We start from the raw sequence: 144,179 nt of genomic DNA, 5'->3' as shown, positions 1-144,179 counted from the left end.
AAATGCCCTTTATTTGTATTGTCCAAAATAGAGGACAAACATTGTTCAAACATGCATGAAAATGGTACAGATGGATTCCTTGAATTTTTCTGATCATTTTTCATATATAATTTATCTTATTTGGAGTTATAGATAATTTTCTATGATTTTTACAAGTTTTAGACATTTTCTGGAATTTCCTGATTATTTAGAAATAAACTAATTCGAGAAAATGCGTTACTACGTCAGCACTACGTCATGCTGACCTCAGCAGGTCGACAGAACGGGTCCAGGTCAAACCTGACCAGTGGGTCCCACTGGTCAGTCTCACAGTGCCGGCTCGAGTCACAGACAGGTGGGCCAGTCAACGGTAACATTAGCGGGTCAACTGATGTGTGGGGTCCATGTTGGTTAGGTTAAAATTTAACAGGGGTTTACCCCGCAGTTAACTAGGGGGTGGGGCCGGTCTGTCAGTAGCACAGGGCGAGATTAACGCGCTAATTAGCCTCAAGCTAATGACACCATGTCATCTCACCGGAGTTGAACGCCGGCGAGCACATCCGACGACGGATGCTCCTCGGGATCGAGCTACGGGCAACCTTTTTCCTCGCCGTTTGCTTCTACAGGTTCCTCGGGTTCGCGCGCATCCAGAGGAGCAAGCGAGAGGAGATGGGGTGAGCTATGGCGTCGGAAGTGGCAAGCAAGGCGGCGGCCTGAGTTCGGCGTTCGTGAGTTTTGCTGCTGCGGCTCGCGGTCGAGCGAACTAGTGCGCTAGGGATGCACTACGCAAGCTTGCGAACGCGTTGCACACTGACGGATGACCAAATGGTCAACGAAGTGACGTCGACGTGGAGCTCGTGCGGCGGGGCATTTCGGTCAGCGCGGAATCAACGGCTACAGGTCGCGAACGGCGTCGAGGTAAGAGGGAAACGATGTAGGAGCTCACATAGAGGCTGTAGGGATGCTTAGCGCGCTCGGGGACGGCTTGGAGGTGTCGAATCAGCGGTGGCGATCTCTGGTGCCCGAGGTTGAAGACGAGGGCAAAGGCGGCATTGTGGGGCGTCCGAGATCACATGGCTCGGTGTGGAGGTCGAGGATGAAGCGGCGGAGCTCTTGGTAAGCTCGAGAGGTCGAGGGAGCGGCAGTGGCTGCGGTGGTGCTCGGCGGCGCACTGCGGTGCGCTCGGGCGCGAGGTGGAGAGGATCCAGAGGAGGGAAGAGGCGATGGGAGAGCCAGAGAGGGTCGAGGGGGTGGCGTGGCTTCACCAGGGAGGGCCAGGCTAAAGCGGCAAGCAGGAGGAGGCCGTGCGCGTGCCGGCGGGCATCGGCCACGCGCGCTCCAGTCCTTCTGGCGTGAGCTGGAAGAAGACAAGGGAGAGAGATGGGCTGGGCCAACAGTATTGGGCCAACATAGTGCAGGCCAGGTAAGTGGCTCAGGTACTCTCCTTTCTGCCTTTTATTTCTATTTTCTATTTTCTGACATTTGTTTCTGATTTAGTAAAATACTAAATCAATTTTAAACTTCATGAAAAAAATTGTGTGAGCTAAGAAATCTTATACAAAGCCACACAACATTTTTCAGAATTATTGAACATATATTTATATATATAATAAATATAAATCCAATTCAAATAGTTATTGAATTAATTCCAAATGCCCCAAATAAATATTTCTGAGACTCCAAAAATATTGGTTTGAGTTCTACCTCTTGCCAATATTTTTATAGCTTGACAGGAACATTTTCTTGGGTTTATTTGAAACAATTTTTAATGCTGATCATTTTTGTAAAAGACTTCTGAGGCTTTCCACTTTCCCCAATTCAACTTTCAATAAAATTTAAACATGATGTAGCAAGATCAAGCAAGGATAACAGGGGCTGAGCTAGGGCTGTGACGACCCACCCCCACTAAACAAGAATCTCGTCTCGAGATTCAAGACGTGAGGTAAGAAGACAGAGGGGTCATAAAGCTAACACGATCTTCATGATCCGATTGCCCTCATCGAAGATGTTGATTCATTGCTTCAAATTGATCTTGTCTGCCTTCTGGATCTTCATCCAACACGATGACGACAGAAGAAACACTATAGGAATTGATCTTCTCGAAGATCGAACAACTCACGATCAACTTATGGGGTGAGATGTGGGAACATCTCTCGAGCTGAGACACAAAACACATATCGAGAGGGGAGGAAAGAACAAATGACGAGGTTCAATATGGTAGGCAACAATTCCAGGCTTGAGTAAGATGGTGCATGGTTTCAAAGTAGCAAGGAGATAAATTGCCTTGATTCCACAATAGGGCACCATAGGGAAGGTCACTCGTTGGATTATTCCCTTAAGTAGAAAAAAGGATTACTTTTTATATGGAGATCATTGAAACTCTCTATACCAGCCTAAGGAAATTTACGAGCGATCGTTTGACGGAGTTCGGGAGAGCGACACACTCGGGCTAGAATGGATGATGTGAACTACCTTGTTGAAGACAATGCAAGGGATGATTTTGCTTGCGCGTGCTCTCAAGAACTTGAGCATTTCCATATTCATCAAGGTTCTACCAACATCCGAGTCGAGGATCCTGGCAACACATCTTACTACCTTGACGAATAGTGATGGACAATGCAGATGCATAGAAAGAAAAACCTTTCTCAGATTTCACCTTAGCGAGGCCAAGGGAATGAAATCTGGATGATCGACCGAGTGACATTTAGCACTCCGCTTCTAATGTTCTCCTTGATGTACTAGGATAACCCATTTATTGATATGGTTTGGTATCTAGAACATCAAGTAATGGGTCGGACTTCGGAACACAAAAATCCATAAGGAATAACTACTGGAATAAATTCTATGAGATCCTTATGGGGAGGTGGCCAACTTTCTCAATCAAGATACTACAATAATAAGTCTTCCGGGTGGGTGTGTTGGCGACAACATCCACTTTACCGGGTTACTAAGAGACCAATATTATAGTTCTTGAGAAACGTGCCAACCATCATATCTGCCTGAGATTCAGATCTGGTTGATGTCAGGATAATCCAGACTCATCAAGTCTAGAAAGGAGAATGAAAGTTTGCAGAACAAATCGACGATATGACATTGCAAGATTCTCGGGAAATGAACTACGATAGCATGCTCCAAAACATGAGCTGGTTCTGCTACACACCTACGAACACACTGTCCTAGACAAGCATGACCACCTGGTAGTCTTATAATAAAACACTACCGAGTTCTGGTTGGGAACCATCAACGAGGACAACTGAATCTTGTGCATGACCTAGGATAGCACAACAACTCCTTTTCCTTGAACAAGTCAATCAGTGGCTTGGTGTGCTAGGGGTAGATATGGACTAGAGGTAGCGAGCCTATCAAACCATAGAATACTTCGCACATGCATGACTAACTTGGGATGATTCCAAAGGAAGCAAAACAAGCTTTCTCGAATCCACGGCGGTAACTTGCATTAGATGCACATGAATTAGAGGAAGTCACATCTTTCAACCGGACATATGCTTCATGAACGGGACATGAGGGCAATGCTTATAAAGTTTCCAACACTAGTATAATGTTCAACATGAATCATGGGGGAGACAAAATGCTGCTAATGGGCTCATCAGAATTTCCATATCACTGGACTTCCACCATCATGTGAACACGGTGATGGCATTGGTCAGACCAAAAGATGTAATGGTGTATACTCGAGGGATCAACCACGGGTAAGAAAACATTACGAACATCATTGGTTCTGATTTGACTTGACAATAGCCCATACTCAAGTCAACGTTTCGACAAGGCAATAGATCCAACAACTGATCACGAGGACCAATCGATGGAGATATTATCTTTCGTCAACACAGATACAAGATATCCCTTAGGGATGAGTGTGGTAGGACAAGATTTTATCTTCCAACTCTCCAAGTTGTTGTTAAGATTAACCAACTAGCTCAGGGGTATCCAACACAGATTCTTGGAGAAAAGGGTGGCTACAAGAAACCAACTTGATCACGAACTCAACATAGCGATCAGGTGACAGCCTGGTGATACCTCCAAGATATTCGGAAAATCACGAACCACCGATATGTCACTAAGCTCGAGAACAATCTTGCTTTTCAGGGCAAGACGATATGATCAAATAAGCAAGGAATTCAATCCTAACTCCAAGATCGAATATTGCACCATAAATAAGGACATAGGTAGCACGATCAATCTTAGGATGATGATTTAATAACCAACACGCTAAGAATGAAAATATTGTCCATTAACTACTAGGCAACACGGTTGCTAGGAGTATAGATTTCACACATCACGATTCATTAGTCGGCATTCCGGTTACATCAACATGGGACCTAGGAATGAATAATGATGGCGAGAAGTATCACTCCGTCAAGAATTCATAAGAGGTGGTGCAATTATCATGACATTCTTGACATGAAGATGGTAACACTTCAAGGTAGAATAGAGCAAAAGCTGGATTGGCATTTTGATCTGCGGAATACAATTGCTTTGACCCAATCCTAGATATGGATGATGTTCTGGAGTTTGTTTCTCCTAGTCATTTTGGAATAGGATTGCTTGATAGACCACAAGAATAATAGGCATCATGATCGAATGCACGCATACTCTTGACTATCAAATGATAGACGAAGGTCAGAAATAACTAAGGAGGGACAACTCAAGGAACATATATCTTTCTGAGTTGTGGACGCATAGATTAGTATGTCGAACTAAGTCCAACAGGTTTCTTCCAGATAACCCATGCGGAGAGATAGAATTGGCAGAGTCACAATATATAATGAAGAACTCATCAAGAGCACTTTGGTTGTGATGTTTTGGTTCAAAAGAACTTCTGCCATATTGGCCGATGGTATTGGAAGAACGATATACCATGGGCCTCAAGGACTATCACAAGGTTACTAATATCTTAAGGGAACTAGAAAATACTAACAACATGAAGTAGGGTGAATCTCGGGTTCAAAACCCTGGAGTAGAATACCTACTAACTAAATAACATCACGAGATGCTTTCGAGAATGGTGGCAAGAATCATCACACTGGGAACACCAAACATGGCTGGATTACTAACTCTAAGATACCCTAGTGTCATAATAGCAACTCCAACATATATGTCGAGGCAATAGAGTACCTCAACTTACCAATTAGTGTGCTTAATCTAGCCCAAAAGGACATCAGGAACGGGAGGAAGGGATTTGTAGATGCATCAGACTGTTTGGAAACCTGGGATGACTCGGACAGCATAACGGCTGTAAATGCTCAAAATGATTTGAGACATCCTGCAAAATGGTGGCATAACCACTCAACATCACAATATCAAGGTTCTGAGGCCAGCTATGAACATATGGAAGTAGTAGCAACTGAACTAAGGCTTGAACTCAACAATCCTAGGCAGCTACGGTTTAGTAACACGTCATCCTGAGAGATAGAAGAGAATCCTAGTTCTTAACCCCATAGAAAAGATAAGATGACTCAGATCAGAGGGCATGAGGTATAAGGAGTACAAAGAGCCGTACGTTCCCATCAACCATCAATTCCCTTATATAACTAAAGCATTTCTAGACTCAACTTTGACCAGCTTGGCTTGGTAATCCTACAGGCAGTCAGGATCTGATACCAACGCTATCAGGACCCTGATTCCAAGTCACATCGATCTAGCCGGTAACACCTCATATCACTTTGCGGCCTCACGCACGATATTCCCACGGGTGTCGCCTTAGCATGGCCCGGGACCATTTGCGCCTTTTGGCTCATGTATATGATAGTGTCGCTAGCATCCATATGACAGAGAACCCGGGCCGACATGACTAGTCGTGAACCAAAAGTGGCACTAACTTACAGGGACAGGCATACATGGATCGCATCGAGCATGTCGGTCAGCAGCGTGTGAATCCGGGCTGTAGCACTGGGCTAACCGAACCCCAGGAACTCGGGCTGTAGCAGGCTAGGCAGGACTCCGGATTTCACCGCGTGACATTTCCCCGAAGGGACAGACACAGGAACGAAGTGAAACACATGCCGGCCAGTCAAGTGCCCTCAGCAGTAGTACTGGGCTAGCAAGACTCCGGTGAACCGGGCTGTAGCGGACTACTATGGCTCATGGAAGCACAAGACTACATTTCCCCATAAGAGAGGCTACCAAGGATAAACAACTAGGTTGTCGGATCCCACACATACCAAGCATTTCAATCATACACACAATATGCTCGATATGTGTAAATACAACATGGCATCACAACATAACTCTACGACTCAAGTATTTATTCATTAGGCTCCGAAGAGCCAGATAAAGCAAACATGGGTCTAATGACCCAACATTCAGAGCATACAAGTCAAAGCACATGCGGAAGCTTAACATGCCTATCCTGAACTACGACTATAAGTAACTCTTTCAGGTGGTGCACACGAGTCCACAAATTCACCATACCAATACACCACTATGGATCCGCTCCCGTCTCCCTGCGAGAAACACCATCCATAGCACTCACACTTATCTTGCGCATTTTAGAGTATCCACTTTCACTTGTCTATGAACTATGCAAGGGGTCCAAGTTTCCATATCCGAGGAATCCGGCTATTCGAATAGATAATGATAACCCTGCAGGGGTGTACTTCTTCACACATTCTCTCACCACTTACCACCATGTACACATCATGTATCTCGGCAACCCTCAAGCGGAAGCCTGGCGAGGGAGTCGGCCACGACCTGACTAACCAACAAGTCTCTAGTCCAGGTTTATCGCCTATTCGGGTTCCATCCGCAAGGAGATCCGGCCGGGGTGTCGCTCACGGCCCCAAATGGTGTGTGCAGGGTTCCCAAGCCCACCTCGATAGATGGATCTACGCTTGGTACACCATGCCATGGCGCCTAGTCTGTCCCAAGCCCACCTGTACCGGGTACCACTTGGTAGACTACTAACACAACCTACAAACACTAGAAACTAGTTGCAACTCCTGGACAGAGATCAGGTTGATTAATAAGTCGAGAGGGGCACTTAAGCATTCCAATGTGTGGTAGTAGTTGTTCATGGATCACAAACACAGAACTTCCTGAGGACGGCTTCAATGAGACAACCCACCATGTACTCCTACATGGCCTCTCACCGATGCCTTTACCAAATTGTGTTCACACGCTTAGCTCACAACAGTAGGACATGTTCTCACACCTCTAATTCATCCCCGATGAATTAGACCTGACTCAACTCTAAGCAATAGCAGGCATGACAAACAAGCATGAATGAGTAGGCACATCAGGGCTCAAACAACTCCTACTCATGCTAGTGGGTTTCATCTATTTACTGTGGCAATGACCGGTCATGCAGAGGAAAGGGGTTCAGCTACCACAGCATGTAACAGTTGAAACGTTGTTGTCCTAATGCAGTAAAAGAGAGCAGGAGCGAGAGAGTGGGATTGTATCGGAATGAACAAGGGGGTTTTGCTTGCCTACCACTTCTGAAGATAATATAGTTCTTCATCGGTGTCATCGTTCTCGTCGTCGGTACACGTCTACCGAGAGGGGACAAACACCGGCAACTGAGAAAGAACACAATCAATGCAATGCCACAATATGATGCATGATCACGACATGGCAATATGCTGCGATTTGAGCTAATGCATCTAGCTATGATTTAAATGAAGTTGGTTTGAATACATGATTCAAATTCCAACTCCATATATGATTATTTAAATGCCCTTTATTTGTTTTGTCCAAACCAGAGGACAAACATTGTTCAAACATGCATGAAAATGGTACAGATGGATTCCTTGAATTTTTCTGATCATTTTTCATATATAATTTATCTTACTTGGAGTTATAGATAATTTTCTATGATTTTTACAAGTTTTAGACATTTTCTGGAATTTCCTGATTATTTAGAAATAAACTAATTCGAGAAAATGCATTACTGCGTCAGCACTACGTCATGCTGACCTCAGCAGGTCAACAGAACGGGTCCAGGTCAAACCTGACCAGTGGGTCCCACTGGTCAGTCTCACAGTGCCGGCTCAAGTCACAGACAGGTGGGGCCAGTCAACGGTGACGTCAACGGGTCAACTGACGTGTGGGGTCCATGTTGGTTAGGTTAAAATTTAACAGGGGTTTACCCTGCGGTTAAATAGGGGGGTGGGGCCGGTCTGTCAGTGGCACAGGGCAAGATTAACGTGCTAATTAGCCTCAAGCTAATGACGCTATGTCATCTCACCGGAGTTGAACGCCAGCGAGCACATCCAATGACGGATGCTCCTCGGGATCGAGCTACGGGCAACCATTTGCCTTGCCGTTTGCTTCTACAGGTTCCTCGGGTTCGCGCGCATCCAAAGGAGCAAGCGAGAGGAGATGGGGTGAGCTGTGGCGTCAGCGGTGGCGAGCGAGGCGGCGGCCGGAGTTCGGCGTTCGTGAGTTTTGCTGCTGCGGCTCGCGGTCGAGTGAACTAGTGCGCTAGGGATGCACTACGCAAGGTTGCGAACGCGTTGCACACCATAGATGACCAAATGGTCACCCAAGTGACAACGGTGTCGAGCTCGTGCGGCGCGGCATTTCAGTCAGCACGGAATCAACGGCTACAGGTCGCGAATGGCGTCGAGGTAAGAGGGAAACGGCGTAGGAGCTCACATAGAGGCTGTAAGGATGCTTAGAGCACTCGGGGACGGCTCGGAGGTGTCGAATCGGCGGTGGCGATCTCCGGTGCCCGAGGTTGAAGACGAGGGCAAAGGCGGCGTTGTGGGGCGTCCAACGTCGCGTGGCTCGGTGTGGAGGTCGAGGATGAAGCGACGGAGCTCTTGGTAAGCTCGAGAGGTCGAGGGAGCGGCAGTGGCTGCAGTGGTGCTCGGCGGCGCACTGCGGTGCGCTCGGGCGCGAGGTGGAGAGGAGCCAGAGTAGAGAAGAGGCGCTGGGAGAGCTAGAGAGGGTCGAGGGGGTGGCGTGGCTTCACCAGGGAGGGCCAGGGCAAAGCGGCAAGCAGGAGGTGGCCGTGCGCGTGCCGGCGGGTGTCGGCCACGCGCGCTACAATCCTTCTGGCGTGAGCTGGAAGAAGACAAGGGAGAGAGATGGGCTGGGCCAACAGTATTGGGCCAACACAGTGCAGGCCAGGTAAGTGGCTCAGGTACTCTCCTTTCTGCCTTCTATTTGTATTTTCTATTTTCTGACATTTGTTTCTGATTTAGTAAAATACTAAATCAATTTTAAACTTCATGAAAAAAATTGTGTGAGCTAAGTGGTCTTATACAAAGCCACACAACAATTTTCAGAATTATTGAACATATATTTATATATATATAATAAATATAAATCCAATTCAAATAGTTATTGAATTAATTCCAAATGCCCAAAATAAATATTTCTGAGACTCCAAAAATATTGGTTTGAGTTTTACCTCTTGCCAATATTTTTATAGCTTGACAGGAACATTTTCTTGGGTTTATTTGAAACAATTTTTAATGTTGATCATTTTTGTAAAAGACTTCTGAGGCTTTCCACTTTCCCCAATTCAACTTTCAATAAAATTTAAACATGATGCAGCAAGATCAAGCAAGGACAACAGGGGCTGAGCTAGGGCTGTGACAACAGGGGCACCTGCAATCCATATGGTATGCATTTTATGGTATCGCGAGTGTATCCGGCGCAGAGTGCCCACTCTCATGCGCACAGTTGCACGCGCATGGTGCAAACAGTGAAAACTATACATCCACGGGGGTAGGAGAAAGTTGCATATCACTGCTAGGCATTGCTAGGGGAAGCAGGCAAAGTTGCATATCTCATCTCCCTGGTAAGGTAGTTCGGGCGGGGGTGCCAACAGTGATAACTACACATCCACGGGCATGGGAAAAGTTGCACGACGACTACTATGGCGTTGGCCGGGGCTGCAGACTAAGTTGCACATCTCAGTTTTAGGGGGTAGTTGCGGGTGGAGGTGCCATCAATAAAAACTGCACGTCCACAGATAGGGCGGAGTTGCAAATTAACTCTGAGGTAGTTACATATCCACCACTAGATGGTTGCACCAAATGGGGACTATATTGCATGCAAAAAAGATTGTCGAAACATACCCCAAGAGCACGTCGCGAGGATTCTTATGGTGAAAGCGGATATTAATTTTGATGTTCGGTTCAAAATTTATGAGTTTTAAAAAAATGAAAACCCAAACTAAATGCGTTTACACTTGTTTGCATAAATGAAAATTGTGCGTCCACGAGTAGGGATAAAGTTGCACATCAACACTAAGTTTATTGCACATCGACTGCTGGGCTGTTGCACAAAACATGGACTAAATTATATATAAAAATTCATCTAAACATGCCCATGTGTCACACCCTAGCTAGTTCAAGCATTAGAGTGTGCATCATGTTTAAATTTCTCATAAATTTGAAATGGGGATGACAGAACCCCCAACACCCCCCTGCAACAACTAGGGTTTACTAAAAACTTTTTCAATGAACCTGAAATGCCCTTCTAAAAAGCACACCCTTTTTGTTTTGGGTTAAAACCTTTGACAAAAATGGTTCACATTTTTCTAGGACATCTTAAGGTCATTGGATTAATTCTTATAGTATTTGCATTTGGGCATTTAAAAGCTATAAAATATTTCAAATGCTCAAATAATCATAAACTAAAATGTTTGCTGTTGGATATATTCTAAGCAGTGGCCATGATTAATTTTATGATTTTTGGAAATGCCCTGGCATTTTTAATAAATCCTTGAAGTTACAGAAATAATAGAATAAATAAAAAAAGAAAAAGGAGAGAGAGAACAGAGACTTACCTAGCGCAGCCCACTTGGCCCACCGGCTCGGCCCAGTCCACTGGCTCCTGCCAGTCGTCCTCCTCCACTCGCCAGGAGGACGAGAAGCGCGTGGCCGGCGCCCGCGGCCACACGCCGGCCACCTCCTGCTTCCGCCGACGCCCCGGACGGGCCTACGAGTGCCACGCACTCCCCCACGTCCCCCTCTCATTCTCCCCACTCTCCCCGTGGCCCTCCCCCCTCTCTGGCCCTCTCCCCATTCCCTGCCGAGCGCAGCCGTCGCCGCCGACAACCTCCACCGCAGCCACCGCCGTCCACTCGTTGCCTCGCCGTGCCAAGAAGCTCCGCCGTCGTCCGCTGCTTCGCCTTGACCCATCCCCGAGCGCTCGCTCACCCCGAAGACAGTGCACCGAGCTCGTCTTCAACCTCGGTCGCCGGAGATCCCCCTCGCCGCCCCGCTCGCTCCAGCTCTTCCCCAAGCTCGCTGTTCGCTCCCCTGCAACCGTAGTGAGCTACTGACCCGTTTCCCCCTCTCCCCGCGCTCGTCCGCGTCCTCTAACCACCATGGCCATTGGAGCCGAAGCTCGCCGCCGCCACTGCACGTCGCCGTCGTGGCCACAGCCATGTTGGGTCGCAACCGAGCACGCCTTCGTCTTCAACGCACTTGCAGGAGCCCGTAGCACCCCCGCACGCCCCTCGCCGTGCCTGCTAGCGACTAGTTCAACCACGCCCGAACTCCAGCCGCCGCGGACGTGCTCGCCGCCGTCGTCTCCGGCCACCCCAGCTCCACCTACTGCCACCACTCGACGCGGCTCACTCCCCGCATCACGTAGATGGCCTCCGCCGTACTATTGGTCGCCGGAGTGCAAAACCCGAGCCCCTCCGCCGCGTCTGGCCTCGCCGGCGGCTAAACGCCCGCGAGTTTGACCACTCTTGACCGTGGACTGACTCGTGGGCCCAGGTTGACTTCCCCCCTGAGCCTATGACAGGTGGGGCCGGCCTGCTAATTAGTTTAGGATTAGTGTTAACTAATTTTAATTAGTTTAGTCACTGACATGTGGGCCCAGGCCCCACTGACAGTTTATTAGTACTAATTTAATCCCGTTAATTAGCTAAGACACTGACAGACAGGGCCCACCAGTCAGGTTTGACCTGGCTGACCCAGTTGACCCGCTGACGTCACACCTATGTCATGCTGACGCATTAATTCAATTACTGGAATTATTCTTATATAGGAAATTCCAGAAAATAGCCAAAACTTCTAAAAATCATAGAAAATCAACCATAGCTCCAAATCAAACAAGTTATATATGAAAAATGATTAGAAAAAGTCAATCTATCCATCTGTAATGGTTTCATGCATGAAAAAACAAGTTAACCTTGCTGTTTAAGCAGAATAAGATAATGCACTAATAAGGCCATGTTAAATGAGCTAACATTTGAATCTTTGATTCAAATGAGCTCATTCCTTTCTGTATTAGCTTGCATTAGGCCAAGACACTTTCATTTTGCCATGTCATTGCATGCATCATATTGTTGCATATTGTCATGTGTTGATCATGTTCGGTGTGTCTTTCGTGGTAGGTTCTGCCTCCGAGGATAACCCCGAGTATCCGTCTGAAGGGCAGTACCCTGCTACCACTACAACAGGCAAGCAACCCATTGATCATTCTGATACAAACCCATGTTCTCGCTTCTGCTCTTGTTTACTGCATTAAGACAGCGCGATTCAAACTACTGTGTGCTACGGTAGTTGAACTCTTATCCTCTGCATGACCTGTCATTGCCACAGTAACTAGATGAAACCCACTAGCATGTGTAGGAGTTGATTGAGCCATGTTTGTGTTTCCTACCTTTCTATGCCTGCTATGCTTAGAGTTGTGTCAGGTCTGGTTCATTTGGGTGATGGGCTAGAGTGAAATGATTATGTCGGTAATGTGAGGGATGTGTTGAACATGTTTTGGTAAAGGTATCGATGAGAGGCCATGTAGGAGTACATGGTGGGTTGTTTCATTGAGGCCATAAATAAGAACTGAGATGTGTATGTGTGATTTTAAGAATCAGCTACTACCATGCATTGGGATCCTTAATTGACCCTCTCGGCTTCTTAATCACCCTAGTACTCTGTCCAGGAGTTGCAATTAGTTTCTGGTGTTTCTAGGTTATGTGTTGGCGGCCGTGCGTAGCGCAGACCCTAGGGGTGGGCTATGTTGCGGTAGATACACCGTGGCACGGTGTACCGAGTCACCCGTTTGGTGTCTCGGGAACCCTGTTCACATCGTTCGGGGCCGTATGTGGAAACCTCGGCCAGACTCCCTGCGGATGGAACCTGAATAGGCGATAAACCTGGACTAGAGGCTTCAATGTTTAGGTAGGCCGTGGCCGACACCCTCGTTGGGCTTCTGCTTGAAGGTTGCCGAGTACATGTCGTGTAAATGGCGCTAAGTGGTGAAAGCGTGTATGAAGAAGTACAGCGCTGCAGGGTATAAAACTATTCGAATAGCCGCGTCCGTAGTAAAGGACTACTTGGTTACCTATACAGTTCATAGAAAAGCTAATGGATACTACTAAAAGACTCAAGATAAGTGTGAGTACCGAGGATGGCCTCTCGTAGGATGACGAGGGAGGATCCCCGGTGGAGTATTGTGTTGGTGATTAGTGGACTCGTGTGCGAAAACTATTTTACTAGTGGAGTTCCGTAGGATAGCTTAGCCAAGAGTCAAAGCTGGCTTGCTGCAATAACCCCACCACCTTCTTGAGAATGAGCATGTATAGTAGGTTCTGATGTAAGGCTTGCTGAGTACCTTTGTACCCATGTTTGCATAACTGCTGTTTTCAGACGACAATGCCGCCCCCTCCGATGGGTTTTATGTAGACCTCGATGTCGACGAGTGACTAGCCACCCAGGTGGTGATCCTGGCCATGCAGGGCCCTATGTAGATAGACAGGCTTCGAGAAGCCTTCTTGCTTTCTAGTGTCTGTACCCAGACTATTTGCTTCCGCATGTGCTTATATGCTTGTATGACTTGAGTGTCGGGTCATGTGACCCCTATCTGTATCAACATGTTATGTATGGCTCTCTGGAGCTTTTAAATAATGTACTTGAGTTGTAGAGTTTTGTTGTGATGCCATGTTGTATGTACTCATATCGGGCATATTGTGTGTATGATTGAAATGCTTGGTATGAGTGGGATCCGACAATCTAGTTGTTTATCCTTGGTAGCCTTTGTTATGGGGAAATGTAGTATAGTGTTCCTCGAGCCATAGTAGTCCGCTACAGCCCGGTTCACCGGAGTCCTGCTAGCCCAGCACTACTGCTCAGGACACTTGACTAGCCGGCATGTGTTTCACTTCATTCCTATGTCTGTCCCTTCGGGGAAATGTCACGCGGTGAAATCCGGAGTCCTGCCTAGCCTGCTACAGCCCGGGTTCCCCGGAGTCCTGTTAGCCCAGTGCTACAGCCCGGATTCACTCACTGATGATCGACATGCTCGACGTGATTCATGTATGCCTGTCTCCATAGGTCTGCGCCGCTTTGGGTTCATGACTAGCCATGTCGGCCCGGGTTCTCTGTCATATGGATGCTAGTGACACTATCATATACGTGAGCCAAAAGGCGCAAACGGTCCCGGGCCATGGTAAGGCGACACCCGTGGGGATACCGTGCGTGAGGCCGCAATGTGATATGAGGTGTTACCGGCTAGATCGATGTGACTTGGAATCGGGGTCCTGACAGCATTGGCATCAGAGCCGGACTGCCTGTAGGTTCGTTGAGCCAAACTGGTCGTTGTCGAGTCTAGAAATGCTTTAGTTATATGTAGGGGAATTGATTGTGGGAGGGGACGTAAGGATCTTTTACTCCTTTACCTTATGCCCTCTGATCTGAGTCATTCTCTTCTCATTCAACATGGGTTAAGGACTAGGCTCTCTTCTTCTATCAGGTTCACGTGTTACTAATCCGTAGTATCTTATAGGATTGTTGTTACAAGCCTCAGTTCAGTTTCTACTACTTTTAGTATGTTGTCAGTTGAATCAGAACCTTGATATGATGTTGTTGAGTGGTATTGCAAACTGTTGTGAATGTCTCAAGTCGTTTTCTGAGCATTTACAACTGTTATGTTGTCCAATTTTCCCTAGAAATTCTAATGCCTTTGCATTGTGGTTGTGCTTTCAGATGGCCACTCGTGCTCAAAACCAAGTGGTTCGCTTGACCCGGTGCCTCGATGTGCCCGCTCATACTGCTATGCTAGTCCGGGTAATAGTCGAGACGGGTTACCATTGGTATCCCGAATACACTGTCGAAGAGCAGTTCAGAGATTTCAACCAGAGCCAGTACCTCTGTACCGTCAGGATATATCCCTCTTATCCTGGAGCCACTGAGTCCCTTCACTGTTCCTATGGACACGGGGTTATTGTTGAGATGGCTGTGCAGGATGCTGCCTATTCCATGATGACCATCATGCGAGTCCGGACTGGCCTGCTTCGGAACACCGACTTCCGTTATATGCCAGCTTCATTTCCGGGAGCGGAAGGGTATCTCCAGGCTATCCATGCTGACCCCACACATGAGGAGTCACCACTCCGCACCACTGCCGAGATGCTCGAGGATAAGGACCGCGAAAATCGGGCCTTGCGTATGGAGCTTTTTAACTCTCGTGCTGATCACTGGGCCACTTTGCCTCGGTTTGCTCCGGCAGTCCAGGCAGGATACATGGATCTGAGGGATCTGTACCCTGTACGATCTGGATTGCCAGATTGTTTGGAGTGGCGCGATGTGGGAGGCATCACCCCTCCTCGTGGTCCCCTCTGCCACCACCTGTGGGACCAAGGCCACATCCGAGTCCCTTTGGTCCGCAGGTTCCGCAGGACCGTCTGTTCCCAGACGATCATGTTCCACTTCCAGGTTTTGGTGGCGACTTTTATGAGGATTACTACGAAGCCGTCTGAGCTAGTAGTAGTCTCACTAGTATTGTAGTAGTTGTATTATCCACAGTCCCGCGTGACCGTGGGATACGGCTTGGTGTGTATCACGCTCCGAAGGTGTAGGAAAAATAATGTATAGGAGCTTGGAATGCCTTCGATGAGATGTAATGTCTTTCACCTCGATGAGATGTAATTTCTTTCACCGTAGTTGTACTCTAGCCTGGGCTTGTCCTAAACTATGTACGGTGTGTATGACCAATGGTATATATATATGGCAGTTTCTATATTACCATGTCGTGCAATGAACATCTTTGCATTTCGTGTTATCCATTACATTCTGCACTTCCTTGCTAAGTTTGTGCCATCCTTATCTAAACCGTTGTCTTGTTTTCTCCTAGGATGGTCAACACCCGCAGCAACCCTGCTGCCCCGGAGCAGGGGGAAGCCAGTGCAGCTAGGGGTGAAAATCTGCCTCACCCGCCTTCTCTGGCCGAAGTGATGCTGGAGGCGGAAAGAAAAAAGCGTGAGACTAACCGCTTGCTGGAGCGGATTGAGCAGAAAACTGCACGCCATCAGCTAAATGACTTGGTGTCAATCAATGACTTCATCAAGTTGTACCCACCAAAGTTTAATCATTCCATCGAGCCCCTCGACGCGGATGACTGGCTTCGCAGCATCACCCACAAGCTACGTTCTGCCAACGTAGCCGAAGCTGATAAGGTTACTTATGCTGCCTATCACCTCGAAGGCCCAGCTAGCCTTTGGTGGGAAAATTTTGAAGCTATGCGCCCGGTCGGCCAAATAAATACTTGGGCTGAATTCAGTGAGGCTTTCCGTGAGCATCACATTCCGGAAGGTCTCATGGATCGCAAGAGGGAAGAGTTCTGCAATTTCACCCAAGGAAGACTGACTATGGGTGCATATAGCCGTGAATTTGGGAATCTGGCACAATATGCTCCTGAAGAAGTATCTACCGACGCTAAGAAGCAGGCAAGGTTCCGCAAGGGACTTAGCCCTGAGCTTTGCCGCGATCTTCGTCTGCATGAGTGCACCTCCTTTCAGAAGTTGGTCAACAAAGCCATCAGTGCTGAGACAGGCCAGTCTGATTATGACGCTTCACGCAAGCACTCTCGTGATTTTGGCTCTTCATCCGGCTCTGGATCTCAGAAGCGCCGGGTGTGGATTCCAAGCACGGCATTGCCACCCAGGTCCATTCCGAGGCCATCCTTTGAGGCGCCTCGTCCCAACCAGCAGTTTGCACCGCCCAAGCCCTATGGTGGCCCCGTTGCTAATGCTGCTCCACGCCCCAATGTTGTGACATGTTTCAAGTGTGGAGAGCCGGGTCACTATAGTCAAGAGTGTCCTTAGAACAACAACCCCAATCAGTCTGGAAAGTCCGTTGGCCGTGGTAAGCCAGCGGGAAAGGAATTCTACGCCAAGCTAGTCACCACTGCACGTGGCCATGTCAACTATTTTTCAGCCGAGGAGGCTCATGAGGATCCTAACGTCGTCCTTGGTACGCTCCTTGTTAATTGCCATCCGGCATCTGTTCTTTTCGATACTGGAGCATCTCATTCATTCATATCCGAGAACTATGCTCGATTGCATAACACGACATTCTGTGACATGCCCACTTCCATGGTAATCCAAACTCCGGGTTCCAAATGGCAAACTTCTAGAGTAAGCCATGGGAACGAAATTCTTGTCAATAGACTTGTTTTCCTTGCATCCTTAATAGCTCTCAAGTCCTCGGACATAAACATCATCTTGGGTATGGACTAGATGTCACCTCATTATGCTAAGATTGATTGTGCCACTAGAACCGTTCAACTTACTCACCCATCGGGCAAGACAGTCAATGTCTTAACTTGAGTGGCCAAGCGCCAACTTTATTCCCTAAATGCCAACCCCTTCCAGACCATGAGGATATTCCGGTAGTCCGAGACTTTCCGGATGTCTTTCTAGAAGAACTGCCAGGTGTTCCACCTGACAGGGATGTCGAGTTCGTGATAGACCTTGTTCCAGGAACCATTCCAATTTCTAGAAGACCCTATAAGATGGCACCCTTAGAACTAGCCGAGCTTAAGAAACAACTCGATGAGTCCTTGAAAAAGGGTTTCATCCGTCCTAGTTCCTCTCCTTGGGCTTGCCCCGTTCTCTTCGTCAAGAAGAAGGATGGAACGGATCGGATGGTTGTAGATTACCGACCTGTCAACTTGGTCACTATCAAGAACAAATATCCGCTTCCCAGGATCAACGATCTATATGACCAGCTCGCTGGATCCTCAGTCTTTTCCAGGATGGATTTGAGGTTGGGCTACCATCAAATCAAAATCAGAAACGGGGACATTCCCAAAACGGCCTTTGTTACTCGTTATGGCCAATACGAGTACACCGTTATGTCCTTCGGTTTAACCAATGCCCCAGCCACCTTCTCTCGGTTAATGAACTCGGTCTTCATGGAGTATTTGGATAAATTCGTCATAGTATACCTCGATGACATACTCATCTACTCCAAGAATGAAGAGGAACATGCCGAACATCTAAGGCTGGTATTGACGAAACTTCGAGAGCATCGCCTTTATGCCAAATTCTCCAAGTGCGAATTTTGGTTACCAGAAGTGACCTATCTAGGCCATGTAATCTCTAGCAAGGGTATTGCTGTCAATCCCGAATAAGTTCAAGCCATCCTTGATTGGACTCCACCTGAGACGGTCAAGCAAGTTCGGAGCTTCCTTGGCTTAGCGAGCTATTGCCGCCGCTTCGTCGAGAATGTCTCCAAGGTTTCTAAACCCTTAACTAAACTCCTCAAGAAAGATAAAAGGTTCGAGTGGACCCCACAGTGCGATTTCAGCTTTCAGGAACAGAAAAGACGCCTGACATCTGCTCCCGTACTGGTACCACCAGATTTCTCCAAGGACTTTATTATCTATTGCGACGCCTCGCGACAAGGACTAGGTTGCATACTCATGGAAGATCATCAGGTAATTGCCTATGCTTCACGACAATTACACCCACATGAAGAAAATTATCCCACTCATGATTTAGAGCTTGCAGCTGTAGTCCATGCACTAAAACTTGGCGACATTACCTCCTCGGTAATCGTTGCGAGATCTTCACCGATCACCAAAGTTTGAAATATATATTCACCCAACCGGATTTGAATCTCAGGCAAAGACGTTGGGTCGAGTTGATCTCGGATTACGACTTAGGAATAACTTACACCCCGGGCAAAGCCAATGTCATGGCTGATGCGCTAAGTCGTAAATCTTATTGTAACTACCTGATATTACAACAAAGTCAACCACTTCTCCATGAGGAATTTCCTAAGCTCAATCTTCACATTGTTCCTCGAGGATTTCGATCCACCCTTGTGGCGAAGCCTAACCTTTTGGATCAGATCATAACCGCCCAGCGGTATGATAAGGGCATATCCCAGATTAAGGAAAACATCGCTAGCGGAGTTGCTAAATGTTTTTTCATGGATGAGCGAGGTGTTGTCTTCTTCGAGAACCGCTTGGTGGTTCCCAAGAAACAACATTTACACCAGTTGTTTCTTAAGGAAGCTCATGACTCCCCTCTCACCATTCATCCCGCTAGTACTAAAATGTATCAAGACCTACGCCAGAGGTTTTGGTGGACTAGGATGAAGAGAGAAATCGCTCAATACATTGCTAATTGTGACGTTTGTCGTCGTGTTAAAGCAGAGCATCAACGTCCTGCTGGCACCCTTCAACCTTTGGCTATTCCTGAGTGGAAATGGGATAAAATCAGTATGGATTTCATTACTGGGTTTCCCAAGACCAAGACAGGGAATAATGCCATCTTCGTCGTGATCGACCGTCTTTCCAAAGTAGCCCATTTCCTACCTGTTCGCGAGAGTATCACCGCTAGCCAGCTAGCTGATTTATACATCTCCCGAATAGTGTCTCTTCATGGTGTTCCATTGGAAATTAACTCAGACCGTGGGAGTCTCTTCACCTCTCGATTTTGGGAAAGTTTCCAAAATACTATGGGAACTCGTCTCTCTTTTAGCACCGCCTTCCATCCTCAATCAAGTGGTCAAGTAGAGCGAGTCAATCAAATTCTGGAAGATATGCTCCGAGCTTCTGTCATCTTGTTCGGAATGGGTTGGGAGAAATGCCTTCCATTCGCGGAGTTTGCTTATAACAATAGTTATCAAGCTAGCTTGGGCAAAGCTCCTTTCGAAGTTCTCTATGGACGAAAATGTCGAACGCCTCTTAACTGGTCAGAAACCGGGGAAAGACAACTCTTTGGCCCGGATATGATTCAGGAAGCAGAAGAGCAGTTTTGCGTTATTCGTGAGAAATTGAAAACAGCCCAATCTCGTCAAAAGAGCCAATATGATCGTAAACATAAGCACATGACTTATGAAGTCGGCGACAAGGCTTACCTTCGGGTTACTCCGTTAAAGGGAACCCATCGTTTCGGTATAAAAGGCAAATTGGCTCCTCGTTACATCGGACCCTTTCGCATTCTTGCCAAACGAGGAGAAGTTGCCTACCAATTGGAACTACCTTTGCATGTTTCAAGAGTTCACGATGTCTTCCACGTTTCTCACTCAGGCGTTGCTTCGCGGATCCTATCCGTGGAGTGGACCACGAAACGCTTGATCTACAAGATAACCTCTCATATCGGGAATATCCCGTTTGTATCCTTGATCAAGCCGAGCGTACCACTCGATGCCATAATATCAAGTTTCTCAAGGTTCAATGGTCACACCATTCCGAGAAAGAGGCCACTTGGGAAAGGGAGGATCGTCTTCGACTCGAGTACCCCACCTTCTTCCCGGAGGATCCTAAATCTCGGGACGAGATTCTTTTGAGTGGGGGTGAGTTGTCACACCCTAGCTAGTTCAAGCATTAGAGTGTGCATCATGTTTAAATTTCTCTTAAGTTTGAAATGGGGATGACAGAACCCCCAGCACCCCCTGGAACAACTAGGGTTTACTAAAAACTTTTTCAATGAACCTGAAATGCCCTTCTAAAAATCCCACCCTTTTTGTTTTGGGTTAAAACCTTTGACCAAAATGGTGCACATTTTTCTAGGACATCTTAAGGTCATTGGATTAATTCTTATAGTATTTGCATTTGGGCATTTAAAAGCTATAAAATATTTTAAATGCTCAAATAATCATAAACTAAAATGTTTGCTGTTGGATATATTCTAAGCAGCGGCCATGATTAATTTTATGATTTTTGGAAATGCCCTGACATTTTTAATAAAGCCCTGAAGTTACAGAAATAATAGAATAAATAAAAAACAGAAAAAGGAGAGAGAGAACAGAGACTTACCTAGCGCAGCCCACTTGGCCCACCGGCTCGGCCCAGTCCACTGGCTCCTGCCAGTCGTCCTCCTCCACTCGCTAGGAGGATGAGAAGCGCGTGGCCGGCGCCCGCGGCCACACGCCGGCCACCTCTTGCTTCCGCCGATGCCCCGGACGCGCCTACGAGTGCCACACACTCCCCCACGTCCCCCTCTCATTCTCCCCACTCTCCCTGTGGCCCTCTCCCCCTCTCTGGCCCTCTCCCCATTCCCTGCCGAGCGCAGCCGTCGCCGCGAACAAGCTCCACCGCAGCCACCGCCGTCCACTCGTTGCCTCGCCATGCCAAGAAGCTCCGCCATCGTCGGCTGCTTCGCCTCGACCCATCCCCGAGCGCTCGCTCGCCCCGGAGACGCTGCACCGAGCTCGACTTCAACCTCGGTCGCCGGAGATCCCCCTCGCCGCCCCGCTCGCTCCAGCTCTTCCCCGAGCTCGTCGTTCGCTCCCCTGCAACCGAAGTGAGCTACTGACCCGTTTCCCACGCTCCCCGCGCTCGTCCGCGTCCTCTAACCACCATGGCCATCGGAGCCGAAGCTCGCCGCCGCCACCGCACGTCGCCGTCGTGGCCACAACCACGTTGGGTCACAACCGAGCACGTCTTTGTCTTCAACGCACTTGCAGGAGCCCGTAGCACCCCCGCACACCCCTCGCCGTGCCTGCTAGCGACTAGTTCAACCTCGCCCGAACTCCGGCCGCCGTGGATGTGCTCGCCGCCATCGTCTCCGGCCACCCTAGCTCCACCTACTGCCACCACTCGATGCGGCTCACTCCCCGCCGTCCTTTTGGTCGCCAGAGTGCAAATCCCGAGCCCCTCCGCCGCGTCTGGCCTCGCCGGCGGCTAAACGCCGGCGAGTTTGACCACTCTTGACCGTGGACTGACGTGTGGGTCCAGGTTGACTTCCCCCCTGAGCCTATGACAGGTGAGGCCGGCCTCCTAATTAGTTTAGGATTAGTGTTAACTAATTTTACTTAGTTTAGTCACTGACATGTGGGCCCAGGCCCCACTGACAGTTTATTAGTACTAATTTAATCCTGTTAATTAGCTGAGACACTGACAGACAGGGCCCACCAGTCAGGTTTGACCTGGCCGACCCAGTTGACCCGCTGACGTCACACCTATGTCATGCTGACGCATTAATTCAATTACTGGAATTATTCTTATATAGGAAATTCTAGAAAATAGCCAAAACTTCTAAAAATCATAGAAAATCAACCATAGCTCCAAATCAAACAAGTTATATATGAAAAATGATCAGAAGAATTCAATCTATCCATCTGTAATGGTTTCATGCATGACAAAACAAGTTAACCTTGCTGTTAAGCAGAATAAGATAATGCACTAATAAGGCCATGTTAAATGAGCTTACATTTGAATCTTTGATTCAAATGAGCTCATTCCTTTATGTTTTAGCTTGCATTATGCCAAGGCACTTTCATTTTGCCATGTCATAGCATGCATCATATTGTTGCATATTGTCATGTGTTGATCATGTTCGGTGTGTCTTTCCTTGGTAGGTTCTGCCTCCGAGGATAACCCCGAGTATCCATCTGAAGGGTAGTACCCTACTACCACTACAAGAGGCAAGAAACCCATTGATCATTCCGATACAAACCCATGTTCTCGCTTCTGCTCTTGTTTACTTCATTAAGACAACGCGATTCAAACTACTGTGTGCTACGGTAGTTGAACCCTTATCCTCTGCATGACCTATCATTGCCACAGTAACTAGATGAAACCCACTAGCATTTGTAGGAGTTGACTGAGCCTTGTTTGTGTTTCCTACCTTGCTATGCCTGCTATGCTTAGAGTTGTGTCAGGTCTGGTTCATCTGGGTGATGGGCTAGAGTGAAATGATTATGTCGGTAATGTGAGGGATGTGTTGAACATGTTTTGGTAAAGGTATCGATGAGAGGCCATGTAGGAGTACATGGTGGGTTGTTTCATTGAGGCCGTCCATAAGAACTGAGATCTGTATGTGTGATTTTAAGAATCAGCTACTACCATGCATTGGGATCCTTAATTGACCCTCTCGGCTTCTTAATCACCCTAGTACTCTTTCTAGGAGTTGCAATTAGTTTCTGGTGTTTGTAGGTTATGTGTTGGCGGCCGTGCGTAGCGCTGACCCTAGGGGTGGGCTATGTTGCGGTAGATACACCGTGGCACAGTGTACCGAGTCACCCGTTTGGTGTCTCGGGAACCCTGTTCACATCGTTCAGGGCCGTATGTGGAAACCTCGGCCGGACTCCCTGCGGATGGAACCTGAATAGGCGACAAACCTGGACTAGAGGATTGAGTGTTTAGGTAGGTCGTGGCCGACACCCTCGTTGGCCTTCCAATTGAAGGTTGCCGAGTACATGTCGTGTAAACGGCGGTAAGTGGTGAAAGCGTGTATGAAGAAGTACACCCCTGCAGGGTATAAAACTATTCGAATAGCCGCGTCCGCGTTAAAGGACTACTTGGTTACCTATACAGTTCATAGACAAGCTAATGGATACTACTAAAAGACTCAAGATAAGTGTGAGTACCGAGGATGGCCCTCTCGTAGGATGACGAGCGAGGATCCCCGGTGGAGTATTGTGTTGGTGATTAGTGGACTCGTGTGTGAAACTATTTTACTAGTGGAGTTCCGTAGGATAGCTTAGCCAAGAGTCAAAGCTGGCTAGCTGCAATAACCCCACCACCTTCTTGAGAATGAGCATGTATAGTAGGTTCTGATGTAAGGCTTGCTGAGTACCTTTGTACTCATGTTTTCTTAACTACTGTTTTCAGACGACAACACCGCCCCCTCTGATGGGTTTTATGTGACCTCGATGTCGACGAGTGACTAGCCACCCAGGTGGTGATCCTGGCCGTGGAGGGCCCTATGTTGATAGACAGGCTTCGAGGAGCCTTCTTGCTTTCTAGTGTCTGTACTCAGACTATTTGCTTCCGCATGTGCTTGTATGCTTGTATGACTTGAGTGTCGGGTCATGTGACCCCTATCTGTATGAACATGTTATGTATGGCTCTCTGGAGCTTTTAAATAAAGTACTTGAGTCGTAGAGTTTTGTTGTGATGCCATGTTGTATGTACTCATATCGGGCATATTGTGTGTATGATTGAAATGCTTGGTATGAGTGGGATCCGACAATCTAGTTGTTTATCCTTGGCAGCCTTTCTTATGGGGAATGTAGTCTAGTGTTCCTCGAGCCATAGTAGTCTGCTACAGCCCAGTTCACCGGAGTCCTGCTAGCCCAGCACTACTGCTCAGGACACTTGAATGGCCGACATGTGTTTTACTTCGTTCCTATGTCTGTCCCTTCGGGGAAATGTCACGCGGTGACATCCGGAGTCCTGCCTAGCCTGCTACAGACCGGGTTCCCCGGAGTCCTATTAGCCCAGTGCTACAGCCCGGATTCACTCGCTGATGATCGACATGCTCGATGTGATTCATGTATGTCTGTCTCCATAGGTCTACGCCGCTTTGGGTTCACGACTAGCCATGTCGGCCCGGGTTCTCTGTCATATGGATGCTAGCCACACTATCATATACGTGAGCCAAAAGGCGCAAACGGTCCCGGGCCATGGTAAGGCGACACCCGTGGGGCTACCGTGCGTGAGGCCGCAATATGATATGAGGTGTTACCGGCTAGATCGATGTGACTTGGAATCGGGGTCCTGACACCATGCGGGATCTAGTTTTGAAGAACACGTCGTGATGATTCTTACGGTGAAAGAAGATCTTAATTATGATGTTCGGTCTGAGAGTTATGGTTTTTAAAAATTTGAAAACCCGAATTAAATGCGTCCACACATTTTCGCATTAGTGAAAACTAGACGTCCACGACTAGGAAAAATGTTGCACATCAGCATTAAACTAGTTGCACGTCGACTACTAGTCAGTTGAACAAAAGAGGGACTAAATTGCACATACAAAATTTCATTGAAACATGCCCATGCAGGGTCTAGTTGCCAAGAGCACATCTCGAAGGTTCCAACAGTGAAAACAGATCTTAATTCTGATGTGCGGGTTGAAAGTTGTGTTTTTTTAATTTCAAACCCCAAATTAAATGTGTTCACACATGTTCGCATATGTGTAAAATGCACGTCCATGAGTAGGGAGAAAGTTGCACATCAACACTAAGCTAGTTGCACATCGACTACTAAACAGTTGCACAAAACGGAGAATAAGTTGCACATAAAAGAATTCATCGAAACATATCCATGTGGGATCTAGTTTCGAAGCTCACGTCGTGAGGGAGAAGTAATGGGCATTATTGGGCCATATGGGAAAAGAGGAGGCAGGCGAACGGGAGGTGGCGCCGCCCCCCCCATGGGTCCGAATTGGACTAGGGGAAGGGGGCGGCGCCCCCCTTGCCTTTTCCTGTTCCCTCTCTCTTTCCCTCTTTCCTTCTCTCCGACTCCGAAGAGGAAAGGGATTCCTACTAGGACTTGGAAGTCCTAGTATGACTCCATACTCTTGGCGCGCCCCTAGGGGACCGGCTTCTCTCCCTCCCTCCTTCATATACGTGGGAGGGGGCACCCCAAAGGCACACCAAGTCTTCCCTTGGCCGTGCGCGGTGCTCCCCTCCACAGTTTACCACCTCGGCCATATCATCGTAGTGCTTAGGCGAAGACCTGCACCAGTAACTTCATCATCACCATCGCCATGCTGTCTTGCTGATGGAACGCTCCCTCGTCCTCAACTGGATCAAGAGCTCGAGGCACTTCATCGTGCTGAACGTGTGTTGAACACGTAGGTGCCATACGTTCGGTGCTAGGGTACGTGGACACACTCTCCCCTCTCGTTACTATGCATCTCCTATATAGATCTTGCATGATCATAGGAATTATTTTGAAATACTACGTCCCCCAACAGTGGTATCAGAGCCAGGTCTATGCGTAGATGTTATATGCACGAGTAGAACACAAAGAGTTGTGGGCGATAATAGTCATGCTGCTTACCAGCAGCGTCTTACTTTGATTCGGTGGTATTTTTGGATGAAGCGGCCTGGACCGACATTACATGACCGCGTTCATGGGACTGGTTCTACCGACGTGCTTTGCACACAGGTGGCTGGCGGGTGTCTGTTTCTCCAACATTAGTTGAATCGAGTTTGACTACGCCCGGTCCTTGTTGAAGGTTAAAACAACACACTTGATGAAAAATCATTGTGGTTTGATGCGTAGGTAAGAACGGTTCTTGCTAGAAGCCCTTAGCAGCCACGTAAAACTTGCAACAACAAAGTAGAGGCCGTCTAACTTGTTTTTATAGGGCATGTTGTGATGTGATATGGTCAAGACGTGATGAGATATAAATTGTTGCATGAGATGATCATGTTTTGTAAAAGTTATCGGCAAATGGTAGGAGCCTTATGGTTGTCTCTTTATTGTATGCAATGCAATCGCCATGTAATTGCTTTACTTTATCACTAAGTGGTAGTGATAGTCGTAGAAGCAATAGTTGGCGAGACGACAATGATGTTATTATGGAGATCAAAGTGTCAAGCCGGTGACGATGGTGATCATGACGGTGCTTTGGAGATGGAGATCAAAGGCACAAGATGATGATGGCCATATCATATCACTTATATTGAATGCATGTGATGTTTATCCTTTATGCATCTTATTTTGCTTAGTACGGCGGTAGCATTATAAGATGATCCCTCACTAAATTTCAAGGTACAAGTGTTCTCCCTGAGTATGCACCGTTGCTATAGTTCGTCGTGCCGAGGCACCACGTGATGATCGGGTGTGATAAGCTCTACGTTCACATACAATGGGTGCAAGCCAGTTTTGCATGTGGAGAATACTCAGGTTAAACTTTACGAGCCTAGCATTTGCAGATATGGCCTCGGAACACTAAGACCGAAAGGTCGAACGTGAATCATATAGTAGATATGATTAACATAGTGATGTTCACCATTGAAACCTACTCCATCTCACGTGATGATCAGACATGGTTTAGTTGATATGGATCACGTGATCATTTAGATGACTAGAGGGATGTCTATCTAAGTGGGAGTTCTTAAGTAATATGATTAATTGAACTTTAATTTATCATGAACTTAGTACCTGATAGTATTTGCATATCTATGTTGTAGATCAATTGCTTGCGATGTAGCTCCCCGTTTATTTTTGATATGTTCCTAGAGAAATACAAGTTGAAAGATGATAGTAGAAATGATGTGGATTGGGTCCATGATCTAAGGACTATCCTCATTGTTGCACAGAAGAATTGTGTCCTTGATGCACCACTAGGTGACGGACCTATTGCAGGAGCAGATGCAGACGTTATGAATGTTTGGCAAGCTCGGTATGATGACTACTTGATAGTTTAGTGTGCCATGCTTTACGGCTTAGAACCGGGACTTCAAAAATGTTTTGAACGGCACAGAGCATATAAGATGTATTTCAGACTCGTGCCCGAGTCGAGAGGTACGAGACCTCTGACAAGTTTTTTGCCTACAAGATGGACGAGACTAACTCAACCAGTGAGCATGTTCTCAGAATGCCTAAGTACTACAATCCTTTGAATCAAGTGGCAGTTAATCTTCCAGATAAGATAGTGATTGACAGAGTTCCCTAGTCACTATCACCAAGTTACCATGACGAAAACAATTCCCAAGCTCTTCGCGATGAAGAAATCGGTGAAGGTAGAAATCAAGAAAAGCATCAAGTGTTGATGGTTGACAAGACCACTAGTTTCAAGTAAAAGGGCAAGGGAAGGAAAGGGAACTTCAAGCAGAAAGGCAAGCAAGTTACCACTCCCATGAAGAAGCCCAAAGCTAGACCCAAACCTGAAACTGAGTGCTTCTACTAGAAAGGAAATGGTCGCTGGAAGCGTAACTGCCCCCAAATACTTGGCGGATAAGAAGGATGGCAAAGTGAAGAAAAGTATATATAATATATACTCCCTCCATTCCACAATGTAGTGCTTCCTCTATCCCCGTGCTCCAACTTTGACCGTAAATTTAACTACCAAGACCGATTACGGCGGGAGCAAAAGTTATATCAGTGAATTCGTATTCGAAAGAAGTTTTTAATTATGTAACTTTTTCTTCCGCCGCAGTCGGTCTTGTTCGTTAAATTTATGGTCAAAGTTCAACCTCGGAAAGTGTGGGTGCACTATATTTTGGAATGGAGGGAGTATGTTATTGATGTGTACTTTACTAGTGTTCATAATAGCCCCTGGGTATTTGTTATTCTTTTGTTCAATAACATGTATATAAAATATACCTTTGTTCACTTTGCTATCCTTCTTATCCGCCAAGTATATGGGGCAGTTCTGCTTCCAGTGACTAGTCCCTTTATTTTGACAGAAAGACTATAAAGGAACCCCATACAGTATAATTGGTGCAACGTGACTAGTACCTTTGCAGTAGAAGCACTGAATTTCAGGCTTGTCTCTAGCTTTGGGCTTCTTCTCGGGAGTGGCAACTTGCTTTACATTCTTCTTGAAGTTCCCTTTCTTTCCCTTGCCCTTTTTCTTGAAACTAGTGGTCTTGTTAACCATCAACACTTGATGCTCCTTCTTGATTTCTACCATCATCGATTTCAGCATGGCGAAGAGCTCGGGAATCATTTTCGTCATCCCTTGCATATTATAGTTCATCACAAAGTTCTAGTGGCTTGGTGATCGTGTCTAGAGAACTTTGCCAATCAGTATCTTATCTAAAAGATTAACTCCCACATGATTCAAGCGATTGCAGTACCCAGACACTCTGAGCACATGCTCACTGGTTGAGCTATTCTCCTCCATCTTGTAGGCAAATTAGTTGTCAGAGGTTTCATACCTCTCAACATGGGCATGAGTCTGAAATACCAATTTCAGCTCTTGGCACATCTCATATGCTCTGTTGTGTTCAAAAAAATTTGAACTCCCTGTTTTAAGGCATAAAGCATGGCGCACTAAACTATTAGGTAGTCATCTTGCGAAATGTTCATAACGTCTGCGTCTGCTCTTGCAATAGGTCTGTCACCTAGCGGTGCATCAAGGACATAAATCTTCTATGCAGCAATGAAGATAATGCTCAGATAACGGACCCAGTCCGCACCCTTTCTACTATCATCTTTCAACTAATTTTTCTCTAGGAACATATCAAAACTGGGGAGCTATATTCTGAGCTATTGATCTACAACATAGACATGCGAAAACTATTAAGACTAAGTTCATGATAAATTTAAGTTCAATTAATAAAATTACTAATGAACCCCCACTTAAATTAACATCCCTCAAGTTATTTAAGTGATACATTACCCAAATCAACTAACCGATGTCCGATCATCACGTGAGATGGGGTAGTCATCAATGGTGAACATCTCTATGTTGATCATATCTACTATATGACTCGTGTTCGACCTTTCGGTCTCCAGTGTTCCGAGACCATGTTTGTACATGCTAGGCTCGTCAAGTATAACCCAAGTATTCTGCATGTGGAAAACTGTGTTACAACCATTGTATGTGAACGTAGAGTCTATCACACCCGATCATCAGGTGGTGTCTCAAAACGACGAAGTGTAGCAATGGTGCATACTTAGGGAGACCACTTTTATCTTGAAATTAAGTGAAGGGATTATCTTATAATGCTACTGCCATTCTAAATAAAATAAGATGCATAAAAGATAAACATCACATGCAATCAAAATATGTGACATGATATGCTCATCATCTTGTGCTTTTGATCTCCATCTCCAAAGCATCGTCATGATCTCCATCGTCACCGACTTGACACCTTGATCTCCATCGTAGCACCATTGCATCAAGGTCGTCACGCCAACTATTTATTCTACAAAAATCGCTAACACATAGTGATAAAGTAAAGCAATTACATGGCGCTTGCACTTCATACAATAAAGAGACAACCATAAGGCCATAACTTTGCTGGGGGTGCCCAAAACTCCTTTCCGGTGACCCGATAAGTAACTAGTACCCTCCAAAATACTTCTGGTGTCCGAATACCATCGTCCTATATATCAATCTTTACCTCTCGGCCATTTCGAGACTCCTCGTCATATCTGTGATCTCATCCAGGACTCCGAACAGCATTTGGTCACCAATTCACATAACTCATATAATACTATATTGCTAACGAACATTAAGCGTGCGGACCCTACGTGTTCGAGAACTATGTAGACATGAACGAGACACCTCTCCGGTCAATAACCAATAGCGGAACCTAGATGCCCATATTGTCGAACCATTATGACAACATACGTAATTCCCTTTGTCCATCGGTATGTTACTTGCTCAAGATTCAATCGACGGTATCTTCATACCTAGTTCAATCTCGTTACCGGCAAGTCTCTTTACTCGTTCCGTAATACATCACCTTGTACTAACTCCTTAGTCATTTGCTTGACATATTATGATGTGTATTGCCGAGAGGGCCTAGAGATACCTCCCCGATACCCGGAGTGACAAATCCTAATCTCGATCTATGCCAACTCAACAAACACCTTCGGAGATACCTGTTGTCGGTGTCAAAACTGGCGGATCTCGGGTAGGGGGTCCCGAACTGTGCGTCTAAGGCGGATGGTAATAGGAAGCAGGGGACACGATGTTTACCCAGGTTCGGGCCCTCTTGATGGAGGTAATACCCTACGTCCTGCTTGATTGTTCTTGATGATATGAGTATTACAAGAGTTGATCTACCACGAGATCGTAGAGGCTAAACCCTAGAAGCTAGCCTATGGTATGATTGTATATCGTCCTACGGACTAAACCCGCCGGTTTATTTAGACACCGGAGGGGGCTAGGGCTACACAAGGTCGGTTACAAGGGAGGAGATATACACATCCGTATTGCCTAGCTTGCCTTCCACGCCAAGGAAAGTCCCATGCGGACACGGGACGAAGTCTTTAATCTTGTATCTTCATAGTCCAATAGTCCGGCCAAAGGATATAGTCCGGCTGTCCGAAGACCCCCTAATTCAGGACTCCCTTAGTAGCCCCTGAACCAGGCTTCAATGACGATGAGTCCGGCGCGCAGTATTGTCTTCAGCATTGCAAGGCGGATTCTTCTCCGAATACTTCATGGAAGATTTTTGAACACAAGGATAGTGTCCGGTTCTACAAAACAAGTTCCACACCCCACCGTAGAGGTCGGTGGATGCCTTCCTCTATCACAGAGGAGGACATCAAGAAGCTGAGAGAGGCCATATATCTGATTTCCAAAATTTCGCATAGGATGCCTGCCCGAGGGCAGGTCATCCCTACTCCCGAACCACCGAGAGTGTCATGTTCATCTCCCACTTCCTCCGAGGACTAGGCCTCGCTCTGGATCCCTTTGTTAGGGGTCTTATGTTCCATTATGGGCTGGATTTACATGATCTAGCCCCGGATTCCCTTCTTCACATCTCGTCATTTATTGTCGTATGTGAGGCCTTCGTCCGCATTACCCCTCACTTCGGCTTGTGGCTCAAGACCTTCGATGTGAAGCCGAAGATGATCGAGGGGGGGCACGCAGAGTGTGGAGGTGCCTTAATAAGCAAAATCGCTGATGCTCCATGGCCAGAGGGTTCCTTCCCAGAGGTGTCCAGATTGTGGTAGCGGGAGTGGTTTTACATCACAGCTCCTCGAAGTGCCAAGTGGGTAGCCGCCCCCACCTTTCGCTCGGGGCCCCCATCGCAACTGATGTCATGGATCAGCAGGGGGCTGAGCTGGGGTCCAGCAAAGGACGTGCCAATATTGCAGAGCCATATCCGAGATCTCTTTAAGAGAGATTTCAGCCTGGTTATGGTAATGCAAGTTATGCTAGTCTGTCGAGTCCATCCTTGCAAACGTCGGCCCCTCCGTATGTGGGAATTCAACCCGGAAGGACCGCGAGATATTCAGCATTTCCTCGGCATGACGCTCGAAGAGATGTACAAATCGTTCTTCAGACCCCAAATAGAGTGTCCGGACACCACCGAGGATGTGGGTTTGAGCTGCAACCGCGCTGCTACCCAAGTAAGTAATCCCATGGCCGAACCCGCTGTCCTTTTATTTATCATGGCATCATTCTAAAGAGTCGCTCTTTGACTAGGACTGGATAACAAAGGCAAAGATGATTAGGTGTTTGCCTCCCTTCCTGAGGGCTTGGACAATCCGGTAATGGACAAGATGCTCGAGCCGGCGCCTTATCTAGTGCCCTCAAAGGAAGATGAAGGGGGGAATAAAAAGGGCGAAAGAGGGCGAAAGCGGGCCTCACTCGCTACTTATTCCAACTGGGGGAATGAGTGCCTCCGTCAGGGAGGATAACTAGGGGGAAGAATCTGACATTCACTCTCCCCGGGGAAGGAAGAGGACTACCTCTGAAGATCCGGAAACTAAGGTTTCCAAACGGGAGAAGATATCTTCGCCAGAGGGTCCTGCCTCGGAGATTATTCTTGGCACACAATGTCTGCGCGGGGATCAGCCCTCTACCGAGTTGTAAGTAATCAAAAAGTACTTAATAGTGAAAATATCCTACCTTACTTCCGAAGACAATAACCGATTCTTATATATTGTAGTCCGGATTGTAGCCCTTCTTGACAGAGTTCGTCTTCAGGGGATCTTCTTCCATAGATGATGGAGAGCGAAACGCCTCCCCCTGAAAACCCGCCTTATGAGGCGGGCGACCCTGAAGTGTCATCGCGGAGGGTATCTCTGGATCCGCCAAGGCTAGAGGATAACCCTTTGGCTACCGGGAATCCCCAGTACCCGGCTCCTAAGGAGGGCGGCAGCAAGAGTGTGCGGTCGGACGCACTGAAGGATCTTTTGGGGCAAGCGGCCGTCTTGGAAGCACATCGTACGCTGATGGGTACGGTAATTGAAAGGATTTCATCCGCTGAAAACAGATTGCACGAAGCCTTTATGAGTCTGCTGAAAGGCTTTGAGGTACGTGAAATAGTGTATGTTTTTGATAGTACCGCACACGTTAGGTGTGCCCTATGTAGATAGTAGCCCCTAAGACTCTGGTTGTCGTCAAGAACGGCGGTAACCCGAGGATCATACTCCCAGGTAATAACCCGACTGCCTTTATGTGCAGGCGGCTGAGGCTCCGGTGGCCAGCCGAACTGATGGGTTTACCGAGCTAAAGCGGTAACTTGATGTGGCCGATGCCGATATCGTGCTTGTCAACCAGCGGCTTGACGAGGCACAGGGTAAGTGATTTCTCTGGTGATCGTCACATAATAAGAGGAGCATGATGCCAGTATCTTTAATATGTTGTGACTGCAGATGGAGCTGCCACCACAGAGACCCTTCGGGCGGAGCTTGCCCGAGCCAAGGAACAAGCAAGGCGTATCAATGCGGCCGCTCTAAAGGCGGCTGAAGAGTTGAGGGCCGAACAGGCCGCGCATTGTGAGAGCAAGAAAGAATGGCCAAAATGGTTGTAGAGTTAAAAGATGCCGCTGACCGTTACCAGCTTCTTGAAGAAGAAAGCCGAGCGAGGGCAACGGGCCTGGAGAAGGCCCTGGTAGTTGCCAAGGAAGCCTGCTCCAAAATTAGAGCGATGAAGGAGGAGCTGCATGAAGCTGCAAATATCGTGTCTGGGAAGCCCTTCTTGTTGCGGACTAAATTCGGAGATCCGAAGTATGCTCCTCTTGACCGACTATGGTGTTCTGCGGACGCCTACGTGGATTTGGCTGCAAGTGTTGCTGATGCGGCCGAGTACTTCAAGGATCAGAAAGATCACGAAGTGGAAAAGCTGTTCTGGTCATAGTTTCATGCTCCAGTCCGTCTGCTGCAGTTGAATGAGTGAATGGCCGAGTGGGCCGAGCTCCATAGGTTGTCTGGACTTGCCATGAGGTCCGTTGTGGATCATCTGTGGCCGGGAGGGCCAAGGCCGAATAGCTATTTTAGTTTAGTGCAACAATTCCTTGGTGTTGTGCCGCACATCGATGCTATGAAGAGATCGGCATGCATAGAGGGTGCGCGTATGACCTTTGCCTGTGTCAATACATACTAGGCGGAGATGGAGGCCACCACTATTGCGACACAGGGTTCGGCCGTAGGCCGAGTGGCTGCCGAGCACTACTTTGAAGAAGTTCTTGAAGGCGCTCGTTCGATAGAGGCTCAGTGCTCGAAGAATATTATGTTCTAGTGACATGTACTTCCATTGTAAAAACAATGTTTTATTGAGTTATCAAGGCTGTATTTATACTTTTGCCCGAAAGTACTATGATGCCTCATGTGCGGCCGTTTATCTATATATGTATATAACCTGAAAGTTTGCAGTCGTCGGCTTCCGCCCCCACGCATATAATGCGGTGGTGTTCACAGAAAACACGAATCCACACTTGATCCAACGTCTTGGTCCATTAAGGAGGTGGTAGCACAGCGAACGAGGCAATCGGACTATATTGCTTTAAAAGTTGCACTTAGCCATAGGAGTTTGACGATGGGGCTACTATATAGCCCCTGGTACTTCTGCGCTCGTCCGAATACGGGGCACATATATACATGACCGGGAAACGGCCCTTCGTTAATGCGGAGGAATCCCGAAAATTCTGCTGAGTCATCGAGTGGTTGACCAGTCTCTCGCTATAACATGACAGTCAATTTTCGGCTTTCTCTACTGAGGTGCTCATCCGGATGAACCAGGGCACAATCACAGTAGTTCTCCCGGTTCTACCTTAGCCGATATGGCGGAACGTAAGGTACCAAAACATGGGAGCCGGGAAAACCCAACATTTGACCAAAGACATGATTCAGAGCTGATGCATATAGGGCCAAACTCGCGACGCCGAACACTCCCTAAGGTGTTCGGTCTTTATAACATATACCGGGCTGAACAATGCCCTTAATAATAAATCCCGTGTGTCCAGGTACGTGCAATATCCTGACGTGGCCACATGCCAATAACGTCAGCATCCTTCTCGGTTGTGTAGAGTATCCGGAGGATGTGAGCAACAAGAGACAGTAAAAAAGGTTTACACATGGTCTTAATATAAAAAGAAACATTTGGGTGGGTCCTTGCTGCACGTCTGCGCTTGTGTCTCCGTTGTGCCGTGTCTTGGACGGGTGTAGCACGATTGTCATCTGTAAAAGGAAAGAACTTAGGTGAAAGTTGCCGTGCCAAAAAAAGGAATTGGTTATTATCAATGAACTATTAAAATTCAAGAGAAGTCAAGTTGAGCCGGGCTGGCCCTCATTACACGCAGAAAGCCCCTGGTATCGTCTATGAGGGTTTGATCATCAAACCAATCTCATGTATATGTGGTGGAGCGCCAGACTCGTCTAGCCGTGTCCGTGGTCTTGACGACCTGTCATTTTTTCTGGTTGGTGAGGCCGTCTAGTTCACGGCTGTTAAAGCCGCCGCATCCTCTTCCGCACGTAAAAATGTTCGGTATCTCCGCTAACTGTGATGATGCCACGTGGACCGGGCATCTTAAGCTTGAGAAAGCATAATGTGGTATTGCATTAAAATGAGCGAAAGCCGTTCTTCCGAGTAGTGCTTGATAACCACTTCGGAATGGAGCGAAGTGGAAAGTTAACCTTTCGCTTCGGAAGTTATCGGGAGAATCGAATACAACCTCTACCAGTAAAGATCCCTTGAAGGTAGTATTACTGTGGCTTATTTGTGTCGGGTCTATCCCCATTTTGCGGACTGTGTCCTGATATATCAGATTTAGATCACTGCCGCCATCCATGAGGACTCGTGTGAAATGGTACCCGTTTATTATTGGGTCTAACACCAAGGCCGCCAGTCCTTTGTGCCAGATACTTGTCGCGTGATCCCTGCGATCAAAAGTGATCGGGCAGGCCAACCAGGGGTTGAACCTAGGGGTGACGGGCTCTATGGCGCGTGTGTCTCGGAGTGCATGCTTGCTTCTCCTCTTCGTCACATGGATCACGTTTTACCGTTTTAACCTCTTGTGGGAACTTTTTTTGTCCTCCGGTGCTTTGCTGGTGAGGTTCATCCTCGTGTTCGCTTGGTGTCTCTTCCCCTTTGTGTTCGGCGTTTAGCTTACCGGCCTGCTTGAAGACCCAACATTCTCTGTGGGTGTGATTTGCAGGTTTGTCGGGGGTGCCGTGAATCTGATAGAGCTTGTCAAGAATCTTGTTTAGGCCGGATGGTCCTTCTCTGCTGCCTTTGAAAGGCTTTTTACGCTGACCTGGTTGAGAGCCCCTGAATCCGGCGTTTGCCGCCGTATTATCTGGGCTACCTTCTTTACTTCGACGCTTTTTTTGTTGTGTCTTGGTTTTTCGTTGCCATCCCTGACTTTGGATGTGCTCGGGTCGCTGGTGCTGCTACGGGCCAACCAGCTGTCTTCGCCCGTGCAAAAGCGGGTCATGAGGCTTGTTAGGGCTGCCATTGTTCTCGGTTTTTCTTGGCCGAGGTGTCTGGTGAGCCATTCGTCTCGGACACTGTGTTTAAAATCTGCTAAGCCTTCGGCGTCCGGACAGTCGATGATTTGGTTCTTCTTGGTGAGGAACCTGTTCCAAAGCTTTCGGGCGGACTCTCCGGACTTTTGGATTGTATGACTTAAATCGTCTGCATCCAGAGGTCTGATATAAGTCCCTTGAAAATTAGCCCGAAAAGCATCCTCGAGCTCCTCCCAACTTCCTATTGAGTTTTTGGGGTGGCTTTTCAGCCAGTGCCGAGCTGGCCCTTTGAGCTTGAGGGGCAAGTGTTTAATGGCATGGAGATCGTCTCCGCGAGCCATATGAATATGGAGGATAAAGTCCTCGATCCAGACTCCAGGGTCTGTGGTCCCGTCGTACGCCTCTCTGTTCACTGGTTTGAATCCTTCTGGGAATTCGTGATCCAGCACCTCATAGGTGAAACATAGGGGGTGTGCGGCACCCCTGTATTGGGATATGCCATGGTGTTTGGATGACTGTAGTATTTGGTTTTGATTTTGTGCCGGAGCGCGCTTCCTAGATCCATAGATGGATCTGGTCGCGCCGGATTTTTGGCGCAAGTTCTCACGTAGATCGTGTGTTGACTTATGTGCGGCTTTGTTAGCCGCTCTATCGCGGTCACAAGGTGGTGGATCTGGCCGGTTGGCCGTATCATTTTTGGATGTGTGGGCTCTAAGGCCTCATCGTTGAATTCAGGTAATAGCTTGCGCTTTGGATAGCTATTTGTGTGGTAACTTCCACCTGTTTTGTTGTCTAGCACTTTGTTCCACCTGCTGTTGAGCGTATCTTGTGCGGCCTTAAGCCTTCTGCGGAGGTTCTCTTGCTCCAAGTGCGTTTCCGGGATGATGTGTGCATCTTCGTCCGGACGGTTTTCCTCCCCAGACGGGGTTTGATGAGGTTTATCCTTGGTGTCTCCGTGTTTGGACGCCGGATCCGCACTAAGTTTGTCGTTTGCATCTTGATCGTGCTCTGCCACCGGGGCGGTTTAGTCGTCGTTTCTTCTAGAGTCGACTCGACTCTTATTTCCTCTTGCGTTGTGATCGTTGTTTTTAGTATGGTGGGACTTAGAGCGGCGACGCTGACGTGGGCGCTTGGGTTGCTTGGAGGGGGCATCCTCTGTTGTCTCTTCGCCATTGCCCTCTTTGGGTGTATCCACCATATATATGTCATGTGATGAAGTGTTTGTCCGGCGCCCTATGGGCGCTGGTTCCTATTCGTCTCCTGCATCTTCGTTCATGACGTCGATGTCTTCGGAGTCGAAGTTAAGCATGTCAGTTAAGTCGTCGACAGTGGCTACCAAGTGGGTGGTGGGTGGGCAGCGAATTTCTTCGTCGTCCGCATCCCATTCTAGTCGAACATAGTTCGGCCAAGGTTCTCCTGACAGTGAGAGAGACCTTAATGTATTTAGCAGATCGCTGAAAGGCGAGTGCTGAAAGATATCCGCGGAGGTGAACTCCATGATCGGCGCACAGTCGGGTTCGACGGGCACAGATGTAAGCGACTCGGTGTCCATGACCGGAGATGAATCCAGTGGTTTGGCAACACGGCTCTCGTAAGGGGTAAAGTCAGCATCCGTCTCTATCGCCGCTGAGAGCGTGGCCACTGTGGTGGGGTCTATCCCTCCGCTCTCGGATGGCGTGATTTGCTCCGGATTGACGGTCGGAGTAATTGCAGATGCGATCTCCCGAATACTGTCCGACGATAGAGTTATGTCATGCTCGTCGTGACAGTGCGGTGCACCTGACAGAGGCTCGAATCCGTCGAAGATCAAGTCTCCGCGGATGTCGGCAGTTTAGTTCAAGTTTCCGAATCTGACCTGATGGCCAGGGGCGTAGCTCTCGATCTGCTCCAGATGGCCAAGCTAATTGGCCTGCAGTGCAAAGCCGCCGAATACAAAGATCTGTCCGGGGAGGAAAGGCTCACCCTGGACTGCATCGCTACCGATGATCGAAGGAGCCATCAAGCCTTATGGTGACGACACAGTGGAACTCTCAATGAAAGCACCAATGTCGGTGTCAAAACCGGCGGATCTCGGGTAGGGGGTCCCGAACTGTGCGTCTAAGGCGGATGGTAACAGGAAGCAGGGGACACGATGTTTACCCAGGTTCGGCCCTCTTGATGGAGGTAATACCCTACGTCCTGCTTGATTGTTCTTGATGATATGAGTATTACAAGAGTTGATCTACCACGAGATCGTAGAGGCTAAACCCTAGAAGCTAGCCTATGGTATGATTGTATATCGTCCTACGGACTAAACCCGCCGGTTTATTTAGACACCGGAGGGGGCTAGGGCTACACAAGGTCGGTTACAAGGGAGGAGATATACACATCCGTATTGCCTAGCTTGCCTTCCACGCCAAGGAAAGTCCCATGCGGACACGGGACGAAGTCTTTAATCTTGTATCTTCATAGTCCAACAGTCCAGCCAAAGGATATAGTCCGGCTGTCCGGAGACCCCCTAATCTAGGACTCCCTCACCTGTAGAGCACACAAGTTATTCCTCCAGTATCTGGGAGTTGCATAATCTCATAGTCGAAGGAATATTTATATGACATGAATAAAGCGATAGCAATAAACTAAATGATCATTATGCTAAGCTAACGGATGGGTCTTGTCCATCACATCATTCTCCTAATGATATGATCCCGTTATCAAATGACAACACATGTCCATGGCTATGAAAGCTTAACCATCTTTGACCAACGATCTAGTCTAGTAGAGGCTTACTAGGGACACGATATTTGTTTATGTATTCAAACATGTATTTAAGTTTCCGATCAATACAATTCTAGCATGAATAATAAACCTTTATCATGAATAAGGAAATATAAAATAACAACTTTATTATTGCCTATAGGGTATATTTCCTTCAGTATGATCCGTCGACTTAACTTTCCCATCATTTATTATTTCATCGGGGGTCATTAGAAGGAAGATAATAGTTTTTCCTTCAAACATGAAAGCATACAAATTTGTTCTAACATGATGGATAATACAATTATCATATTGCCATGGTCGACTTAACAGTAAATAACAAGCTTGCATAGGTAGAACATCATAGTCAACATAATCATGATACAAACCAATTTTCAAATGGATCCTAACATGATGTGTTACCTTAAACTTACCACACTCGCTGAACCATTGGATGTTTTTTTAAGTAGGATCACCACGGCTTCTGCATCCAAAAGATGCATGCGGCCATATTATTAAAAAGTGCCAACAAAAGACATAGTCTGAGATCCAGTTCAGCTCGCAAACAAAGAAAGAAGAGATAAAAAAACAGAATAAAAATATAGCCACGATGTGACGCCCCCCATTCAATCATACACTAATCATACACGCAAATGTGTATAATCAATATGAGGGACTCATGGGAAGATATCACAATACAACTCTGGACACAAATTTAAAATAATACAATCTTTATATTACAAGCCAGGGGCCTCGAGGGCTCGATTACATCAGCTCGAATACAAACAAATCAACGGAAGCAACAATATTTGAATATAGACATAAGTTAAACAAGTTTGCCTTAAGAAGGCTAGCACAAAATTATCTACAATCAAAAAGGCAAGGCCTCCCTCCTGGGAGCCTCCTAACTACTCTTGGTCGTTGGCGGCCTCCACGTAGTAGTAGGCACCCTTGGGGTAGTGGTTGTCATCGGTGGTGGCATCTGGCTCCTCGACTCTGTCATCTGATCACAACAATGGGTATAGGGAAAAAGAGGTAACAAAGCAACCATGAGTACTCATCCAAAGTACTCGCAATACTTACATCAGAACTATGCTAAGTATGCATCGGTATCAAAGGAATGGGGCTATATATTTGGACCGAACTATGGAAATGCCAGAATAGAGGGAAGGCCTAGCCTATCAAAGACTAGAATCTTCAAGCATCTTGCAACATTTAGAAGTGTACAAAATAGCATTTTATAATTAGCAATCATGTTGTAGCATTAACGCCAAGTGATCCTTTCTCGACTCCCTGCGATAAAGCAATCCCGAGCCATCATATCCATTTCACATCTCAGTATCTAGTTCTAGTTGTTAAGATGAGGATAAAACTACAAGTCATCCTTTTACCGAGGACATGGCTATTCGAATAGATAAACTTCCCCTCTGGGGTGTGATACGTCTCCAACGTATCTATAATTTTTTATTGTTCCATGCTACTATATTATCTGTTTTGGATGTTTAATGGGCTTTAATATACCTTTTTATATTATTTTTGGGACTAACCTATTAACCGAAAGCCCAATGCAAATTGCTGTTTTTTTCCTATTTCAGTGTTTCGCAGAAAAGAAATATCAAACGGAATCCAAACGGAATGAAACCTTCGCGAGGATCGTTTTTGGAACAAACGCAATCCAGGAGACTTGGAGTGGACATCAAGGAAGCAGCGTGGAAGCCACGAGACAGGAGGGCGTGCCTTAGGGGGGTGGGTGCGCCCCCACCCTCATGGGCCCCTCGCAGCTCTAGTGACCAACTTCTTTCTCCTATATATACTCTTATACCCTGGAACCTTTGGGGAGAGCCACGAAACACCTTTTCCACCGCCGCAACCTTCTGTACCCATGAGTTCCCATCTTGGGGCCTTTCCCAGTGATCTCCCGGAGGGGGACTCGATCACGGAGGGCTTATACATCAACACCATAGCCTCTCCGGTGATGTGTGAGTAGTTTACCACAGGCCTTCAGGTCCATAGTTATTAGTTAGATGGCTTCTTCTCTCTCTTTGGATCTCAATACAAAGTTTTCCTTGATCTTCTTGGAGATCTATTCGCTGTAACTCTTTTGCGGTGTGTTTGCCGAGATCCGATGAATTGTGAGTTTATGAACTTGATTATCTATGAATATTATTTGATTCTTCTCTGAATTCTTATATGCATGATTTTATATCTTTGCAAGTCTCTTCGAATTATCGATTTAGTTTGGCCTACTAGATTGATCTTTCTTGCAATGGGAGAAGTGCTTCGCTTTGGGTTCAATCTTGCAGTGCTCGATCCCAGTGATAGAAAGGGAAACGACACGTATTGTATTGTTGCCATCGAGGTTAAAAAGATGGGTTTTATATCATATTGCTTGAGTTTATCACTCTACATCATGTCATCTTGCCTAATGCGTTACTCCGTTCTTATGAACTTAATACTCTAGATGCATGCTAGATAGTGGTCGATGTGTGGAGTAATAGTAGTAGATGTAGAATCGTTTCGGTCTACTTGTCACGGACGTGATGCCTAAATTCATGATCATTGCCTTAGATATCATCATAACTATGCGCTTTCTATCAATTGCTTGGTAGTAATTTGTTCACCCATCGTAATACAAGCTATCTTGAGAGAAGCAACTAGTGAAACCTATGGCCCCCGGGTCGACTTTACATCATATAAGTTTCCAATCTACAATTCTAGTTTACTATTTATTTTGCAATCTTTATTTTCCAATCTGTAGCACAAAAATACCAAAAATATTTATCTTATTATCTTTATCAGATCTCACTTTTGCAAGTGGTCGTGAAGGGATTGACAACCCCTTTATCACATTGGTTGCAAGGTTCTTATTTGTTTGTGTAGGTACTAGGAGATTTGCGTGTAGTCCCCCACTGGATTGATACCTTGGTTCTCAAAAACGGAGGGAAATACTTACGCTACTTTGTTGCATCACCCTTTCCTCTTCAAGGGAAAACCAACACATGCTCAAGAGGTAGCAAGAAGGATTTCTGGCGCCTTTGCCGGGGAGATCTACGCACAAGTGAAGACATACCAAGTACCCATCACAAACTCCTATCCCTCGCATTACATTATTTGCCATTTGCCTCTCGTTTTCCTCTCCCCCACTTCACCTTTGCCATTTTATTCGCCCTTTTTTCGTTCGCTTCCTTCCGCTTGCTTCTAATGTGTCTGTGTGTTAGATTGTTTGTTTTGCCGTTATGGCTAGTCCTTCTATCATTGTTAGTACTCCCAATCATGAAGTTCTTAACTTTAAACAAAGGGAGGGAGAAAATCTAAAAGATTCTTGTTGGAATTTGAAATGCTCAGAATAGATCTACTAGGAATCAATCTACTTCCGTTCTTCTTCGCAATTTTTCTGTAGGCATCACTCCTTGGAACAGATATATTCTTGATACCATTACCAGAGGGAATTTCTTGGGTGGCCATACTTTTGATTCTTATAATGCTATGTTAGATTTGTTTGGCCCACCACCTCTTTTGGTCAAAATGAACTTTTTTAACTTTGGAGCATGTGATGCAAAGGCTTGAAATTATCAAAAATAAAGTTGACACTATAGAGTTGATTGAGAATTTGCATAAGAAGATCAACAACCAAATTACCCAATATGGATCTAAGGTAGGAGTTACTCTGAATTTTTTTGAGAAAAAGAACCCATAGTTAATGAAAAGATAGATCAAGATTCCACCAGAATCGATATACTTGAGGATATTATTACCAACTTAGGGTCTGCCTTTCTGCCGTAAGAAACACTTCAAATCCTCCTACTACCAAAGTTGCCAAATTTATGTATGTTCCTAAAAATGAGGGTGAATCTTCTAGTAAGGAAAATGCGGATCTCAAATCAATAAGTGTTCACGCCAACTTTTTCGCTATCATTAAGGAACCTTTCACTACAAATGAATTTCTTGATTTCTTGCCTAGGAGTTTGATCATTAATAAAAAGAAGGAAACTCCTAAAGGTAAGTGTTCAATTGAAGAATTGTATACCAAAGATAACAATACTCCCTCCATTTTTGTATACAAGGCCACTATCAAAATTACAATTTGCAACTATACAAGGCGACTAACATTAATCAAGGCAAAATTGATGGTGTTTGCCTCATACTAGCACCCAAGGACATTAATATCCCTTGTGTGCATGCGGGAGTGAGAAGGTTAGCTGGCATTCCCAACATTAATCAGCCAATGAGGAGTAAGAGGGTTGGCTTGTTGTGCGTGGGAGAGAAAAACCACATTACTTAACACGACAAACAAGGTGACAAGCTAGCTTTGCAACATTGACTTAAACATAGCATTGATTTTTACCTTGGTACCTGTAATATGTGTTTGTGTCCTTGTATACAAAAATGGAGGGAGTAACTAAATCTATTCTTGTTTTTATGCCTAGCTAGGGGCCTTAAACGATAGCGCTTGTTGGGAGGCAACCCTATTTTATTTTTATTCCTTGATTTTTGTTACTGTTTAGTAATAAATAATTCATCTATACTATGTTATGTTGTGTTTTTATGTTTTAATTAGTCTTTGTGCCAAGTAAATCCTTTAGGATCTTCTTCTGTGATTGTTATTTGATCTTGCTGAAAAAAACAGAAAGTACGCACTCATGAGAATAATTTTCATTTTTTACCAGAGAGCGATAAAATACCAATTCCAGCTGAAGTAGGTCAATATGTAAATTATTTAAGACGTCCTAATTTCTCAGGATTTTTGGAGTTACAGAAGTATTCAAAACCTACAGATTGCTACAGGCTGTTCTGTTTTTGACAGATTCTGTTTTTCGTGTGTTGTTTGCTTATTTTGATGAATCCATGGCTAGTATCGGGGGGTATGAACCATAGAGAAGTTGGAATACAGTAGGTTTAACACCAATATAAATAAAGAATGATTTCATTACAGTACCTTAAGGTGGTGATTTGTTTTCTTATACTAACTGAGCTCATGAGATTTTCTGTTGAGTTTTGTGTTGTGAAGTTTTCAAGTTTTTGGGTAAAGATTTGATGGATTTTGGAACAAGGAGTGGTAAGAGCCTAAGATTTGGGATGCCCAAGGCACCCCAAGGTAAAATCCAAGGACAACCAAAATCCTAAGCTTGGTGATGTCCCGGAAGGCATCCCCTCTTTCGTCTTCGTCTATCGATAACTTTACTTGAGCCTATATTTTTATTCACCACATGACATGTGTTTTGCTTGGAGCTTCTTGTATGATTTGAGTCTTTGCTTTTTAGCTTACCACAATCATCCTTGCTGTATACACCTTTTGGGAGAGACACACATGAATCAGAATTTATTAGAATACTCTGTGCTTCACTTATATCTTTTGAGCTAGATAATTTTGGTCTAGTGCTTCACTTATATTTTTTTAGAGAACAATGGTGGTTTATTTTGTAGACATTATTGATCTCTCATTATTCACTTATATTATTTTGAGAGTCTTTTAGAACAGCATGCTAATTTTCTTTGCCTATAAAATTAGTCCTAATATGATAGGCATTCCAGATGGGTATGATAAAAACATTCATATATAGTGCATTGAATACTATGATACTTGGTAGATGTTTTGAGATATAAAGGTGGTAATGTTAGAGTCATGCTAGTTGGGTAATTGTGAAATTGAGAAATACTTGTGTTAAAGGTGGCAAGTCCCGTAGCATGCACGTATGGTAAACGTTGTGTGACAAATTTGAAGCATGGGGTGTTCTTTGAGTGCTTTCCTTATGAGTGGCGGTCGGGGACGAGCGATGGTCTTTTCCTACCAATTTATCCCACTAGGGGCATGCCTAGTAGTACTTTTCTTCGAGAGCTAATAAACTTTTGCAATAAGTATATGAGTTCTTTATGACTAATGTGAGTCCATGGATCATACACACTCTTACCTTTCCGCAATTTGCTAGCCTCTACGGTACCATGCATTGCCCTTTCTCACCTTGAGAGTTGGTGCAAACTTCGCCGGTGCATGCAAACCCCGTGATATGATACGCTCTATCACACATAAGCCTCCTTATATCTTCCTCAAAATAGCCACCATACCTACCTATTATGGCATTCCCATAGCCATTCCGAGATATATTGCCATGCAACTTTCCACCGTTCCGTTTATTATGACACGCTCCATCATTGTCATATTGCTTTGCATGATCATGTAGTTGACATCGTATTTGTGGCAAAGCCACTTTCATAATTGTTTCATACATGTCGCTCTTCATTCATCCCATATCCCGGTACACCGCAGGAGGCATTCACATAGAAACATATTTTTGTTCTAATATCGAGTTGTAACATTGAGTTATGAGTAAATAAAAGTGTGATGATCATCATTATTAGAGCATTGTCCCATGTGAGGAAAGAAGGATGCAGACTATGAAAAAAATAAGAGGCCAAAGAAGCTCAAATAAAAAAAGAGGCCAAAGGAGCCCAAATAAAAAAATGAGAGAAAAAGAGAGAAGGGACAATGTTACTATCCTTTTTCCACACTTGTGCTTCAAAATAGCACCATGATCTTCATGATAGAGAGTTTCTTATTTTGTCACTTTCATATACTAGTGGGAATTTTTCATTATAGAACTTTTCTTGTATATTCAAATGATGGGCTTCTCAAAATGCCCTAGGTCTTCGTGAGCAAGCAAGTTGGATGCAAACCCACTTAGTTTCTTGAGATGAGCTTTCATACACTTATAGATCTAGTGCATCCATTGCATGGCAATCCCTACTCCTCGCATTGACATCAATTGATGGGCATCTCCATAGCTCGTTGATTAGCCGCGTCAATGTGAGACTTTCTCCTTTTTTGTCTTCTCACATAACCCCCATCATCATATGCTATTCCACCTATAGTGCTATATCCATGGCTTGCACTCATGTATTGCCTAAGGGTTGAAAAGGCTGAAGCGCGTTAAAAAGTATGAACCAATTGCTCGGCTTGTCATAGGGGTTATGCATGATGGGAGCATTTTGTGTGACGAAAATGAAGCATGGCCAAACTAAACAATTTTGTAGGGATAAGCTTTCTTTGGCTATGTTATTTTGATAAGACATAATTGCTTGGTTAGCATGCTTGAGGTATTACTATTTTTATTTCAATATTAGACTTTTATCTTGAATCTTTTGGATCTGAACATTCATGCCACAATAAAAAGAATTACATTGAAAATTATGTTAGGGAGCATTCCACATCAAAAATTCTGTTTTTATCATTTACCTACTCGAGGACGAGCAGGAATTAAGCTGGGGGTGCTTGATAAGTCTCCAACGTACCTATAATTTCTGGGACTAACATATTAACCGAAAGCCCAGTGCAAATTGCTGTTTTTTTTTGCCTATTTCAGTGTTTTGCAGAAAAGGAATATCCAACGGCATCTAAACGGAATGAAACCTTCGTGAGGATCGTTTTTTGGAACAAACGTAATACAGGAGACTTGGTGTGGACGTCAAGGAAGCAGCAAGGAAGCCACGAGGCACGAGGGAGCGCCCCCACCCTCATGGGCCCCTCGCAGCTCCACCGACCTACTTCTTTCTCCTATATATACTCTTATACCTTGAAACCTTTGGGGAGAGCCATGGAACACCTTTTTCACCACCGCAACATTCTGTAACTGTGAGATCCCATCTTGGGGCCTTTTCCGGCGATCTACTAGAGGGGGATTCGATCACGGAGGGCTTCTACATCAACACCATAGCCTCTCCGATGATGTGTGAGTAGTTTACCACAGACCTTTGGGTCCATAGTTATTAGCTAGATGGCAACTTCTCTCTCTTTGGATCTCAATACAAAGTTCTCCTTGATCTTCTTGGAGATCTATTCGATGTAGCTCTTTTGCGGTGTGTTTGCCGAGATTCGATGAATTGTGGGTTTATGAACTTGATTATCTATGAATATTATTTGATTCTTCTCTGAATTCTTATATGCATGATTTGATATCTTTGCAAGTCTCTTCGAATTATCGTTTTAGTTTGGCCTACTAGATTGATCTTTCTTGCAATGGGAGAAGTGCTTAGCTTTGGGTTCAATCTTGCGGTTCTCGCTCCCAGTGACAGAAAGGGAAACAACACATATTGTATTGTTGCCATCGAGGATAAAAAGAAGGGTTTTATATCATATTGCTTGTGTTTATCCCTCTACATCATGTCATCTTGCCTAATGCGTTACTCCGTTCTTATTAACTTAATACTCTAGATGCATGCTGGATAGCGGTCGATGTGTGGAGTAATAGTAGTTGATGCAGAATCGTTTTGGTCTACTTGTCACGAACCTGATGCCTATATTCATGACCATTGCCTTAGATATCATCATAACTATGCGCTTTTCTATCAATTGCTCGATAGTAATTTGTTCACCCACCATAATACATGCTATCTTGAGAGAATCCACTAGTGAAACCTATGGCCGCCGGGTCTACTTTACATCATATAAGTTTCCAATTACAATTCTAGTTTACTATTTATTTTGCAATCTTTATTTTCCAATCTATACCGCAAAAATACCAAAAATATTTATCTTATTATCTTTATCAGATCTCACTTTTGCTAGTGGCCGTGAAGGGATTGACAACCCATTTATCGTGTTGGTATCAAGGTTCTTATTTGTTTGTGCAGGTACTAGGCGATTTGCGTGTAGTCTCCTACTTGATTGATGCCTTGGTTCTCAAAAACTGAGGGAAATACCTATGCTACTTTGCTGCATCACCCTTTCCTCTTCAAGGGAAAACCAATGCATGGTCAAGAGGTACCAGGGTGCACCACTTTACCCAACACGCTCGATCACTCTGGCCAGACACAGTTTCCTGGGTTATTCCCGGCCTCGGAAGATCAACACGTCGTAGCCCTACCTAGGGTCAATAGAGAGGCCAGCACACCGGTCTACATCCTAAGCGCAGAGGTCTTGGGGCCCTTTGCACTCCTGCATGTTGCGTGGGCGGCCGGGAGCAGACCTAGCCCCCTTATACAAGCGTAGGCGTTCCAGTCCAACCCGGCGCACGCCGCTCAATCGCTGATGTCTGGAGAGATTCGACTGATAGATACAACGTCGAGTGCCCATATATGTTCCCGCATGGTGGTTAGTGCGTATAGGCCAGCAGCCAACTTAGATCAAATACCCAAATCCATTAGTGTCTTGGGAGAGCATGGTAATGAGCAGAGACTCACCATCATGTGACCCCGTCGCCCCGTCTCGTGGACTTACTGCAAGGGCCCAGAATTCCCAGTTGTCCCACATAGAAATCTCGCGGGTACCCTCTAGGTCAAGCCGACTACACATCAACTCGCATAGAAATCTCGTGGACTTACTTGCCTAGGGTAACGAATTTTGTTCCCATTCCACACTAGCAAGCACTTTGTCCAACTTCTCATAGGTCGAAGTAGGGAATGAATTCATACATGTGTATTATCTACCAGTGAGGTCAATCTCTCTCTGATTGAGACTCTCAATAATCGTATTAAACATTAATGACCATTGTCGATCAAAATTGTTATTTTTTTCTTCTCTCCTTATAATAATGTTAAAATCCCCTCCAACTAAGATTGTAAACCTTTCATCCCCGCAGATCCTAACTAGATCAATCGGGAAGTTAGGTTTAAGTTCAGGTTGAGTTGCGCCGTACACAGACACTAGAGCGCACAGAAATCCATCCAGTTTTGACCTCACTTGAAACTTAACTACGAAATCATCTCGAACCACACATTAATCACCTCTAACGTTTCACACTTAACTCCCAATAAGATCCCACTGAATCAACCTCTAGGAGGCAGGCAGTGCCAGTAAAAATCAATTCCGTCAGACAAAGTTCCTAGGAATTGCGAGGTGAAATTATCTCTGCCTGTTTTGAGTAGGGCAGCAAAATCAAGTTTATGATCAATTGACGCTTCTGTAAGGAAACTTTTTTAGCCAGGTGTGCTAGACCTCTGCTATTCCAAAAAATCCTTTCGTTAGTCATGATGAATATTTTTCTTAAGCTTGACTCTCGCACTTCTACGAACTACCGATGTCGGATAAACTTTCCCCTTCCAGGAATGCTTGGGTTTATCCGCCACTTCTTCCACGTCCATGTGACTAGTGGCAGCATGTGCATTGCATTCTAGTGTAATATGATCTACGTGTCCCTCAGACATGGCTCCCTCTAACTGAACATTGTCCTTCGAAGTGGGCATTAGGTCATCACAAAAACTACCTCGAGCTGAAAGCTCCAAATTGTTAATATTGGCCTCATTCATAGGCCTCAGAGCCACGATGTTTCAAATAATCTCAGACGCTCTCTCAACTTCTACGTCTAATAAATCATTAACAGATTTAGCAATTTCCTTCCCATTGGACCCGAAGATATTCCTAAGTTGGTTGCAATACTAACGATCTCATGTTTAGAAAAATGCAGAATGGAGCAACTCCTATTAACAAACATACCTGTAGTTGCCTTGACGTCACAAAGCTTGGCTGCCCTCATAGCACGCCCTAACTGCAGGTCATCAGCGTCTGGTTGGGCCTGAATAAGGTTACTGACATGCCCGTTAGCCGACACCGGTTTCATAATCCCACCGAAGGCAATCACCTCATATGTAGTCCTATCCCTCAGGGACTGGTCCCTTTGCAAGCACCCGTCCGGCCTAACAAGTGCTGACGTGGGACGCGAGGACGGAAGGACACCTCCTGCAGCCACGTTTGTCTTCCTCTCTGTCGGTGCAACCAAGCACCTGTCAGCTGGTGTTTGTGAATACGGAGCTTGCCTAGGCTTCGAACATCAAAGAACAGAAGGAGGTGAAGCATGGGCCTCCTGCACACAACTCCCCCTCCACTTAACACTGGCAGGGCACCGGGCAGACCCAATCAGCATATGGGCAACCTCCAGTCATGGGCACGTCTCCGTCGTAGCGGCCAGCGTCAACACGGTGCCCGTCCCAAGTGTCTCCTGTCTCCGGGCACCATCCATCATAGTTAGGCAATCCTCTGTCGGAACCAGCGGCAACACATGCTCTGACGGATCATCGAACTCTGCCTTGTGGCTCCATAAGCGGCTAAGGGCAGAAGATGCACCAAATGAACCAAACCGCAACGTATTCATCGGCGTCGGTGTTTGTGCTGACCCCTTGGTGGACTCATCTGCTGTAACACCCAAAATGCGGCTATATCTCCCACATGTCGGGGTAGGACTTAGAGATTTGCGTGGAAAATGGGATGGCCGGCGGGGCCGCTCATAGTTAAGCTTCGAAGGTTCCTGCAGGTTAGTCCAAGGAAGGGAACATAACACGTAGCCGTGCTTGTTGTCCTGCTGCTGGTTCTTCCGCGAGAAGATGAAGGCACTGAGGGTCCGGTGAGGTGACGTGTGCGTGGCAGGCTGCGAGCCAGAGCTCGATCTCTCAGATTTGTCAGCGTTATAGGGACGGACCCGAGCACAAGCGTCATGCCAGCATGTGTAACCCCCATTGCAGGATGAGCAAGAGGCGGGCCAACAATGCGGGGAGGCCATGAAGGGCGATAAAGCACCAGGTAAGCAGGTGATAATCATAAAGTGACTCATGGAGTAGGGTAAGGCTATTTCTTGTGGATGCAAAGAACAATACATGCCACAGGGACAAAGCCACACGACTTGGGGATAATGCACCGAGGGGTGCCCCCAACTGAACAAACCAAAAATTGTCACCTGGCACTGTTGTTGAAGAAGTGCTGAAGTAGCTGACGATGCATGCCACATAAGCCGCTCCTCATGATTCGCCCAGGCCATAAACCTCACGAGGTTCTGGAGGCTCGGGGGGCTCGGGAGGATCCATCGCTACCTCCGATAGTATCGCCCGGTGCATGGCCTCTTGAGCTGCCAGGATGCCCCGCATGTAGCGTTGGTTCACAGTAGTCGTGTTCAGCAAACCAAAAGGCATGCAAACGTAGCTGTGAGGTGGGCCCTCGCACCAGCCAACGTGGGACGGCCAGAAGAGCTCCTGAGACGCGGCCCTGTTGAACCCAGGGATGTTGACGCAGGTGCGCAGCTCGCTGTCCTCGCCGAGGCAGGGAGCTCGGCCGGGTGGCAGAGGATGGTCGCCTCACATAGCTCTTGCCTCCTGAAGATCCTCGATCGCCTTGGTGATGAACTCATGAGCTCCCAGCGCCTTGCACCCTGTGCTTTCCTCACGGAAGCACATGTCGAAGCACGCCTCCAAATGGTGCCCAAGCGCCTCCCTCGTGACGCTAGCCAGGTCAGAGGCCCTCCAGTGGAGAGCCCCCAAGCCCGGCCTAAGAGGGGCGGTGGGCGTGCCTTCCTATGCGAGAGGGGAAGGCGCCCCGTCGGCGGGCGCAGGGCTTGAGTTAGCGCCGCCAGATGCCCCACCCTCCTTAGGTCCTTAGCGCAGCAGCTGTTTCTTCTTCTTGGGGACAACCTCAAGATGGTAGGCAGCGCCCTCGTTGTTTGGGTCCTCGCCCGCTGCAACCTGGTATGCGTGCTCGAGAGAGCACACGACGTCCTTCTCCTCGTGGGTGACTCTGATGATGCCGCAGCTTCCTGGCATCTTGAGGACATTGTAGCCATGGTGGGTGTCAACCATGAACTTGGCCAGGGCTGGGTACCCGAGGATGGCATTGTACGCGAGACGAATGTGGGCGACGTCGAAGTCGATGAGCTCGATGTGCTAGTTGTCGCGCTTGCCGAAGGTGACAGGGAGGCAGACCTGCCCTATCGGGGTGGTGGAGCTATCAGTCACTCCGAAGAAGGGCTTGGTAGGCTGAAGCTGGTTGTACGACACCTGAAGCCTGTCGAATGTCTCGACAGAGAAAACATTGAGCCCCGCGCCGCCATCGATGAGTGTCTTGGTGACGAGGACGTTGCTGATGATGGGTGAGTGGAGCATTGGGAGGGTGCTGGCTGTGGCCGCACAATTGAGCTGGTCGGAAGAGTCGAAGGTGATGGTGTACTTGGGCCACCTGAGCGGACACGTCGCCTCGAGCTTGGGAGGGCCGCGTTCACCTCGCGAGCGAACTGCTTGAAGATGCGATGGGAGGCTGGGGCCTGAGCGCCGCCTAGGATGCTAGCGATGGCACGAGGCTCTTGGAAGCCCCCGCCCCCTCATCCTGGTGGTGGTCATCATGCCTTCTTGGCAATGGCGGCAACGGAGGAAGGCCGTCATTTCCCTGAGGATGGTCCTCGTGAGGCTGATTGCGCAAGGCACCCTCACGAGGCTGGCCTTGCCAGCGTTAATCACAAGGCTGATTGCACCACTCCTGGCGGGGGTCGCGGCCATCCCAGCGTCCTCTGCCTCGGTCGCTGTGCTCGGGGCGACGACCGAGGTGCCCATCACGGATCAGCCTGAGCTCCTGGCAGTTGTTGGTGTTGTGGCTATGCACGTTGTGGAAGACGCAGAACGGGCGGCTGCCCTTGGATGACTCCGGGTGGTCGCAACCGTGCTTCATTTCAGATTCGGCCGCAAGCACGGCCGGTCCCTTGCACTTCACATCCTTGGCCTTGGTCTTCTTATCTTCTTGGTCAGCCTCTACGAGCTCAAGGAGGGAGAGGCGTCCCTCCCCGGCCCTGGCACAGTTGGTTGCCATGTTGAACATCTCCAGAGCCATGCACAAGTCCTCGTGGATGGCGAGCTCCTCCTTCATCTTGACGTCGTGGACGCCATCAGTGAACGCCGAGATGATGGCCTCATCAGAAACCTTGGGGATCTTGAGGTGAACACTGTTGAAGCGCTGGATGTACTTCTGCAGGGTCTCTCCTGGCTGCTGATAGCTGCGCCGCAGGTCGCCTGCGGCCAGCGGGCGGGCACGGGTGCCCTGGAAGTTTGCGACGAAATGCTCCCGCATCTCGTCCCAGGAGGAGATCGATCCCACAGGGAGGTTCAGAAGCCATGAGCGCGCGTTGGTCACCTCGATGCTCAGCTTGTAGAGTTTCAAGAACATGGCAGGGTCGAGGGTGCCGTCGTAGCATGGAGGCAGGTTGGGCTTGAACTTCCCTGGCCAAACAATGCTACACAGCTCCAGAGTGAACGCACGGCATCCTGCCGTGGTCACGGGAGCACGCCATAGAGGTGGAGCCTGGTCTTGGTGCTCGCGCTCCACCACCGCAGGCGGTGCGCGGTCTTGACGTGGCGGTGTTGGAAGCGCACACGCATCTTCAGGCGGCTGCTGCACCACCTGGCAGCTTTCCTCATCACGCACCGGCGCCCTATGTGGTGGGTCTCACCGTGGAGCCTTGTGCCTTGGCTAGAGGGTGACGTCTTGCCTAGGAGGTGGAGGAGGCGCGTCGTGGGCCACGTTGCCAGCGGGAAGAGGCGGGGGAGGCAGCGAGCGAGATGGTGTAGGAGACTCTCCGGCAGAACTGACGAGCTCGGCGATGCGGTCCAGGCAGTCCTCATAGAGGTTGTCGATGGGGCGATATCGCAGGAGCTCGCACGCCATGAGCAACGCAGCCTGCGCGTTCGCCGGACCACGACGAGCATGGGAAGATGAAGCAACCAGAGTATGTGATGGGGTGGCGGTGCGCCCATCTCGCCGCACAGAAGGATGCAGCGACGAAGCTTGCTGCTCATGGCCCACGGGGCTGGTGGCGGTGTTTGCAACCGGCGACGGAGGACGGCGAGGGCAGCCATCGCCCGCTGGTGCCATCTGAGCGATGCGGGCGGGGAGGGCGGCCCGACGCTCAATGCGAGCTCAACGAGCATCAGCCATGGGAGCGGCAGAACTTTGGCAAATATACTGGAGGCAAGGAGGCTCCGACGCACACCTACCTGGCGCATCAAATGACGGATTTCGGGCTCCGCAGACCCTAGATAGATTCAAACTCTGGGGTGCGTGCGAGAACTCAACCTCCCCAGTCTGCCTACTTGCCAACCCCACGGCCTAGCCCGACGAACATGAAGGAAATGGGACACAACAGTTTACCCTAGTTCGGGCCACCTTGCAGTGTTAAACCCTACTCCTGCTTTGTGGTGGATTGGCCTCTAGGGGCTGAGGAAGAACTAGTATAGTGGGAGAGCAACCTGAGGAGGCATGCTCTTGTGTTGTGTGAGCTGGTGAGGATGGAATGGATCCCATCCCTTTCTATGGTGGTGGTGGTGCCCTATTTATAGTGGCCTTGGTCCTCTTCCCAAATGAAGGCAGGAAGGGGTCCCACAACGGCCAAATTCGAAGGGAGACAGCTAGTACATCTTATCCTGACAAAAGTAGTGTTCGCCTGCAAAGCTTCTGGTCGTGAAGCCACAGTGGGCTCGGCAATGACCTCCGTCGTACCGTCCTGGCAGTCTTAGTATTGTTGCAAGGGACTGGAAGTCTTTGGCTGATTCTTCGGGACTCCGTGCCTGCTATTTCCTCCTTAGCACCAAAGAGGAAACTGTTGCCCTGCGCCCGCTGGCGCTCGCCTGGCCTTGGTCTTCATGGCTCATGTCATCTGAACCTCACGAGGTGAGGCTTGCATAGAAGTGTCCGCTCCTCAGGAGGTAGCCTGAGAAGGCCGCTCCTTCTAGAGGTCTTGGCGTTGTCCGCCTCGCGAGGGTTTTGAGTTGTCGATGCTGAAGGTGGGCCGTATCAGGCCGTTGTTGGAGCCACGCCATGGGCCGCAGGCAGGCAAGTCTGGGTACCCTCGTTCCAAGAACGCCGACACATTTTGGGCCGTATACCAAAAACATTTGAGGACCACTACCGCAGTCACAACTTTCGGCCCACCTCAACCCAGCAACAAAATTCAAACATTAAGTTCGAGATGCCCGGACATCAGCTGATCTGATGTTCGCCAACGCCGGCAGCGCCACCGTCACCCGACCCTTCTTCTTCCTCTTTCTCGTAACTAAAGTCCATGACTCTGACAAAATGAAATCGGATAAAGTAATCATAGGACAACATACCTTAGGAATCAGTCCTCTCCAAGGCTTCATCTTCTGCTTCGCCGCCTCAAATGATTTTAGGCTGGCGTCTTGCGGTAGGAATTCTTCCTTGCGATCTCCCTCGGACGAACGCAGAGTTCTGGAGACCGGCAAGGCGGACTGCTGCATGACCATATCCATGCCGACGGTCACATCATATTTGTCGTTGCTCTTCGCGAGCAGCCAGAACCTGCCCCCTATCCGGTAGCGATCTGGCCCGGGGATTGGAGCCGCTTCTACCTGCGGATGCCTCACCCCCTCAAGACCCTCAGGTGGAGAAGGAGTAGTGAGATCGACAAGATCAGTCCAGACCGGAACAATACTCCTTTTCTCAATCTGATATCCGAGGGTAACATCATATATGTCGATCAACAAGTGCCTACCATGGACCACGAACTCACCTCCCCGCAGGTATCGGCTGATAACCCACAAGTATAGGGGGTTACAACAGTTTTTGAGGGTAGAGTATTTAACCCAAATTTATTGATTCAACACAAGGGGAGCCAAAGAATATTCGCGAGTAGTAGCAATTGAGTTGTCAATTCAACCACACCTGAAATACTTAATATCTGCAGCAAAGTTTTCAGTGGCAAAGTAGTATAGAAGTAATGGTGACAGTGGCAATATTAACAGTAGCAGTTTTGTACTGATTGTAACAACAGTAGAAACTAAAGTAACTTAGCAAAGATCAATATGGAAAAGCTTGTAGGCATTGGATCGGCAATGATAATTGTGTTGGATGATATTCATCATGTAGCAGTCATAACCTAGGGTGACACAGAACTAGCTCCAAGTCATCAATGTAATGTAGGCATATATTCTGTATATAGTCATACGTGCTTATGGAAAAGAACTTGCATGACATCTTTTGTTGTACCCTCCCATGGCAGCGGGGTTGATGCGGAGCACCCTACGGACATCGCCATGCCATGAGTTCATTCGGAAAGTTGCACGTGCGACATCTACTTCACATACATAAATGTGAATCCTCTCCTTTATACATGCTCACTTGACCCCTTTGAGGATGGTATACTACATGACCCACCATCCTGCATGCACGTGTATTGTCGGATCTTCATGAATGTCGAGGAGGAGTGCAAACGCCAAGGAACAACTACACCATCTGCGAGGGAAGCGTGGAACAGAAGGAAGAAGAAGCATGGACAAGCTTCTGGAGCCCGGAACATCTGGCCCCTACCCGGGACTTCCGGCCTGCTAGGAACCTCCGACCCCTGGAGTCCAGACCAGCCCCGAGCACTCCAACTCTCTGGATAGCCCGGAACCTGGCCGGAACTTCCGGAGCCCGGGACTTCTAGCCCTCCCTGCGCAGAGACTCGGGCCAAGGCCCATGTAACCTTCCGCCCTCACTTAACCCTTCGTGGCTACTACTATATATACTCATCGCCCTCCTCCATTCTAGGGTTAGCATAGGTTTAGCTCATTTGAGATAGAGCTTTGCTCATCCATCCGGATGTACTCCATCGAGAGAGACCGCGACCTCTACGGAGAAGATCCACCTTGGATTCAAGACCCCTTCATGGGAAGACCCCTCAAGACCTCCTCACGGAGATGAACTAGTTATCCTGTGTATCATTCTTTGTTCACCTTGGACCATGTATCTCTATGTGTTTGGAGGATGTAGCAAATGTGTGATCGTTCCTCCTTGATTTGAGTGTTTCCTATCATTTCCCCTCATGATTTTCCTCGCGTTTCCCATCGTGTTATTCATGTTCTTCGAGGGATCCCCTCCATTTCGTGAAAGATCGGGCCCTAGGGTTCTACCCTACATCATCTTGCTATCCTGAGGCACGTTGATAACAAATTTGGAGCCCCTACCCCCTTGTTTTCTTGCCTAATTTTGTTGATTTCGTCCTAAATTTGAAAATCCCCACCAAAAATAGCCCCCAATTTTTTTCTTGTGATTTGTTGGGTTTGATGATATTTTGTTGATTTTGATCCATGGATTTGATTTGTTACGAGTGGATCTAGCTTTCCCCATCTTTTCCCCCATTTTAATACATGAAATAATCTCAATTTTGCCCCAGGAAATCGTGTTTTTCCGCCCCCGTTCTCAGATCTGGAATTTAGGGTTCATCTCGGAACAAATTCCACGATCCCAGGAACTTCCATCCTTACCCCGAAACTTCCGTGCTAACCAGAAAGTTTACCCCAAAAATCCCCAGACTCCCAGCACTTTTTCCGTGACCCCCGGAGCTTCCGGCCACCCCACGGAACTTCCGAAGCCCGGAACTTCCGGCCCTGACCCCGGAACTTCCCGGCCTAACCAGCAACATTACATAGAATTTCAGCATCAACATCTTTCATCTTTTTCATCATAACTTTTCGCTTCGAACTCCGATTTGAGTGTTCTTTGGCTTGTTTTGAAGCTATCAACGTGCCCGAGGTCCTGAAATTGGTTTCACCACCATTTTACTAAATCAATTTTTTGGCATTTTGGCATCTTTGTCTAGGCCTTCCATGATATCTTTCGCATTGCCTTCACCGACTTCCGCAACCTAACCCATTTTGATCCCCATTGCATTTGTGGTTGCTTGAGTAGTGATTTGAGTCTCCTAAGGTGTTTCGGCTAATTAGGTACGGTTTCTTCTTCATAAACCACCACCACAACTTGCACATAGGCTTGACCACCATACACTTCCGCCACCCCCAAGTTAACCCAATTTTGTTTGAGCTTGTACGAGTTGTGGTTTGTGTCTCCTAAGGTGTTTCGGATAATTAGGGACGGTGACTTCAACTCTGACATCGTGTATATTCCACAACCAAAACCTCCACTTCCGCATTGTGTCGCAATCCCATTGAGCTTCCACAAAACCACCACTTCATTCCGCTACCACCATTTGACATTTGACATTTGAGATTTTGAGTTCGCGGTTTTTTCCTGTTTCCTAAGGTGCTTTGGCTAATTAGGGACGGGTCTACATCAAGAACACTGCCACTCATCATAGCCACAGACGGTAACCGCCATATCATCTTGGTATCGTGGTATCCCATCACTGTACATTCTTACCATTGCATTGATAACCCCTAGTGAGTAGCCATTGAGTAGTGCCGGTAGTGTTACTTTTGCACATTAGTGATATACACCTTCCATTGCATACATACCATATCATATTGGTATCATAGTACCATCCCTTGTGTCACAAGATTGTTCCCGCATATACAGAATTGCTATCTTGGTTTGTGCATTTCACATAGTGGCTGCCCCCCCCCAAAGAATACGCTTTTAAGCAAAATAAAAAGAGAGCAAAGAAGCTTGTAAGAAATAGCCACAGCATCATTCCACATTGAATATAAGATTGTCATATCCTATCATCTTGGATCATCTTTAGAGGAACACCGGGAACCATACATACATAGCTTACTTGGGATAGAAAGTTGATACATCTTGCATCTTATAGGTTGTGCACAAGTGTTGTATCCGCCTATTGAGAAATCGTGCTAGCGTCTCTCTTGATTTGTGCAACACGAGCGTTTTTCGTGGATTCCACATTTTGAGCTCATTCCATGGTTGCACGGCCCCATTTATCTATCCGTGTGTGCATTTCCATGTGCCATTCATTGCTATTGGTCTACTTGTTTCACTTGCGATTTTGTGAATCTCCTTCAACATTATTGAATCTTGCTAACATTTTGCATCAAATTTTTGTGCCACTATCCTCACCAAGCTATTCCATAAGACTTACTTGTGTAGGTGTGAGAATTGACAAGATCTGGTACCAATTGTGCTATTTCCTTGATACATTATTGATTGATCATTGATCCATCTTCAACATTGGTTAAGGTACATTTGGTCTAGTTCTTCTCTTTCTCCCACTCACATTTTATCGAGTCTTGTGATGGATAGGCAAGACATTTCACCTTCGGTCTACAACAACAACAATGAGTTCGATGCCATGAAAAACTCCACCGACGCTAAGATGCAAGCTCAAATGGAGGAGATCAAAGTCCACATCAAGGCCTACAAGAGATCTTCCTCATCTTTGTGAAGACGCTGAAGTGCACATGCTTCCAATCTACCATCTCTGGCAAGGTCCTCTCGGCATCCGCACCACCACCGACAAGAACTTGAAAGTCAAGAGCTCAACACCAACAACTGCTTAACTACTTCACCATCTCCCTTGGCATCTTCACCAAGCGACTTCAAGGCATCTTCGCCTATAGACATATGACAGCTTCGCCAAAAAGCACCCCAAGACTACTCTCACGAGAAACTACCCAAGCTCAAGTCCGCGACTTCCACGAGCTACTACGACCTCGACATTGACCATGATATTCCATTCTATGGGACTCTAGAACCTGAGGAGTATCTCGAGTGGGAGCGCTTGATGGACGACTACCTCAAGCTACATCAAGTTCCTCCTGAAGATCAAGTGAAGTGCGCCACAAGAAACTTCCATGACAATGCATCGACATGGTGGGTTCACACACCTTCAAAGAGCTATGACATGAGTTGGCCCAAGACGAAGAGAGTTATGCAGCGAGAGTTCGTGCCTCCAACCTACAGGGAACAACTTCTATGCCAATTGGAGAACACCATCCAAGGATCCAAGTCCATCGACGGGTACTTCAAGGAGATGAATAATGCCTTGCAACGAGCTGATGTGGACAACCCCATTTTGATGAAGTTATACTTCATGATGGGATTGAACAACGACATCTCCATGACTATCTTCCTCGAGAACTACAAGTCCCTCGATGACAACTACATTGGTGCTCTCAAGGCGGAAGAAGAACTCATGAAGTCCAAGGCTTCTCCACACCAAGCACCCTTCTCAAACACCAAGCTCCAAGACACCGAGCATGAGGCTAGTACCACCACAATGTCCAATCCTGATGAGCTCCAAGATGACGCTCCCATGTTCAACCTCACCGCCATCCCTCTTTGTAGCATTGATAGTGCTGACTCTATTTTGACTCTTTTTCAAGATGGTGAGGTGATGACTACGACTACGAAGCCTATCAAAGAACATTCTTTGGAGGCGAGCGACACGATGGAGAGCAAGGATGATGCTTCCATCTTTGGTGGCGGGAGTGATGATGTGCCATCTTCGGCCTTCATCCATAGTGACGGCGATGAGATGGTGGAGCACGGGATTTTCCCTTCGACAACGACGACGTATGATGACTTGAGTGACTTGTGCCACCATATTGAGAGTGAGAGCGACTCCACCACTAGCCCCATATATGACATGTTACCCGAATTCCGATGTTAGAAGAGCCACAACCCCCACCACTTGAGTGAGATGAGTGACTCCACCATTTGTGACTTTGAGTGCACATACCTTGAGGGAGTGAGTGAGCCACCACATAGAGAGAGTGATATAGTTGATAGGTCTTGTGAGGCCATTTGCATTTCTAACAACTTGACCTCTACCTCTATTGTGTCTTCTCATTTGGTCCTAGGTCCCATATATGATGACGCGTCGATACTCGACGACTACGTCCTCCCATTGGACAAGATGACGGCCATGGTGGAATATGATGCACCCCCCACATGGTTCCATCAAGATGAAGATGACCACCATTTGGTATTTACCACCTCACCTACACTACTTGAGTGGAATGAAAAAGGTAACATAGGTGATTGTGATGCTCTAGTCCCAATAGTGGACGTTCTTCAATTGATTGCTTGCATGATGTTGATCAACCTATTTCCATGCTTCATGATAGTATGATTTCCCCATGCAATGATTTCTTGCTCATTTACGATGAGTATGCGGATTCTCATGTGGAGTATATTAGTTGTGATGCCATGTTACATAGGATTTCTTGTGACAATTTTCTAGGTCACATCGTGTTTGATAATCTGCTTGACTTGCCATATGTTATGCATGAGATCAACCATATGTCATATTTGCAATCTCATCGTAGTGACTATGCATATGCCATTAATATAAACCAAATTTTCACATATGGCATAGATGACAAGCCCATGGTTATTGGCATTTGTTTTTATTGTGATGATATTGATATGCTCCCTTTGCATCATTTATCCCATATGCCATGCCATGAACACCTAGCTTCGGACATGCATTGTTTTGGATGTTGTCAATTTTCTCCATATATTGTTTCCGATATTGCTCACGAGGAGACCCCCCATAGTTTCCTCATACATGTTTTGTGATTTTGATCACTCCCATCCATTGCATGATCCCATAACTTGTGTGCACAATATGCTCCCCATGAATAAAAATTCTATTGATGTGCCATATACTTGCATTCTCAATTTGTGTCCCCATCGTGTCATACATAATAACTATTCTTTCATGATGGATGGCATGTTCTTGTACCATCCATCTAATTTCTTTGAGTGATGCTTATCTTGTGCTAACTCACACGTGCACATACACATCATGATGGATGATGTGTACATTTACTACGCACACAATTTCTTTGGTTTGTGTCTCTTTTGTGTAGGTACCCATGAATACTTGTCAACCTCCCAGAACCATGAGTTGACAAAACAAGCTCTAGAGAGCAATGCTGACTTGGGATCCCATGGATTGTCTTCCACACCATTCCCATCGTGCAAAGACTTCGTGCATTTATTTTTCTTGGCCCTCACATGGTTATGGGTTTTTGTCAATTATATATTATTTGCCCATATTGCCATGTTCACTTTGCATGATATTCTCATTTCCATTTGGATGACATGCTTTGGTGACCCACGCTTTGCATTACACATGATGATTGATTCTAGTACTTGTACGTGTATTTGCAAGCTTGGTGGAGATATTGCTTGTTATTGCCATGTTCCATTTGCGACCCATTCCTATGATGATACAATGATCTTGCTTTGTGTTCGTGCTTGCGATATGTCATGTGCTTTGCCTATGCCTAATATTTGCTCACATGACATGATTGCCATGATTTCCCCTAGTGTGTTGCATCTTCGCTCCACTAGTTTGCATGACTTGATTTATATGCTTGATTATGTTGCATCTCCAACGATTCATACTTGCTCGTTTCATGCGGTTGATGACAACCATCCACATGCTTTGCACATGATTGTTATTGGTTATTGACATATATCTCCATATGTTGCCTCTCTCATGCTAGATGATTTGCCATGTATTGAGTGCAACAATGATTTAACTCTTGCTAATGAGATTGCCCCCATAGCATTCTCACATATATTTGGAGATTTTGACATATTTCTTGTGAAGCATGCTTGTCTTACCTCTTGGCATCATATTCCTAGTGCCTTGAATATAGCCATTGTTGCATCATATTTTTCAGGCACTTGTACATCTAATGGTTATGTGCAAGAGAAAAGAACCATCATTATGGATGATGTGTTTATCTACCATGCACATACATTCTTTGTTTTATTTTGTGCATGTGTAGGATACTTGACTTCGTGTCGACTTCCACTTCACGTGAGATGACCATCCGAGCTCTTGAGAGCAAACGACCTTCTACCACAATGATTCTAGATCATACTTGCTTGTGCTTCAGCATTGTGAATAATGCACAAGGACACGCCTTCAAGGTGACATCTTTCTTGAGCATGGATATTATGAATGATACTACTTGTGTTTCTTGCACCATGAGACTTATTTGTCATCTTGGACCGCTTGATTTCACACATGTTAGTGATATTGCTTTCATTCACGATCGCCACTTTTCCATTCTTCATGAGATATGTACCTTGTGTGTTGCATCCAATTCTTGGATTACTTGCTCCTCTAATATGTTTCGTTGCAACAATGTCATTTCTTCACATATACCATGTCCCATTGTTTGTCACATGATTGACTTGATTGCCTCACACATGATGAACAATTTCACTTTCTGTTGTGTTGAGTGCCACACGATTTTGACTACACCCTATGCACGTTATGCTTGGATTGTCTTGCACTTGACCCATGTGTTTAGAAACTTCATTAATACTTATCAATTAAATTGATGAGAAGCAATGGATTTGCATACTAATTATTCTCATTCAAGGAGATTAAGGGGAGACATAGCGCAAAAGTGTAGAAAGTCTTCATGAACCACCGATATGATTTGGGAAGAATGAATGAATTGATATGATAACAAAGGAGAAGGAATGTTGAACGAACCACCGTAAGAATTTGAAAATGAATGAAGAAAGAGAATTCCTCACAAGGAAGAATTAGAAGAACAAATATACTTGAGGGGATTTAGCTTCAAAAGAACAAAGAGATCACTATCTGGCTAAAGACTACTTGAACGAGGCACCAGAGAATATGGAGATGAACAAAGAGACGTCAATTGCAAATAATTGGAGATGAAGCTGAAAACAAAGAACGAAGAAATCTTCTTAAATGATGGCCTCCGGATGATCGAAACAGAAGACAACTCCTAAAATACTCCGGATGGGTAAGAAAAGAATTTCTGAAAAACGGAATAATTTGAGAGGATAACATGAAGTAGAACCACGAATGTTCGAGAGAACGGTCAAGATTTAGAGGAGAACTCTTCTCCGGTCTTCAAATGTTGAGAATGACGACCAGGAACACCACCAAAATTGTTGAGATACTCCAGGAGAATGAAAAGCGAAGAGGTTGAGCCAACAATGAAAATAATTTGAAATCAATCTTGGAAAAGCATCTGACTCATGAAATTCATACTTACGTCAAATTCGAAAAGAATTTGAGAATAACTCCAGGAAAATTAGAAGAGTCAGGTAAGATCCTGGGAAAAGACCTTTGGGTTGGGCCCACTAAATAGAAGCACCATTGGAAAGGATTGTTTGAATGCGAAATGATGCACCAGAACGATTGAAAGATTCGAATGAGGTGACAACCTTGAATTAATTTGAACACAAACACGTATCCTCTGAGATGTCATGGGCACTCCGGAAGGATAAACTGGCAAGAGGCGAAGGAGCAAGGGGGAACACTTGAGCGAAAGAAAGGAATATGATCAACCCAGAAAACATGAATTGAACCCACTAGAAAGAAAACGAGACGAACCATGACGAAGTTGCCGAGGGTTGAGACAATTGAGGAAAAACTGAAGAGGCACCACACGAATGAAATTGATGCTTGAATAGAGGCTCAGATATCGGGAAAAAAAGGGGGGGGAGGGGGGGAAAAACAAAGGCAACATCGAATGGGGAACCGATGAATAACATGAAGAGAATAGCACCGATTGAATTAATTGAGGAAAGAATGCAAAGGCTTCACATGAGTAGGCTGGATACTTGATTACGGACTCCGGCTCCGAGAAGGAAAAGGGTGAGCGGTTGGGAAAAAGAAACACAATTTCATACGGGGGAGCAACATCGTTGAGGAAGAACTTAGGATTGATCTCCAAAAGGACGACGATTGTCGAATGACTCGAAGAGAAGTGCACCGGATGAAAAGAGCTGACATCCCAATGAACGAAAACTAACTGCGTGATCCTATAAAAAAATTAAGGGGAAGAGGAGCAAGTCAAAACGCCTAAGTCAAGATTTCTCACTAGAGCGACGAAGGGGCCGAGGAGTAAAAATAATTCCTACTCTCCGATATAGCTAGACTCCGAAAAGGTTTTCTTCTAGACGCCACAACGGCCAAACTATATGATCAAACAAGGGGGCTCCTATGGTCAGTCGAGGCTCTAATACCAACTTGTCATGCCCAATATGCGACTCTATCCTAAAGGAACTCGAAGGTCCCACCAACGATACCGCATATTGACACGCTTTTGCAAGGTGGATATCATTACATCGTACTGTTACATAATAGTTGGGGATACATACAAAGGAATACAAATACCACATGAATACATCAAACATCATACATGAGACTAACATCCGACTACGGATGAATCACAAACAGAAACTCAAACGATATCCATCCTGCGAGCCTAGGCTGCCGACGAGGAACCTAACCAAGTAAACATCGCTCACACATCATGATCATCACATTACCTGTACCTGCAACTGTGGTTGTAGTAATCTATGAGCCACAAGGACTCAGCAATCCCATTACCATGGGTATCAAGACTAGCAAAGCTTAATGGGTATGGAAAAGGATAAGTGGTGAGGTTGCAGCAAGCGGCTAAGCATGTATGGTGGCTAACATACGAGTACAAGAGCAAGATGAGAAACTATGCAAACGGTTGCAAACTAATAACGATCAAGAAGTGATCCTGAACTACTTACGTTCAAACATAAGCCCACCGTGTTCTCCTCTCGAACTTCCCCGAACAGAGACAGTCACGGTTACGCACGGGGTTGGTGTATTTTAATTGAGTTTAGTTCAAGTCTACTACAATAGGATATTAAAAATTCCCATTTACCACATAACCGTGGGCACGGCTCTCGAAAGTTTAAACCCTGCAGGGATGTCCCAACTTAGCCCATGACAAGCTCATGATCCATAGAGACAATCCTCCATCGTGGGACCCTCCGATCAGACTCAGAATCCTGGTGCACAAGACATTTCGACAATGGTAAAACAAATCCAACAAGACCTCCCAACATGCCGACACCCTGATAGTAGCTGCATGTATCTCGTCTCAGGCCATGATCGGATGGGTCAAGCTACGAGTAAAACCAGCCCTCAAGTTTCCATGAGGTGGCCCTGCAAACCGTTTGGGACCAACACCATCAGCACTGGCCCCCCTGTTTAGGTAGATAGAATCCTCGGGTTCATGACGCCCTATGCCAATTAATTATTTAGTTCAATATTATTATGGAAAATGTTAAAACCAATGTTGGGCATTGCTGGGAGAGTTTTATTCAAAGCGAGCTGTCAAGAGGGGCCCATAAACCCTAACCGTGTTAGGATGCAAAATCAAGGAATATAACACCGGTATGACGGAAACTACAGCGACAAGAGTGGAACAAAACACCCGGAAAAAGGCCGACCCTTCCACCCTTTACCAAGTATATATGTGCATTAATTAAGTAAGAGATATTGTGTTATCCCATGATATCCATGTCCCAACATGGAACAAACTACAACAACACCAGCAACTAGCAACGCTATAAGAGGGGATGAGCAAAGCGGTAACATAGCCAAACAATGGTTTGCTAGGAAGGGTCAAAAGGTTAGAGGCTATCATGGCAATTTGGGAGGCTTGATGAACAAGTGGTAGGTAGCGCGACATAGCGATAGCATCGAGACAACTAGCATAGCAAAGATAGTAGCGAGATCCAAGGTGACGGTCATCTAGCCCGAAATCCCGCTAGGAAGAAGAACGAGTCCATGAAGAAGACGATCCCATGTAGTCGAACGAATCCTCACAATCGCAATGAAATAGGAACTATCGAGAAGGGGCACAACCGGAAAGAAGCAAACACCATGGTAAACACACAACACATAAACATGACATGATTCTCAACCAAGTATGATGCATGACAAATCTAAATAATGCTACTCACGGCAAGAGATGATGCATACAAGAACAACACACCAAAGCAACTTTAAATGAGGCCGGAATCAACACATAACACTTCCGGAAACTCCCCATATGCAAATTTCGAAATTGGTCCAGATCTGAATAACACATTATGTTGAAGTTGTTAAACAGCAAGTTAAAGTGCACCATGATGATATATGCGTCTTTCTAGTCAAGTTACATATAAGGTTCATTTAATTCGGAGCTACAGCCTAGAAGATATGAGCAAAACAAGTTAAACATGGCATTGATGCAAATGCAAGCAAAACAACATCACAAACACTCCAAAACAAGGTTGCAACAAGGCATGATGAAACTACATGCAAAACCAAGCAAGTTTCATATAGAGTATGCTCCAAACGGAGTCACGGTTCAACACATACACTCAATACAAGATTCAAACACAATCTGCCCAAAAGAACAACTAAGCACTTCCCAATCAAGGAAATAACATGCTACAGGAAACATATGGACACAAACTTGATATGCACTCAAAGTACAGATTGCATGCTTCAAATAACAACAAGATTCATGTTCATAGGCATCAGGATTAATCCAACATGATCAAAGCAAAAGGCATCTTTAAAACACAGATTATGACTTGGTAAAAAATAGGGCATACATGTGAGCCGAAATAACATGTTGACATGTTGTAGGCATGAAACAAACATGCTACATTGCAAGATCATAAAAACCAAGAGCATGGCATTAAACTACAGGTTAAACATGGCAACACATGATTACTAAGAATCTCCATATAACCTCTAGATTAATGGCATTCATCAAGACAAGATTGCAAGTCATAACAGATTCTCTGACTCGGTGGAATTTAGTGAACATGGTAGAAACATCGGCAAGTACACATGTATGCGATCTTGTGAAACTCACCACAAAGCATTTCATGGCATGTGAATGTAACCAACAGCAAGAAGGCATATTTGTGCAACTACTCATGGCAAGATCATAGTCATAGGATGCATAGAACACTATCTATTCACATCGCAAAACTGAACTTACTGATAACAGGCTGACAGAAACATTATTTAGCAACTTTAGAGCATGGTAACGACAAGATACAACAGTCCATAATTGCGAACAAGGACATGGATAGATAGAGCATAACAATATCTACAAAACACCTTACTGAGCATCTCCAGATTATGCATGGATTCACTTGTAGCATCAAGCTAACATGGCAACATAATGTAGCAGACTCAGACTTAGCAGAAATCAGTCATTGAAATCAGCAACAACAAGTACCCTACTTTGCATGCTTGTGTTAGTCACCACAGGGCACATACAAATACATCGATTGTACCACTATAAAGATGACAAGAATATGCTCCTAAAACATGTTGACATGATGCTCAAAAGATGGACACACAAAATGCTATCAAAAAGACAAAACAACAAGTTATGGCAACTTTCAGCAGATAACATCATTTAGCACTCTTGCAACAATGATTAAGGCATAAATATTAACAGTAACATGCATGCAAACTATGCTATGATGTAGAGCATTCACAAATGAACAATTTGATATAACATACATGCCAAACGGAGCAATATGCACAACGTTATGACATGGCAAACATGCATACATTATGATGATATTTGCAGACTTGGCCAAAATTTGACCTCGCAGAAAACCGGACGGAGATGTTCGAGGACGAGGGGATTCGGGATGGGGGCGCGTTTCAATGGCTGAGCTAGTGGATCTGGTTCACCTCCAGATCTGATGACGGAGTTGACTCCGGCGAGCTCCGGCAAGGTGCTCCGGCGAGGACGAGGCTGGTGGAGGCACGGGAGGTGGCCGGGGAGGTCGGGGACGACCTGATCCAGTCCGCCCGATAGGATCCACGGCGAGGGCGGCGGCGCAGTGGCGATGGCCGGTGCGGGGAGGCGGCGGCTGCATGTGGCGGCGGCATGCGAGCGGGGCGACGGCGTGGTTGGCGGGCGGCGAGGCGCCGACGGCGGCGCGCGAGCGGGGTGGCGGCGAGGCAGACCAGGGAGGTGCGGGGGCGCTCGGGCCCTACGGCAGTGGCGGCAGGCCGAGCGGGACAACCTCGGGCTCCGTGGGCCGCGCGGTGGCAGGGCAGGCGCGGAACACGGGGCGGCACGGGGTTGGCTCGGGCGCGGCGGAGCAGACGTGTCCGACCGTCGGTGGACATGTCCGGCGGTGCGAGGAGGAAGAGGCTAGGGTTTTAGTCCAAAATTTGAGGGGAGGGTGCCTATTTATAGGTAGAGGGAGCTAGGAGATGCCTATTGAGGTGTGGTATTCACCCACACGATCGTGATCCAATGGCGAAGAGCATGGAGGGGGTTTAGATGGGCTAGTGGGCTATTGTGGAGGGGTGCTGGGCTGCAAAGAGAAGGAGGGCTTCGGTTAACGCGGTTAACTGTTGGGGCATCAAATGACCTCCAAATGGAACGAAATTTGACAAGCGGCCTACCGGTGATATACCAAGGCCACTTGACAAATCTCGGCCCATTCCATGTACGTTTTTCTGTGGCTCACAAAGCAAGATCTGAGAGGTGCAACAGGTGCATGTGAGAGTGTCGGATTCCGAAACGGACAACGGAGAAAGTGACCGGATGCAAGTTTTGGAAAAGATGCATATGAAATGCACATGATGACATGGAAAAATGCAACATGCAAGCAAATGACATGGCAATGATGGCGAATAACTGCAAGACATCTGGCGCATCAGTCTCAGGGCGTTACAGGTAGGGCCCTGGCTGCTGCCACCAGCCGTCGCCTTTTTTGTCTCGGGGCGATCTTTGGAGAGTAGATGCTTCTTGCTCACGGGGGTAGCCCCTATAGGGTTGGCAACACCCTCGCCATCAGAGTTCTCGGCTACGGCGGCCCGGTAAGCATGCTCAAGGGTGAAAACCGCATCTTTCTCATCGCTGGCGATGGTTATGACGCCGCTATAGCCAAGCATCTTGAGGACGTTGTAGCCGTGGTGGGTCGCCGTGATGACTTTAGTGAGCACCGAATATACCAGGATGGCGTTGTATGGGAGGCCGATGTGCGCCATGTCGAAGTCGATAAGCTCGGTGTTGTAGTTGTCGCGGGTGCCGAAGGTGATAGGGAGGCACACTTGCCCCAGGGCCATGGTAGACCCATCCGTCACCCCGGAGAACGGCCTGGTCGTCATCAGTTGGTCGTAGGGCACTTGGAGCGTCTTGAAGGCCCCGATGGAGAACATGTTGAGGCCAGCACCCCCGTCGATGAGGGTCTTGGTGGCAGCAACGTTGCTGATGGTGGGGGTGCATAACATGGGTAGCGCGCCGGCAGCGACCATGCACTTGAGGTGGTCCTTGAAGTCGAAGGTGTTGGTGTACTGCGACTACTTGAGGGGCTACGCGTCCTCGGGCCTCAAGAGAGCAGCATTCACCTCCCAAGAGAACTACTTGAAGAGGCGATTAGACACAGGGGCCTGGCTCCCCCGTGGATGTAGGCCATTACGCGAGGCTCTTGGTAGCCCCCAGCCCCCTCGTCATGTTGATTGGTGTTGTTCCTCCTGGGTGGCGGCGGTAGTGGTGGAAGGGGGACGTTAGCCTGAGGATGCGCCTCGCAAGGCTGATCACGCCAGGCGTCCTCACGAGGCTCGTCGCGCAGGGCCTCCTTATGAGGCTAGTCGCTCCAGCCCTGGTGGGGGTTGCTGTTGCGTTTGTTCCTTTGGCCACCGCCACAGCCACCTCTTTGACCAGCGCCACGGTCGTTGCGGTCCCTTCAATGGCCCAAGCGCTTGTCGTGAAGTGACTTGAGTTCTTGGTAGTCCTTGGTGTTTGTGGGTGCGCATGGTGTGGTAGACATAGAATGGGCGGTTGTCCTTCTCGGGTTCATCGCGATCGCGGACACGCTTTTCCTCACGCTTCGCTGCTAGCACATTGGGGCCCTTGTGCTTTGCCTCCTTTCCCTTGGTCTTGTTGTCATCGAGCGTGGCGTGGGAGTCATTGTGGATGACGAGACGGCCTTCTTCCACCATGGCTCACTTGTCGGCGAGGGTGAATAGCTCTAGCACCAAGCTCAAATCGTCATTGATGGCGAGCTTCTCGTACATCTTGATGTCTCTGATGTTCTTGGAGAATGCCAAGATGATGGCATCATCTGAAGCACGTGGGATCTTCTGGCGCACCGGACTGAAGCGTTGGATGTATTTGTGGAGGGTCTCGCCAGGGCGCTGCCGCACGCACCTCAAATCCTTGACGATGAGGGGGCGATCGTGCGTGCCCTTGAAGTTAGCGATGAACTTCTCACAGAGCTCGCTCCATGAATAGATCGATTCCTCGAGAAGTTTCATGAGCCAGGAGTGCATGTCATCCTTGAGGGCCTTGGGGAACCAGTTCGCCATGACCTTGTAGTCGTTGTTCGCTACCTCGATGCTCAATGCGTATAGCTGAAGGAACTCTATAGGGTCAAGGATGTCGTTGTAGCGAGGCGGCAGCTCTGGCTTGAACTTGACAGGCCAGACCACCCGACACAGCTCGTTGGTGAAGGCCTGGCAGCCTACGCTGCTCGAGGGAACACCACGCGTGAGGGCCGCGCGGTTCTGGCGCCCATCCGCCGCGACCTCTTGGAAGATTCAGTCTTGGCGCTGACATTGTTGCTCGAGGAGCACGCGCGTGTCTGGTGGTATGGGCGGTCCACGAGGCAGCTTGCATGGATGCATGTCACGCGAGGATTCAGCGAGGTCCCTGTGCAAGGGAGGAGGCGGAGGTGTACCGTGTGCCAAGTCCCCAACGCAATACGGCGGAGGGCACAATGAGTGAGAGGGCGGCGGGGCATCTGCGGTGGTGTTGACGAGCTCGGTGATGCAGCCAAGCCAGGCGTCATAGCCGGTGTCAACCGGACGGTAGTGGAGCAGCTCGCGTGCCATGAGTTGCGTGGCCGGCGCATTCGGCGGCCCGTGGCGGGTGAGGGAGGAAGAGGCCACCCTGTACTTCCGCTGCCAGGGCCGCGGTGTGCTCCTTAGTGCAGAGGGAGTGTTCCATGTTTCCATTACTGTTATAACTCCGCGTGGTCCGGGCATCTTTGAGTTTGAGATAGGCATAGTGCGGGACTGCATTGAAGCAAGTGAAGGCGGTTCGTCCGAGCAGTGCATGGTAGCCACTGCGGAAGGGGACGATATCGAAGATCAAGTCTTCGCAGCAGAAGTTGTCTGGCGAACCGAAGACCACTTCCAATGTGAAATAGCCAGTGCAGCGGGCCTCTACGCCGGGTATCACTCCTTTAAAGGTAGTTTTAGTGGGCTTGATTCTTGACGGATCAATACCCATCTTGCGGACTGTGTCCTGATAGAGCAGGTTAAGGCTGCTGCTGCCGGCCATGTGGGCTCGGGTAAGGTGGAATCCATTGATGATTGGATCGAGGACTAATGCGGCCGAACCTCCATGATGGATACTGGTCGGATGGTCCCTGTGATCGAAGGTGATCAGACAGGCCGACCATGGGTTGAATTTTGGGGCGACTGGCTCTATTGCATAGACGTCTCGTAGCGCGCGCTTGCACTCCCTCTTGGGGATATGGGTGACATATATCATATTCACCGTTTTGAATTCGGGGGGAAATTTCTTCTGTCCCCCTGTTTTCGGTGCGCGAGGTTCCTCGTCGTCATCCTCACTGGGTGACCCTTTCTCCTTATGTTCGGAATTTAACTTGTCGGTCTGTTTGAAGACACAACAACTTCTGTTGGTGTGGTTGGCAGGCTTATTAGGAGTGTCGTGGATCTGGCAGGGTCGATCATGTATTCGGTCCAGGCTTGATGAACCGTCTTTGTTTAATTTGAATGGCCTCTTCCATTGACCGGATTTGGAGCCACTGAATCTGGCGTTGACTGCCATATTCTCTGTATCATCATTGTTTCTCCGACGCTTATGTTTGTTGCGTCGGGGCCTTCTGTTGCCGTTTCTGGCTTCGGAAGTGCCGGGGTCACTGGTACTGTTACCGCTACGGGCTAGCCAGCTATCCTCGCCCGCGCAGAAGCGGGTTATTAGTGCTATAAGTTCAGCCATGGACTTCAGCTTTTCTTGGCCGAGGTGTCGGGCGAGCCATTCGTGGCGGGTGTTATGTTTGAAGGCCGTTAGGGCGTCGGAGTCCGGAGAGTCAACAATCTGGTTCTTTTTAATTAGGAACCTAGTCTAGAATTTCCTGGTCGACTCTCCAGGCTGTTGGACTATATGACTGAGGTCATCGGCATCGTGAGGCCGGATATAAGTGCCTTGGAAGTTAGCTCTAAAGGCATCTTCCAAGTCTTCCCAGCTTCCAATAGAGTTTTCTGGGAGGCTATTTAACAAGTGCCTAGCTGTCCCCTTAAGTTTTAGGGGAAGGTATTTGATGGCGTGTAGATCATCACCATGAGCCATGTGAATGTGCAGAAGAAAGTCTTCAATCCATACTATGGGATATGTTGTGCCATCGTTTAATTCAATATTCACGGGTTTAAACCCTTCTGGGAACTGGTGCTCCATTACCTCATCGATGAAGCATAGGGGGTGTGCGGCGCCTCTGTATCGGGTCATGTCACGACGTAGTTCGGATGGAGTCCGTATGCGGCTTTCAGCCCGGGGTTAGTTATGTGTATCGCACCAGGCTTGATAGCCCTCCTCTTGCACCGGAGCACGCCATGCAATCCTTAGATTGACCTGGTCTGGCCTACTCGATTTTCTAGGTCCTGTCGTAGGTCGTATGTGTATCCCCGAGCTATTGTTTCTCTGCTTTTATTGCGAGGTGGCGCAGGTTGGTGTTCATCTTGAGTTGTCGTTCTGTCCCGGCCACGTGGTGGTCGATCGGGTCAGTCAGCCGCATTACGCATGGGTGGTATGGGCTCCAACGCCTCATCATCGAATTGGGGTTAGTAGCTTACGCTTCGGGTAACTCTTTTTTGGGCGCTCGAGGCCGTATTCTTTGGCTTCCAGGACATTAGTCCATCTATTGTTGAGTAGGTCTTGGTCATCTTGAAGCTTCCGTTGTTTCTTTTTTAGGCTTCTAGCCGTGGCTATTAGCCGGCGCTTGAAGCGCTCTTGTTCGAGGGGTTCCTTTGGCACGATAAAATCTTCCGTGGAGGCTTACGTCGTCCTTGGAGAGTGGAAGATAGTTGCTGTCTTCCGAGTCATTGTTCCCTATTTGTTCGTCAGGGTCAACTTGCCCGTCCTCCCGATCATCCTGTTCGGATGTTGGTTCGATGCGGTCTTCTTGGTCTTCGGCGTTCTCTGGAGTATCGCTGTCTCCGGTGCCGGTATTGTGATTTAGAGCGGCGGCGCTGACGTCGATGCTTTGGTTGTATCTCAGGAGGTTCGTCCTCGATTGGATTTTTCTCATCACCGTCGCATTCTTTAGGTGTTTCCACCATATATATGTCGTACGAGGAAGTGGCCGTCTAGCGTCCGGTGAATGACGGGTTTTGGGTCTGTTCCTCTCCGGCATCATCGTCCATACCGTCGATGTCTTAGGAGGCATAGTCAAGCATGTTGGTTAGATCTTCTACAGTGGCTATAAAGTGGGAGGTGGGTGGGAAGTAAAATTGCCTATTTTCAGCCCCTAGTCCGGGCTGGGCACAATTTAGGAGCGGTTCCTTTGTGATGACGTGGGATTGCATTAAGTCCGAGGTCTCGTTTAAGAGCGAGGTTTGGACGGGGTCGACAGTTCCCAGGGCCTCCAGGGTTCGGTATTAGTGTTCGGAGGAGAGTCCGGCTTTGTAATGATTAACGGAGGCGCTATTCTCTCTGGTTTTCTGGTGTTGAGCTCTAAGGCCGCAGAGAGTCCGACAGGCTCTATACTCCCGTCTTTGTACTTGATGACGCGCTCCGGATCTAAGGCCAGAGCGGTGGTTGGGGCCACGAACCCTTGGAAGATCAAGTCTCCTCGGGTATCAGCGACATAGTTTAGATTTCCAAAACTGATCTAGTGACCAGGGGCGTAGCTGTCGATCTTCTCTAGGTGACCAACCGAGTTGGCATGCAGTGTGAAGCTACCGAATACAAAGATCTGGCTGGGAGAAAAAATCTCCTTCGCTGCAACATTGTTGTAGATGATTGATGGAGCCATCGAGCCTTTCGACGATGGCACAGTGGAACTCTCAATGAAAGCACCAATGTCGGTATCAAAACCGGCAGATCTCGAGTAGGGGGTCCCGAACTATGCCTCTAAGGATCGAAGGTAACACGAGGTGCTACCTCTTGAGCATGCGCTGGTTTTCCCTTGAAGAGGAAAGGGTGATGCAGCAAAGTAGCGTAAGTATTTCCCTCAGTTTTTGAGAACCAAGGTATCAATCCAGTAGGATTACACGCAAGTGTCCTAGTACCTGCACAAACAATCAAGAACCTTGCAACCAACGTGATAAAGGGGTTGTCAATCCCTTCACGACCACTGGCAAAAGTGAGATCTGATAAAGATAATAAGATAAACATTTTTTGGTATTTTTGTTGTATAGATTGAAAAGTAAAGATTGCAAATAAAATAAATAGTAAACTAGAATTGTAGATCGGAAACTTATATGATATAAAATAGACCCGGGGGGCATAGGTTTCGCTAGTGGCTTCTCTCATGATAGCACGTATTACGGTGGGTGAACAAATTACTGCCGAGCAATTGATAGCAAAGCGCATAGTTATGAAAATATCTACGCATGATCATGAACATAGGCATCATGTCCGTGTCAAGTAGATCGAAACGATTCTGCATCTACTACTATTACTCCACACATCGACCGCTATCCAGCATGCATCTAGAGTATTAAGTTCATAAGAATAAAGTAACGCATTAGGAAAGATGACATCATGTAGAGGGATAAACACAAGCAATATGATATAAACCCCATCTTTTTATCCTCGATGGCAACAATACGATACGTGCCTTGCTGACCCTACTGTCAATGGGAAAGGACATCGCCAGATAGATCCCAAAGCTAAGCACTTCTCCCATTGCAAGAAAGATCAATCTACTAGGCCAAACTAAACCGATAATTCGAAGAGACTTGCAAAGATATCAAATCATGCATATAAGAATTCAGAGAAAACCAAATATTGTTCATGGATAAACTTGATCATAAATCCACAATTCATCGGATCTCCGCAAACACACTTCAAAAGAATATTACATCGAATAGATCTCCAAGAACATCGAGGAGAACTTTTTATTGAGAACCAAAGAGAGAGAAGAATCCATCTAGCTAATAAATATGGACCCAAAGGTCTGTGGTAAACTACTCACACATCATCGGAGAGGCTATGGTGTTGATGTAGAAGCCCTCCATGATCGATTCCCCCTCTAGAAGATCGCTGGAAAAGGTCCCAGATAGGATCTCAGGGGTGCAGAAGGTTGCGGCGGTGGAAAAGTGGTTTCGTGGCTCCCCTGGATGATTTTAGGGTATAAGAATATATATATATATAGGCAAAAGAAGTACATCGGTGGAGCTACGAGGGGCCCATGAGGGTGGGGGCGCGCCTACCCCCCTGGGCGTGCCCTCCTAACTCGTGGCAGGCTCATTGCGTCTCTGACTTCCACTCCAAGTCTCCTGGATTGCGTTTGTTCCAAGAAAGATCCTCGTGAAGGTTTCGTTTCGTTTGGATTTTGTTTGATATTTCTTTTCTACGGAACACTGAAATAGGCAAAAAAACTGGCACTGGGCCTCCGGTTAATAGGTTAGTCCCAAAAATAATATAAAAGTGCATATTAAAGCCCATTAAACATCCAAAACAGATAATATAATAGCATGGAACAATCAAAAATTATAGATACGTTGGAGATGTATCAGCATCCCCAAGCTTAATTCCTACTCATCCTCGAGTAGGTAAATGATAAAAACAGAATTTTTGATGTGGAATGCTTCCTAACATATTTTTCAATGTAATTTTCTTTATTGTGGCATGAATATTCAGATCCGAAACATTCAAGACAAAAGTTTAATATTGACATAAAAATAATAATACTTTAAGCATACCAACCAAGCAATTATGTCTTCTCAAAATAACATAGCCAAAGAAAGCTCATCCCTACAAAATCATATACTTTGGCCATGCTTCATTTTCGTCACACAAAATGCTCCCATCATGCACAACCCCGATGACAAGCCAAGCAATTGTTTCATACTTTAGTATTCTCAACCTTTTTCAACTTTCACGCAATACATGAGCGCGAGCCATGGACAGAGCACTATAGGTGGAACAAAATATGATGATGGAGGTTGTGTGGAGAAGACAAAAAAAGGAGAAAGTCTCACATTGATGCGGCTAATCAACGGGCTATGGAGATACCCATCAATTGATGTCAATGCGAGGAGTAGGGATTGCCATGCAATGGATACACTAGAGCTATAAATGTATGAAAGCTCAACAAAATAAACTAAGTGGGTGTACATCCAACTTGCTTGCTCACTAATACCTAGGGCATTTTGAGGAAGCCCATTTTTGGAATATACAAGCCAAGTTCTATAATGAACATTCCCACTATTATATGAAAGTGACAAAATAAGAGACTCTCTATCATGAAGATCATGGTTCTACTTTGAAGCACAAGTGTGGAAAAAGGATAGTAACATTGCCCCTTCTCTCTTTTTCTCTCATTTTTTTGGGCCTTCTCTTTTTTTGTCCTTTCTCTCTCTATTTTTTATTTCCTCACATGGGACAATGCTCTAATAATGATGATCATCATACTTCTATTTATTTACAACTCAAAAATTACAACTTGATCCTAGAACAAAATATGACTCTATATGAATGCCTCTGGCAGTGTACCGGGATGTGCAATGATTCAAGAGTGACATGTATAAAAAATTATGAGTGGAGGCTTTGCCAAAAATACGATGTCAAATACATGATCATGCAAGGCAATATGACAATGATGAAGTGTGTCATAATAAATGGAATGGTGGAAAGTTGCATGACAATATATATCGGAATGGCTATGGAAATGTCATAATAGGTAGGTATGGTGGCTGTTTTGAGGAAGATATAAGGAGGCTTATGTGTGATTGAGCGTATCATATCACGGGGTTTGGATGCACCGGCGAAGTTTGCACCAAATCTCAAGGTGAGAAAGGGCAATGCACGGTACCGAAGATGCTAGCAATGATGGAAGGGTGAGAGTGCGTACGATCCATGGACTCAACATTAGTCATTAAGAACTCTCTTACTTATTGCAAAAATCCACAAGTCATCAAAACCAAGCACCACGCGCATGCTCCTAGGGGGATAGATTGGTAGGAAAATACCATCGCTCGTCCTCGACTACCACTCATTAGGAGGACAATCAAAGAAACACCTCATGTTTCAAATTTGTTACACAATGGTTTCCATAGGTGCATGCTATGGGACATGCGAACCTCAACAAAAGTATTTCTCAAATTCACAAATACTCAACTAGCATGACTCTAATATCACCATCTTCATATCTCAAAACAATCATCAAGTATCAAACTTCTCATAGTATTCAATGCACTCTATATGAAAGTTTTTATTATACCCATCTTGGATGCCTATCATATTATGACTAATTTCATAACCAAAACAAATTACCATGCTGTTATAATAGACTCTCAAAATAATATAAGTGAATCATGAGAGATCAATAATTTCTATAAAATAAAAACCACCACCGTGCTCTAAAAAGATATAAGTGAAGGACTAGAGCAAAATTATCTAGCTCAAAAGATATAAGTGAAGCACATAGAGTATTCTAATAAATTCCGATTCATGTGTGTCTCTCCCAAAAGGTGTGTACACCAAGGATGATTGTGGTAAACTAAAAATCAAAGACTCAAATCGTACAAGACACTCCAAGAAAAACACACATCATGTGGTGAATAAAAATATAGCCTCAAGTAAAGTTACCGATAGACGAAGACGAAAGAGGGGATGCCTTCCGGGGCATTCCCAAGCTTAGGCTTTTGGTTGTCCTTGAATTTTACATTGGGGTGCCTTGGTCATACCCAAGCATAGGCTCTTGCCACTCCTTAGTCCAAAATCCATCAAATCTTTGCCCAAAAACTTGAAAATTTTAAAACACAAAACTCAACAGAAAATCTCATGAGCTCCGTTAGTATAAGAAAACAAACAACCACTTTAAGCTAATGTAATGAAATCATTCTTTATTTATATTGTTGTTAAACCTATTGTATTCCAACTTCTCTATGGTTCATACCCCCCGATACTATCCATAGATTCATCAAAATAAGCAAACAACACACGAAAAACAGAATCTGTCAAAAACAGAATAGTCTGTAGCAATCTGGAGGTTTTGAATACTTCTGTAACGCCAAAAATTCTAAAAAATTTGGAAGACCTAAATAATTTATATATTGATCTATTTCAGTTGGAATTGGTATTTTATCACTCTCTGGTAAAAAACGAAAATTATTTTCGTGGGCGCATACTTTCTGTTTTTTTCAGCATGATCAAACAACAATCACCCAAGAAGATCCTAAAGGCTTTACTTGGCACAAACACTAATTAAAACATTAAAAACACAATCATAACAGAGGATAGATGATTTATTTATTACTAAACAGGAACAAAAAGTAAAGAACACAAATAAAATACAAATAAAATTGGGTTGCCTCCCAACAAGCGCTATCGTTTAACGCCCCTAGCTAGGCATAAAAGCAAGAATAGACCTAGGTATTGCCATCTTTGGTATTTATCTTTTTAATAGGGTTATGCTCGGATCCGGGAGGTTCATTACGTTTCCCTTCATACTCAGAGATATTTAGATATAGAGCATACAACCGCTTATTGCAAAGAGTGATCAACATATTCATGCGGTGAAGGTTCCCACTAACATTTTTAAGAGGTTCAATAGATTTTTGCAATATTTTAGTTACTTCGCATATTTTCTCAAGAACTTGGGTTCCTTCTTGAGTATGATGGAGTCCCTTTTGTGGGGGTAGTACTCCTGCTATTCCATCTATAATCTCATACGCAATACGGGGATCAATATCAATAAAACTCCCTTTAGCGTTAAAATCCAAGAGTTGTCTATGGGACATGGTTAGCCCAACATAAAAATTGCGAAGTAAAATCTTGAAATCTCCCTCAATAGTGCAATTACGATAGGACTTCATCATAATATACCAAGCATCGTTTAAGTTTTCTCCTTGTCTTTGTTTGAAGTGAAGAACCTCAAAATCAGGATACAAATGAAGAGATGAAGGGCTCGCCATGAAGACGAAACAAACGATCTAACAAACAGACACACAAGAGGCAAGCGAAAAGAGGCGAATGGCAAAGGTGAAGTGGGGGAGAGGAAAATGAGAGGAAAATGGCAAATAATGAAATGCAAGGGATAAGAGTTTGTGATGGGTACTTGGTATGTCTTGACTCGAGCGTAGATCTCCCCAGCAACGGCGCCAGAAATCCTTCTTGGTACCTCATGAGCATGCGTTGGTTTTCCCTTGAAGAGGAAAGGGTGATGCAGGAAAGTAGCGTAAGTATTTCCATCAATTTTTGAGAACCAAGGTATCAATCCAGTAGGAGATTACATGCAAGTCGCCTAGTACCTGCACAAACAATCAAGAACCTTGCAACCAACGTGATAAAAGGGCTATCAATCCCTTCACGGCCAGTTGCAAAAGTGAGATCTGATAAAGATAATAAGATAACTTTTTTGGTATTTTAGTTGTATAGATTGAAAAGTAAATAATGCAAAATAAAATTAATAGTAAACTAGAATTGTAGATCGGAAACTTATATGATATAAAATAGAACCGGGGGCCATAGGTTTCACTAGTGGGTTCTCTCATGATAGCATGTATTACGTGGGTGAACAAATTACTGACGAGCAATTGATAGAAAAGCACATACTTATGAGAATATCTAGGCATGATCATGAACATAGGCATCACATACTTGTTAAGTAGACCAAAACGATTCTGCATCTACTACTATTACTCCACACATCGACCGCTATCCAGCATGCATCTAGAGTATTAAGTTCATAAGAACAGAGTAACGCATTAGGCAAGATGACATGATGTAGAGGGATAAACTCAAGCAACATGATATAAACCCCATCTTTTTATCCTCGGTGGCAATAATACAATACGTCCTTGCTGCCCCTACTGTCACTAGGAAAGGGCACCGCAAGATTGAACCCAAAGCAAAGCACTTGTCCCATTGCAAGAAAGATCAATCTAGTAGGCCAAGCTAATCCGATAATTCGAACAGTCTTGCAAATATATCAAATCATGCATATAAGAATTCAGAGAAGAACCAAATATTGTTCATAGATAAACTGATCATAAATCCACAATTCATCGGATCTCGGCAAACACACTTCAAAACAATATTACATCGAATAGACCTCCAAGAACATCAAGGAGAACTTTGTATTGAGAAGCAAAGAGAGAGAAGAAGCCATCTAGCTAATAACTATGGACCCGAAGGTCTATGGTAAACTACTCACACATCACCGGAGAGGCTATGGTGTTGATGTAGACACCCTCCGTGATCGATTCCCCTTCGGCAGATCGTCGGAAAAGGACCCAGAGGGGATCTCATGGGTACAGAAGGTTGCGGCGGTGGAAAAGTGGTTTCGTGGCTCCCCTGGATGTTTTTAGGGTATAAGAGTATATATAGGTGAAAGAAATACGTCGGTGGAGCTACGAGGGGCCCATGAGGGTGGGGGCGTGCCTACCCCCCTGGGCGCGCCCTCCTGCCTCGTGGCTGCCTCGTTGCATCTTTGACTTCCACTCCAAGTCTCCTGGATTGTGTTTGTTCAAAGAAAGAACCTCGCGAGGGTTTCGTTCCATTTGATATTCCTTTTTTGCGATACACTGAAATAGGAAAAAAACAGAAACTGGCACTGGGCCTCCGGTTAATAGGTTAGTCCCAAAAATAATATAAAAGTGCATATTAAAGCCCATTAAACATCCAAAATAGATAATATAATAGCATGGAACAATAAGAAATTATAGATACGTTGGAGACGTATCAGGAGGCAGGGGACACAGTGTTTACCCAAGTCCGGGCCCTCTGATGGAGGTAATACCCTACTTCCTGCTTGATTCACTTTGATGAGTATCGTAATGGCTAAACCCTAGATGTCTAGCCTATATGATTATGATTGCCTCTACAGACTAAACCCTCCGGTTTATATAGACACTGGAGGGGTCTAGGGTTGTACAGAGTCGGTTTACAGAGAAATGAATCCTCATATCAGCATGCTAAGCTTGCCTTCCACGCCAAGGAGAGTCCCATCCGGACACAGGGAAAGTCTTCCGTCTTGTATCTCCACGGCCCGTTAGTCCGGCCCATATCCCATAGCCCGGACACCCGAGGACCCCATAATCCTAGACTCCCTTAGCAGGTGCTGCAACGTGGACCGCTATGCCGTCCGGTGGCAGATGGCAAATATGCAAAGGTCTTTGCCATCTGCCAGCAGACGGCAAAGCACGCCATTAACCAACTAACGGCCTGTAGCTGGCATGACTGCTGTCCATGTCCTTTGCTGTCTGTTGTTGGACGGCAAAGACCATTCCATCTTTGTTGTCCGCCAGCAGACGGCAAAGATGCCTTTGCCGTAGCTCGTTCTGCCGGACCTATTGCCGTCTGCTAGGCATGCCTTTGCCATACTCCATGGAAGACGGCAAAATTCCTGATTCCTATAGTGATGGAGGAATCCTACTGCTCGCGGGCGGCAGGGTCAGTGGCAGCGGCAGTCGCGGCTCCTGCTGGGTGGCCCGCTTGTGTCGTTTGGGTGATGCGAGCCGCCCAGCGCTCGGCACGCACACGGCGAGCGTCAGCCATGGAGTTGGTGAAGTGGAAGTTTGAATGGAGTGGAAGAATGGTGGCGCACCCCTACCTGGTGCGCCAAATGTCAGAATCGGGGCTCTGGGGACCCTGAGGTTCGAACACTAGGGCGCGCTTGTTCTTCTCACCCTACGCAACCCTACAACGATCCACGGTGAGAGCGAGTAAGCGAGGGCGGTTGGAGACACGACAATTTATCCAGGTTTGGGCCACCTTGTGGTTTAAGACCCTAATCCTACTTGGTGGTTGGATTGCTCTCGTGAGGGAGAAGAATGGGAGTACAAGGGGTGTCGGGAGTCAATCCTTGCTATAGCGCCACCCTGCCCTCTTTTATACTTGCCTTGGTCCTCTTCCCCCGAAAACATTGGCGGGAAGAGCTACCACACAATGGCAATTTGATGGGGGGCAGGGGGTAGGGGCCTAGTCTATCCTCACATAGGATGGTCTTCGTCCGCAAAGCCACTGTCCATGATGCGCCTGTGGGCTCGAGAATGACCTCCGTCCTGGCGCACCCATCATCTTGGTCTTCTAGCACCGATCAGGCAACCTTTGCGGATTGCTTTCTGAACCGGTGGCGGGCGTTGCTCCCTTAGTACCAAAGAGGAAATCCTTCACATCTGCATATGCTGGTACGGCCTCTGACGCCATTCATCGCCACGCGCGTCAACCACATGGAGGCACGGGGCACACAACCAACTGGACGACCCTTGACTTGCTTGCCTCCACGATGGCCTCGGGAGACCTCCTCGCGAGGGGGCCTCACGAGGCTCTTGGTGGCGCCTCTAGTCCACCGAGGGTACTTGCTGGCGTTGGCCTCATGAGGCAAGGGCCTCATGGGAAGGCTTGCTCGGGAAGATAGGTGGTGGGCCATCCGTTGGCCCAAGATATGCACTATGCACTAGGCCGCAGGCAGACGGGCCTAGGTACCCCTAGTCCCATGGGCCCGACAGGCGCCGCCCAGGGGCACCTCGGGCAGCGGACACCATGTAGACCTGGCGGCAGCCCAGCGTGCGACACGCTCCTGACGAGCGACGACTTCGTCCATGTTGGCGTTGACGTCGAGGTCGATGGTGCAAAAACGGCAAGTCCGCCTATCTGGCGCGCTAAATGTCAGAGTCTAGGATTTGTGTCCATGAAACTTCTCCAAGAACTAGGGTTCGAATTCTGGCTGGCTTTTCTTGGTGACCTAAGACATGAAAATGTCTACGGCAGGACCGCGACAGGCACGCTAGCTCTCACCAGACACGAAGGGGACGCACGAGCTACCCAGGTTCGGTCCACCGTGACGGTGTAATACCCTACTCCTACCCGTGTTGGATTGCTCTGTAATGGAGAGCTTATGGCTTGAGGTACATGAGAGGTGGGGAGAATGGCTCGATCCCCTTACATGGAGGCGGCGCTGCCGCTTTTGTAGTGCCTTGGTCCTCTTCCCCGAAAATATGTGCAGGAAAGGGTTGCCACATGAATGCAATTCAAAGGGGGACATGCGCCTATGCTTATCCCGACTAAAGGCGGTCTCTGACTGGCAAAGTACTCTTCATGACGCGCTGGTGTGCTTGGCGACCTCTGCCCTGGCATGCCGATCTGTCCTGATCTTCTTTCACCAAAGAGGAAATGCTTTGGGACTTTCTTTGGGGGAGACAGACACTGCTGCTCCCTTATCACCAGAATGGAAACTGAACTTGGTCATGCCCAATCGTCCCTATCCTGACAGCGGGACTTCATCCATGTGATGCGCGTGGAGCCTCACAGCCGGCACCATACGACCTGCGTCATGAGGAGGACTCGCGAGGGGAGCCTTGTGAGGCAAATTTGTGCTCGGCGGCCTCGGCAAAGCTCTACCTGGTATCAAGGGGCCTCGCGAGGCTCGCCCCTCATGAGGCAACTCCTTCTAGAGCACCAGGGCGATGCCACCTACCATGCTCTGGCCCAAGCACATTGTCCTGTGGGCCGGAGGCAGACGGGTCGTGGCACCCTGGTTCCCTGGGCCGACAACTACCATCGCCTTGAGTTTCCTCAAGTCCCTCTCCGAGACATGTACCACTATTTCCACTATGACCAGTGAAAGTCTACTTCCCTCGGAGAACTCAATCCACCCCGAATGAACTCTTCAAAGGTATAACGACAAGACGACGACCCATGGACAAATAGAGGTGTGATGCATGAGATGAACCGTTTGTTGCACCGTGTCTGATTTTTCGTGCATATTCTTCGAACCGTGCCACCGAAATGTGGGAACCTGGTAACCAGGATCACCCCACCATCTTTTGCATGACACGCTCACACCCACGCCTGAACCTTTGCACTGACATCAATTAGTTGCCGGATCACCGGAATGTTGTCGTGGCATCATTTCCGTTTTCATCGCCGTGGCACCCATTTCTTTCCGCCATGGTGAAAAACGCTCCATCTTATGCCAACATTTTCATAAAATGGCACATAACTTCAATATGTCATCCTCATGCATGTTAACAACATTCAACTTGTTGTTCGAATTAAAATTTGCATAAATGACATGCCAAAATGGTTTATTTCATAACTAAATAACCATCGCTCTGATTTAAATGAACTTTATATGTAAGTTGTCTAGAAAAACATGTTGAATAACATGGTTCACTTACTTTGCATGTTTAACAAAAGCAAAATATAGTTTAGGACAGAATAATACCAAATTCGAAAATTGCATATGGGGACTCTCAGGAATTATTATTTTTTGTTCCCGGCCTCATATAAACTTGCGCAAATAGTTAGTTCACTTATGCTTCACCTCTTCCCATGTTTCACAATATTTAATATTGTTGGATACAAAAACGATAGTGAACTAAGTCATTCTTGTGAAGTTTCATCAATATGCAACGAGTTGCATATTGGTCTTCACTTTAAGTGTACTATTTGATTGTTGCACTTTGCCATGACATGCCTCATTAAACCGGACATGCATCATACTCGATTGTGCATCATGACATGATTATGCTTATTTGTTTACCATGTTGTTTGCTTCTTTCCGGTTGTGCTTCTTCTCGATAGTTCCTGGTAAGTTGCGAGTGAGGATTCGTTCGACTACACCCATTCGTCTTCTTCACTGATTTTATCTTCTTCCAAGCAGGATTTCAGACAAGATGACCATTACCTTGGATATCACTACTATATTTGCTTGCTAGTTGTCTCGATGCTATCACTATGTCACGCTACCTACCACTTGTTTTTCAAGCCTCTCAATATATCATGATGATCCTCTAACCCCCAGCTTCCTACCAAACTTTTGTTTGGCTATGTTACCGCTTTCCTCAGCCCCTCTTATAGCCTTGCTAGTTGCAGGTGCATTTTTAGATTGTTCCATGTTGGGACATGGATATCTTGGGATATCACAATATCTCTTATTTAATTAATGCATCTATATACTTGGTCGTGTGTGGAAAGCTCGGCCTTTTGCCTGGTGTTTTGTTCCACTCATGCCACCCTACTTTCTGTCATACCGGTGTTATGCTCCTTGATTAGCGTTCCAAACACGATTGGGGTTTATGGGACCCCCTTAACAATTCGCTTCGAATAAAACTCTTCCAGCAAGACCCAACTTTGGTTTCAAAATTTGCCATCATAATAATCCTGATACTTAATTAATGCATAGGGAGTCATGAACCTGCAGATTCTTAATTCAACATAATACAGCTGGGCCAGTGCCGATGGTGTTGGTCTGAAACCGTCAAACTGTGGGCCACCGTAGGGAAATGCGAGGATTGGTTTTGCTCATAGGCTAATCTATCCGGTCGTGTCATGAGAATGAGATACGTGTGGTTCCTATCGGGATCGCCGACACACCGGGCGGTGTTGCCGGTTTTGTTTTACCATTGTCTAAATGTCTTGTGCACCAGGATTCTGAGAATACTTCAGGCTATCTCGAGGTTGAGGCTTTCCAACACATATCATGAGACATTATGATGGACTAAGTTGGGACTCCCCTGCAGGGTCAAATCTTTTTGAGAGCCGGGCCAGCGGTTATGTGGCGACTTGGAAAATTATAGTATCCAGTTGTAGAGAACTAAACATTAAACTAAAAATAAAATACACCAACCGCCTATGTAACCGTGACTGTCTCTTTTCGATGGTGTTCTGGAAGAGAACACGATGGGGTTATGTATGACTCGCAAGTAATTCAAGATAACTTCTTGATCATTAGTAGTTTGTGACCATTATGCGTAGTTTACTATTCTTACTCTTGTACTCGTAAGTTAGTCACCATAAAAATTCTTAGTGCTTGGTGCAACATCACTACTTAACCATTCCATAGCCATTAAGCTTTGCTAGTTTTCATACCCTTGGTACTGATATTGCTGAGTCCTCGTGGCTCACTGATTACTACAACAACCGGTGCTGGTACAAGTAAAGCGACGCTTTGATGTGATAGCAATGCTTGCTTGCTTTTCGAGATCTTCTTCTACTTCTTCTTCGTCATCATAGGATGGGTGCCCGGTCGGGAGCCTAGGATTAGCAGGGTGGATGGAGTTCTTTTTTGTTTGATTTCATCCAAAGTCGGATCATACTGTTCTATATGTCGATTGCTATGTATTGATGTATTGAAGTATTCATGTTATAGCTTGTGAGTGCAAGCCTTTATCTGGTATTCTCATAAATTCACCTTGTTATGCGCTCGAAATGCGATTCTACCCCAATCATGAATTCATCACATGATCGGGATATAATTCCATCTTGGGCGCTATAACTTCGTATTAGAGCCTTATTGATCGCATGAGCCCCCTTGATTGATCGGACCGTTGTGGATTCTATGAAAAAACTATTTTCTAAGTCTTGCTATATATCGGAGAGTTGGAATTCTGTTTACTCCTTATCCACTTCGTCGCTCTAGTGAGGATTTGTGATGTAGGTGTTTCTATTCCACTCCTCTTCCGCTTCAAATTTTGTTTAGGATCATGTGGATAAAGTTGGAATTGTTGCAATATCGGTGTGACATAATTCTATCTTGGTGCTTCGTGATTGCATTGATTCAACCCAAGGAGTTGAGCTCCAAGGTTTTCTCGTCACAGTTGCTATCGTTTCAGTTCCAGAATACCAAAGGACACTATCATGGTTTTGTCACGGCAGATGCCCTAGTGAAAGGAATTAGGTGTGGATCCATTGCAACATAGGTTAGCTCGAAGGGTTTGAATGGGACAAAGGACACAAAGGATTTACCCAGGTTCGGCCCCTCACAATGAGGTAAAATCCTATGTCGTGCTTGTAGTTGTATTGCTTGAGTTTCGATTACAAGGGAGTGAATACGCTTAACCTAGTTCTCGATCGATTGTTTCTTGAGTTAACTCGCTGACGGGTCTTTCCTTTATATACAAAGGTCGAGACCCTGAGGCTTACAGAGTCCTGGCCGGATCACACAACATGACATGCTCGGTTTCTAACTTGTTCTATCTTGCGAGGTAAGTCAGCGTCTGGCAGATCATACGCCGGGTCATGGGCCATCATTAGGCCTGCCTATTGAGCCACCATCTTCTTGGGCTTTCTTGAATCTTCTTTGTATTAAACCACCAACGGTGTAACTTGGCCCCAGCATGGCGGGTCACACCTCGGGGCAATATTCCCATCATTAGGCCCCAGATTGATTTGAACTTGTTCATATCAATCTTCACTACTTTAATTAACAGACTATGCACCAATGTTGAACCTTCAAATAAACCGTTGTAACCCGTGAGAATACCACGCGAGCCGAACCATTGTAAGCCGCCGTGAAACCATGTAAACGAAATCATTGTACCCCGCCATGCGCATTAAATATGCATAGAACCCATGATATCATAACGAAACTATATCTTAATAAGCTTTCCGAGAATCGAGGCACCCGCACTGCTAAGATAATCATTCTGCCTCCCCAATTTGCATGGATGCAATTTTACCACTTCCTCATAAATAGGGACAGGGGGCCTTTTTCTCAACTTTTACCCCTGCCTCTTTCCCTTCTTCTTCTTCCTCGCGACCACCGAAGCCTACGGAGCTCCGCCGCCGCTGTCGACTTCGCTAGCGACTCCCACTTGGCCGCTGCATCAACCTGACTCTGACCAGAAAATGCGGTGCCCTTCTGCTATTCACTATCATCACCAAGCATTCGTCTTCCCCCACTTTCAATCTGAATTAGGGTTTTCTTAGTTCGTCGGTGTTCTTCGGCGTACATCACGATCGCTTGTAGTTCTTCCAATATACTGCTTGTTTGGATCCCAGTAGAACATCAAAACCATGCGGTATCAGTTTTAAGTAACTGCCTTTCATCATAGATCTATTCTGAGATTCCGAGATTCACCTCTAAACACAGTAGTTCATCCTTCATATTTTAGATTTAGCAAGTTTCACTTGTTTTTCGAACTACAGTAGATCCAAAATTATAAGCAGGACCCGTGAAACTTGTTTTTTAGCACTTAGTGAAATTTCACTAGAATCCAGATCCATAGATTTCATCATAATAAATGTTGCATAGGCGGCTCATAGGATCCCTTTGTACCCCGCCAAATGCCAGTCAGCTAATTCATAAATGTTTAAGCCTCTGGTATCTTCTCAATCAGTAACCAGGACCACATAACCTGTTGATGCCTTGCCAGTTTAACCATTCTTATTAGTCTCCACTAGTAATAATAATCAATCTTGTATGTGTAACTAGTTTTCAGCAATAAACTTGTTTGTCTAACTATTGGGCGGATAACCATCATAATATCAATCTCCAACTCTTCACTCTCAGGTTTTAACTTAGCAAAAAAATGACTAAGTCCACCACCTCCTGCGATTGGGTCGCTTCTACTGTCACTGAACAGTCTCTAGACAAATATGTTGCCATGGATGTCTTACCGGCAAAGAACGCCATCCGCTGGAGAGTTCCACGGACCGAAACTAAGCCACTACCCAATGAAGGAGAACTCGTAGTTTTCACAGACCACCTCCTCCATGGTTTCTCACCGCCCAGCTCAAAGTTCTTTTGAGATGTTCTGGACTTTTATCAGGTGTACCCTCAAGACATCGGCCCCAATTCGGTGTCCAACATTTGCAACTTTCAAGTCTTCAGCGAGGTGTACCTTCAAGAAGAGCCTATTTTTGACTTGTTTAGAGAATATTACTATCTGAACCGCCAGACCGAGATGACAGATGGGCCCTATCTCGAAATTGGTGGAATTTTGATCCAGAGACGGAGAGACACCATCTTTCCTACCACTGCACTACCTAGTCATCCCAAAGATTGTAATAAAACTTGGTTCTATTGTTAAGACACTTCTCCGGCAGGTTAAAATCCTTTACCGGGTTATCACAACTGCCGGCTCAGCTTGAGGCATCCACTCCCTGACCGAATCAGTGCCGTAGAGCAAGCCAAATATGCACCAACTTTTTCAAAGATAAGGGCTTTATTAGCCAACGGCTTAACTGGAGTCGATCTAGTCCAATGCTAGGTTGCATGGAGAATGTTGCCTCTAAGCCACCGCACCGGCTTAATATGTGAGTACACAGGTGATGTAAAAGGCCCTCAGAGGTATAATTCAACATGTCTTGATGACCAGGAGATCAACGATATGACTAAATCATTACTTGGGGAGAGCCTCAAAAACTGCAACAAGACGGGTCTAAACCCCTTTTGCAGTCTCACCCCTTCACCTGATGTAAGTATTCCAAGTTATTCTGTACTTAGCACTTTTTCATAAATTGCAACACTTCTTATTATCATCTGCATTTTTAGGATGGCTCTTCCTTCTGGATAAGAAGCTATGGGACAACAAATCACAAGGTAAACCGAAAAAGAAGGTCAGAACCAAAAACAAGGCTCCAAACAAGACCAAAGGAAAGAAGCCGGACGCAACAAACTTATTCACCCAGGATGATGAGTCGGAGGTAGAACTTGATTCCCTTGGCTTTTTGTTTATGCAACATATTGACACTGATTCCTCTTAGGATGATGCAAAGACCAGCCAGGCAAACGCTGCAGAGGTAAATATCATTTCCTCTGACTTAGAGTGTTTGCCAAGACAGCAAACACGACAGGTGACCCAGAAAGCAAGGTCTTCTCACCATATTGCTTACCTGGATCCCCACTTTATTTTGAAGAAAGAACATCATGAAGCTAGGCGCAAAACCCAGAGCGATGGTATCGAGGAATTGGTTTCCGGCTTACCAAATACGCCAGCTCCTTGGAAACGCCGCCACGAGGTGCTTCTAAATCCAACTCTTTCATTTCCAATAGCAGGTCTCATTCGTCAACCACTTGACTCGTCCGACTAAAATTATCAAGGAACTTCACACTCATCCTCTGGCAACTCAACTGGTACCCAGTTCCCTACTTCCAAAATTGCCCATGGGTAAGAACATTTCACTTCCTTATTTAACACCTTATGATTACATGCTCATATTCTTATACCCCCTCCTTGAAGTGGTGTGGCCAAGGCAGGCAAGAAATTGAAGATGGGTGGACCATCGGAGAACCCCAAGGTGAACGAGCCGGAGAAGTAGGTGCCAATATTCTCAGAAGCTTCAAATCAAAACCCTGAGAACACTACTAATGACCTGCCGCCAGAAGCTAATGCCACCATGGTGGATCCAATGAACATGGATGCTGATCCGCCCAGCCCTAAGCCACCAAGCCCTAAGCAGCCAAGCCCTGCCAAACCTGGCGAGGAAGCTGTTCTAGACAAGACCGCCGAAGATGTCCTTATTACTGGCACGGGTTACACAGAGCCAGGAAACCCCTTAGTCTTGGCCAAGCAGAGCGCCAAAGAAGATCCGCCAGCAGCAAGTAAATCAAAATTGTACTTCGAAAGTTATGCTGGTCTTAGTGCTGGTGACGTTCATGCAGCCTACCTTCATACTAGCCGTGAATTGGAAGCCGGTCTAGTGAATCTCATGAGAGAACGTTTTGAGGTATGGCTATTAATCCTTCCTCATATGTATCCATTTAGCCGCCAAGTCTAGAGGATATGAGCAACGAAAATATGTTGTAGACTTGAAAATAACATTCAAACTGTAAACTTCCTGCTTTATCAGTTAAGATCCAATGATGTAGCCCCCAAGGGCTGGCTTAAACTGACAAGTTGAGCCGGTACTTGTACTTTCAGGACTCCAATTATTTAGCCCCTGCCGGTGTCAAAACCGGCCGATCACGGGTAGGGGGTCCCGAACTATGCGTCTGAGGATCAAAGGTAACAGGAGAAAAGGGGGACACGATGTTTACCCAGGTTCGAGCCCTCTTAATGGAGGTAATACCCTAATTACTATTTGATTGGTCTTGATGATTATAGGGGTTACAAGAGTTGATCTACCTTGAGATCGTAATGGCTAAACCCTAGATGTCTGGCCTATATGATTTCTGGTAGCCTCCACGGACTAAAACCTCCAGTTTATATAGACACTGGAGGGGCCTAGGGTTGTACAGGGTCGGTTTACAGAGAAAGGAAAGCACACATCCGGATGCCAATCATGCCATCCACACAAAGGAGAGTCCTATCAGGACACGGGGGAAGGCCTTCTACCTTGTATCTTCACGGCCCATCAGTCCGGCCCATGTCACATAGCCCGGACACCCGAGGACCCCATAATCCAGGACTCCCTCAGTAGCCCCTGAACTAGTCTTTCGATGATGATTTGTTCGGCACGCAGATTGTCTTCGGCATTGCAAGGCGGGTTCCTCCTCCGAATACTTCAAAGTGGTCTTCTGAATAAGAAATTTGTATCCGGCTTTGCATAATGGCCACAACCCTCAACCACAAAGGCAATATACTTAATAAAACTAAGGCTTGTCAACTAACAACTTTTTCGGTGAAACGTTACGCCTGGCCTCTTTATCATTTCCAACCGTTTTTAGCCTCCCGCTTCATGTTTCGAGGCACAACCTCTATTGACATGTCTTGTCAAAGCAGAGATCATACCCCCTTATTGCGGGATTCTCATCAATACGGATTTGGGTAATCCAACTATGACATTCCACGACCCCTTGGGGATAGGCGAGTTTTAAGGCTTGTGGGAATAGGCAAAGAGCCATCTCTTTTACCCAATGCCTTCTTCTTCCACCTGCCTTCCCAGCCTCGAGCTCTAGCGCCCAAGCTTTGATTTTTCCCACCGCTCAACCTCTCCAGCCATGGATGGATCCGGCTCTTAGGGCATGTGGATGACCTCCTCCGTCATGGAGAAGGACGTCAAGGAACTCCGGGAAGCGAGGTACTTGGCTGCGAGTATCGAGCACAGGCTCCCGGCCAAAAAGCAGATCATCCCTACTCCCGGGCCCGGCGAGAGTGTGGTGTTTATCCCCCACTTCCTCCATGGACTAGGGTTTCCTATCAACCTTTTCGTCCGCGGCCTCATGTTCTATTATGGGCTAGATTTCCACGATCTAGCCCCAAATTCCTTCCTTCACATTTCGGCGTTCATCGTCATGTGCGAGGCGCTCCTCCGCATCCCCCCACCTAGGCATATGGCTTAAGGGCTTCAATTTGAAGCCGAAGTTGTTTGACGGGCAACATGCGGACTGCGGTGGCGCCATGGTGAGAAAGCTCCCCAACGTCACTTGGCCTAAAGGGGACTTCGTGGAGACCGTGAAGGTATGGCAGTAGGAGTGGTTCTACATCACCGAACCCCGCGGAGCCACATGGGAAACCACTCCTGAGTTTAAATACGGACCCCCAATGCCGCTCGCGTCATGGATCAACAAGGGTTTGGATTGGGCGTCGTCCAATGAAGTGATGGTGCTGCAAAAGTTTATCAAAAATATGATAGAGAAGAACACCAGTCTGACCGATGTGATTCAAGTGATGCTTTTCCACCGGTTACTCCCCTGCCAGCGCCGACCTCTCCACATGTGGGAGTTCAATCTGGATGGGGCGCGGACCCTCCAGTGATTCTTCAGCACAACCACTAGTACCCGTCAGTGCAATACAAACAGTTTTTAACCCATTTTCATGACGGCATTTGGAACCGTCGCCTAGTGAGTGAAGGCGATAGGGGTTCCTTCCCACACGACCCAGAAACCTCCGGGGATAGGGTCCCTACAGTACTCCTACTCGTTTCTGCTCACATTGCCATCACAGTCGGTATTCTGTGGTGCTACATTTACGATGCGTGGCCCATCACAAATGGTTCACTATTATAGAACGTGTATGATGCACGGCCCATCACAAATGGTTCACTATGAATAAGATTAGCTAATCATCATACGAAATGTCGGACCGTCGTAACATCGTGGTACATGATAACTATCGCACACGCTATTCTGTGGTGCAACGTTTATGATGCATACTTCATCAGAAACAGCTCATGGTTGCGAATCGTGTACGATAAGGCAACTAACACAAATGTTTAGTTTGGCTGCACCATTTGTGATATTGTTTGACCTCGCACACGCTTTGCAAATGGCAACTGTGTGCATGCTTGCGCACGTTTCCTCTCTTTAAACCGTCTCGGATTATGGTGTATATCACAAACGTTTGTGTTTTACCAACCGTGTGTGTCGTAATGACTTGGAGGGCGTAATTTTGCCGTAATTTAATTGCTGCTATTTCAAATTATACAGGATTTGAATTTGAATTTGAATGTATGCTACAACTTTATTCATATCCATCAGGTTCAAACAACCAATATTATTCGATTCATAGGTACATATGTTCAAGAATTACATAAGAACCAAATAAGGAATGATGAACCACAGTTGTATACTTGTACCTTTAAAGACGGTAAAGAAAGAGTCGAAATACATTCTGGTTGCTGAACAATGTGAAGCGGAATGCCCATATTGTGCCCTCCTCCATGCAGAAGGCACACACAACTCTAGTCCAACCTATTATGATGGCCGACCACCCATCCTTCACGGTCTTCATGAAAACATCTAGATAATCAGCGTGTCCTGGTAGAAATACTTTAACCTTTGCATGCCCACCAATCATGTAGTTTGAGAGGTAATCTTGAGTAAACTGCCTTGGCAACCACTGCAATGGAAAAAGATTCAGACATTGTAATCTAACACAACTCATTATGGGCAGTAAAAGGAAGGCTGTAGTGTTCTTACTTACCATCCTGCAGTTCGCTGTTGGCTTGGATAAAGTGTAAACAAATAGTTTAATTGCCATCTTTGGACCCATTTTACTAAGAATCTTTATCAGCTTCCTCAGTTGATGCTGGTTCATCGATATCTCATTGCCCCATATGCAGAAAGGGTCGAAGCGTGGATCTTTCCCAATGAGATATATACCTAAAAGCACCAAGTTAATATTAGAAGCTAAACATCAATTGCACAATGATGTAGTACAACACTCTTTTATAATAGTCCATCTGTTCCTAAATATTTGTCTTTCTAGCGATTTCAACAAGTGACTACATACGGAGCAAAATGAGTGAATCTACACTCTAAAATATGTCTATATACATCCGTATGTGGTAGTCCATTTGAAATCTCAAAAAGACAAATATTTAGGAACGAATGGAGTATCTTATAACATCCAATATACTCACATATTAGATGAATTAACATCTTATATTATGGGCCAGAAGGAGTTTAGTGCATTCTTACAAATTATTCGCTTATTAACTGCTGCTGTATCCATGGGTTACAGTTAGTTTGAGCAAGTTCGGGCACAAATAACCCTAAAGTATATCTAAACATGAGGGCTAGTTTGAGCTAGTTGCATCTATAACCCACCCAAAAAAACTATCCAACCCAAGAGGTGCTAATTGGAGCTAGTTCGCCTAGTGCATTTGTTTTCAATCTAACCGTGCCATCCAAACAACTCTATGGATGGAGTTAGTTCAGGGTTAGTCATGACCTAGAAACTAACTCTAACCTCTAGCTAACTTGAGTATCCAAACAGGGCTGTGTTGGTGTTGTTGTTGTTGTTGTTGCTGCTGCTCTTGTACGTATATCTAGACATCATTAGAACATTAATGTAACAATCTTCCTTGTTTCTATGTAGCCTAGGATTGCATATTTAGACATTAAGTACAGTGCATGTTGCTATGCAGCCTCAGATATATTACATATGGCCCTAGTTAACCTAGCGATAAGTGGCTTGCAAATATATTCAGTTAAAAGTCTGATTCACCGATTAGTCCCTTATCAGCCCCCGGCCTATATGGTACGAGCTACCGATATCCTGAACAGTGAGCAGATATAAGCCATGGGGTGAAACTAACCTCGATGGAAAATAGCAGTCGTTCCCAAAATTGTCCTGTGTAGGTACATCGAGAGCCATGTTAAGCACAACAGGCTAAACATCAACCAAAATTTTCCATGGCAGACAAACTAATCTCCAAAAGGTAGATTCAGTGTGCAGGTTTAAGCACACTAGTAAAGCAAAACAAGTCGAAAGGTGTGTTAACTGCAACAGGACTAACATTTAACAATAAGCAAACATATTCATTCAAACTAGTATTGTGCCGGTCTAAGTATAGTGGTTAATGTTAAATAAAAATGGGAAGGCATGTTAACTACAAGATGCAGCAACCAAATGTAGTCATTCACAGTCGTATTGTTGAAACTGGACCTGATGAGATTGAACTGCACAGTTCATACTTGCACATATAGAACATCACATTGTGAATAACTAGATTAAACAAGGCATTCTATGAAATTCCAAAGATAGCATTTGAAACTAGACATATGCTAACTACAAACAACCAAACAATCAAAAAACTTTAAAAGAGGCATATGCTAGCTATAACAGGCTTCACAACAAGCAAATATATGCATTCCTATCGGTATGTTTAAAACTGGATTGATGAAATGTAATGCATAGTAAATAATTGCACATATAGAGCATCACATTGTGAAAAACTGAAATAAATAACGCATACTGCAAACAACCAGATATAGCAATTAAAACTGGACATATTCTCACTACACTACAAAAGGGACTTGACAAAACGAATCATGGGTTTCCCCATGTGACGAGGCACGTTAAAACAAATCTTGGGTTTCCTCACTTGTCACGGGTGGGCTCCCTCCCGTGGGAAGAGCACGGACCCTGGATGCACTCCATGTTGTCGCAGATGGGCTCCTTCCCCTTGGAAGAGCACGGTTGTAGGGTGCCCTCCCTGATGTTGCAAACGGTGCTTTCCCCTTGGAAAAGCCGGAGAGGGTGCCCTCCTCGTGGTCGCCGTCGATGAGGTCTGACTTGGAAGTTGTGGATCCCAAGCCAGTGTCGCAGAATGTGTCCTTCAGAAATGACAAAAGGGGCTCGATGGTGATGTAGTATGGCAAATTGTTGACAGTTATCCAGAGGAGATCAGCGGCGGGGCCATGGATGAGACCAACGGCGGTTGAACCTGAGGGGTTCAGGGTGGGCCACATAACCTGTGACATAGCCTGCCTCAGGTCGTCGCTGTCGATGACCTCGATGTCATAGCCGGCGGCCGAGACATGCCCGCATACTCTAGCCCGCTGCTTGAGTGCCTGCCGCCAGTAATGGTCGTCAGCTTCCTCGGCTACGTTGGGCGAAGAGACTATGATACACCTCTTTTGGGCCAGTCGCACCTCGCAGGCTTAGGGTGCGACCCTCTGGAGTGGAGGAGGGGATGGGGATCTGTGGGAAAGGGGGCGTTTGGCAGGCGTCATCTAAGAAACTCAGGGCGGCCTGGGTATGCACATTGGTAGGTAAGCTGCACGGGCAAACCGGCACCTGTTGACAATGGAAGCATTGTGGCGGCGGCTGCGGCGGCGGGGAGCTTACTATGGTTTCGAGCGAGGGAGGGTGTGTGTGTGCGCACGTTCGAGGAGGTTTTGGTGTGTGTGTGTGTGTGTGTGGAGGGGGGGGCGGGCGGGGGGTGTTTGAGGAAATGACGTGGGTACTGAAAATTTTACTACGCGGGAGTCAAATGCGGGAGTGAAATGCCGAGGCTATTGAAAATTTTGATGATAGTGCATCGCACACGGTCCAGAGATAACAATCGTGTGTTATTGAACAGAAAAACCCTCGAGGCGGGAATATATTTTCTAGGGATGCAGGCGGTATTGGGAACAAGAAACATCACACACGGTGCGGAGATAACAACCGTGTGTTATGAAACAGAAAAACCCTCGAGGCGGGCAGATATTTTTGAGAGGGGGAGGCTCGTGGAGCCCAATGTACTATGCGGATGCATGCGTCACAGGGGCACCGTCGTGGCACACAATTAGTTTGAGTGAACCATGTCTGCTGTGTCATCAGACTTGTCTAATGTTCATAAATTTGCCGAAAAATGACGCGGGAGAGGGTCAGAACACGAACAAACTTGCATGTGGACTAAATTTATGTATGAAAAGGGTGGTTTGATTTTCAAATACAAAATGAAACTTCGATGCGGCACCTCTCGCAAGGCGCACGGTATTGCTTGCCCCACCCCCCCCCCTCGTGTCAGCACGAAGGGAATCCTAAGCTATGAATGCATGCGCCTCCCCCCAACCGAGGTTCACCTAGCAAAGTGCGAAGTAGCTAGCAGCCCCCCTTCATGTTGCCATGAAGGGAATCCTAAGCTATGAATACATGCCCCCCAACTGAGGTTCACCTAGCAAAGGTGCGAAGTAGCACCCCCCCCCCGCACACACATACTTTCAGACGGTGGGCCAGAGATGCATATCTTACCAAGATGGATTGTAAAACGGACCAAGAATAATCCACCTTGGTCGTACAACCTCTCTCTTGCTGTTTGTCAAAGTGATGGCCGTCCATGTGACCTCGAAGATGGGCTAGCTTGCCAATAATCACACAAGTAGCTAGTCCCCAAAGACAACCACTGCATGCGTGTGGCCCAAACATATGTATGGAGAGGTGTATTTTTGAGTAACAATGGAACAACTTTGATGTGGCAGCGTGAATTCAAACTAGAAATCCCCACACTGAGTGAGGGTTAGGTTGATGATGCATATGTATGTTACATCATAGTTCAAGGGAACGACGAGGATTCTTGCATGCGTGCATAGTATATGCGCTCTAACTTAAGGTCTGAATCTCACCATGAACTATACTATGATAACACGAACCAAATGAAGAATCCGCCATGGTAACCTATCTTGTTGTTGGTCAATGTGATCATGGATGTCCATGCAGGCCTGTCGGCGTTCTGGGAACGAGGATCCCCAGAGTTGCCTGCCTGCGGCCCACGGCATGGCTGGGCTGGCAGGTCTGTACGGCCCATCTTCATCGATAAGGCATTCAAGACCCTCGTGATGGGCCAAGCCTCGTGAGGCGGACGACGGAAGACCTCCTCAGGAGCGGCCTCACTAGGCAGGCTCGCGAGGGGCGGAGAGATCAAGGCAAGGCAAACCTCACGAGGTCCTTGTGACGTACGCCATGATGATGAAGACCAGGCGGGCGCCAGCGTGTGTAGTGTCCGTGCTTCCTCTTTGGTGCCAAGGGGACAAGCACAGGCGCGGAGTACCGAGGCATCAAGCAAAGGTTTCCATATTGGTGCAATGAGACCAAGACCAGAAGGACGGCAAGACGGAGGTCACCATGGAGCCCATGACGACGTCACCACCAGAGCCTTTGGCAGGTGAAGACCGCTTTTGTCAGGATAAGTTGTACTAGCTGTCCCCTTTCGAATTGGCTGTTGTTGGCTCCCTTCCCGCTCAATATTTAGGGAGAGGACCAGGGCCTATATTAGTAGAACTAGCCACCACTGTAGAGAAGGGACCTGATAACCAACTTATTGGAGACGGATCCAAGATCATCTCACCCACACAAGTTCACGAGGCACAAGAACACCTCAACCTCAGGAGGTTGTTCTTCCCCTTGTACTGTTCATCATCAGCCCAAGAGGCAATCCACCACCACCACACTGGAGTAGGGTATTACACCACAACGGTGGCCCGAACCAATATAAATATTGTATCTTTGTCTTGTGAGTTCGTGTAGTTTGTCCACGAGATCTTAGAGAGCTAGGGCGTGGATCAATAGGGAGAAAACCTTCGCATGCACCCCAACATTCGAAACCTTGACGGTTTTGCCGGAACCCATGATCTGACATTTGGCGCACCAGGTAGGGGGGCGCCGAAGCTTCCTTCCGTTGCCCCGCGCCCCGTTGCCTCGTCGTCTCCATGGCAAACGCGCGCCGTGCTCGCGCTGAGCGCCGGGCTGCCCTCGCCGCCCACGTCGCTCAGACGGCTCCTGTCGGCGGGCCACCTCATCGTTCCCCGTTGCCTGCCACCAACGCCGCCACCGGCCCGGTGAGGAATGAGCAGCAAGCATCCTCGCTGCACCCCTCGGTGCAGCGGGATGGCCGCACCGCTACTCCATTGTTGACCCCGGCCGGTTCTTCTTCCCATGCACGTCGCCCTCCCATGGACGCACGGGCCGCACTCCTCATGGCGCACGAGCTCCTGCTCTACCGCCCGGTCGACGAGCTCTACAAGGACTGGCTCGACCGCATCGCCGAGCTTGTCCGTGTCGCATGGGGCTCCCCTGCGCCGTCCCTCTCTCCGCCTCGCCTTCCGCCAGCTACGGGCGACGTAGCTCATGGAGCGCCTCCACCACCTCTGCCCCAAGACGGCGCCCTGGTGCCAAGACGCGTGGCTCCGCGATGCGACCCGCTGCGTCCCGCGCCTGCGCGTGAAGATAGAAGCTGTCAAGAAGTCCCTTGACCGCAACAAAACGCTCCGCCGCTGCTTGCGCCACCACGCCAGGACCGGCTGCTGCAGCAAGACCGCGCGCCACCTGTAGCGGCAGGGCGCAGACCCCATCAAGACCAAGCTCCACCCCCAAGGCGGTCCCTGGTGACCACAGCCGGCTGCCTTGCTTTCACCCCTGAGCTGTGTAGCATCACCTGACCGGGCAAGTTCAAGCCGGATCGGCCTCCTCGGTACGACGGCACCCCCGACCACATGGAGTTCTTGCAGCTCTACGAGCTGAGCATCGAAGCGGCCAACGGCGACGAGAAAGTCATGGCGAATTGGTTTCCCATGGCTCTCAAGGAGGGTGCCCGCTCCTGGCTCCTGAACCTGCCTCCAGGCTCAATTTCCTCTTGGGACGAAATGCGCAACCGCTTCATCGCCAACTTCCAGGGCACTCGCGACCCCCCCCCCCCCCCCCCCCCCCGGTCGCAGGCGACCTGCGCCGTATCGAGCAACAACCAGGAGAGACCCTGCAGAAGTACATTCAGCGCTTCAACAACGCATGGATCAAGATCCCCAAGGTGACCGACGAGGCCATCATCTCAACATTCTCTGACGGTGTCCACGACGTCAAGATGAAGGAAGAGCTCGCCATCCATGAAGAGCTGTGCACGACCCTGGAGCTATTCAACATCACGACCAAGTGTGCTAGAGCTGAGGAGGGGCGCCTCACCCTCCTCAAGCTCCCTGATGTGGACCTAGAGGAGAAGAAGACCAAGCCCAAGGATGTGAAGTGCAAGGGAGCAGCCGTGCTCGAAGCTGAACCAGACACCAAGCATGGCAGAGACCAACCAGAGTCATCCAAGAGCAGCCGTCCATTCGGCGCCTTCCACAACCTGAACACCCACAACACCGGCCACTGTCAAGAGCTCAGAGCCATTCATGAAGGACGCTTCGGTCGACGCCCCGAGCCCGGCGACCGGGGCTATGGCCGAGGAGGAGGACGTGGTGGCGGACACTGGGACGACTGTGGCCCATGCCAGGAGTGGCGCAACCGGCCTCATGAGGACCGCTGGCAAGATCAGCCTCGCGAGGGCGCCTAGAGGTATCAACCTCGTGAGGATCGTCCTCAAGGCAACGCCGGACTCCCTCCGCTGCCACCACCGCCAAGAAGGAATGATGTACACCATCAAGACGAGGGGGCTGGGGGCTTCCAGGAACTGCGTGCTATCGCTTGCATCTTGGGCGGAGCCCAGGCCCCAGCCTCACAGTGTATCTTCAAGTAGTTTGCTCACGAAGTGAATGCAGCCCTCCCCAAGCTCGAAGCCACACGCCCGCTCAAATGGTCCCAGTGCCCCATTACGTTCAACTCGGCAGACCGGCTCAAGTGCGCACCTACCAATGGTGCTCTCCTGATGCTTTGCTCCCCAGTCATCAGCAACGTGCAAGTTACCAAGACCCTCATCGACGGCGGCGCAGGGCTCAATGTCATGTCCGTCGACACGTTCCACAGCCTCCAAGTGCCATATGACCAGCTTCAGCCCACCATGCCCTTCTCAGGAGTGACCGACAGTTCCACCACGCCGATAGGGTAGGTCCGCCTCCCTGTCACCTTCCGGAACGCAAGAACTACCACACCGAGCTCATTGACTTTGACGTCACGCACATCCGCCTGCCGTCACTAGTGGAGGACCGGGCAATAGCACCGGTTCGTAAGGCCCTTTAGTGCCGGTTCCATAACTGGCACTAAAGTGTGGGCACTAAAGGCCCCCCCTTTAGTACCGGTTCAGCACGAACCGGTGCTAAAGGGCAACCACGTGGCACGAGCCAGCTCCGGGGGCCGGGAGCCCTTTAGTACCGGTTGGTAACACCAACCGGTACTAAAATGTTTGGGGTTTTTTTGGTTTTATGATTTCTTTTTCATTTAATTTTGTGTTTTCCATTTTAATTCTTTTTCGTTTGCTGGTATTTTACGATACTACACATTGTACACGTTATGCATACATATATATATAAATAGAATTTCTAGTAGAACCAATCATATATATATCATCAATGTCTCACAAACCACCATATTAATTCACACATACACACATGTATAGCTATATACAATTTCTCCTACATATGCATGTTGCCTTCGGAGCCAGTGGCATTAGCCTAATTGGTGCCTTCGGAGCACGATGACAATTGGAAGTGGTTCATGACCTGGTCGATGGGGGCGGTAGCGGGTAATAGTATTCTCCCTTTGGATTTATGACCTGGTCGAGCAAAAATCCCGCTATTTCCTCTTGAAGTGCTTCTACGCGCTCCGTTTCTAGGAGCTTGTCCCGCACCTCTGTGAACTGTTAAGAAGGAGATCAATATGCATGTGTATTAGTTTTGTGACTAGATATCGATAATGGTGTAAAAATTGTGAATAGTGTTTTGACAAGCGTACCCATTCCTGTCTTTGAGATCTGCTCCTTTCGGACGCCATCATGCGAATGTTCTTCCAAACGCAGAATGCACACAGATTAGTCCCCTGCGCCTGCTTCAGGGCCTTTATTACGAGAATGGAATTTAATTTGATCAGATAATAATTAATCAAGCATGATAATTAAAGAGATGGCAGCTAGCTAGCTAGCTAGTACTACTTAATTACTTACCTTGGGTCGAAACCATTTCAGCTGTCGTTTCCATTCGCCTTCCGTGACGCTGATGAACCTTGCCCAAGCCCTGCCCGCCGACAAAGAAAATGAATAAAGGGGTTATTAAATAGTTCATATCATGAAATGACAAACTAAATAGGCCGAGATATATAGTTAATAATGATTGAAATTACCTGTTGACTATCCCAAACAAGATGTTATAGTCACTATTTGCTTTGAGTAGTGAGTCCAGTATTTCAACTGTTCCGGCATCAACTTTAATGATACACAAGATCCAGTAAATCTGCATGCGCACACGTTTGCATGTCTTAATTAAGCAGGCATATGTAAGCAAAAACATGTAGCTAGCTAGTAGGCAAAAACAGAGAAATTGTAGTACACGAAAGTGTGACTCACTGGAAGTTGTAAGGAAGTAGTATATCTTCATTGTATTTGAGGCGCTTCAAGAACTCTAGCATGCTGTCCTGTACCTACTTTTCATGATGCTTGTTTATTTTCCATGTGTATTCATTAACGGTGTTTGGGTCAATGAACCCAATGCCATAGCGTCCACCTTTTCTCATTTCATACATCTTCATCCTGCATAATACCACAGAAAAGAATATAGTGAGGATAATTACAGGTAATGATTGATCAAAAGGATCACTACAGCTAGCTTGAGACTTAAATTACAGAAAGAAATCACTTACAGACAATAGCAACTGACGATAGATTTGTCGAGTGCGTCTTGATTGTATAACTGAAACAGTTCAGAATACTCAACGGTCACAGGTTTCTGATGGTAGTAATGATCCTTCTTGACTTGCACCATGAGGGACTCTCGATCGGATCTCTTGGTAATGTCCATGTACCATTGATGCAATTCATACATTCTCGTTGGGAGCTTCTTGACCTCTTCTGGCTTGACCAAAGGTTGGCCCCGGGCATATTTCCATTTTATTTCCTCCTCTGTAAGCACAGGCATGTCCTCGATCTCGAGGAGTTGTCCAACAGTGATGTTGAGAGTTTCAGCCTGCATTATATGCTCCTGGGTTATTACCACATCGCCCACCTCGGGAACGTAAACTGTTTGCCCACAATAATATTGGGCGCGCGTACTGTCACGTGTTGTTGGCGGCACAACAAACGGGGGGATCGATTGCGCCGCCTGTTCTCCCAGCTGGGCAACGGTTTTCCCGCATTTTTTGACAGCTGCTTGTTGTTTGCTCGAGCTCGAGCTCGCCTCCTTCTGTAGACGTTGTCGATGTAACTTCCTGATGTGGCGCTCATAGTCTGTGTCAACAGGCTTAGGAGCTGGTGGTTGAGCCATACGAATGAAGTGGTCAACTACTTCCACAGGCACTTTCTCCCTTGGCGGCGGTCGCAGTTTCGGGCCAAAATGGGCGTCCACTTCTGCCCGCACTATGGCATTGGTTTGCTCCTCGGTCCTATCATAAGCCCTCTCAGGAAGAGGAGTAGTGAGGTTTGGACCATATTTATATTGCTTGCCTCCGCCTGTACTTCATGTACTATGACCTCGACTCGTACCGCTACGCACCATAGCTGTGGGGTGTCTCTTCTGCGATTGCTGAGGCGGCGGAGACGGCTGACGGGGCTGAGTTGGACGAGGAGGAGTGGCCTGAAGCTGTGCCGGACTTGGAGGAGAAGTGGCCTGAGGTTGTGCCGGACTTGGAGGAGGAGTGGACGTCTGACGCTGTGTCGGACTTGGAGGAGGAGTGGCCTGACACTTTGCCGGACTTGGAGGAGGAGGAGTCGCCTCACGCGTTGGTGGACTTGGAGGAGCGGGAGTCTGCTGACTCGGTGGCGGACTTCGACGAGGAGTCGGGTGACGCGGTGTCGGTGGCCTTCGAAAGATGATGCAATCCTTTCTCCATAGGATGATACGATGTTTGGCATCTCCGAGTGTGTGCTCCTCGTCACCTCCAGGAATGTCAAGCTCTAGCCCCGAATATTGGTCCACCACCTCATCAACCACGACACGAGCATAGCCTGCTGGGATCGGGTTGCAATGGAAGGTTGCATCGGGGGAATTTGTATAAGCAACGCCGTCCGCCACCTTCAAGGATATGTTCTTAATTTTGAAGTGTAGCTCGCAGTTAGTGTTCTCCGCGATGTCATCCTCGGGGTATCTATCCAGCATTGCGTCAAACGGGGCGGAACCCACACTGCTTCTTGGCATGGATGGGGCAGTGGTATCCAATGCTGGATCATCCGCTAGCTGCTGCAGCTGCTGAGACCCCCTTTGCTGGCTAAGTGAGTCGATCTGCTCCAGCTGCCGCTGGAATTTGACTACCAAGTCCACGTGTGCTGATTCTAGGCCTTGAAGGCGTTCATAGTCCAGCTTCCTCTTCTCTTCCTCCATCTTCCTCTGCTTCTCCTCCGCAATCTTCCTTCTCACACGGGTTCTGTAGTCGGCGTTCCAGTCCGAAAACCCCTCATACCACGGAATAGCGCCCTTGCCTCATGTTCTTCCCGGGTGTTCAGGATTTCCCAGGGCACACGTAAGCTCGTCGTTCTCTCTGTTGGGCTGGAACACCCCCGTTCGAGCCTCTTCTATTGCAACAAGTATATTATCGTCGGCTCCGTTCAGACATGCTTCGTCGAAACTTTGCCTGTCTTCGGGTCCAACTCCCCCCCATGCGCATAGAACCAAGTCCTACACCTAGGGGCCAGCTCTTAGTAACCGGAGTGACACCTGCATCCTCCATCTCTTTCTCAGACTTATCCCACTTAGGCATTGCCACCGCGTAGCCACCTGGCCCTAGCTTATGGAACTTATCCTTTTTTTCAGCATTCTTCTTGTTTATTCTCGACCGTTCCTTAGCTAATTCTGAATCCTTGAATTTCACAAAATCGTCCCAATGAGCACTTTGATTCTCTAGTGTTCCCTCCAATACTGGAGTCTTCCTTCCTACCTTGATGTACTTGTCCCATTCACGATTCTTGTGGTTCTTGAATGCAACCGCCATCTTCCTAAGAGCAGCGTCCTTGACTTTATGCACATCTGCTTCTGTGAAATGATCTGGTAGGGTGAAATGTTCCATGAGAGTATCCCAAGGCATACTTTTTTGTCTGTCGTCGACAAAAGTAAGATCTGGACGTGGCTTTGCTGGCTCTCTCCATTCTTGAAGGGAGATCGGGAGTTGGTCCTTCACAAGAACTCCGCACTGACGAACGAACTTGTTCGCAATCTTCTTAGGCGCTAATGGTTCGCCATTAGGTTTGATTGCCTCGATATTATACTTTACGCCCTCCTTCAACTTTTTGTTCGGGCCTCGTTTCGTCCTGTTGCCTGAAGATTTGCTCGATCCGGATGGCTGAAAGAAGAAAGATCGATTCGTTAATATATCTTCAACTCATTTAAAACATGTGATGATCACCAGATGCCTGCTGATATAAATATATATACCTCGCCGGTCATGACTTCATCAATTCGGTCGTCGCGATCGAATATCATATCACCCTCTCCGATGTTGTTTAGAAATTTGGAGCCGTCATAATCTTCTTCATTCTGATCATCATCTGGCCCGCGTATTATATCGAACATGGTCTGTTCTCCCTCTCTGTCGGTATTGTCCGCCATAGCTTTTATTTAACTATGCCAAAAGAAATATAAAACAATTTAGTATTCAAATTACATCGTCTCGAATAATAGATATAATCTCGAATACATCGTCTCGAATAATAGATATAATCTCGAATACATCGTCTCGAATAATAGATATAATCTCGAATACATCGTCTCGAATAATATATAATATTGAATAGTACATCACTGGCTAGGTAGCTAATTAAAGATTGAATACTACAGAAGAATCTAGGACACTCGCGGTTCCTCCGGCGCGGGCGGTGGACACCCAAAGAGAAGGAACCCTCACAGGATCATAGCTGAAGTGAGATCCCTGAAGAAACTACCAAGTAATGGAGAACCTGCCGCCCTCTAACGCAACCATGTAGCGATGGACGTGCTCGTCCTCCTCCCTGACACGGCGATGTACCACCTCCGGCGGGGCCGGCTCCCTCCGCACTGAAACTGGCCCACGCGAATGCCACCAAACGAGATCAGGGTCGACGACGGGACCCGGGGCCGGGTTCCTCATCAAGCGGCACGCCCCTCGAGGCAGTACCTCCCAGTGCTAGCCCGGCGGAGCCCAGTCCCGGACATGGGTCAGTCGGACATCGTCGCGGACGGGTCGACGGCGAGGATGCGGGCGGGGCATCGTCGAGAACAAATACTAGCTATATGCCCGCAAAAGTAACATTTTTTTAATGATTGGATTTTGATAACTAAAATTTCTAACATTTCTATATAACACTAATTATGCTATCATTGCATAAGTCAAAATTCTATATGCTATTTCATACTAATTAAGCGTCTAACACTAAAAACAGAAAACACAACTTTTATACATCCATTAAAAAACTGAAAAACAACATTATATAGAAAATTTCCATACTAATTAAACACTAATTATATCCATCTAACATGCATTCATACATATATACTAGTGAAAAAATAATAATCTAAAAAAATCTAAACTAATTAAACATACAAAATACGTATATACTAATATATACATGCATTAATTCATACATATGTACGTGTGTGTGTGTGTGTTCATCATGCTTGTGTGTGTGTGTATGGGCTCGGGGAGGGGCGGCGCCCATGGTGGCCGCTGGGGGTGAGGGAGAGGGGTTAGAGGGGAAGAGCTCACAGCGGGGCGACGACGACGGCGAGGCGACGGGCCGGGGCGTGACACGGGGGCGGCGACGCGGGGATGACGCGACGGGGATGTGCCCGGGGCAGCGACGGAGACGATGGCGGCGATGGGGACAGGGGCGGCGACGGGGATGGGGGCGGCGACGGCGACGACGTCTATCGATCGGGGCGCGCGGGCGGTGCTTCAATGGGGAAACAGAGGAAGAAACAGAGGGAGAATGAAATTTTCGTAAGTGTTGTATATATGGAAGGCACCTTTAGTACCGGTTGGAGCCACCAACCGCTACTAAAGGCCTGTTTTGGCCAGGCCAAGCGGCGGGAACCGCACCCCCTTTAGTACCGGTTGGTGGCTCCAACCGGTACTAAAGGCCCCCCTTTAGTACCGGTTGGTGCCACGAACCGGTACTAAAGGGGGTGCGCTGGCGCAGGTGTGGTGCGCAAGTTTAGTCCAACCTCGCTAGCCGTGGGGCGACCGCACTAGTTTATAAATCCCCGTGCGGTAGCTCTCTCTCGCTCCTCTCCAAAGCAGGCCTACTAGGCCTACATGTTCTGTGCTGCCCTGTTGGCCTACTGGGCCTTTGCGGGCCTGCATCCTGGCCCAACAACAGGTTGGGTTTCTAGTCGTATGCAGGCCGCTCTGGCCTAGTAGGCGGGCTTTTTTTATTTTTTTGCTTTATTTATTTTTGAGTTGTTTTTTTGTGTATTTAGAGTTTGTTTGTGAATATTTTTGCTTTAGGTACAAAAAATTACAAACTTTCTGTTAGTGCCGTAGTTTTCAAATTTGAATAGTTTAAATTTTGAATTATTTGAAATTAGTGTGAATCACTAGTTTGTGAATAACTTAACTTTAAAAATCAGTAAAGGCATGAAAGAATTTGTTTGCACATAAAATTTCTTCACGTTTCAAATGCCAAAACACATAATTAACTACCCTAACTATTACAGAGATTCCCTTCTGGGTGTGAAACACAGAAGAAAGTGATGATAGTGAAGCCGATCACATCCCAGATCTTTGGGTGTGAAACTTTTTCTTCGCGTGTGTCCCTTTGCGCCGTAACCATGGAAAATCTTCATCATTTAACGGGATGCTTGGGTCAATATTCACTGTGAATGGAGCAATTTCATCAAACTTTTCATAATCTTCTAACTTGTCTGTCTTGTCATCCACTCCCACGATGTTTCTCTTCCCAGAAAGAACTATGTGCCGCTTTGGCTCATCGTACGATGCATTCGCTTCCTTATCTTTTCTTTTTCTTGGCTTGGTAGACATGTCCTTCACATAGAAAACCTGTGCCACATCATTGGCTAGGATGAATGGTTCGTCTGCATACGAAAGATTGTTGAGATCCACTGTTGTCATTCCGTACTGCGGGTCTTCCGTTACCCCGCCTCATGTCATATTGAACCATTTGCACCGAAACAAAGGGACCTTCAAACCACGTCGATAGTCATGTTCCCATATGTCCTATATATAACAATAATATGTTTCCTTTCCCGTCTTGGTTTCTGCATCAAAGCGGACACCACTGTTTTGGTTGGTGCTCTTCTTATCTTGGGCGATCATGTAAAATGTATTACATTTATCTCGTACCCTTTGAAAGTCATTATATTCGAAGATGGTAACTGGGACAGCAAGTATAGGTCATCTTCAATAGAGGTGTCATGCATGGTACGTGTCTGCAACCAGCTGGTGAAACTCCTGGTTTGTTCATGTGTAATCCAGTCATCAGACCGCTCCGGGTGTTTGGAGCGTAGCAAATTCTTGTGTTCATCCCTATACGGAGCCACCAAGGTGGAATTCTGTAGAACTGTGTAGTGTGCTTCAATGAGACAATGTCCGTCCATACATATTATTTGTTCCCCTCCTAGCGTGCCTTTTCCATCCAGTCTGCCCTTATGCCGCGATTCAGGAACACCAATCGGCTTAAGATCAGGAATAAAGTCAATACAAAACTGAATGACCTCCGCATTTTGACGGCCCTTGGAGATGCTTCATTCTGCCCTAGCACGGTTATGAACATATTTATTTAAGACTCCCATGAACCTCTCAAAGGGGAACATATTGTGTAGAAATACAGGACCCAAAACGTTAATCTCTTCGCATAGGTGAACTAGGACGTGCGTCGTGATGTTGAAGAAGGATGGTGGGAACACCAACTCGAAACTGACAAGACATTGCACCAAATCATTCTCTAACCTTGGTATGATTTCTGGATCGATTACCTTCTGAGAGATTGCATTGAGAAATGCACATAGCTTCACAATGGCTAATCGAACGTTTTCCGGTAGAAGCCCCCTCAATGCAACCGGAAGCAGTTTCGTCATAATCACGTGGCAGTCATGAGACTTTAGATTCTGGAACTTTTTCTCTGCCATGTTTATTATTCCCTTTATATTCGACGAGAAGCCAGATGGTACCTTAATACTAAGCAGGCATTCAAAGAAGATTTCCTTCTCTTCTTTGGTAAGAGCGTAGCTTGCATGACCCTGATGTATGCCGTCTTTTCCATGCATACGTTGCTGGTCCTCTCGTGCCTCAGGTGTATCTTTTGTCTTCCCATACACGCCCAAGAAGCCAAGCAGGGTCACACAAAGATTCTTCGTCACGTGCATCACGTTGATTGCGGAGCGGACCTCTAGGTCTTTCCAATAGGGCAGGTTCCAAAATATAGATTTCTTCTTCCACATGGGTGCGCGTCCGTCAGCGTCATTCGGAACAGGTTGTCCACCAGGACCCTTTCCAAAGACCACCTTCAAATCCTTGACCATATAATGTACATCAACACCAGTACAGTGGCGAGGCTTCGTCCGGTGATCCACCTCACCTTTGAAATGCTTTCCTTTCTTTCTTACGGATGCCTGCTCGGAAGAAATCGACGATGTCCCAGGTACACATTCTTCTTACAATTAGCCAAATATATACTGTCAGTATCGTCCAAACAGTGCGTGCATGCGCGGTATCCCTTGTTTGTTTGTCCTGAAAGGTTACTGAGAGCAGGCCAATCATTGATGGTCACGAACAGCAATGCCCTTAGGTCAAATTCTTCCCCCATGTGCTCATCCCACGCACGTACACCTGTTCCATTCCACAGTTGTAAGAGTTCTTCAACTAATGGCCTTAGTTACACATCAATGTCGTTGTCGGGTTGCTTAGGGCCTTGGATGAGCACTGGCATCATAATGAACTTCCGCTTCATGCACAACCAAGGAGGAAGGTTATACAAACATAGAGTCACAGGCCAGGTGCTATGGTTGCTGCTCTGCTCCCCAAAAGGATTAATGCCATCTACGCTTAGACCAAACCATATGCTCCTTGCGTCATCTGCAAACTCCTTCTCGTACTTTCTTTCGATTTTTCTCCACTGCGACCCGTCAGTGGGTACTCTCAACTTTCTGTCTTTCTTACGGTCTTCTCTATGCCATCGCATCACCTTGGCATGCTCTTTGTTTTGGAACAAACGTTTCAACCGTGGTATTATAGGAGCATACCACATCACCTTGGCAGGAATCTTCTTCCTGGGGCGCTCGCCCTCGACATCACCAGGGTCATCGCGGCTGATCTTATAGCGCAATGCACCTACAGGGCAAGCATTCAAATCCTCGTACGCACCGCGGTAGAGGATGCAATCATTAGGGCATGCATGTATCTTCTGCACCTCTAACCCTAGAGGGCAGACAGCCTTCTTTGCTTCGTACGTACTCTCGGGCAATTTGTTGTCCTTTGGAAGCATATCCTTTATCATTACCAGAAACTTTCCAAATCCCTTGTCAGATACACCATTCTCTGCCTTCCATTGCAGCAATTCCAATGTGGTGCCCAGCTTTTTCTTGTCACCTATGCAATTCGGGTACAACAATTTTTTGTGATCCTCTAACATGCGCTGCAACTTCTTCTTCTCCAAATCACTTGCGCAGTTTCTCTTTGCATCGGCAATGGCCCGACCTAGATCATCAACTGGCTCATCTGATGCCTCTTCTTCAGCTTCTTCCCGCATTGCCGGCTCAGCTTCTTTCCGCATTACCAGCTCAGCTTCTTCCCCCATTGTTGTATCATTGTATTCACGGAACCCATGGCCAGGATAGTTGTCGTCGTCCTCTTCTTCTTCATTGTCTTCCATCATAACCCCTCTTTCTCCATGCTTGGTCCAAACATTATAGTGGGGCATGAAACCGGACTTAAACAGGTGGACGTGAATGGTTCTTGACGTATAGTAATTGTGACCATTCTTACAGCCAGCACATGGACAAGGCATAAAACCATCCGCCCGCTTGTTTGCCTCAGCCGCAAGCAGAAATGTATGCACGCCCTCAACGAACTGGGGAGAGCATCGGTCATCGTACATCCATTGCCGGCTCATCTTCATTACACAACACCGAATAGACCAAATTAATACAAGTTCATACATAAAGATCATAGAACACTTAAATGCAACAAACAAATAACTCTCTAGCTAAAGCATTTAAATGCAACAACAAATGCGATCAAGATCGCAACTAAGGTAACAATGGATCCAACAGCATAATGATACCAAGCCTCACTATCGATGGCATATTTTCTAATCTTTCTAATATTCAAGCGCATTTTCTCCATCTTGATCTTGTGATCATCGACGACATCGGCAACATGCAACTCCAATTCCATCTTCTCCCCCTCAATTATTTTCAATTTTTCTTTCAAGTACTCGTTTTCTCTTTCAACTAAATTTAACCTCTCGACAATAGGGTCGGTTGGAATTTCCGGTTCACATACCTCCTAGAAAAAATTTCTATGTCAACTTGATGGGCATAATTTGTCATAAACACGAAATGCAACTAGTTTTAAAAGAGAATATACATACCACATCCGAATCATAACAAGGACGAGGGCCGGCGGGGACGGATATCAAAACCATGGCACTATATGTATAACAAACAACGTACGGGTAAGATAATTATACGAGTAACTATATATCCAAATCACACAAACATCAATTTTTATATAAAATTTCATGAACAAGAGGCTCACCACAAGGTGGTGCCGGCGACGGGACGGTGCGGGCGATCGACGGTGGTTACGACGGAGATTTAGAAGGCACTAAGTAAACCACACCTACATATGCAAACTATTTGTTATTTTTGACCTCAAATTGCATATAAATCAAATAATAGCACATATATATATATATCCTCCCAAATTACTAAACTCACAAATTAATCACTATATAAAGCATTGCAAGAGCTAATCTAGCAATGAGAGATGAAAGGACAAAGTTGCTAACCTTTGTGATCATTTGAATGGATGGGGGCCTTCAAATCTTGACAAATTTTGGGCAAAATGTGTGATGAGCTCGAGAGGAAGAGGGGAAGAATAGAGAGAGGAGAGGGGAAAGGGGAAGAACAGAGCGAGCTCGGGTGGACGAAGGGTTTATGTAGGACGACCTTTAGTACTGGTTCGTGCCAAGAACCGGTACTAAAGGGGCTGGAGGGGCCCCAGTCTGACAACATCCTGCCACCACTCTCATTAGTATCGGTTCGTGGCACGAACCGGTGCTAAAGGTTCGCCACGAACCAGTACTAATGAAAGCGGCCCGGCTAGCCATTGGAACCGGCACTAATGTATACATTAGTGCCGGCTCAAATACAAACCGGCACTAATGTGCTTCACGTTTGACCCTTTTTCTACTAGTGCGTACAATGCCATGCTCGGGTATCTAGCCCTGGCCAAGTTCATGGCGGTGACCCATCACGGCTACAGTGTCCTCAAGATGCCAGGAAGCGACGGGATCATCACGGTCCCATGTGAAGAAAGAGATGTGGTGTGCTCCCTCGAGCGTGCCTTCCAAGCTGCAGCAATCGACAACCCCAACAGCAAGGTCGAGGGCCCTCCTGAGGCCATCCCCAAGAAGAAGAAGCAGCTGCGATGCGCAGCACCTCAGGAGGGTGGCGTCATAGCCACAGCCTCGTCAGGATCAGCGCCCGCTCCAGGGACGCCTCCCTCCATTGCATAGGAAGGCGCGCCCGGCGCCCTTCTCGGGCAGGGCTCAGGGGCTTTCTTCTGGAAGGCCTCAGACCTTGACCACATCATGAGGGAGGCGCTCGGGCACCACTTGGAGGCGTGCTTCACGACATGTTTCTCTCAGGAGGGCACAGGGCAAGGATTGTCCACCGTTCAGGAGTTCATCACCAAGACCACCCAGGAATTGCAAGACGCAAGGGCCATGTGTGGCGACCGCCGCTCACAAGGCGTAGCTCCCCATCTAGGCGAGGATGCCGGGATGTGTGTCTGCATCAACGTTCCAGGGCTCAACAGGGCCGCTTCTCAGGAGCTTTTCTGGCCTTCACGCGTGGGACGCTACGAGGGCCCACCGCACAGCTACGTTCGCATGCCCTTTGGCCTGCCGAGCTTGTCGTTCGCCTACCAGTGCAACTTGCAGCGCATCCTAGCGGCTCAGGAGGCCAGGCACCACGCCGTCCTGATGGAGATGGAGACAGTCCTCAAGGAACCACCTGAGCCCCCAGAGCCTCCCGAGGCTCAGGGCCCCGGTGGCTCGTGAGAAGCAACCCCTTCGCCGTGCACCTTCAGCTGCCCCAAATCTCCTTCATCAACATGACCAGGTGACATCTTTCCAAGTTCATTTAGCTGGGAGCGCCCCTCGGGCTGCATCATTCCCAGGCCATGTGGGTCCATCCCTGTGGCATGTATCCCTTTCTTTGTCTTCAGCTTACCGTGTTGGGGGCGCCCCTCAGGCTGCATCATCCCCATGCCGCTCGGGCCTGACCCAGTGGCACGTATCTTCCATGTACTTATTTAAGCATGCTACTCTCATGTTTGATCTACCTATGATTACTACCTACTCAATCGTCGCCTCCCACGGGGCCTCCTCATGCCGGCATGGTGCTGGTGCACTGGTCCATCCCTACCACATCGATAAACCTGAGCGGTCGAGCTCTGGCTCGCGGCACGCCCTGCGCACGTTACCTCACCAGGCCCTCAGTGCCTTCAGCCCCTCGAAGAGCAACCAGCGGCAGGCTGGCAACCATAATGGCAGATCGTGTTCTGGCTCGCAGGAATCTCATGAGGATAGCACTAGGCGGCACCGCGAGCTCCCACCTCTTCCAAGTAACCCGCTTGCACATTAAAAGGGGGGCTCCTGAGCATCGCGACTCAGGAGCTCTTACTGGCTCTCCAGCCCTCACCCCCTGGCCTTGACCACGGCACGCCACCTTGCATACCAGCGGCGGCTGAGCTCGCTCGAGGGCCGGACCTAAGGACATAGAGCACAAAGGAGAGCATTGAAAGGGGGAGGACTCGTATGGGCCTGACCTAGCTATGCTGCGGATGTTCACGCACAGGTTTGGCGCATCACGAAGAATCGACCCCGGACCGCCAAGATAAGTCACGAGCTCAGATCAACCAATCGTTGGAACCTAGGAGACACGCTCGCCGCAGCCCTGTTGTGGAAACGTCGCCTCCCTTTCTAATCTTACCATGGCTGCTTGAGAGCTAAAGGGGACCCCCTGAGCATCACGCCTCAGGGGCTCTTACTAGACCTCGGGCCGCTCACCGTCTGGCCTTGACCACGACACGCGACCTAGCATACCAGCGACGGTTGAAGCTTGCCTGGGGACCGGGACCTGTCTGCGTAGAGCAACAAGTCGCGAGATTGGAAAGGGAAGACCAAGCCTAAACAAGACTTGCGCTCACAAGGCTTCCATAATTAGGATAATATCAACAAAAGACATTGCGGACCCTTTACACGCCCCCACGGGGTACTTCTTGATTCCTCGCAGGGAACAAAAGACGAGAACCTAGGAGAATCCTATCTACACACCCCCACGGCCGACGCCATCATCAATAGTGGGCCGCGGGAGGCCGGCGCAAACCCCATCCATATCAGTGATGGCAGCGGCTAGATTTTGCGGCCCCTGCTCCGGGCACGGTGAGAGCTCGGCACGTAGCAGTCGTTGCTCGTCTCCGGAGTCTCGTAGAGCTTGGGAGAACCGATGGACTCCCAAGAATCACTGCTGCTGGAGTAGCCGCGAGTGGGGCGCGCCTCATCCTGGCACTCCCCTTCGGAGGAACACTCCAAGCGGTGACCTGAAACGCCCTCGATGCGGCTATATCTCCCACGTGTCGAAGCACGACTTAGAGGCATAAATGCATTGAAAGCAATGTCGCAAGTGTGGTAATCTTTGCAAACAACCCATGTAATACAAGAAGGGAAAAGAGATACATAGTTGCCTTACAATCGCCACTTCACACAATTACATGAATAAAGCATTACATCAACCAGATACAATCAAGGTCAGACTACAGAACCAAAATAAAAGAAGACTACCCCAGATGCTACACAGATCCCCGATCGTCCCAACTGGGCTCCACTACTGATCAACTGGAATGAAACAACACAAAGGACAAGATCTTCATCGAGCTCCTCCTTGAGCTTGGTTGTGTCACCTGCTCGGTAACATCGGCACCTCCAAACTGGTTTTGGAAATATCTGTGAGTCACGGGGACTCAGCAATCTCACACCCTCGCGATTAAGACTATTTAAGCTTATGGGTAAGGTAAAGGTATGATGTGGAGCTGCAGCAAGCGACTAGCATATTTGGTGGCTAACATACGCAAATGAGAGCAAGAAGAGAAGGCAAAAGCACGGTCGAGAAACTATGATCAAGAAGTGATCCTAGAAGAAGCTACGTCAAGCATAACTCCAATACCGTGTTCACTTCCCAGACTCCGCCGGGAAGAGACCATCACGGTTACACACGCGGTTGGTGTATTTTAATTAAGGTCAAGTTCAGGTTTTCTACAACCGGACATTAACAAATTCCCATCTGCCCATAACCGCGGGCACATCTTTCGAAAGTTCAAATCCCTGCAGGGGTGTCCCAACTTAGCCCATCACAAGCTCTCACGATCAACGAAGGATATTCCTTCTCCCAAGACAATCCGATCAGGCTCGGCATCCAGGTTACAAGACATCCTCGACAATGGTAAAACAAGTCCAGCAACACCACCCGAATGTGCCGACAAATCCCTATAGGAGCTGCACATATCTTGTTCTCAGGGCACACTCAGATGAGCACTCCATACAACTAAAACCAAACCTTGAGTTTCCCCGAGGGGGCGCTGCACAGGGCTCTAGTTTGGACCAACACTCAGAGGAGCATTGGCCCCGGGGGGGGGGGGTAAAATAATGATGACCCTTGAGTCTGCAGAACCCAAGGGAAAGAAAAAGCCTAGGTGGCGAATGGTAAAACCAATGTTGGGCATTGCTGGAGGAGTTTTATTCAAGGCGAACTGTCAAGGGGTTCCCATTATAACCCAACCGCGTAAGGAACACAAAATCCTGGAACATAACACCGATATGATGGAAACTAGGGCGGCAAGAGTGGAACAAAACACTAGGCATAAGGCCGAGCCTTCCACCCTTTACCAAGTATATAGATGCATTAATTAAGTAAGAGATATTGTGATATCCCAACAAAATATCCATGTTCCAACATGGAACAAGCTCCAATCTTCACCTGCAACTAACAATGCTATAAGAGGGGCTGAGCAAAGCGGTAACATAGCCAAACAACGGTTTGCTAGGACAAGGTGGGTTAGAGGCTTGGCTTAACAATATGGGAGGCATGAGAAGCAAGTGGTAGGTATCGTAGCATACGCATAGCAAAAGAGCGAGCATCTAGCAAGCAAAGATAGAAGTGATTTCAAGGGTATGGTCATCTTGCCTGAAATCCCGCAAGGAAGAAGAACGAGTCCATGAAGAAGAAAAAGGGACGTAGTCGAACAGGTCCTCACAAACGCGACGTTATCGGAACCATCCCGAAGAAGCAATACCAGAAAGAAGCACACACCATAGTAAACAACCATCACATAAACATGGCATGATGCACAACCAAGTATGATGCATGTCCGGTTTAATGAATAATGGCATGGCAACGTGCAACAAACAACACTACAAATTAAGTGGAGCTCAATATGCCACGGAGTTGCATATTGAAGAAAAACACCACATGACTTATTTAGTTCTCTCTCGTTAGGTACTCAACAATATTAAATGTTGGTTATCATGGCAAGGGGTGAAGCAAATGATAACTACCTATCTAGGCAAGTTTAAATGCGGCCAGAACAACAAAACAACATTTCCGGAAAAACTTCATATGCATATACTAGGTTTGGTACTGTTCTTCCCTAAACACAATTTTAGGGTCGTTAAACATGCAAAGAAATGTCACCATGTTAAACTAGGAATTTTTCTACCCCATTTACATATAAAGTTTGTTAGGTTTGGAGCTACAGTTTATTTAGTTATGAATTAAAGCATCTTAGCATGATATAGGAGCAAATTTAAACAAATAGAATTTTAAACATCTCAAACATGCATGAAAGTTGGACATTGTGAAACTAGATGAAATTCTAAACAAGTTACATGTATAAATTATTTAGATCCGATGCACGGTTGTGAAGTTATTAAATGAATGATCATGAAGGGGTTTTCTGCAAAACAGAAAAGCACTGGATAAAGACTAAATCGCAGACAGGGAAAAAACACTGTATGGGCCGAAACTGGGACAAGCCCAACAGGAAAAAAACAAAAGATGGGGCGCTGCTGGGGGCGTCTCACCATGGGCCAAGGCCCAGTTCGGGTGAGAGGCCGGCAAGGGAGGCGCTGGGCCGGATCTGGCAACGGGGGGAGCGACCCAGGCGCGTGCGGTTGAAGGCAGGGCTCGAGCGGGCGAGGTCAGCGCTCGTTCAATGACGCAGCAGAAGACGGCGGCAGGGACGCAGTCAACGGCGGGGACACAGGGATTCCGGCGAGCGGCAGGATGGAGCAGAAGGGTGGATCCAACGGGCGACGCGGCGGGGAGGTGGCCGGAGGAGGCGGGCCGGGAACCCTTGGGCAGGGACGCGTGGAGGTCGTCCATGGCGTTTGCCTCCTGTTCGTGACAGAGGAAGAGATAAAGCAACATGAGAGAGATAGAGAAGAACCAGAAGGAGGGAGATAGAACGGGAAGGAGAGGGGCAACGAGGACGACGTGCGGTGTCTGGACGGCGAGGTAGGAGACGAGAAGGAGAGGGCACACAGCGGCTTCGGTCGCCGGCGGCCATGGCATCAGGGCGCGAGCCCCTTTCGTTTCCTGGCAAAGAAGAAATCAAACGAGAGGGAGAGGTTAGAGGAGGAAAGAGAGGAAAAACAGGGGGAGAAAAGGAGACATGCGGCGACTCATCTGCTCGTCTTGGAAGGTTCGGGCGGCGGACGGGGCATCTCCGGCGGTGGCGCTCGCCAACACGATCGAGCGGGAGGAGGCTCTCGGCCCGTGCGGGAGCTAGGAGAAGCTGGGGCTGCAGAGGCTCTCTGGGCCGTCGGATCTGAGATCCGGTGGTCCAGATCGGGTGGGAAGAGCTTGTGGGGGTTGGCTGAATCTCGATCCGAAGAGAGGTGGGAGGAGGCTGTGGAGGGGATCCTGAGAGGATTTAGGTGGAGTGGCGGCGGGATGGGACAACTCTCCTTGATTTTAGGGTTTGTCCAAAATAGACTAGAAGTGGAGTATATATACATCATGGTTTAGGTTAGGGGCTACCTCGTCCCTTCGATCGTAATCAGGCGGTCGAGAAAAATATGTTAGGAAATCCAATAAACAAAATGGAGATGTTTTGTATATGTTAGGGGATGGTCCAGACCCGTTGGTAACGACAGAGCGGGTCGGGTTCGGGACAGCTTTCGGACACGTGTGCGAGGAGGGCCGCGAGTTGACGAGAGAGTTTAGGTAGGACCTTACGGTATGTAGTGGACTGAGTAGAAAGTCGAGGGCTGCGGGAGAGAAGAGAGAGAGACCCGGCAGCAGTTTCCGGAGACCGAAAACGTCCAACGATAGACCGACTATAATGTCGCTATAGTTAACCGTTGGGGCGTCAAACGGACTCCAAATGCGATGAAACTTGACAGGCGGTCTATCTACACTATAATAAGACCACACGCCAACTTTCAACCCATTCCGAGAACATTTTCTGGCCACTTATAAAATAATATTTCGGGCGTGCCACGGGCGCGTGCAAGGGTTTCTGGACTCAGAACGGACAACGGAAGGAACGGGGAGGCCAGGACGGATGCATGTTTTGAAAACATGATGATGCAATGCGGATGATGACATGGTAAGATGCAACATGCAAGCAAAAGACAAGGCAACAACAACGAATAACTAGAAGACACCTGGCGCAACGGTCTCAGGGCGTTACACGACCATCCGCTGATATGTCTCCAACGTATCTATAATTTTTGATTGCTCCATGCTATGTTATCTACTGTTTTGGGCAATATTGGGATTTATTATCCACTTTTATATTATTTTTGGGACTAACCTATTAACCGGAGGCCCAGCCCAGAATTGCTGTTTTTTTTGTTGCCTATTTCAGTGTTTCGAAGAAAAGGAATATCAAATGGAGTCGAAACGGAACGAAATCAACTGGAGAAGTTATTTTTGGAAGGGAAGCTGCCGGATGGAGTTGGACCCCACGTCAGGAGCCAAGGGAGGTGCTCACGAGGGTGGGGGCGCCCCCCCTAGGGCGCGCCCCCTGCCTCGTGGGGCCCCCGAAGCTCCACCGACGTACTTCCTGCACCCATATATACTCATGTACCCTAAAACTTCCAGAACAGACAATAGATCGGGAGTTCCACAGCCAGAAGCCTCCGTAGCCACCGAAAGCCAATCTAGACCCGTTCTGGCACCCTACCGGAAGGGGCAATCCCTCTCCGGTGGCCATCTTCATCATCCCGGTGCTCTCCATGACGAGGAGGGAGTAGTTCTCCCTCGGGGCTGAGGGTATGTACTAGTAGCTATGTGTTTGATCTCTCTCTCGTGTTCTTGAGATGATACGATCTTGATGTATCACGAGCTTTGCTATTATATTTCGATCCTATGATGTTTCTTCCCCACTCTACTATCTTGTAATGAATTGAGTTTCCCCTTTGAAGTTATCTTATTGGATTGGGTCTTTAAAGATTTGAGAACACTTGATGTATGTCTTGCCATGCGTATCTGTGGTGACAATGGGATACCACGTGATTCACTTGATGTATGTTTTGGTGATCAACTTGCGGGTTCCGCCCATGAACCTATGCATAGGGGTTGGCACACGTTTTCGTCGTGATTCTCTGGTAGAAACTTTGGGGCACTCTTTGAGGTTGTATTTCTTGGTTGAATAGATGAATCTGAGATTGCGTGATGCATATCGTATAATCATACCCATGGATACTTGAGGTTACATTGGAGTATCTAGGTGACATTAGGGTTTTGGTTGATTTGTGTCTTAAGGTGTTATTCTAGTACGAACTCTAGGGCTGTTTGTGACACTTATAGGAATAGCCCAACGGATTGATTGGACAGAATAACTTTGAGGTGGTTTCGTACCCTACCATAATCTCTTCGTTTGTTCTCCGCTATTAGTGACTTTGGAGTGACTCTTTGTTGCATGTTGAGGGATAGTTATGTGATCCAATTATGTTAGTATTGTTTAGGGAACTTGCACTAGCGAAAGTATGAACCCTAGGTCTTATTTCCATGCATTGCAATACCATCCACGCTCACTTTTACCATTAGTTACCTTGCTGTTTTTATAATTTCAGATTACAAATACCTTTATCTATCATCCATATACCACTTGTATCACCATCTCTTCGCCGAACTAGTGCACCTATACAATTTACCATTGTATTCGGTGTGTTGGGGACACAAGAGACTCTTTGTTATTTGGTTGCAGGGTTGCTTGAGAGAGATCATCTTCATCCTACGCCTCTTACAGATTGATAAACCTTAGGTCATCCACCTAAGGAAAATTTGCTACTGTCCTACAAACCTCTGCACTTGGAGGCCCAACAACGTCTACAAGAAGAAGGTTGTGTAGTAGACATCAAGCTCTTTTCTGGCGCCGTTGCCGGGGAGGTGAGTGCTTGAAGGTGTATCTTTAGATCTTGCAATCGAGTCTTTTACTTTCTTGTTTTATCACTACTTTAGTTTATAAAAGAAAACTATAAAAAATGGAATTAAGGATGCCTCATGTGCTTCATCTTTTTAGTGTCTTTTGTGAGAATAAGGATTCCGATAATTGTGCTCAAGTGCTATAAGAAGAATGCATTAGAATGTTTGGCACTAAATATTTGAATGATGAGCATGATTGCAATGTTGTTAGTATGAATTCCTTGAATACCTATGATGCTAATGATATGCAAAGCCACAAGCTTGGGGAAGCTATGTATGATGAAGATGATATTTTCTGTCCCCCAAGCTTTGATGAGCAAATTTATTATGATGAAAGCATGCCACCTATCTATGATGATTATTGTGATGACACGTATGCTTTAAAGAATAATTATAACAATGAAACTTGTCATCTTGATTTCAATTTTCACTCCCATGATAGTTATTTTGTTGAGTTTGCTCCCACTACTATTCATGAGAAGAAGTTTGCTTATGTGGAGAGTAGTAAATTTTCTATGCTTGTAGATCATGAAAAGAATGGTTTAGGTGCTGGTTATATTGTTTAATTCATTCATGATGCTACTGAAAATTATTATGAGGGAGGAACATATAATCGTAGGAATTGCAATAATACCAAGTTTCCTCTCTATGTGCTTAAAGTTTTGAAGTTATGTTTGTTTTGCATTCCTATGCTAGTTGATTGTTGTTCCCAAAAGTTGTTTGCTCACAAAATCCCTATACATAGGAAGTGGGTTAGGCTTAAATGTGTTACTTATATTCTTCATGATGCTCTCTTTATGTTTCAATTCTTATCTTTTATGTAAGCATCGTTGAAATCATCATGCCTAGCTAGGGGCGTCAAACGATAGCGCTTGTTGGGAGGCAACCCAATTTTATTTTTGTTCCTTGCCTTTTGTTCCTGTTTAGTAATAAATAATTCATCTAGCCTCTGTTTAGATGTGGTTTTATGGTTTTAATTAGTGTTTGTGCCAAGTAGAACCTTTGGGAAGACTTGGGGAAAGTCTTGTTGATCATGCTGTAAAAAACAGAAAATTTAGCGCTCACGAGAATTGCTGCCATTTTTATTTGAAGAGTGCTATTTAGTTAATTATTTTTTCAGATGATTAATAGATAAATTACTCACGTCCAGAAATTTATTTGAGAATTTTATGAGTTCCAGAAGTATACGTTTGATCCAGATTACTACAGACTGTTCTGTTTTTGACAGATTCTGTTTTTCATGTGTTGTTTACTTATTTTGATGAATCTATGGCTAGTAAAAGAGTTTATAAACCATAGAGAAGTTGGAATACAGTAGGTTTAACACCAATATAAATAAATAATTAGTTCATTACAGTACTTTGAAGTGGTGATTTATTTTCTTATACTAACGGAGCTTATGAGTTTTCTGTTAAGTTTTGTGTTGTGAAGTTTTTAAGTTTTGGGTAAAGATTTGGTGGATTATGGAACAAGGAGTGGCAAGAGAATAATCTTGGGGATTCCCATGGCACCCCCAAGATAATCTAAGGACACCTAAAATCCAAAGCTTGGGCATGCCCCGGAAGGCATCCCCTCTTTCGTCTTCGTTCATCGGTAACTTTACTTGGAGCTATATTTTTATTCACCACATGATATGTGTTTTGCTTGGAGCGTCAATTTATTTTGTTAAGATTTTATTTCTGTTATTTATAACAATGTTTTGCATCTTTTATTTCAATAAAAGTGGCATTGATAGCCTTTCCTATGCCTATTCTAGAAGTCCACATGTTGCTGTTTGAAAACAGAAAGTTTACCGCTGTTGCAATAATTCCCTAGAAAATTAAGAATGTGATAAAATGTTGAAACCTTTTTCATATTAAGATCTGATAAATTTACTACAGTGGTATTTTTATTTCATATTTTTTGGAGCTAGGTAAGTATGGATGTTGCTGCATTCTTTACAGACTATCCTGTTTAGGCATATTGCTGTTATGTTTGCAGTGTTTGCATATATTTGCTTCTTTAATGATTCTATTTGAGGATAGGACTATTAAATATACAGAGGCATTTAGTATTCAATGTTGAATAATAATTTTAGTGATTTTCTACAGTAGAGTATGATAAGGTTTTTGCAATGGTTTATACTAACTTATCTCACGAGTCCTCGTTGAGTTTTGTGTGGATGAAGCTTTTGAGATTTAGGGAGACCGTGATATGAGAGGAATTAAGGAGACACAAAAGTTCAAGCTTTGGGATGCCCAAGGCACCCCAAGATAATATTTCAAGAATCCTCAAGCATCTATGCTTGGGGATGCCCCGGTTGGCATCCCACCTTTCTTCTTTAACAACTATCGGTTAGTTTCGGTTGATCCTAAGTTTTTGCTTCTTCACATGATGTTTACCATTCTTCGAATGTCATTTTATTTTGCGTTGCTTGCTGTTTGAATAAAATACCAAGATCTGAAATTCTTAAATGTTAGAGAGTCTTCACATAGTTGCATAATTATTCAACTACTCATTGATCTTCACTTATATCTTTTGGAGTAGTTTGTCATTTGCTCTAGTGCTTCACTTATATCTTTTATATCATGGTGGTAGTTTTATTTTGAATAAATAGATGAACTCTCATGCTTCACTTAGATTATTTTGAGAGTCTTAATAGCATGGTAATTTTCTTAAAATCCTAATATGCTAGGTATTCAAGAATAATAAAAATTTCTTATGAGTGTGTTGAATACTAAGAGAAGTTTGATGCTTGATGATTGTTTTGAGATATGGAGGTAATAATATCAAAGTCGTGCTAGTTGAGTAGTTGTGAAATTGAGAAATGCTTATGTTGAAGTTTGCAAGTCCCGTAGCATGCACGTATGGTAAACGTTATGTAACAAATTTGAAACATGAGGTGTTATTTGATTGTTCTCCTTATGAGTGGCGGTCGGGGACAAGCGATGGTCTTTTCCTACCAATCTATCCCCCTAGGAGCATGCGCGTAGTGCCGAGGTTTTTGATGACTTGTAGATTTTTGCAATAAGTATGTGAGTTCTTTATGACTAATGTTGTGTCCATGGATTATACGCACTCTCACCCTTCCTTCCTTGCTAGCCTCTTCGGTACCGTGCATTGCCCTTTCTCACATTGAGAGTTGGTGCAAACTTTTCTGGTGCATCCAAACCCCGTGATATGATACGCTCTGTCACACCTTATATCTTCCTCAAAACAGCCACCATACCTACCTATTATGGCATTTCCATAGCCATTCCGAGATATATTGCCATGCAACTTTCCATCATTCTGTTCATCATGGCACATTCATCATTGTCATATTGCTTAGCATGATCATGTAGTTGACATAGTATTTGTGGCAAAGCCACCGTTCATAATTTTTCATACATGTCACACTTGATTCATCGCAATCCCGGTACACTGCCGGAGGAATTCATATAGAGTCATCTTTGTTCTAGTATCGAGTTGTAATCATTCAGTTGTAAATAAATATAAGTGTGATGATCATCATTATTAGAGCATTGTCCCAAGTGAGGAATAAAAAATAGAAAGGCCATAAAAAAGGAGAAGGCCCCAAAAAAGAGAAAGGCCATAAAAAAGAGAAGGCCCAAAAAAATGAGAGAAAAAGAGAGAAGGGACTATGTTACTATCCTTTTACCACACTTGTGCTTCAAAGTAGCACCATGATCTTCATAGTAGAGAGTCTCTTGTTTTGTCACTTTCATATACTAGTGGGAATTTTTCATTATAGAACTTGGCTTGTATGTTCCAACAATGGGCCTCCTCAAGTGCCCTAGGTCTTCGTGAGCAAGCAAGTTGGATGCACACCCACTAGTTTCTTTTGTTGAGCTTTCATACATTTATAGCTCTAGTGCATCCGTTGCATGGCAATCCCTACTCCTTGCATTAACATCAATCGGTGGGCATCTCCATAGCCCATTGATTAGCCTCGTTGATGCGAGACTTTCTTCCTTTTTTGTCTTCTCCACATAACCCCCCTCATTATATTCTATTCCACCCATAGTGCTATATCCATGGCTCGCGCTCATGTATTGCGTGAAGGTTTATGAGTTTGAGATTACTAAAGTATGAAACAATTGCTTGGCTTGTCATCAGGGTTGTCCATGATGAGAGTATTCATGTGTGACGAAAATGGAGCATGACTAAACTATATGATTTTGTAGGGATGAACTTTCTTTGGCCATGTTATTTTGAGAAGACATAATTTCTTAGTTAGTATGCTTGAAGTATTATCATTTTTATGTCAATATGAAATTTTGTCTTGAATCTTTCGGATCTGAATATTCATACCACAATTAAGAAGAATTACATTGAAATTATGCCAAGTAGCACTCCACATCAAAAATTCTGTTTTTATCATTTACCTACTCGAGGACGAGCAGGAATTAAGCTTGGGGATGCTTGATACGTCTCCAACGTATCTATAATTTTTGATTGCTCCATGCTATGTTATCTACTGTTCTGGGCAATATTGGGATTTATTATCCACTTTTATATTATTTTTGGGACTAACCTATTAACTGGAGGCCCAGCCCAGAATTGCTGTTTTTTTGCCTATTTCAGTGTTTCGAAGAAAGGGAATATCAAAAGGAGTCAAAACAGAACGAAATCAACTAGAGAAGTTATTTTTGGAAGGAAAGCTACCTGATGGACTTGGACCCCACGACAGGAGCCAAGGGAGGTGCTCACGAGGGTGGGGGGTGGCCCCCCTAGGGAGCGCCCCCCTGCCTCGTGGGGCCCCCGAAGCTCCACCGACGTACTTCCTGCACCCATATATACTCACGTACCCTAAAACTTCCAGAACAGACAATAGATCGGGAGTTCCGCCGCCAGAAGCCTCCGTAGCCACTGAAAGCCAATCTAGGCCCGTTCCGGCACCCTGCCGGAGGGGGCAATCCCTCTCCGGTGGCCATCTTCATCATCCCGGTGCTCTCCATGACGAGGAGGGAGTAGTTCTCCCTCGGGGCTGACGGTATGTACCAGTAGCTATGTGTTTGATCTCTCTCTCATGTTCTTGAGATGATACGATCTTGATGTATCGCGAGCTTTGCTATTATATTTGGATCCTATGATGTTTCTTCACCCCTCTACACTCTTGTAATGAATTGAGTTTCCCCTTTGAAGTTATCTTATCGGATTGAGTCTTTAAAGATTTGAGAACACCTGATGTATGTCTTGCTGTGCGTATCTGTGGTGACAATGGGATACCACGTGATTCACTTGATGTATATTTTGGTGATCAACTTGCGGGTTCCGCCCATGAATCTATGCATAGGGGTTGGCACACGTTTTCATCGTTATTCTCCGGTAGAAACTTTGGGGCACTCTTTTAGGTTCTGTGTGTTGGTTGAATAGATGAATCTGAGATTGTGTGATGTATATCGTATAATCATACCCACGGATACTTGAGGTGACATTGGAGTATCTAGGTCACATTAGGGTTTTGGTTGATTTGTGTCTTAAGGTGTTATTCTAGCACGAACTCTAGGGCTGTTTGTGACACTTATAGGAATAGCCCAACGGGTTGATTGGAAAGAATAACTTTGAGGTGGTTTCGTCCCCTACCATAATCTCTTCGTTTGTTCTCCGCTATTAGTGACTTTGGAGTGACTCTTTGTTGCATGTTGAGGGATAGTTATGTGATCCAATTATGTTAGTATTGTTGAGGGAACTTGCACTAGCGAAAGTACGAACGCTAGGCCTTATTTCCACACATTGCAATACCGTTTACGCTCACTTTTACCATTAGTTACCTTGATGTTTTTGTAATTATAGATTACAAATACCTTTATCTATCATCCATATACCACTTGTATCACCATCTCTTCGCCGAACTAGTGCACCTATACAATTTACCATTGTATTGGGTGTGTTGGGGACACAAGAGACTCTTTATTATTTGGTTGCAGGGTTGCTTGAGAGAGACCATCTTCGTCCTACGCCTCCTACGGATTGATAAACCTTAGGTCATCCACTTGAGGGAAATTTGCTACTGTCCTACAAACCTCTGCACTTGGAGGCCCAACAACGTCTACAAGAAGAAGGTTGTGTAGTAGACATCATCCACATCAGGGCCTATATAAGTAGAACTAGCCACCACAGTAGAGAAGGGACCTTATAACCAACTAATTGGAGATGGATCCAAGATCATCTCACCCACACAAGTTCACCAGGCACCAGAACACCTCAATCTCAGGTGGCTGTTCTTCCACTTGTACTGTTCATCATCAGCCCAAGAGGCAATCCACCACCACCACATTGGAGTTGGGTATTAAACCACAACGGTGGCCCGAACCAGTATAAATCTTATGTCTTTGTCTTGTGAGTTCGTGTAGTTTGTCAGCGAGATCTTAGAGAGCTAGGGCGTGGATCGATAGGGAGAAAACCTTCGCGTGCTACCCAGTGTTCGAACCTTGATGGTATTGCCGGAACCCGTGATCCGACAAGGCCCATGAATATATAGGCTTGTCGCCTGATACGTCTCCAACGTATCTATAATTTTTTATTGTTCCATGCTATTATATTATCAACCTTGGATGTTTTATACGCATTTATATGCTATTTTATATGATTTTTGGGACTAACCTATTAACGTAGAGCCCAGTGCCAGTTTCTGTTTTTTCCTTGTTTTTGAGTTTTATAGAAAAGGAATACCAAACGGAGTCCAATTGACGTGCCAATTTTTGATGATTTTTTATAGACCAAATGAAGACCCCGGAGTAAAATAGTTGGGCCAGGAGAGTCTCGGGCTGCCCACGAGGGTGGGGGGCGCGCCCACCCGCCTGGGCATGGCCCCTGCCTCGAGGACAACCCGAAGACCCCCCCTGACGTGAGACCTACGCCAAAAAATCCTATAAATACTGAAACCTCCAGAAAGCACAATAGATCGGGAGTTCCGCCGCCAAAAGCCTCCATAGCCACCGAAAACCAATCTATGCCCGTTTCGGCACCCTGCCGGATGGGGCAATCCCTCTCTGGTGGCCATCTTCATCATCCTAGTGCTCTCCATGATGAGGAGGGAGTAGTTCTCCCTCGGGGCTAAGGGTATGTACCAGTAGCTATGTGTTTGATCTCTCTCTCTCTCTCTCGTGTTCTTGAGGTGGTACGATCTTGATGTATCATGATCTTTGCTATTATATTTGGATCCTATGATGTTTCTCCCCCTCTACTCTCTTGTAATGGATTGATTTTTCCCATTGAAGTTATCTTATCAGATTGAGTCTATAAGGATTTGAGAACACTTGATGTATGTCTTGCATGGAATACCCGTGGTGATAATGGGGTATTCTATTGATCTACTTGATGTATGTGTTTGGTGATGAACTTGCGGGTTCTGTGACCTCGGGAATCTATGCATAGGGGTTGGCACACGTTTTTGTCTTGACTCTCTGGTAGAATCTTTGGGGCACTCTTTGAAGTTCTATGTGTTGGTTGAATAGATGAATCTGAGATTGTGTGATGCATATCATATAATCATACCCACGGATACTTGAGGTGACATTGGAGTATCTAGGTGACATTAGGGTTTTGGTTGATTTGTGTCTTAGGGTGTTATTCTAGTACGAACTGTAGGGATGTTTGTGACACTTATAGGAATAGCCCAACGGATTGTTTGGAAAGAATAACTTTGAGGTGGTTTCGTACCCTACCATAATCTCTTCGTTTGTTCTCCGCTATTAGTGACTTTGGAGTGACTCTTTGTTGCATGTTGAGGGATAGTTATGTGATCCAATTATGTTATTATTGTTGAGAGAACTTGCACTAGTGAAATTATGAACTACGGGCCTTGTTTCAACGCATTGCAATACCGTTTACGCTCACTTTTATCATTAGTTACCTTTCTGTTTTTATATTTTCAGATTACAAAAACCTATATCTACTATCCATATACCACTTGAATCACCATATCTTCGCCGAACTAGTGCACCTATGCAATTTACCATTGTATTGGGTGTGTTGGGGACACAAGAGACTCTTTGTTATTTGGTTGCAGGGTTGCTTGAGAGAGACCATCTTCATCCTACGCCTCCTACGGAATGATAAACCTTTGGTCATCCACTTGAGGGAAATTTGCTACTGTCCTACAAACCTCTCCACTTGGAGTCCCAACAACGTCTACAAGAAGAAGGTTGTGTAGTAGACATCAAGCTCTTTTTTGGCGCCGTTGTCGGGGAGGTAAGTGCTTGAAGGTATATCTTTATATCTTGCAATTGAGACATTTAGTTTCTTGTTTTATCACTAGTTTAGTTTATAAAAGAAAATTACAAAAAATGGAATTAAGTTTGCCTCATACGCTTCATATTTTTAATATCTTTCGTGAGTATGATGGAAAGGAAAATTGTGCCAAAGTGTTAGAAGAAGAATGCATTAAAATGTTTGGCACTAAATCTTTGAATGATGAGCATGATTGCAATGTTGTTAGTATGAACTCCTTGAATATCCATAGTACTAATGATGATTGCACTAGTTATCATGAAAATGTCTCCTATAAACATGTCAATTTTGTGGAGTGCATTGGGTTTGCAAGTACACACCAAATAGGGAAGATAGATATTGCAAGAGGCATAAGCATTTAGAAAATAAATTGTTGCAAGAAAGGCTAGATGTTTGTGCTGAAAATTTATATTTTCTTAGCCGTACTTGTGAACTTTGCAATGAATGTGGTCATTTAACCATCCGATGCAAATTGTTTCATGATCTAATCGTTTCCAAAAATTGTGATGACTTGATTTCCCTTGCACATCATAATGAACTTAGTTTGCTTATGGGTTATGAAGAAATGAAACGTATAACTAACTATCTTCTAGTATTTGCCCGTGATAAACTTCTTGGTTTTGATCTAGAGGAAATTTATATGTATTGTGCGGCGAATTGTATTGAAAATCCTTATATTGCCAACTACATAAAGAAAATAAAACAAATAGAAGATGAAGAGAATACTAATGAAAGGGAAGGGACTTCCCAATATCCTCCTATTATTTCTTATGATGAATCAGGTAACGAGGAGGAGCCTTCTATTCAACCAATCTCATTAATAAGGAGCTCTAAAAAGAGGATTGAACCCACACATGATGTGGTTAAGAAGAAGAAAAGAAAAAGGAAGAGAGGTAAAAAGATATCTCTCCCAAATAATGCTGCTCCTATTACTGTTGTGCCTCATGAAAATATAATTGTGGAAGATGATGCACTTGATGATGATCTCGTTATGCCCATTGCTTGTTGTGATGATTATGATTGGGAAGATAATCATACTTCTTATGATCTTGAAAATCTTTTTGGCACTTGCTTGGAAGAATATGCTAATTGCTATAATATTGGTGCTATCTATACTATTAATGATGAGGGTGATTATGCTTATGATATGAAAAGGCCCAATTTTGGGGATGCTATGTTTGATGAAGATGATGTTTTTGAGACTATATTTACTGCAATTAATTTTTGTCCCAAGCTTGGGGATGCTACATTTAATGAAGATGATATTTTTAGTCTCCCAAGTTTTGTTATGCAAATTTATAATGATGATAGCATGCCTCCTGCTTATGATGATTATATTGATGAAAGTGGGTTTGGAAGAGTGTCAACTTTAGGAAGTAATGATCCCACTATTTTGGAGGATGTTGAATCTTATTATGATAATTATGAAAGTGGATTTGGAGAGGTCATGACTTTATTTAGTGATGATTCCACTATCTTGGAAGAGGTTTCAATCGATTATGATGAGAACAAAGTTGCTACTTATGATAATTATTGTGATGATACATATGCTATAAAAAGTAGTGATGATTATACTTATAAAACTTGTCATGATTATGATTACCCTTTTTCTGAACATTACTTTTTTAATGTGGAAACAATTTATAGTATTCGAGTCTCTTATGATACTCCCACTATTCCGAATGAGAAGAATTTTGCTTATGTGGAGAGTAGAAAATTTTCTATGCTTGTAGATCATGAAAAGAATGCTTTAGGTTCTGGTTATATTGTTGAATTCATTCATGATTCTACTGAAAATTATTATGAGGGAGGAATATATGCTTGTAGGAATTGCAATAATATCAAGTTTCCTCTCCATGTGCTTAAAGTTTTGAAGTTATGCTTGTTTTGCCTTCCTATGCTAGTTGATTATTGTTCCCATAAGTTGTTTGCTCACAAAATCCCTATTCATAGGAAGTGGTTTAGACTTAAATGTGCTAGTCATATTGTTCATGATGCTCTCTTTATGTTTCAATTCTTATCTTTTATGTGAGCATCGTTGAAATCATCATGCCTAGCTAGGGGCGTTAAACGATAGCGCTTGTTGGGAGGCAACCCAACTTTATTTTTGTTCCTTGCTTTTTGCTCCTGTTTAGTAAAAAATAATTTATCTATCCTCTGTTATGATTGAGTTTTTATTTTTTAATTAGTGTTTGTGCCAAGTAGAACCGTTGGGAAGACTTGGGGAAAGTCTTGTTGATCTTGCTGTAAAAAAAAGAAACTTTCACGCTCACGAGAATTTCTGCCATTTTTATTTGGTAAGTGCTATTTAGTTAATTATTTTTGAAGATTATTAATAGATAAATTCCTCACGTCCAGAAATTTATTTTAGAATTTTTGAGGTTCTATAAGTTTGCATTAGTTACATATTACTACAGACTGTTTTGTTTTTGACAGATTCTGTTTTCTATGTGTTGTTTACTTATTTTGATGAATCTATGGCTAGTAAAAGAGTTTATAAACCATAGAGAAGTTGGAATACAGTAGGTTTAACACCAATATAAATCAATAATGAGTTCATTACAGTACCTTGAAGTGGTGTTTTGTTTTCTTTCGCTAACGAAGCTTACGAGATTTTCTATTTTGAGTTTTGTGTTGTGAAGTTTTCATGTTTTGGGTAAAGATTTGATGGATTATGGAATAAGGAGTGGCAACAGCCTAAGCTTGGGGGTTCCCAAGGCACCCCAAGTAAATATTCAAGGACAACCAAGAGCTTAAGCTTGGGGATGCCCTGGAAAGCATCCCCTCTTTCGTCTTCGTTCATCGGTAACTTTACTTGGAGCTATATTTTTATTTGCCACATGATATGTGTTTTGCTTGGAGCGTCATCTTATTTTATTTTATTTTCTTGCTGTTTTAATAAAATACAAAGATCTGAAATTATTAATGTTAGAGAGTCTTCACATAGTTGCATAATTATTTGACTACTCATTGATCTTCACTTATATCTCTTGGAGTAGTTTGTTGTTTGCTCTAGTGCTTCACTTATATCTTTTTAGAGCACGGCGGTGGTTTTATTTTGAAGAAATTGTTGAACTCTCATGCTTCACTTATATTATTTTGAGAGTCTTTAGAACAGAATGGTAGTTTGCTTTTGTTATGAAACTAGTCCTAATATGATGGGCATCCAAGAGGGATATAATAAAAACTTTCAAATAGAGTGCTTTGAATAATAAGAGAAGTTTGATACTTGATAATTGTTTTGAGATATGGAGATGGTGATATTAGAGTCGTGCTAGTTGAGTAGTTGTGAATTTGAGAAATGCTTGTGTTGAAGTTTGTGATTCCCGTAGCATGCACGTATGGTGAACCGTTATGTTAAGAAGTCGGAGCATGATCTATTTATTGATTGTCCTCCTTATGAGTGGCGGTCGGGGACGAGCGATGATCTTTTCCTACCAATCTATCCCCCTAGGAGCATGCGCGTAGTACTTTACTTCGATAACTAATAGATTTTTGCAATAAGTATGTGAGTTCTTTATGATTAACGTTGAGTCAATGGATTATACGCACTCTCACCCTTCCACCATTGCTAGCCTCTCTAGTACCGCGCAACTTTCGCCGGTACCTTAAACCCACCATATACCTTCCTCAAAACAGCCACCATACCTACCTATTATGGCATTTCCATAGCCATTCCGAGATATATTGCCATGCAACTTCCCACCGCCCCGTTTATTATGACACGCTTCATCATTGTGATATTGATTTGCATGATAATGTAGTTGACATCGTATTTGTGGCAAAGCCACCGTTCATAATCCTTTCATACATGTTGCTCATGAGTCATTGCACATCCCGGTACACCGCCAGAGGCATTCATATAGAGTCATATTTTGTTCTAAGTATCGAGTTGTAATTCTTGAGTTGTAAGTAAATAAAAGTGTGATGATCATCATTATTATAGCATTGTCCGAGTGAGGAAAGGATGATGGAGACTATGATTCCCCCACAAGTCGGGATGAGACTTCGGACGAAAAATAAAAAACATAAAGGCCATAAAAAAGAGAAAAGGCCCAAAAAATTAATAAAAAAAGAAATGAGAGAAAAAGAGAGAAGGGACAATGCTACTATCCTTTTACCACACTTGTGCTTCAAAGTAGCACCATAATCTTCATGATAGAGAGTCTCCTATGTTGTCACTTTCATATACTAGTGGGAATCTTTCATTATAGAACTTGGATTATATATACCAATAATGGGCTTCCTCAAATTGCCATAGGTCTTCGTGAGCAAGCAAGTTGGATGCACACCCACTTAGTTTCTTTTTGAGATTTCATACACTTATAGCTCTAGTGCATCCGTTGCATGGCAATCCGTACTCACTCACATTGATATCTATTGATGGGCATCTCCATAGCCCGTTGATACGCCTAGTTGATGTGAGACTATCTTCTTCTTTTCGTCTTCTCCACAACCACCATTCTATTCCACCTATAGTGCTATGTCCATGGCTCACGCTCATGTATTGCGTGAAGATTGAAAAAGTTTGAGAACATCAAAAGTATGAAACAATTTCTTGGCTTGTCATCGGGGTTGTGCATGATTTAAATATGTTGTGTGGTGAAGATGGAGCATAGCCAGACTATATGATTTTGTAGGGATAACTTTCTTTGGCCATGTTATTTTGAGAAGACATGATTACTTCGTTAGTATGCTTGAAGTATTATTGTTTTTATGTCAATATTAAAATTTTGTCTTGAGTCTTATGGATCTGAATATTCTTGCCACAATAAAGAAGATTACATTGAGAAATATGCTTGCTAGCGTTCCACATCAAAAATTCTGTTTTTATCATTTACCTACTCGAGGACGAGCAGGAATTAAGCTTGGGGATGCTTGATACGTCTCCAACGTATCTATAATTTTTGATTGTTCCATGCTATTATATTATCAACCTTGGATGTTTTATATGCATTTATATGCTATTTTATATGATTTTTGGGACTAACCTATTAACCTAGAGCCCAGTGCCAGTTTCTGTTTTTTCCTTGTTTTTGAGTTTTACAGAAAAGGAATACAAAACAGAGTCCAATTAACGTGCCAATTTTTGAGGATATTTATGGACCAAAAGAAGACCCCAGAGTAAAAGAGTTGGGCTAGGAGAGTCCCGGGCTGCCCACGAGGGTGGGGGCGCGCCCACCCCTGGGCGTGGGCCCCTGCCTCGTGGACAACCCGGAGACCCCCCTGACGTGACACCTACGCCAAAAAATCCTATAAATACTGAAACCTCCAGAAAGCACAATAGATCGGGAGTTCCTCCGCCAGAAGCCTCTGTAGCCACCGAAAACCAATCTAGACCCATTCCGGCACCCTGCCGGAGGGGGCAATCCCTCTTCGGTGGCCATCTTCATCATCCCGACGCTCTCCATGACGAGGAGGGAGTTGTTCTCCCTCGGGGCTGAGGGTACATACCAGTAGCTATGTGTTTGATCTCTCTCTCTCTCTCTCGTGTTCTTGAGGTGGTACGATCTTGTTGTATCGCGAGCTTTGCTATTATGTTTGGATCCTATAATGTTTCTCCCCCTCTACTCTCTTGTAATGGATTGAGTTTTCCCTTTGAACTTATCTTATCGGATTGAGTCTTTAAGGATTTGAGAACACTTGATGTATGTCTTGCGTGGGATTCCCGTGGTGACAATGGGGGTATTCTCACTACTAGGAAAAGGCCTACTAATGGCGCACCTAATTTGGCCATTAATGGCGCATTAGTGGTGCGCCATTAGTAGCACGCCATTAGTATATTTTACTAATGGCGCACCACTGGTGCGCCATTAGTATCTCGTATACTAATGGCGCACCTCAGATGCGCCATTAGTATATACAACAGTGCGCCATTAGTATGCCTCCCAAGGGGCCATGTATACCCAGGTGCTTCGTCATACTAATGGCGCACTGTTTAGTGATGCGCCATTAGTATCCTTTGGCATACTAATGGCGCACTATGATGTGATGCGCCATTAGTATGAATATTAGGTTTTTTTTATTTTTTAATTTTCTGTTTTTTGCACAGGTTACAAAATGTATAATTGGCCAAAATATAGACAGCACACATCAACAACAGATTCATCGAATACAATAGAAGATTAGTCTCTGAATACAATTCATCATTTTAGTCTCCGAATACAAGTCATCATATTAGTCTCCGAATTGAAAAGACCGAACAAAGATAGAACATTATATTACAAGTCTCGAGACCGCGAGTTTGTCTTCACATTACAAGTCGATATCGATCATCTAAACTACCATCACATAGAAGAGAGCTTGCGGTCATCACGATGAGCATCATCACGATGAAACTCGTCTTCATCCGGTTCCTCCAACGCTCCCTCCCCTCTCCCGCTAGATAGCGGGCGTATCTAGATTCGGCCTCGGCCCTAGTGGCGTACCCTTTGTAACTGTTACCGCTGAATCGGTGAACCTGTCTCCGACACTCCTCCCAGTCGTCGTAGACTCCGGGAACCTTACCCTTGTACACGACATACACGGCATCGCTATGCAGTAGCCAAACGAAATGTTAGTACCAATTCACAGACAATACATAAGCAATATATAAGTATGCAACAGAACGATCGGAAGAGAAAAGCAAGACATTAATAGCATCGATTACATCTTAAGTTGAACGACTCTCGAAACCAAAGAGACATACTACAAGTTCATTAAAGTTTAATTACAACATGAGCCAATCGATGTTTCAGAACTAGACACAGCATCACTGCTTTCGACTCGACTCAAGGGACCGGAGCATGGATGAAGCCGCCGTCTATCGTGGGAGTCATGAAAGAACGGGCGTTGTCAGCCTGCATTTGTAGTATTGTGTCGATGTCACTGTTGGATGGTTGATTTCTGAGGTAGAACTGCCCCGCGGTACGAAGGACATCTTGATGGGTGATTTCCGCAAACTCCGACTGGATGTGAAAGAATCCTTGTCTGATGTCCGCGTCCTGGATTGCCGACACGCTCGCGGCCCAATCTTTGAGTCTACTCGGTAGCAGAAGTTGCTGATGGTCCCGTACGATCGCCCGCATGTGATGGATGGCGTAGTAGGCACCCTTCTGACCGCTAGGCGGCTGCTTGACGCAGCAGAACATCGTATTGTGGGAGAACACGTGCTTGCCGTACTTACGAATAGGCCTGGTGAAGGTGCGTCCAGATTTGACGTAGCCGGGGAGAACATCATCAAGAACCTTCTTGACATTTGTGTAGTCTACGTTCGACTGACGGTCCGAGTCGAAATACGTGGCCATGGAATATTTGGGGCTTAGGAGGATGAGCGTGCAATGTGTGTCACTGCAGAAAACACGGAATGTTAAAAGAAAAACGATAGAAATCTAAGAATTCATATGTTACGGGGCGGTTGAGGGGAGGACTTACTCGGGAAAGTAAGGCACGAGGAATTTATCCTTATCTTGGTTTGCCAGAATGACGCCTTCGAGGTAAGAACTCGCGACTTGCCGGTCCCCAGCGCTGCCCAAGATCTTGGCACGCATGTAGAAGGGGTCGACTATCACGATGTCCGGGGTCTTGTCGCGAATGATCCGCATCTCCATACTCAGCGAAAATAGCCGAACGAAGGTGTAGTGCAGTGGATGAAGGTTCAACATAGCGTGGATGTCATCAAACCGCAGGACGATCGTACCCCCGATGGAGTTATCCACAAAGCCCTTGCCCTCTGGCACCTTGGCCGCGAAAACCGGGTATGCCACATCCTTCTCTCCGAGACGCCGCTTCTCCAAAGAAAGAACATTGTCATGCAGACTCCGCATAGCACCGGTTGCAGCATCGAGCATATTTCTCGGTAGCATCGGCCTACCCGCCACATGCACCCTCCTCGAGATATCCTCAGGTGAAGGTGGCCCGTCCTGAGCACGGATCGTACTCGGTGCCGGCTGGCCCGCACCCTTGTTAGTCTTTCTTTTGCATGCCTTCTTCTTCTCCTGTAATGGGACCGAGTTCTGCTCACAGACCGCCTTCTTGAGTGTGTTGGGGCTGATCATATTTCACACCTCGCCTATCTGAGGCTCGGTGAAGTCGGCAGCTGGAGGCGTCTCCTGAGAGCTGAACTGCAGACGACGCCTGTTGCAACTTGGCTTCTCCGCGGTACCAGCTAGATCGCGCACGTCTTTTGTTGGGTTGGGTTCTTGAGAAGGAGGCCCCATGAAGTCGCCACCGTACCCATGATCGGCAAAGTACTGATCGACGTTGGCAAATGTATCGTCGTCGCCGTCGTTCTGATCCTGTGCCATATGCATGTTTGGATCCAGTGGCATAGGGATGTCTGGCACCGTTGCGGCGGTCTTGCCATGGGGCCGACTTGGCGCCGGCACGACTGGCGGTGTTGTCTTTGGGGTGGTGTCCCCTGCCCCCAAACGAATCTGGCTCTTCGGCCAAAGCAGGGGCCAGCTTAGGCAGGCGCTGAGGGTCATCACGTCATCATCGTCGGCCCCGACAGGTCGAATCGGAGGCAACAACTCATCGCAGCTTGGCAGCACCCGAACCAGTTGAACACTAAACAAGTTGGGTGGCATCTGGGTACCGTGGAACAAGGGGTTTCCCGGTTGAACTATTTTGCCCTTGGCGACATCGACCAACTCTTTGTTCACGAAGTGCAGGAGAGTGCACGGAACGTCGGCGGCGCCCTGCGAAAACATGTAGGGCGTCAGGGATGCCCAGTCAAAGGCAAGGAGATGATGTCCTCGGCCGAGAGAGGCTTAATTAGTTACCGTGATGATGGCGTCGAGCTCGGCTAATGTCGAGGCACCGCCAACGGTGGGCGTGCAGTTTACGGAGGGGCCGCTTGCTGCAGAGGTGCCGGCCGACGTACACCCGGGTGCATTAAGCTCCCGTGCCGGCGTCGGAGACACCAATGCCGCCTCCGCCGGAGACACCAATGGCCCCGCCATCGCGTTCTGCGAGTTGCTGGCCGTGAAGCTAGGAATCGGGGGGCGGCCCCTGTTGGCCGCCCGCAATCCACGCACTAATCCCCTGGATCAAGGTAGGCACAATGGCGGTGATCTTCGCTCCGAGTTGTTGTTGCACTTGCTCTTGGACAATCTCCGGAATCCACGCCACCTGTGCCCTGAGTTCTTGAACCTCGCGCGCCTGGCTTTCCGAGCTGGTCTTTTTCTCCTTTCGCCCACCAGTGTTATAGTATGACGACCATTTTGGCGACAAGTCTTTGCCGGCCACACGACCAGCTGACGTCGGCTTACTGAGCTTATCCTTGTTCTTCATTACATTCAACGCCCTATTTAGAGTGGTGTCCCAAGGGTTGCTCTTATTCGACCCCGCGCTACTGCTTTCAGTCGCCTGTGGAAGGAATGTGAACCATTTAGAAATTTGGCTTCATTAATTAGAATGCAACCATATGGAGCTAATTACGTGGGGGTGTATTCCTTACCAGAACAAGCTCAAGCGCCCTGGTCTTCGGATCCGTGGTAAGCTCCTTTGTTTTCGGGTCCTTCTTGTACCGGGCCCTGACAAAGTTCCTGGTCTGCTTGTCACTGTATTTATCGAAGAGGGGCGGTAGGCCTTGCTCGGCACGGTCCGCCTCCTCCTTGTCCCATATAGGCTCCGCCACTCTGTAACCGCCGGGACCGAGTGTGTGTTCCCCTAAGTTCAGCTCCCGCATTTCTTTCCCCCACTTACTTGATTCGGAGTTTGCGGTGCTCGAGCAATTGATCTTGAAGTCGTTGTAGTCATCTTCGGTGATCGAAGGATTTTTCTCCTTGATCTTCTCATAAATCTCACCTTTCTCGATCATTCTCTTCACATTGCTTTTCCAAGTAGACAGGGCCTTGCTCATCTTCGTGAGGGCAGCATTGTTCACTTTGTTCCCTTTGAGGCTTGTGTTTTTAAATTCAGCGGGGAACTTGTATCGTTCGTGCAGCTTCGTGAAGAGGAGGTTGTGCAAATTCCCTCGGTCAGGATGCCTCAGGTTCTCGGTGTTGATCGAGACGGTGCTCTGGAGAATGCACCCGAGCTGAAGCGAGTACCCCTTGACTATTTGTTCGGGCGCCGTTGGATTCCCGTCGGAGTCCACTTCAGTAACTTCCTCCTTGAGGGTGCGGAGCACGGTCGGGCGCCGGTCCTTCCGTTGCCTCTTCGGTTGGCTGCCATCTGTGCGTGCGCCGCCATCATCAGTGGTGGCATCCTCGGTGGCACCATCAGTGGTGGCATCAGTGGGGTCATCCTCGGCGGTACCATCAGTGGTCTCAGGATCGATGGGGAAGGCGGCGTCCTCATACAAGTGAGGTTGTTCCTCCATCTCCTGGGACAGCTCCCAGAATTTCTTGCCGCCCGAACCCCCGGCCTCATCGTTGTTGTCCATGTTTCTCTATAAATAGGAACAAAGTTTGGTCAAAAAGTTGGTTATTGTCAAGGAACAAGATCTCTAAGTTGACCAAATAACCTAATTCTCGAGGAATGTTGCCAAAAAGTTGGTTATTGTCAAGGAACAATTGAGAGATGTTTGTGATATTGCCTAGGTGTTTTGGGATAGAACCTATTAGTGTGTTGTTGCTAAGGTCCAAGTCCACGTTCTCAGGGTAACCTAGTTCTTGAGGGGTGTGTCTAGAAAGTTGGTTGCTACAAAGATACAAGGTTGTGAGTTTGGTCAAATTGCCTATGATGTTTGTGATATTGCCTTGGATCTTGAAGGCACTGTTGCATGATGCAGTGGTACAGCCAGCATGGGACCTCATCTTTGCAGGCTAATTTTCTAGATTGTAACACTGGGATTTGTGCACAAGCTAAGCTAGCTAAGACAGTAGCTTCCTTGCAACCCACAAAAGACAAAGGAAAAGGGGTGAAAAGGGGGAGATGGTTAGCTTTGATGAGCAGGCAACATCTTCCTAACCCCCTTCTTCTTGTCTCCTCTCACTATCTCTCTCACACACATGACAAGCAAGGGTGTCTGAGTGTGTGAAAAAAATACTAAACTAATCCAACCACTAAAGCAAAATAATTTTATTTCGGTTGAGAATCGGGCACCTTCTAGGTCAAGAAAATTGGGCATGACCTTTGCTAATTTTCTTGACCTAGGAGTGCCCCATTTCTCAACCGAAACGGAAATTAATCAACGTTTCAGGAGAAAGGGGTCATTTTAGAAGATCACAAGTAGCAGCAGCATCACTTGACAAAATCACAACTAGCAGCAGCATCACAAGTAGTACAGCAGGAACATCATCACAAGTAGTACAGCAGCAGCAGCATCATCACAAGTAATACACTTAGCTACCAGTTCAGAAATACAGCTAAGATAAGATCATCACCACATTTTAGAAACATAGCTCATCATTTTCATTCTTGCAGATAAGATCATCACCACATTTCAGAAATACAGCTTCATAGGTTGTTCTCTGTATGCAAGCACAAGTGACATGAAAATGCTTGGCAATAGCACAAGTGACATGAAAATTCAGGAGTAGGAGATCACAAAAGTACAGTCCACAGGTTACTCCAAGTTTCTGAATTTTTAGTAAATTTTCTGTAAGAAAAGAACTAAAAGAAAAGAAATCCTAGCGTCAAAAAATCTGGAGCAAGTCCTAGCAGAACCACAAAATGTTCATCTACTCAAATTAATGTCCAAACAGTGTCATATCTGAAATTAACCTGTCATGTTCACTACTCAAACATGAAGTACCAGTGTCATATCTGAAATTAACCTATCATATACTCAAATTAAAGTACTCAATTTTCTGCCCTCAAACAGTCAATGGGGTCAAAAAGCATGTAATCAACATAAACAACAATGCAGCATGTCCCCCAGATGTGAGTTTTACTCCAGTTAAGCATAGACCCAGTTTTATGCCCTAACTTGCAATTTTGTGCATGGACATTCAAATCATAAGTGCACAAGTCAGTCGATTTTACAGATACTTTACCTGATGCAGGCTAGCACGTATTCCACAGGGAAACATATGCATTTGTACCAATACTAGTTTACCAGAAAAACAGAAAATGATGGGTATACATACAGATGGCTACTGCAACTGATTCTGAATAAATAAGCACACACACAGCTTAAACAACAACATAAGCTAATACATGTCCCTTGAAAATCTGCATGTACCTACAAGCCAAATTTGGAGCCTTGTACTGCAATGCAGGACCCAAATAACATCACACAAGGTAACTGCAACTGATTCCTGAGCAGTCGATGAACATACAAGCATGTATTGTAAGCACCAATTTGTAACTAGGCTACATGTCCCTTGAAAATCATCATGTACATACAAGCCAATTTGAAAGCTTTCTCCCCCACAATGCAGAACCCAGTACATCGCTAGCAACATCGGTTAATCAGAAAACGAAATGATGACTGCACCCATGGTAAGTAACTGTCAACGAAATTTCTATATTCATGTAGCGTGCGCGCGAGGGGGAGAGGGGGAGAGGAGGAGGGGGAGCTCACGGGGGCAGTGGGGCGCGGGGAGGATGTCGGGGACGACGACGACGACGCATGGGAGGAGGCGACGAGGTCCGGGTGGTGGTGGTGCTCCGGCGACGGTGGTGTGGACGGGGCGGTGTCCGGGCCGCTGGCGACGAGGGAGGCGGGGCGATGGGCGCAGGGGCAAGGCGCCTCGATCCAGATCGCGTTTGGGAGGAGATGAGGACGACGGGGCGGCGTCGCGGCGTCGGGGCGGCGTCGAGGCGGCGGGGCAGCGGCGTCGGGAGAGGAGAGGGGAAGGGGATCGAGGGCGAGGGCGAGGGAGAGAGAGGGGATAGGGAGGGGCCGGGGAGGAAATATGGATGGCACAATACTAATGGCGCACCGCACCCTGGTGCGCCATTAGTAGTTTTTTTTCTTATACCAATGGCACAATACTAATGGCGCACCACCCCTCGGTGCGCCATAAGTACATCCATACTAATGGCGCACCTCACCGTGGTGCGCCATTAGTATTTTTTTTATTTCTGCTCGAGCCAACAGGTTATCTTCCACCGGACCTGATCCACACCAAGTCCCCTCTACTAGCTCGACTGGTCAGCAGCCAGTTCTCACACCAGGAGGTCCTGGGTTCGATTCCCAGGCTCCACAATTTTTTTTATGCATTTAAAATGCTGTTTGATACTTATTTGTGTTTAAATATGTTCAAACTTGTTTAAATCATAACAGTAATATTTTTTATAAGACAGTAATAATTTTTTAAAAAATATCATCAAACAGTAATGCCGGTGGAGCGGGGGAGGGTGCGCGGGGTGCGGGGGGTCGGCGGCGGCGGTTGAGTAGGGGAGGGGTGCGGGGGGTCGGTGGCGGCGGCCGGTGGACCGGGGGGTTCTCGGCGGCGAGGGGGACCGGATCTGGCGAGGTGGGATAGTGATCGGGATGGAGGGGGATCGAGATCGAGTGTCGATGAAATTTAAAAATATTCATGATAGTTCAAAAAGTGCCCATGAAATACAATCGAGAAATGAAGGCTACGATTTAAATACAATCGATCTTAGCTAGCTATCTGTTCACAATCTTCTTGCCCTTCTTTTTCGCAAATGGAGTTCTTCTGTGGAATGGACGTCCTTTAGGTAGGGTGGTCCTGCTTCTTCTTGTGGTGTATGCTGCTACTTCATCATCGTCGTCATGTTCGATCCTCGGGTCGCCGTACTTGTCGAAGTCTTGCTCATTGGCTACTCCATCCATTCCGATGATCTTCCTTTTGCCTCTCCTCACGACAACACGACTGGGCTTTGACGGGTCGGTAATGAAGAAGCATTGGTCCACTTGGGAAGCCAGTACCCATGGCTCATTTTTCGCGGTGACGTTTGCACCCGCGGTCTTGGATTTGGCTTCGGGTATAACCATGGTGGTGAAATACCGGTCTTCTTTTAGGACGCTCTTGGCCCATCTGACATGGAACATCGGGACCTTCTCTCCAGTGTAGCTCAGCTCCCAGATCTCCTCGATCCTTCCATAGTATCTGTCCTTGTCGTTACCGGTGTAGGATTCCATCGTTACCCCGGAGTTCTGATAACCATCGCTCTTCATGTCCTTGGCCTCGGTGTAGAATGTGTAGCCGTTGATATCGTACGCCTCATAGGTCATCAGGTTGTGCTCGGCACCCTGTGACAAGGCGAATATGAGTTGTTCTTTCGCAGAAGAATCCTCATGTAAAGGGTACGATAGAAGCTTCTGCTTGAACCAACGTGTGAAACATGAGTTGTGCTCTTTGAGTATATCTTCGTCCGTCCTCTGTTGGCCTCGGTCATTGTACGTCTTCTTAATAAAAGTTTTGTGCTGTACCACCCAAGGATCGACCACGTCTATGTGTTGTAGCGCGACTAGGTTTGCTCTTTCAAAGTCGGCGAGTCGACCCTCGAATTCGACATGCATTTCGCGACGACCCTCACGGTGACCCCATCCAGCGAGCCTGCAGAGGTGCCTGTTGACGGGCAGACCAACGGGGTTCTCGATGCCTAGATAATTCATGCAGTAGGAGATGCACTCTTCGGTCAGAAAGCCCCTGGCTATGCTTCCCTCTGGACGTGACATGTTGCGAACGTATCCTTTGATGACACCATTCATCCTTTCGAACGGCATCATGCTGTGCAGGAACGTCGGCCTGAGTTGGATGATATCGTCCATGATATGGACCAGCAGATGCACCATAACGTCGAAGAATGCGGGCGGGAAGTACATCTCAAGCTCACATAGTATCACCACGATCTCTTCCTGTAGCCTTCTGAGTTGCCTCACGCCAACAGACTTCCGAGAGATGACATCGAAAAAGTTGCATAGGCCAAATAGGGTTTCACGGACGTGCGCGTCCATGATCCCACGGATTGCAACTGGAAGTATCTGCGTCATCAGCACGTGACAGTCGTGAGAATTCATCCCGCTGAACTTCAGCTTCGCTGGGTCTAGGTATCTGCTTATCTTCCCCGCGTAACCGTAAGGAAGTTTTACTGCTACGAGGCAGGTGAAAAACCGCTCGATCTCCTCCTGACTTAGAGTGAAGCACGCGGGAGGGTAGTCATTTCCGGTCTTCTTGGCCTTTTTGCCTTTGCGACGACTTTCCGTGTCCTGCTTCGCCTCATCATCATGATCATCATCATGATCATCATATAT

This window comes from Triticum urartu, chromosome 4 (genome assembly GCF_003073215.2).
Source record: "Triticum urartu cultivar G1812 chromosome 4, Tu2.1, whole genome shotgun sequence".
In the NCBI taxonomy this organism is placed as follows: Eukaryota; Viridiplantae; Streptophyta; class Magnoliopsida; order Poales; family Poaceae; genus Triticum; species Triticum urartu.
Note: the sequence above shows the minus strand (reverse complement) of the source record.